The sequence below is a fragment of the Panthera tigris genome, chromosome X (assembly GCF_018350195.1).
Source record: "Panthera tigris isolate Pti1 chromosome X, P.tigris_Pti1_mat1.1, whole genome shotgun sequence".
Taxonomy (NCBI): Eukaryota; Metazoa; Chordata; class Mammalia; order Carnivora; family Felidae; genus Panthera; species Panthera tigris.
Genome location: NC_056677.1, coordinates 107,116,759 through 107,260,937, shown reverse-complemented (window position 1 = coordinate 107,260,937; position 144,179 = coordinate 107,116,759). Strand labels below are relative to the sequence as shown.

Here is a 144,179-nt window from a genome sequence, read left to right as displayed (position 1 = left end):
ATTCTTAAGAGCTCACCTGAAAACTGTGAATCTCAAGAATCCTTGGAGAGTTCCCAACATATCTTTCTGACTCCTTTACAGTGAAAATCTCAGTTCCTAATAACATTAACATACTTATTTGCTTTATCCTATGATATATATAAAAGGCCCCACTTCCTCATACCATCACATTGGAGGTCAGGATTTTAACATATGAATTTGGAAGTGGAGGGGGACACCAACATTCAGTCCATAACAGAGGCATACAATGTCAAATCATCCCATGATTAATTACTTGACTTCTGTGTTCAGGTGGTAACCTCCAGATATCTATCACTAAGGTAGAGTTTTCGTTCTGCAATTACTAAGTAAACTGTGGAGTGATTCTTCAGCACTATGTGAATATGCTTTTTTCCTAACAACCTTTTATCTGATGGTTTTAAAATACTGGTGATCGCTGCCTGACCCATTCAGAAATTATTATATCAAGTGTTATAAAATAATGGTATCTCTAATTCTATCATTCTTTGACATTCTACTATGAAGAAGAGCTTTTTCTTTTCTCTGCTATTCTTTTATATAGATACAGATGTTAATAGGTGATGATAGATAGCTAGATAGATGAGAGATATACAGATGATAGAGATATTGCAATGGATTCATGGATTTTTTTTTAAAAAATCGATGTGTTATAAATAATTATAATCATTCTTATTTTGATACTCAGATTGTTCCAAATTTGACCAGAGGGTTCACCTTCAAGCTGTCTCCCATGGTCTTTTAATATGAGCCCTTTACTCTTTGAGTACTTTGTTGCTTTCTGGCACAACAGGATGTCCCAAACTCACTTTGTATTTTCCCTGCCCCAGACCTGGAATCAGCTATTTCTGTAAAGAGACTTTGTTTTCTTTTAGTAGTGAATAATATTTATAAACCAAGATCTGAGTGCTGGTTAAGCTTGTTGATACAAGAAGTATTACTTCTAGGTCATTTTAGTGGATGGATATAGGAAATATGTTCTTGAGCCATGAGTTTATATTCATACAAGTAAAATTACTGTGACAAACATCTACAAGTAAAATTACTATGACAAACATCTTTAAGAAATGCACATTTTTTGAAGCATATGGCTGGCGCATTCAGTAGAGCATGCGACTCCTCATCTTGGGGTTGTGAGTTCGAGCCCCACATTGACTGTAGAGATTACTTAAAAATAAAACTTTTTTTTAAAGAAGAAAAGCCCATTTTTCTTCAATAATTTTTATATTCTTGATACCTATATTTTTCTTACTCTTATTAGGGTTATACTTAATTATTTCTGGTTAGCAGATGAATATACTCTCATTCTATTAAATGTATATAGAAACATGTAAAAAGAGCAAAAGAAGAAATCACCCAAAATCCCAGAAGCAACCACTTCTGATATGCTAGAATATTTCTTTTGTCTCTTGTCTATATATTTTCCTTGGCACTCCTAAGAGCATATTGTGTATAAAATTTTATATCTTTATTTTTAATGTTGTCTTTTCAAAAATCATTGAATAAATTTTCATGAACACTTTTTCAAATGTCTATTGTATTAGTTTTCTATTGCTGAACAACAAATCACCACAAAATTATTGGTTTAAAACACAAATTTATTTTCTCATACTGTCTATGGGCCAGGATTCCAGGCATGAGTTAGCTAGGTCATCTACTCAGGGTCTCACCAAGATGAAATCAAGGTGTCAGCCAGGATTGTGCTCTTCTAATGCTCAGGGTCCACTTGTCAGTTGATTCAGATTTGTGGCAAAATTCAGTTCCTTGTGGTTGTTCTTGTTAGCTGTCTGTCAAGAGTTGCTCTTGGCTCTTAGAGGCCACACCCAGGTGCTAGCACATGGCCCTCTCACAAGCCAGCTTACTTCTTTAAAACATACAAGGGACGTTGAGAATCTTTTCGTGGGCCTGTTGGCCATCTGGATGTCTTCTTTAGAGAAGTGTCTATTCACGTTTTCTGCCCATTTCTTCACTGCATTATTTGTTTTTCAGGTGTGGAGTTTGGTGAGTTCTTTATAGATTTTGGATACTAGCCCCTTGTCTGATATGTCATTTGCAAATATCTTTTCCCATTCTGTTGGTTGCCTTTTAGTTTTGTTGATTGTTTCCTTTGCAGTGCAGAAGATTTTTATCTTCATGAGGTCCCAATAGTTCATTTTTGCTTTTAATTCCCTTGCCTTTGGAGATGAGTCAAGTAAGAAATTGCTGCGGCTGAGGTCAGAGAGGTTTTTTTCCTGCTTTCTCCTCTAGGGTTTTGATGGTTTCCTGTCTCACATTCAAGTCCTTTATCCATTTTGAGCTAATGGTGTAAGAAAGTGGTCTAGTTTCATTTTTCTGCATGTTGCTGTCCAGTTCTCCCAGCACCATTTGTTAAAGAGACTGTCTTTTTTTCCATTGGATATTCTTTCCTGCTTTGTCAATGATTAGTTGGCCATACTTTTGTGGGTCCAATTCTGGAGTCTCAACGTCACTCCTCATCAGGGAAATACAAATCAAAACCACACTGAGATACCACCTCACACCAGTCAGAGTGGCTAAAATGAACAAATCAGGAGACTATAGATGCTGGCGAGGATGTGAAGAAACGGGAACCCTCTTGCACTGTTGGTGGGAATGCAAACTGGTGCAGCCGCTCTGGAAAACAGTGTGGAGGTTCCTCAAAAAATTAAAAATAGACCTACCCTATGACCCAGCAATAGCACTGCTAGGAATTTACCCAAGGGATACAGGAGGGCTGATGCATAGGGGCACTTGTACCCCAATGTTTATAGCAGCACTCTCAACAATAGCCAAATTATGGAAAGAGCCTAAATGTCCATCAGCTGAGGAATGGATAAAGAAATTGTGGTTTATATACACAATGGAATACTACGTGGCAATGAGAAAGAATGAAATATGGCCTTTTGTAGCAACATGGATGGAACTGGAGAGTGTTACGCTAAGTGAAATAAGTCATACAGAGAAAGACAGATACCATATGTTTTCACTCTTATGTGGATCCTGAGAAACTTAACAGAAGACCATGGGGTAGGGGAAGGAAAAAAAAAAGTTAGAGAGGGAGAAAGCCAAACCATAAGAGACTCTTAAAAACTGGGAATAAACTGAGGGTTGGTGGGGAGTGGGAGGGAGAGGAGGGTGGGTGATGGGCATTGAGGAGGGCACCTGTTGGGAGGAGCACTGGGTGTTGTATGGAAACCAATTTGACAATAAATTTTATATTAAAAAAAAACATACAAGGGAGTCTCTACCCAGCCTACCACAATATAATCACCAGAGTGACTATCTTGTCACCTTCAACACATAACCTAGTCAAGGGAGCGATTACTCCATCATAACCATATGTCTTGCCCACACATTAAGGAAGGAGGTTATACAAGGTGAGTAAACCATGGGCTGGAAACTTGGAAGCCATCTTAGAATTCTGCCAACCACAGCTATAAAATATTTCATCCTATCTTTATACCATGAGTTAAGTCTCCTATTGTATGCCAATTAGCTTGATTTCAAATTTTCAAAATTATACAGAAAATTGCACTGACCCATCACTGAAAACAGCATATTTTTATCAAAAGTTTATATATATATATATATATATATATAATCTCCAATTATAATTCTGAAGACAAGAATTTTTTTCAAATTTTGATTTAACTTCTCTAGTGTGATATTGGTTTCAGAAGTAGAATTTAGTGATTCATCACATATATAACACCCAGTGCTCAACACAAGTGCCTTCCTTAATACTCATCACCCATTTAGCCCATTCCCCTGCCCACCTCCACTCCATCAACCCTCAGATTGTTCTCTACAGTTAAGGGTCTCTAACAGTTTTTTTCCCCTCTCTTTTTTCCCCTTCCCCTGTGTTCATCTTCTGAAGACGAAAATTGACATTAACATTTCATCTTCACAATGAGGCTTTTAATAGGGGGTTACCCCCTTTTCTATCATGTGACCCTTGAGTTTTTAGACAATGATTTATGAACAGAATGTACCAGGAACAGGCATTGCAAAATTTTTATTCAACTCTTCAGTTAGGTTTCCAAAGCAGCCACTGAATACTGCAATGCTTTTGTGATATGAGTAAATGGCAAATCCTTTGTCATTTTTCACTAAGATTTGGACACTTGACCCAATGTGTATGTAAATTGATTCCTGTAAATTACTATTCTGCCTGAAATATCTAGAACATTTTTCTAGTCCTTAAGTATAATAAAAGAACTCTGAATAAACTCTGTAAAATACAGAAGGGTGAAACACACATCTTGTATAAGGTTTAAAGAGAAACACTAGTAACACTAGAGGAACTGAACTGAAATTTAATTTGGACATTTGGGTATGGTTTCTCCCAGCATTCATCCATGTGGTATTTGATTTTTATTTATTTTTATTTATTTTTTATTTACTTATTTTGAGAGCGAGAGGGAGAGAGAGAATTCCAAGCAGGCTGCATGACATCAGTGCGGAGCCCGATGTGGGACCTGATCCCACAAACTGCAAGATCATGCCCTGAGCCAAAATCAAGAGTCTGATGCTTAACTGTCTGAGCCACCCAGGTGCCCCCCACATGCGTTATTTGAGAATTAGTTTCCTAGAATCTGAGATCTGAGATGACAGCATGGTATTTGAGGTGGCTTTCCAAGCTTCATCCTGTCACACACATAAAACATGAGAAAGTTAAGTATAAGAGTTTTGGGGAGGACCTGAGGACAAAGTCCTACCTATAAGAGTGGTTCTACTGATATTCAGTACACCTTGCCCTGAGTCACATGCAAAAGCCTCTTCTAGCTCTAGAGTTCAATGTTTCTCTGATACTCTGATTCAGGATTCATACCTACTTCCCAAATAATTTGAAATGAGTTTTTTAATTTTTTTAATGTTTTTATTTATTTTTGAGACAGAGACAGACAGAGCATGAGCACGGAGGGGCAGAGAGAGAGGGAGACACAGAATCTGAAGCAAGCTCCAGGCTCCGAGCTGTCAGCCCAGAGCCTGATGCAGGGCTTGAACTCACAGCCTGCGAGATCATGACCTGAGTCTAAGTCGGACGTTCAACCAACTGAGCCACCCACGCACCCTTGAAATGAGTTTTAAGATTAAACATGGGGCACCTAGGTAGTTGAGTCAGTTAAGCGTCCAACTCTTGATTTTAGCCCAGGTCATGACCTCACAGTTCATGGGCTCAAGCCTCAGGTGGGGTTCCGTGCTGACAACATGGAGCCTGCTTGAGATTCTCTCTCCCTCCCTCTCTCTCTCTTTCTCTCTTTCTGCCCCTCCTCAACTCATGCTCTCTCTTTCTCTCTCAAAATAAGTAAATAAACTTAAAAAGAGATTAAACATAATTCAAAAATAGGACAAAAACATGAAAGCAGGACAGAGCCCATTAAGGAAGTAGAGAGACTTGTACTTAATCAGAAACCCAAGGAGACAAATAGCAAGGTAATGTTTTTCAGAATAGTGACATACCTTGAGGTATTTGGAAGCCACCATTAATATTCTGCTAGACAAGTAGTGGTGGCACTGTCTTTTTTTCTTTTGCAGAAGAGGATTTTGAACCAGTAGCCCCAGAACCACCCTTCCTATGATACAATCCTTGTTAGCACAATGGATGGCCTTCCATGATCTGCCCATACCTTTTTGCAAGCCTCATGTCTTCTGACATCCCCTTCTCACACTAGGCTCTGGACATACAGAAACACCTGCACTTACACAAGTGTGCCATGATACTTCAAACTTCCACGCCTTTGCTCCTGTTATTCCTCTGACTGGAATAGCCATTACTTGCACCCCCAATCTATCTGTCTAGTGAATACCTGATCGTCTCTCATCTATGAAACCCTCCATGAATCTCTCTGGTAGAACTGACCATTTCCTCATCTACGACTCTGCTATGCGTCACAACGTTTACATATTTTAGAACACTTTATATATTTCCTGCTACAACACTATGAACTCCTGAAGGGGAAAGAACATGTCTTTTCATCTCTGTATTCCCAGTGCCTGGCACATAGTAAATGACCAAATTAATCAATTTTGAGTCTAGGTTGTAAAAGTAATTTCATAACTGTTTTTAACATCGTTTAAATCATTATATAATCCCATAGTGACTACTTTGAAGGCAAGAACATTAATTTGGGGGATTATAAATTCTGGCAAGTTGTTAAAAATCAGTCGCATTAACTTTATCCTCACTTTTCATACAGTGTCTTCAAAGACACTACAAGGTATTAAATTAAGGGATGCTTTGCTTTTGCTTTTCCTGTCATATAAATCAAGATAGGCCAGGTTATATTGCAGTAGTAGACAATTTCAAAATCTCTGTGGGTTAAAAGTGTATGAGTCTTTTTTCTTTCCCACTGCAGGTCTAGGTGACTGTCTCAAGCAGCTGTCCTCCATTAGCTGGCTCAGCGTTGCATTTCCATTATCAGAGTGCTTCCCCATTTGACAAGGCAGAGGAAGAGAGTACCAGAGGATTGAGAACCAACAATTAAGTGATCCACATAGAAGTGATGCTGTCACTTCCACTCATATTCCATTGACCAAAGTAGGTCATATGATCACATCTAACTTCAGAACAGGAGAAAAGTATAGTCCTACTTTATGCCCAGAAGAAAGAGCAACAGCAATATAAGTGAGCAGCACTAACATTTACCACAGTGGGGCACTGGTGGACTCCATCTAGGCAAGGAACAATGTTCCTCAGGCTATCATTTGAATATAAGCCCAGTTCATATGTGCTAACTCAATTTCACTTCTCCCAATATCCCTGCTGTTTCCTTCAGCATCCCTTTATTGAGCACTCCCTAGGTGCCAGACTTTATGATACATGCTTTCCCAGCTATTACCTTATTGGATTCTGACAACCATCCCAAGAAATAGGTCCTATCATTGCCTCCATTTGACAGTTATGGAAATTGAGGCCAGGAGAGACTAAATGACTTCAACAAGGTCATAAGTTATGAAGTAGTCAAACCAAGAAGCAAGAACAAAGTCTGCAATACTATAAAACTTGCATTTTATGTCCATTGCACCACACATACGTTCCTGTCCAAAGCTGAGCTCTCCAACTCTACTCTCCCTTCTTCCCCTTCCAGAAACTCCAGGAACTCCCTCCATTGGTGATTTACCACCCTCACTGATTTACATGAACCTCAGCCTCTCCTCTTCTATCCCCTTCCTGAAAGTTGTTCAAAATCATTTAGTATCCCCCATTGAAATTGGTTTACTTCAACTAGATATATCCCTTTCTTCTCTCTGCCCTGTTTCTACCCAACCTTTGCATCCACTTGTGCCCTATTCTCTTCTTCTTTCATTCGCTGCAGTCTGTCCTCCACCCCCATCAGCCTGCTGGCTGCAACTTCTCTGAAGCATCCCTAGTGACCAAATCCAACAGTTAGACACTTCCATGTGGCTTTGTCCACCACAGTGACACAGAAGCATTCAAAATTCTTGGCCCTGCCCTCTTAGAAACCTCTTCCCTGCCTCAACCTCCAGAACACAGCACTACTCTGACCATTATCTCTGTTTCCACTGGCTCCTTTGCCTCCTTCTCTCTCTTCATGTGGTAATTCTCTCATGTTCTGTTCACACTTTCATTCTCTCTTTCTCTTCTCTTCCTTCCTGCTAAGGACTGAGGTGTGTTCCCTGAAAACTGATATGTTGAAGCCCAACCCCCAGTGCAATGGTATTTGGAGATGGGGCCTTTGGGAGGTAATAAAAGTTAGATAAAGTTATGAGGGTAAAGCCCTCATGATGGGATTAATGCCCTTATAAGCTCGCTTGCGTTCTCTCTCTCTGTCTCTGTCTCTGTCTCTCTCTCTTTCTCTCTGTCTCTGTCTCTCTCTCTCTCTCTCTCTCTCTCTCTCACACACACACACACACACACAAGGACACATTGAGGCAGCCTTCTCCAAGCTAGGAAGAGAGCCTTCACCAGAGAATCAAATCTTCCAGCACCTTGATCTTGGACTTCTACCCTCCAGAACTTTAAGAAATAAATTCTTAAGCTCCCCAGTCTATGGTACTTTGTTATGGCAGCCCAAAATGACTAAGAGACCTTCACTTCGCTTTTGCTTGCCTCTCCTCTCTTCTCCTTCTCCTTCTCTTCCTCCTCCCCCCTCTCTTCCCTCCTCCTCTTCCCCCTCCTCCTCCTCCACCTTCTTCTCTTCCTCTCTTTCTCCCCCCCACTATCCTCCTTAGTAAACATATCTACTCCTAGGGCTTCAATTATCACCATTACATACACAGCTATGTGATATAATCACACTACAATGTCAGGCAAGTTACTCTGCCTCTCTGAGACTGTTTCTTCATTTATAAAAATGAAAGTAAATATGATGCTGCCCTTTGCAACACTGTTGGAAGTACTACATAATCTGCTGAATGAGAAACAGTTTATACAGTTTGTAGCATGTAATAAGTGCTCAAAATATATGGAGTCTTGTTTTTTGGGTTTTTTGGGGGGATGGCTGAGTAGATACAGCCAATGTAGAGGAGCCAATTGAAAGTACAGTAGGGAAGCAGTTTTGAAGAAATGGTACAAACCCCAGACTCTGGCACCAGTTAAACCTCAGTAAAATTCAAGTTCCACCACTTACTAACCTTGAAACCATGGACAAATTTCTTAGCTTTTTGAGCCTCATTTTCCTCATCTATAAAGTCAAAATAATTAAGCATACATTCATCAGCCAGGCATTTAAGTACCTCTCCTTATAATCTTACCTCAGTGTACTTACCTAGTTTTTTGACCCACTATTTTCCTATATATACCATATTCTGTAGGCAACCCACATTACTCAGTGTTCCCTATGAAGAATTTAATCATTAAATTGAATTCTTATAAGCTATCCTGGTGTAGTAGAGTCAAAAAGACCTATATTTCAGTCCCAGCTCTGCTACTTAGCAGCTCTGAAACCAAGAGCAAATTATTTACTCTGAGACTCAGTTTCCTTATGTGTAGAAAGAAGATGATAATGATAATAAAATTCATCTGAGTACCTCAACGTTAGTAGCAGAATCCACAAAGCCCTTTAATATCTGGCCCAGTTTAATTCTCCAACTTTATCATTCACTGTTCCATGTTCACATCTAAGTTTCAACCAACTGAACTGGTTTTGTCTCCCCAAAAGTCATGCCTTTCCTTGCCTCTAGATATTCATACAAACTACTGCTTGTTCCTGGAATGTTCCCATCTCTTCCTCCCTGCCTTTTTTTTCTTTGCCTAACTCTGACTTACATTATAGATCTCAACCTGAATGTGACTTTTTCCAGAACACCTTCTCTGCCCACCTCAGCCCATGATAGGTACTGCTTCTTTGTACTCCCACATAACGTTCATGCCCCAAATTATATCTTCTGTTTAGTTCCCTGTGTCCCCAATTAGTTATGAGACCTATGAAGGCAAGAGCCCTAGCTGCCCCAATGTCACCCCCACAGTGAGGACCTCTCTGGCCACCAATCTGAAACCACTATGTACATATTACCCTATTTCAGTTTCTTCAGAGTCTTAATTATCTAAAATTATCATATTTGCTTATTTATTTATTTATTTATTTATTCTTTTTCTTTCTTCCCAGAGTATAAGCTCCATGAGAAAAGGACCATATTTGTCTTATTCCCACAAATTTTTAACAATTACAAGAAATGTGAGACATGGTAGGATTTGTCTGCAGGGAGTAGAGAGAATATCATCCAAATTTAAGAAAAATTACATGCAGAGGTGTTTGATACAAATTAGATATAGGAGTATAAGGACATAGTGACCAGGAAAACTGTGGACAGCTTGGAACACTGGACCAATGCATTTTTTACTTAACCTGGTAAACAGAAGAAGCCATGGAGAATTTTTAAAAGTTAATTTATTTATTTTGAGAGAGAACGATTATACATGTGCACAAGCAGGGGAGGAGCAAAGAGAGAGGGAGAGAGACCAACTTTCAGCGCAGAGACCAACACAGGGCTGGATCTCGAGAACTGTGAGATCATGAACTGTGAGATCATGACTTGATCCGGTATCAGGAGTTGGATGTTTGACTGAGCCACCCAGGCGCTCCCCATGGAGAATTTTTGCACTGAGGAATGACATAAAGTGTAAGGTATGTACAGCTGTGCATATATATTGAAAACACAAGAACCAACAGGATGATTAGAAAGCACCCACCATTTTACCCTTTGGAAAGTGAAAGAGGGGCTGCCAAACCTACTGCACTAGTCAGGATTCTCAAGAGAAACAGAACCAAAAGTGTATGTGTGTGTTTGTACAGAGAGAGAGAGAGAGAGAGAGAGAGATTATAAGGAATTGGCTTCTGTTGATGACGGAGGCTTGATAAGTGCAGAATCTGCAAGGCAAATTGACAGGCTGGAGATCCAGGGAACAGTGGATGTTGCACCTCTAGCCCAAAGGCAGTCTGGAGGCATCATTTCTTCTTGCTCAGAGAGATTAATCTTTGTTCTCTTAAGGCCTTCAACTAACTGTATGAAGCCCACCAACATTATGGAGGGTCATCAGCTTTATTCAAAGTCCACCACCAATTTAAATGTTAGTCTCATCCAAGAAAAACACGTTCATAGAGGCATCCAGAATAATGTTTGACAAAATATCTGGGCACTGTGGCACAGCCAAGTGGACACAGAAACTTAACCATCATACCTACACAGGGTTAATGTGTACTGAGAACTCATTACAGGGACTAACTAATCTAGTCTTGTTCAGAAAACCACGCAGCCTACTAGAAATCTAATATCTTCCTGGCATAGTCTAATTTATATTTAAAAAGTAGAAATGCCATATGTGACTTCCCTAAACAAGCCCTTTTGCTAATCTTTTCCTAGATATATTAATTAATCCTGAACTAAGAGAATCTCTACCGACCCTTGCCATCTCAGAAGCAATTTTACTTTCTATATGCCAGAGTCTTTTTGAGTTTTCAGTATGAATTACTTTCAGTGTGTGTGGTGGGACTAGGGAAAGTGGCAGTGGCAGTGTCAGGGAATAGGGAGGCATATATGCTTGGGGGAAGAACATATATGAGGCTACAACTGTATTTGCAATATATAATTATTTTAAAACTTGGTGGTGAGTGTATTTATGTTTGCCATATTATTCTTTCTTAATGTTTATTTGTTTTATTTTGAGAGAGAGAAAGCATGAGCAGGATAGGGGCAGACATAAAGGGAGAGAGAGAGAATCCCAAGCAGGTTCCACACTGTCAGCACAGAGCCCGATGTGGGGCTCGAACTCACGAACTGTGAAATCATTACCCAAGCCGAAATCAAGAGTCGGACACTTAACCAACTTACCCACCCAGGTGCCCCAACTATATTATTCTTTTTTTTTTACCTTTGAAGTGTTTAGAATTTTTCATATCTATATCATATATGATCTATATAATTATATTTTAATATATTTATATTAATATTTGCTAATATTAATATATATGGCTCAGTATATTCGGGTCATATTTCTAAAATCACACAGAGTTCAAATCCAAGATTTTGGGTGATGACAAAGCCCTTACTGTTTCATTCTCCCTCACAGTACCCATTAATAATGCCCTCTGTAAAGTTGTCCAATTTTTATCATCAATTGTTTTAATCATGGCTACATAACCCCTGTTTCTTCTCCTTGACTTCAATACAATCTTCACAGCCCACTGTTAGCCAGCTAAGTTTCAGCAGCACTACAAACACAGCCCTGGGAAAACACCATCAAGAGGATTAAAAGCAAAGATCCCTGTTTATGAAACTTCCCAAGCATCTGTCATGATGTCTGGTTTAGGTATTTCCCAGCATAAATTAGTACTACATTTGTACTGACAATTCTTAGTAACTGGTGCCAAGATGTGGAAGAAGGTAGTTATTGGTATGAATTTGTTGGCTTTTACACTTGGCAATAAAACATTATCCTTGGATCCTGTCACCATCCTATCAGATTGCAGTGGCAGCTGTATTACCAAGGCAATAATATAAAAGGCCTTATGTTAGCAAGGCCCAGATGTATTGGCTTGAAAGAAACATGAGAAAACAAAGGTATATCTGGAGAATGCCATACAAGCAGGGGACCTACAACAATCCTCAAAACTAGAACTATGCCTAGAAAAATGGTGTTGGCCATCACATCTACCCTATGCAATCACCAACCAAAACATATTCCTCAAAAATCCTCCAAATCTCAGAATAAGCACAAACAACAAAATAACAATAAAATGAGTTTACAGATTCAATGTAAGGCTTGGGCAAACAGTCATAACACTGACACCATGAACATTTGTTTAGCTCCCAAGTACAAATACAATGTAATCTAAAGCAGACAAGTTCTATGTGCTGGATACCTAGTCTTTTGACAAATTTCTGTCTCTGGTTTAATATTTATTTACCCTTTGGGGATTACAAAAGTATCCAAATTGGATGTGCTAGTTTCCTTGGGCTGCCATAACTAATACCACAAATTGGGTGGCTTAGAAGAACAGAAGTTACTTTTTTTACAATTCTGGAGGCCAAAAGTTCAAAATTAATGTGTCAGCAGGCCAGGCTTCCTCTGATGGCCCTTGAAAAGAATCCTTCCTTGCCTTTTCTGTTTCTGGTATTTGCTGACAATTCTTAGCATTCCTTGGCTTATAGACATATCATTCCAGTCACATGGATGTCTTCTCCTCGTGTATTTTTGCACCATCTTTCCTGTGTGTGCCTGTCTCCATGCCTAATTTCCCCTTCTTATACAGACACCATCAGAATGGATGAAGGTGCACTCTAAAGACCTTATTTTAACGTGATTACTTCTGAAAAGACCTTATTTCCAAATAAGGTTGCATTCTGAAGTATTGAGGGTTAGGATTTCAACAAATCATTTTTGAGGGACATGGTTCAACCCATAACAGTGGGGGAGCCAGAAACAATTTAAAAAATGGAGCACATTGGGATAAATAGAAAGAGAAGAATTGTCTGTAACTTATAGCTTAATAAATAAAATTTAAAAAACAGTGTGATGTAGAATAGGCACTTGACTAGTATCGGGGACTTGACCTCTAGCCTCAGATATGTCATGAATCCCCTGCCTAGTCTTGAACAAATAAGTTGACATCCCTGAGTGTTGATTCCCTTTAAGATAAGTGGTTTGGAGTTATAGTCTCTAAACATTCTCTGAACTCTGATATGCCATGATTTTGTTCGAGAAAAGCAAACTAAAAAATCAAATTAAATCCAATTCTTGGTGGTTGGGATATAGCACTTGATTTAGCATACTCTCCAGTCTTGAATGCCACCATCAGGGTTATGCTGGGTAAAGAGAGGAAATGAAAAGAAAGGAACGAAAATGAAAAGAGAAAAGGAAAGGAAAGGAAAGGAAAGGAAAGGAAAGGAAAAAAGGAAAGGGAAGGGAAGGAAGGCAAAGGAAAGGAAAAGAAGGAAAACAAAAGGAAGGGAAAGGAAAGGGTAAAAGAAAGAGGTGGAAGATGGACAATGATTTTTTCAAAGGTAACCTTTATATCAACCATCACAAAGCCCTGGAGCAGCCCACACAAAGAGCCATACAGAGCATAATGTAAGGGTTGCTGGAAGGAGACTTGTGCCACACAGTGAGGAAGACACAGAGCCTTCTAAGGAGTAATGGGAAATGTGGTCTTGTTGCACTAATTAGGTCAGGTACACTGGAAACATTTGACTATTTGGCCACATTGATGCAAAATGGCTTAATTATGAGGAATCCTTAAACCCTTTGGGATCCAATGCTATTTCTCCTTCTTCCCCATTCTGTATTCTATTTTCTAAGCAACTGGAAAGGGAGCAGTTAATTGTTGAGCAAAATTCAGGCTCTGTTCTAAACTATTTACACACATTATCTCATTTTTTAAAACCCTATGTAATAGGTATTAAAATAATGATCAGTATTTATTGACTGCTCACTTGATATTGAGCTTGGCACTTTATATGTATAATTTATTCCTTCAAACAATACTGCAAAGTAAAAAATACTGTGAAGCACAATGTTTCCCATCATATAAACAAGGAATCTTTGGCTCAGAGAAGTGAGATAATTTGCCCAAGTTCACACAGCTAGTAAATGGCAGAACTGGACTATCTGATTTTCAAGCCTCGGCTCCTTATATTTTACCATGCTAATACCCCATTTACAGATGAGGAGATACTGAGGGAGAAGGATGAGGAAGGCAGGGAGGGAGGGAGAGAGAACATGATCCATAGACCATTAAAATTAGTCTTCTGTTATTAGAAGAGACAATGATAAGGACAAAAAGAAGGAAAAGTGATGCTACACACTGATGGAGGAAAATAAAACAGTCTTCTACAGAAGTGATTCACAGATCATTCTTATCAATTCCATTCTAAGTGACCATGAGGATTAGAGGGATTGTTGGAGAATGAGAAGAGCTGAAGAAGGAAGACTAGCCATGAGAGACAGCTAATTAACAACAGATGCAGCAAATGAGATTGTGTGATGTGTGTGTGTGTGTGTGTGTGTGTGTGTGTGTGTGTGTGTGTGTGTGTGTTTGATTAGAAAATCAAGGCAAAATCAGCAGCAGATGCTGAAGTGATACTCTCCCTTCGGAGGAAGGGAAGTTGAGATAGGACATGCAGCTATAAGACAAAAGCAAAAACATCCCAAGGAGACTGTTATTTGATACTTATTATCCCATGGAAATGACCTTCAATCAGGATGCATAATCACCGTATTGCATCCAATTACAAGTTGAAGATGAGACATGATTGCTGGTGTCATCTAATCAGAAGTTGGGAGACAATTATGGTAATAAGCCAGGCGGGAGCCTATATCAGGAGGAGATATACCTGGCTTACAGACTCACCTCTTCTCTGCAAGAGAAGATTAGAGGTGAACTGGGGATCTACAGCCATGACAGCTAAAGGATACTAGGGAGTCTCAGACTATGCAAGGATTTGCACTGTGGAATGCTCAGGAGTACCACTGGGGTAGGGACAGGATGGATGTCACTAACCCATGGTTTTCAAAGTCTGGCTTTTGGATCCTTGCATCTCAATCACTTGTGGTGCTTCTGATTCCTGGGCCCCATTCCAACCCTCCTGAACTGGAACCTCTGAGAACAGAGGTCCAAGAGACTAAAGTTTACAGAATATCCAGGTGCCAATTCTTGTGATGCATTTAAAAACTGATGGAGCAAAGAGAAATAAAATACTGCATGCCTCAGCTAATACCAAATATAGGCCCCATGGGTCTCATCACTTGATACATTAAAAAATGTATCGTTACCAATAGTAATAGTGATGTTATAAATTATGGGTGACAAACACAGAAGTTCATTGTAGTCTTGAGTTTTGAGGATTTTAGGAAGGGCAGATTATTGCACCCTTCTTGTAACTTAGTTTAAAATCTTAATTTTGAAACCCTTGGGTGCAAAGAAAATTGACATGTGGGTATATATTTCTTACCCCTCTACCCTCACATTTATGCTTTCCTTTTCAAAACGCCTTTAATCAGGTCAAATAAAACGAATCAACCCTCAAAGTACACACACGTCCAGTTAATTACATATTTGCTTTAAATGGGTATTATTGTCAACATTAAACAACTATAATGTAATGGGCACCTACTGTGTATTAGGCACTGGGCTAACCACTCCAAATGCATTACTTCACTGAACACACTCAACAGTCCTCATAGGTAAGTCCCATTATTATCTCCATCTTACATATGAGGAACTGAAGTTCAGAGGAGTTAAGTAATCTAGCCAAGGTCACACAGCTGGTCACTGGGGAAGCCAGCATAGTAATAAACTCTTGAGTGCTTTGCCCTGCAGGAAAGAAGGCAAGCAGCAAAACAGATGATATGAAACAATAGAAAATTCGCAAGCCCTTCAGATTTGGCTTCGGAATGCAGTAGGTGATTTTTGGCAGAACAGTGTCCCTAATTAAGTTTGTTTAGGCCACTATTAAAATTAGTCTGAGTCTGCTGATGGTAAATTCTTGTCAGCTGGGGCCACTAAGGAAAAAGGTCTGACCTCATTTTAAAAGAACAAATGAATACTTCAAAGTTAACAGTATTTAAAAGAGTAAAAAGTGATAGATTAAGACGAAAGCAAGGAGTCTGAGCAGTGTGCTTGGTGTTCATATCTTAAATAGAAGCACTTGCTTTCACATTGAAATCTCCTACTTCTTCTAGCCAATTTATAGCTTTCATATTTGTGCTCCCCACAGATTTACTCTTTATAGTAATATCCATGTCATCTAATGACAAGATGCGATAACTAATGTGAGGTTGTGCCTGACCCCTAATATTCCCACACTGAAACTCTATTAGATTCCACATTGACAGCTCCTTGTGACTCCAATCTATGAGCTTCTCACTGAGCCAAAGAGTACAAGGTCCCTCAAGAGCAAAGCAATTTATTTAAATAACACAGTTAAGTAGATGGGAAAATGTGTTGCATTCAGAAAGCCAACATTCTCCTGCAGAAAGCAAAAAGCCCAGTGTGGCCACTCCTGATGTAGTGGTATAACTGGCAGACGTTCCTCTGCCCCCCACTTCAGTCCTTCTGTTGGGTCATTTCCTAGTTCATTTCAGTCAAACCAGCTAAATTACTTTCTGAAAGATGTATTTGCAAGAGGGCTGTAAGCTTTCTATGGGGAAAACCCAGACTTTGGCTTACTGTGCTCAATACCCAGGGACTTCAGCAACCCCCAGGAAGGACAGATACTGAGAAACTGACATGTCTTATCCAGATGACTGCAACAGAGCAAAAAACTTGAGCTTCCCACTGTTTAAAGAGTTGCCTGGATCCTTCCTATTCAGAAAGATTCAAGGGATCTTGCCTACTATCTCATGAGTAAGAACTTCTGGGACTCCCCCCTTAGAAAAGGTGAAAACACCTACTGTTTCTGAGGTCATGTTTATATCTTCCCCTGGCAGTGGTTGGGAACTCCTTGACAGTAAGACTGTAATATGTGTGAATGTGGAAATGCAAAGTCTACCCAAGCAGAACTTGAACTGCCATCGATTCCTTTCAACTGATAGAGATTTAATTGGTTGTGTAATGAGGCTGCTTAGGTGCTAAGAACAGCCTGCACTCAGGGGAGAGCCATTTATACTGTCTTTGAAGCCCACCAGAAATTGTGTCAACTCACTACAAGAAGGGCTGAGCCAACTGCAGCTGTCAGGTTGTCTCTGACTAAAGCTGAAGAGAATCAATCAGGCCATAAATCTTTTGGAAGAAGCCTGGGTGATGGGCAGGCATTGAGAGGTGTGTTCTTAGCATTCTGCCAAGAGAGCAAGGCTCTATATGTAGGCATGAACAAATTTTTTGTTGCTCTTTCCTTTTCTTGTGACTCATTTTCTTCCTTGAAAATATTTCCTCTCATTTCTCTTTAGTCCTATGTTTGAAAAAGAATACAATGCTCCTTTCCAAGGAAAATCTTTCCACTAATTCCTATCTCAGCCCTCCCACTTCATGATCTCCTTGTACAAATTAACCAGTCTGTTGCTCTCCATAGGCCCCCTTCCTCTCTGCCTACAAAGATGCTCAACTCCATAAGCCTTCTATTCAGGCAGGTGATCCCTCATTTTCTAAGGCTCACTCAGCTTTCTTCCACTACCACACTCATCCCTTTATGCCTTTGAAATCTGGCTTCTACTCCCACCATTCTACCGCAAGTATTCTCTCTAGAGAGATCTTGAATGCATCGTGATAACCAAATATAGTGGCCTTTGCTTCATGCTCATTCTCTTGACCTCTCTCAAACTGTTGTTTTGTGAAAAAGCACTGGCCACCAATTATGCCATCAGAGCTGTCACAGGAAAGAAATCTATGTCATTATTCTGGTGCTCAAAAATCTTCAATGGGTACCTAATTCCTGTTAAAGAAAGGGCAAACTCTGTACCCTGGCATTCCAGGCCATAATCCTCCCTCCCAGCCTCACTCCCAACTCCTCCCTGACATACTCCTTTTACTGTGGCCTAAACCACTTCCTGTTTCCAGTATATATTGTGACTATTTTAATTTATTGTGGTAAGAACACTTGATGTGATATCTACCCTCTTAAAATTCTTTAAGTGCACAATACAGTGTTAACTATAGGCATGGCATTATACAGCAGATCTCCAGAACTTATTCTTCTTGCTTCACTAAGACTTTTTGCTGATTGATTAGTGACTCTCCATTTCCCTCTCCCTGGCCACTTCCCAGGCCCTGCCACCACCATTCCACTCTTTGGTCCTATGAATTTGATTATTTAGCTACCTCGTATAAATGGAATCATGCAGTATTTGTCTTTCTGTGACTGGCTTATTTTGGTTAGCATCATGTTCTCAAGGTTCACCCATGTTATCACATATTGCAGAATTCCTTTCTTTTAAAATGCTGAACAGTATTCCATTTATGTATCAACCATATTTTCCTTATCCATTCATCCATCAATGGACATTTAGGTTGTTTCCACTTCTTGGCTATTGTGAATGGTGCTGCAATGAACATGGTGCAGATACCTCTTCGAGATCCTGACTTCAATTATTTTAGATAAATATACAGAAGTGGGATTGCTGGGTCATATAATAGTTCTATTATTTATTTCTCGAGCACCCTCCATACTGTCTCAATAGTGACTATACCATTTTGCATTCCCACATCCTCGCCAACACTGGTTGCCTTTTGTTTTTGTTTTTGTTTTTGCTTTTTTGACAATATCCACCCTGACATTGTGACTATTCTTGCCTCCACAATATTGCTCACACAATTCCTTCCATTTACGATGCTCTTTGTCATATTTTATCTAACTCCACTTTAATAAATATTTCTTGAGCACCTATTTTGTGCCAGGGCCAGATCAAATATCACTTCCTTTGTGAAACACTGGATCCCCACAGATTTTTTTTTAATTTTCCTTGTGGAAATTCAAACTCTACAAAGACTTTAAGGGTTGTTTTATCCCTCTATTAACTCATACGGACAGAGATCATGTCTTTGTATTTCTGCTGTATTCAGCACAACGTTTTCTTCATAACACACATTCAACAATTTTCTGTCAAATAAATTCAGACTGTGCAGTTAATAATTCCCACTCCCAATTCCAATAAATTCTGAGACATTTATCTAACTAAGTCCTCACTGTCCCCAAGTTCAGCAAGACAAATATGCCCCCTTCCCACCCCTCTGCTGGGCAAGAATAGTGAGGCTCTAGGAACACCATATGCCAGCAGTACTAAACAGGGCATATGTGAACAATACCTAAAAGGGCATGCTATTTCGAAAAAAAAAAAAAAAAAAGCAACACCAAAGCTGCGGAGATTGTCAGATGCCAGAACCAGCAATGCCATATGCCAAAAAACTGAAGCCAAAGGTGTGAGTGCAGCATCACATAGGAGATGAGGAAAGCATATAGGTCTTCTGAAAATGTAATGTTTTGAATTTCCTATACACACCAAGCCCAGCACTAGCATCATTGTCACAAAGATATTGAGACTCCAGAAAATCCTTAGACCTGAGGCCATTGTGTATGGGGTGGCAGTAATCTACCTGAAAATAAAAAGCTGCCAGAAAGTGGATGCTTAGCAGGAGATGGAAAGGCTGAAACATCAGAAACACCTTTGTTTCATGGAAATAACACTAATTTAGTGAAAAGGGGAAGCGGGCTTTGGAGAAGAAAAAATATAGTTCTATCAAACTGTAGGTAACAAATAGCTCCTTTTCTCGTGCGTTGAAAGCGAGTGAAATGAGCAGCCAGGGTAGCTCAAGGGCTAAGTAACATGTATGGGGCTTGTTATTGCTATTATTTTGAGGTGTGCTTCTCATTTCTGGGAAACATCGTGAAGTGGCAGAAAGATCACAGGCTTTGGGGCAGATCAATCTTAGTTCAAATTCTAGCCTTGTGCTTATTAATTGTACCTTGGGCAAGCTATTTAAGCCCTCTAAGTCTCAACTCTCTTGACTATAAAATGGAAGTAATTCTACCTATTTTGCAGGTGACAGAAAAGCTAATGATAATAGCAACAACATTCACCAGGTAGCAGGCACTCCAAGGTTACTTCATGCATATTATTATCCCACATGTGTCATCACATGAGCATCTAAGCTAAGTTCTTTTAGCTCCCTGATCTTATCTATGAGGAAACTGAGACTCAGAAGAGTTAAGTGATTTATTCCAGGTCATAGAGCTAGGGAACGACACAGCCAGGACTAAAACCTAAATCTGGGTGTGCTCTTATTCACTACAGTAGTCAGCCTTGCTAAAGTCCACCTTCAAAAGTAGTCACACTTTCTCCCAAGGGCTAAGACTGGGGACAGTTGTTAGCCTATTCCTTACTCCTTCTGTTGCTTCCAGACATTGTTCCTCTGCCATATCCCAAGAACCTTGTACTATCCTATACCCAGCCATCTTGCTATATCTAGCAAGAATTTTGGTTACTAGATGCTGAACTTTACTTTTTCAGGGCTATTGGATGTGTCTTATTCTAGTAACTCATAGTAGTAGTGGCAGAGATAGTGGTAGTGACAGTAGTAGTAACAATAACAGGAATAATAGCCTACTGTTATTGACAGCTTGCTATGTATCAGGCACTGCACCAAACACTTCATATACATGAGCTTGTTCAACCTTCACAACAGTCCTGTGGGGGTGGGCACTATTTAAGTAACATAATGTATGTTAAATCCCTGGAACAGAGTAAACTCAATGATTTCTCATTCTTATTATTCAATAGGTCTGCAAAATACAAAGCACCCACAGAAGGGATGGACCATCATTTTTCCATTAAGAGCAACTGTCCCAAAGGAGGCAAAAAACAACTTGAAAGAAATTAACTATGTTAGGTTTCTTTAAGAATGTTTTTTTTGAGAGAGAGGCAGAAAGAGAGGGAGACAGAGGATCTGAAGTGGGCTCTATGCTGAGAGTGGAGAGCCCAATGTGGGACTCAGACAACGTGGGGCTCACGAGCTGTGAGATCATGACCTGAGCCGACGTCAGATGCTTAATGGACTGAGCCACCCAAGCGCCCCAACTAGGTTAGGTTTTATGGGCAAGAAATAGAAGAAATCCCATTCATTTGTTTTTACAATAAAAAGTAAAACTCTGTTCAATAAATAAAAGTGAATAAAGAAAATTTTGCTTCCATTTTATGTGTAAATAAGGGAGAGAGGAACTAAGGAAAAGAAAAGACTCAAAGGGGAGATTTCAAAGAAAAGGGGTCTAAAGGTGCATATCAAGAGATCTTGTATTACATGGGAGGCAGAACAGAGAGAAGTCCCTCTTGGTCTTTTGGGGGTTCTGGATCTGGGCAACTCAGAGAAGCTTACACAAACTACAAACACTTCCCTTCACTGAAATTTCAAGGAGCTCATAGCCTCTCTGAAGCCCATCCTTCACACTCTCTGTCCCAGGAGGAACAGGGAGAGAGAATGAAATCAAGTCAGCAAGAACAGGAGAAGAGAAACAAATTTCTTTTAAACAGCCAGCATGCTCTACTTGCTGTTTCAGAAGCCTTTACCCCTATAATCCTTCCAGCTTTGCCACCTTAATGTCACCTCTGGTTATCACTCAGCAAACTTGACATACCCAAGATCATCAACCCCTCACCTTCACTTTCTCTCAAACTTAATCATGCTCAGCTCAAAGGTGGTGCAGACTCCATCACTTTTGTTGCTATCATCCACCCAACTCTTCCCCTGGAAAACTAGCACCTCTCCTTCTCAAAGGCCATTTCAGGGTATTGGGGACTGCATTTTAACACTCAGAGGCCTCTTTTGAATTCTTGCAACATTCACGTTGGACTTGACTTGAAGAAATTGTCTGTATATGTGTGTGGGTTCACGTGTTAAGAACTCAGAAAACTGCTTCAAGTTGTTCTAAGTCAAGCCGAAGGTCACACCCAAATGATAGGTCAAAGGTTTGTATATCTTTACACTATGGCATAAAAATAGTTTCTCCTTGCTCTTGACTCTTCCCTATGGCAGTGTAAGTAGAATTATTTTCCCCAGACAATTTCTATTTTTAGTCCAAGGCTTTTTTGCACTAACTTACTATACTTCTCTGAGAAAGCCTGATATTATGATGCATTATAAGACTGCCAGGGACTCTAGGGGTGCCTGGGTGGCTCAGTCGGTTGAGCATCTGACTTCAGCTCAGGTCATGATCTAACAGTTCGTGGGTTCCAGCCCCACATTGGGCTCTGTGCTGACAGCTCAGAGCCTGGAGCCTGCTTCAGATTCTATGTATCCTTTTCTCTCTACCCCTCCCCTGCTCATGCTCTGTCTCTCTCAAAAATAAGTAAACATTTTTAAAAAAGACTTCCAGGGACCCTAAGCACTAGAACTCAAGTGTTCTTATAGTTCACTGTTGGAGAATGGAAACAGGTGGATATTTATCATCTGTATGTGAACAATGAATATTAGTGATAGAAGATAGAGGTAATAAACTACTGTATGGAAAGCCATTAATTTATTTTTTTTAAAGATTTTATTTTTTTAAGTAACCTCTACATCCAACCTGGGGTTTGAAATCATGACTCATAGATCAAGCATTGCACGCGCCACAGACTGAGCCAGCCAGGTGCCTCAAGGAAAGCCATTACTTCAAAATGTTGTGCCAGTGCAGTATTCATGATAAAAGGTGAAACTTTTTTTAAAATAAAATTTCTATTTCAGTCAGAAGGAGCATCTGCTGGGTGAGTAATTTTCTGGAAGGAATGGAATTTTACACCTGTCACAGAGACCATTCCCTATTAGGCCTTTTAAATTAGAAAAGGTTAATGATTTCAGGTCTGGTTATAACGACTTCATCAAGGTTTCTTGTGAAATCTGATTAGAAGGCAAATATCTGATTGTTGGCCTGATAGAGATTACCACTATGTCTTCTGCAGATGGTCAGTATGCCTAAGCTGAGAGAGCACATGTGGTGTTTGGTAATGAAGAGTAGGAGTTAACATTATAGAGTTTAGAGACTTGGCATTAATCAGACATACATTACTGTGGCCTATTCTTTGAGTCTAAGGAATTTACAAAGTAAAAAGCTTGGCATTTTCCAATGTTATGCATGATATAAATCAATCTTATTTTGACCATATCAGGACTTTTTCTTTGTTTTGCAACACAGTAATTTAACATTTGAAGTTAAAAGGATACAAGGCTCTAAGTATTGCTTCAGTTTCCAAAATTATATGAATTTTGGTACACTGTTGCAGATTATGTGGCTCCCATTGCCCATCAATGTTGGCATGTTCTTCATTTTCCTGCCCCCTTGCCAGCTGCTCAGTTGGCCACTACATTCAACTTTGGCCTTGTGTCTACAACGTACATGAATGGGCCTCCCTTCAAGGGCTTTGTTAATAGCTTTCAGCATCTGCTTACATTCCAAGCATCAAGTACTAAATCCAGAGAGAGACTGGCATATGGCTGCATTGTTCTAGTTGTAGAAAATGAAAAACATAGAAATGTACCCTCAACTACCAAACTTTAAACTCCCAACCACTGCTAGCTTAAAACAAACAACTTAAAGAGCCCCTTTTGTGTATGTATGTATGTATTTGTGCATGTGCGTACATGCACATGTGTGCACACATTTGTAGAAAAGGATCTGAAATGTATTCACAACAAATATACATCAATATGTTAATGGTTTCCCACAAGGACTGGGATTGGGGGTGAGGCTGTAAGGAACTTTCTCTCTTTATAATACATAGATGTTTCTGTATTATTTGAATTTTTGCATAACAGTTACACAATCCTTTTATTAAAAACAAAAACTAAAATACATGTAAGCATAGAAAAAAAGTTGCTTAGAGCCCACATCAAAGTGCTTAGAATTGTTACCTCTGGAGGGTAGGATTAGAGAGTAGGACTTTTACCTCTTTATAGATTGTATATACTTATAAATTGTAAATGGTTGAATTATGGGCATGTTTTCTTTTTTATATGTAACACTATGGTATTTTTAAATTAAAGTTTTAAATTACATTAAAAAGAATCATGGTTACAGAAAAGTGTTCTAGACCCCATGAATTGTTAATATCCATTACTTGCAATTGCTCGTTTGGCATTTCCATGTGCTAGTGGTATGATTTTAAGTCTAACAATTTCCATTTTGTTTTCCTATCATCATAGAAGGATTTGTAGCTATAAACAATCATAGTTATAGGAGTCTTGGCCTGACTGGATAAAGTTGAGGAGTGAAGCATAAACTTTCTGTGCATTCTGTAGAATGTAAGTTTCATAAACTCAGGAATATTGCCTGCTTTGTTCACAACTACATCCCCAATGGCTAGCATTTTTGCCTGACATATAGCACATATTCAATAAATATTTGTTGAATGACTAGATGAATAAATGTTCAAATCAAACAACAAAGTGAGCCAGTCAGATGTCTTTATGGTGAAAGAGCAGGGAATATGCCATGTAGATGGTAAGAGAAGAGAGGAGCATTGTTTAATGAAAAAAAAAAAAAAAACACTGAAATGGGGAGTCAAGAGATCTGGATCTAACTGCTAGATGAGTGACCTTGGACAGGTCTTTTCCTGCCTCTGGAACTCAATGTCTTCATTTGTTAACTTAGAGAATTAAAATAAATTTATAGTATTCAAATTGTTTATAACAATGGGCCTATATTATTTAAAAGAAACCCAATAGCATGTAAAATAGTTACAAAAGTAAAAATTCATACAGTCATCTGAGATAATGTTCACCTAGTGTTAATGACTGTTATTTGTAGAGGTTTATTTTCATTTTGGTTTACTCAATTACTTCAATATTTTAGAATGATCATGTGTCATTTTTACCAAAACAAACATCATTGCATATTTTAAAGTGATGGTCAGCCTATGAAAATAAACAAAGAAACAAACAAAAAACTATTGCAATTACCCAACACGATTAAAAGGAAGGACTGAGGGCTACAATCCCTATGGGTAAGATCAAGACTCTTCCAGACTTGACACCTCTCTGGAGAAGGTCAAGGGGGTCCCCAATGTTCTACAGGCTCCTGTTGAGACCACCGCTCCACCTCCCCCTATAATCTCCATTATCAACTGCTATGCACTGAATAAGGCATCAGTCCCAAGAAGAGGCTACATTTAAAACTGATGATCTGCTCCCCAGCCAAGAGATCATTGGGACTCTTCATGCTTTAAATGCCTATTTACCTCAGTCATTACAAAAAGTTCAAACCACCTAGATCATCCATTATCACTCACCTTCTTTTCCACATGAAAATGAATTCCTACACCCACTAATCAGACTCAGTCTACCACCCCTCCCCAAACCTCCTCAACCCTTCTGTGCGGTTCTCTGCAGAATCCCTGACATCCTCAATTTCTCTAAAATTTCCCTTGAACTTCATGCTTTATCAAAAAGTGGCTCCCTTGGGGCGCCTGGGTGGCTCAGTCGGTTAAGCATCCAACTTCAGCTCAGGTCAGGATCTCGCGGTCCGTGAGTTCGAGCCCCACGTCGGGCTCTGGGCTGATGGCTCAGAGCCTGGAGCCTGCTTCCGATTCTGTGTCTCCCTCTCTCTGCCCCTCCCCCGTTCATGCTCTGTCTCTCTCTGTCTCAAAAATAAATAAACTTTAAAAAAAAAAGTGGCTCCCTTCTGAAGACACTGCTTCCTATACAGCCTTCTCAAATGATGGCTATTTTTTCTCATACCTAATGTACCAGTGGGCAAGAAGCAGGGTATACTCTTCCTGGGTACTTTCTGTTCATGGGTCCTCCCTAAACCCTCTGGCCCAACTCCTTTTAATCACTTTTCTATCAGACTATATCACCTAGTATACTTCCTTACTGCGGCCATCTATTCTTCTGTTCAATCTCCCTTATTCAATGATGATTTTAGCTCATGGTTCACTCTTTCTCACAATTGCTCATGTCATCATTCTTGGAGATTTCAATATCCATGTGGAGTCTACATACATACATACATACATACATTGTCTACATTGTAAATAATCCATGCAATACACTGGCCTCTCAGTTGCTTGACTTCCAATCCAAAGATCTTGTCCTCTTACCAACCTCAGCCACCCATTCTGACACTCATTTCTTAGACCTTGTCATTTGCAAATTACAACACCTCAAAAATCTCAATTTTAGTCATCACTCTCATCTCTTTCTAATTTCTTCCAATACATCCACTCCACCAATCTTCCTACTCCTAAACTCTTATTTTTTGCTCTCCATTACCTCCCTCATATCATCATTTCCATGTTTATCCAACTTAGATCCTATGGTCTATTATTATAATCACTCTGTGGCATCCATTCAAAACTCTCCAAATCCCTTCCCCACCATCACACTTACCTGGAAAAACCTGAACCAAGGTTTAATTGGGCTCTCCATCTTCTTTATATCTGCATTCCAGCAACTGATCCTATATGGAGTAACTTTCAATGTAAGCTTCATGACCTCAGATCATAAGTGAGCACTCATGCCCCTGAGAAATCACTCCCAAATTTTTGTCTCTAGCTCTGAATCCTTTCCTGAATTCCAGGCTCATATAGCTAACTGCTTGCAGTACTGGACATCTGCACTTGAATGTCTACTTGGCATCTCAAATTTAATTTGTCCAAAATCAAACTGTAATTTTCCCCCTAAATCAACTCTTCTTCTTTCTACATTTACTATCTCAGTTCTTGCTGATTTCATCCTTCCAGTTCCTCAACCCAGATGCCTTGGAGTCATCTTGCATTCATCCCTTTATCTTAGGCCTCACTCTCTATCAGCAAAGCTTTTTCTCTCTACCTTCATCATATATTCATAAACATATCGCCTCTCTCTATTGCTGCCACTGTGGCCTAAGCTCCCCTTATCTCTTGCCAGGATTACTGCAACATCCTCTTGTTTGGGGTTAAATGTGTTCCCCAAAAAGGTATGTTGAAGTCCTAACCCCCAATATCTCAGAATGCTACCTTAGTTGGAAAGAGTCATTGCAGATGTAATTAGATAAGTTAAAGTCATACCAGAGTAGTATGGGCCCTTAATCCAATATGACTGCTGTCCTTATAAGAAGAGGAGAGGAACACAGAGAGGAGATGCCCATGTGAAGATAGATGCATAGGGAGAAAGCTACATGACAACACAGGCACAGATTGAAGCACTGCAGATGTAAGTCAGGGAATTCTAAGGATCAACAACCAACGGGAAGAGGCATAGATGGGTTCTACCCTGATTATCAGAGGGAGGATGGCCCCTCTGATGATACCTTGATTTCAGACTTCTAGCTTCCAGATCTATGAGAAAATAAATTTCTATTGTTTTAAAGCCACCCAGTTTGTGGTACTTTGTTATGGTCCTAAAACACTGATATACCACCTTACTGGTTTCCTGGTTTCTACCCTTGACTACTATCTAGTTTTAACACGGCAGCCAGAATGATCCTGCTAAACCTCTGAGCAAGATCCTCTCTTGCTTCTGTTCAAATCCTGCAATGGCTCCACTTTTCATTCTGAATACAAGCCTTACAAAGGTCTCTAAATTCCCATAAAATCTCTTCCCCTTTTATGAATCTGGTCACTTCTATTACTCTCTGCCTCATTCACTCTATTCTAGTCACACTGACCTACTTTGCTGTTGCTCAAACTTCCACACAGACTTCTGTCATTTCTTCTCATTTGATGTTCTCTGTCATGACAATAACAGAGAATTTGACCACACTTGCTTAGCTTTAACCTGAGTGTGGCCTATATGTGCCTTGTGGCTTATACTTTACATATAAACAAATGCATATAGGCTGTAATTGGGGTGGAGGGAAGAATAGTGTTACAAACTACCTATTGGGAAAGGCCATATAGTTTAATGGCTAAGTAAATAAGACTTAGGGAGTCTGAAAGACTTAAGTGATCAAATTACTTAATAGTGAAAAAAGGAAAATGACCTATCCAATTTTTACTCTAAAAATCACCCTGGGGCTTCTGTTCCCTCATCTGTAAAATTAGAAAATGAAAGTTAATGCACTATTAAATCAGATGATGCACGCAAGGTGCTTGCCACATGGCAAGCATTCAGTAACTATCAGCTATTCTTATTACTAATCAATGAAATTCAAAAGGAGTTTAAATATGAGTCCTGAGATACCAAGGATAATTATTTTGAGGTCTACCAAAAAATAAGCTAAGCAAGCATTTGAGTGGACACATTTTCCTTTAGGACAAGTTTGGGCTTAAAAACTTCCTAACAAAATTCATATCAGACATTTGTGGAACCCTAGGATTTCACCAAGTATAGACAGAAAATGATGTTGTTTGTTTAGATCTCTCTCAGCGTTGACACTTTCTGTGTCCAAATGATGTATTCATCACAGCACCTGTGAACAGGCACAACCCTGGGTCTTGCAATGGGCTTGCTTCATGGTCATAGTTCCCCCAGACAATATTGCCACCCCTAAACACCTCCTCAGTTAAACCCAGCTTCCACCACCATCCCTTGTCTTTTGAAGGAAGAAAATATCCTTTACCTTTTTCTCAAAAACTATCAAACTCACAAAAGAAAACTTTTAATCTATAAAAACCAGTCTCATAGCTCCAAAGGGAGAGTGACCTATTAGGACAGGACCACTGACAGGATATATGTGACAATTCCACCCTTGTGGAAATGTGAGAAAATTTTAGTGAGAATCTACAGAACCTCAAGAGGGTTCCTGCTACTTACTACCTTGGGCAGAGAGGTAGAATTAGACTTAAATAGAAAACCCAGTATTTGGACAACCACAATGACGACAGACTACATCTACTCATTCTAAAAGTAAAGTAAGTGGAGTAAGATAAATGGAAAGGATACCAGGATACCATGCTGGTGTTTCAAAATATGGATGAAGGTTAATTTGAATGTTTTGTTAGATTTCAAAAAATGAGACAGTATTTTATATTCGGAACTTTGCATGGTCTTTGATGAGAGTGCGCCCTCTGGTGGCTCCAGCAATGACTTGTAAGCGAACGGGCACCTTAACTCTAACACACTTTACCTTGAGCAACTTCAACTTCTCTAAAGGTGGAAAAAGGAAAATGACCTCTCTAATTTTAACTTAAAAAAATCACCTGCCCTTCAAAAGCTTATACCATTGAGTTCAATTTACTTTAATCTTTTTTCAACATAAAGGAAAGGTACCCAGTGTTCACTTTGTCTTTGGGTGATGAGTTCATGTTTGCTTTCTTTTTTTCCATAATAAGCATGACTTACCCTTCATTTTCAAATATTTTTATTTTGAAATGTTAAAATCAGATAGAAAACTGTGAGCATCTGTGAATATACCACCCATGTCTCTAGAATTATAATATTTTTCCAGATTTGTTTCAGAGTTTCCAATTGTTTTCTATTTTGAAACCTATAGAAAAGTTACAAGTACAATTCAGAGCTTTTTTCCAGTTGCTGATTTGATGCCCAAATACTTTAGTATTTAATATAAGCAAAGACATTTTCCTACATAACCACAATGTAACCATGAAAATTTTCAGACCACAAGTGCTGCCAATTATCTAAATTATGTCCCATTGTGGCTCTGATAACCCATACCAGGCTGTCCACACAGAATCAGTCACCCTCCTCACCTTGCTGGAACTCCAACACTCCAAGCTAGGTTTCCCCTCGTACATGGATGCCTTTCTCAGGCTCTGGCAACCTCTACCAGACTCCAGACTCATCCCCTTCTGCCCACATATAAAGCACAGCCTTGCTCACCCTGTTCAGGTTCAGAAACCTGACACACCTCTCATAGATGCTATCCTCATCCAGCTTCAGCTCATACCCTCTCACCAGGCTTTTTTCCCTCATATATGCCCTGCTCACACTGTTCAGGGTCTGACACCCCACACCACGCCACTCACATGTGTGGATGCCTTCCTTACTTTGCCCCAGCTCTGATTCCCCATGCCAGACAGCCCACACAAAAAAAGAATCTCAACCTTCTTTAAGCTCTGTTATGGGTTGAGTTGTGTACCCCCTAAAAAGATATATTGAAGTCCTAACCCATGTACCTCAGTATGCTGCAGATGTCATTAGTGAAGATGAAGTCATACTTAAGTAGGATGGGCCTCTAATGCAATATAACTGGTGTCCTTATAAGAAGATGTCCCATCTGAAGACAGAGACATACAGAGAGAATGTCACATGACAATGAAAGCAAAGATTGGAATTATGCAGTTGAAAGCCAAGGAATACTAAAGATTGATGGCAAATCACTAGATGCTAGGAAGAGGCAAACCTGAAACAGGTTTCAGAGCCTGGCCTTGCTGACACCATGATTTCATACTTCCAGCCTCCAGAACTGAAAATAAATTTCTGTAGTTTTAAGCCATCCAGTTTGTGGTACTTTCTTGCTCTAGAAAATGAATATAGGTTTTGGTATTGAGAAGTGGGGTGCTATAAGGCTATAACAAACCTAACAATATGGTTTTGGAATTAGTAAGAGGTAGGGGATGGAAGAATTTTAAGGTTCATGATAGAAGAAACCTAGATTGCCTTGAAGAGAATATTGCTTGAAATATGAACATTAAAGGTGTTTTTGGTGAGGTCCCAGACAGAAATAGCAAGCAAGTTGTTGGACACTGGAAAATAGCTAATCCTCATTATAAAGTGGCAGAAAACTTGGCCAAATTATTTTCTACTATTGGGAGGAAAGTGAAACTTGTAAGTGATGAACTTACATAGTGGGCTAAGGAAATTTCCAAGCAAAGTATGGAAAGCATGGTCTGGTTCCTCCTTACTGCTTATAGTAAGGTGATAGAGAAAAGAGATAGAGAACAAATTGTTAAGCAAAAAGGAACCAGAATTTAAAGATTTGGAATATTCTTGGTCTAACCACATTACGAAAAAATGGGAAAGCATACTCTGGAGAGAACAAAAAGGTGTGGCTGAACAATCTTTGATAAAGAGATTATGAGGGTGACTCAAGGATCCAATCAACCATCTCAGCAGAAGCTAGGAATAGAAATGCAGTTATCCAGTAAAGATCTGTGGACAACTCTCTTTTCTGATGGCTTGTCTTGGATTCCTGTGAATTGTTTGGGAGGCTGGCAAAGTTTTTGAGAGTTTTATTCCTCAGAAACACTACCAGTATGGACTAGAAGGAACAGAGAGGAAGAAAATGAAGAACAAATGACTGGAAGAGTCATCGTTGCAGGCACCTGGGTAAACTAGGATTCCTGGGTTCCAGAGGGCAGAGCCACCACTTCCTTCTAGAGGACAGAGCCACGCCTAGGAATGAGATGGTGGGGCCACCATCTAGGATGAATGGGTGGAACTACTACTTAGGACAAGGGTGAGGAGGTGGGTTCAGCAGGGGGGAGGGTGCAATAATGGGACTGGTCATGTCCTGGATTCCAGAGATCTGGACTCCTTTCTGGGTTCAGGGACTGGGGCCTCTGCCCAGGGCGAAGAAGGTCAGGTAACCTCCTTGTTTCCACAGGGAGGAGCCACCTCCTCAGCTATAGAGGGCAGGGTAGCTGCCCAGGACTAAGGGGGTGGGACCTCCACCCAGGGCCCAGGGGCAGTGCTATTGTCCAGGGGTGAGGGTCAGGGAGGCCACCTAGAGACAGCATCCAAGTAATCTCTTCTTTCCAGATGGTGGGTTACCACCCAGAGCTGAGGAGGTAGACTCAGTGAACAGAGCCACAGAGAATTATTTTAAAGCTATAAATCCTAATGGAAATGCCCTGTTGTGTTGCAAACTGCTTTAAACCAGTGATACCTTTTTTTCTTCCAATTTCTCCCTTTTGGATGGAAATGTTTGTCCTATGCCTGTCCTACCACTGTATCTTGGAAGCAGATAACTTGTTTCTACAGTTCACAGATCCACAGCTAGAGAGGAATTTTGCCCCAGGATGAACCGTACCCTGAGTCTTACCTACTTTAAATGATATTTAGGTAAGATTTTGCACTTAGACTTGATGCTGAAATAGGTGAAGTCTTTTGAGGCTGGAGGAATGGGGAAAATTATATGTGGGAAGGCCATGAATTTGGGGAGAGGGGGCAAAGGGCAGACTATTATTGGTTGAATGGTGTCTCCAGAAAAGGACACATTGAAGTACTCACCCCAGTGTCTCAGAATGTGACGTTATTTGGTAATAGGGTCATTGTAGATACAATTAGCTAAGTTAAAATGAGATCACACTGGATATTTAGGGAAGATGGAGGCGTAGGAGGACAATGGGCTCACCGCGTCCTGCTGATCACTTAGATTCCACTCATATTGGCCTAAATAACCCAGAAAAATGCCAGAAGCCTAGCAAAATGGACTCTCCAGAGCCAAGCGTAGACGAAAGGCCCACAGAAGAGGGTAGGAAGGGCGGAGAGGTGATGCGTGCTAAACGGGCTGGCGGCAGGGAGCCGGGGTGGTGTAGGGGCAGCCCACCCGGCAAGGTGGAATCACCGAGTCTGGCTTGCAAAAGCAGAGGGGCCAGATGGAGTGTGTTCTGACAGCCAGCGGGCCTTAACATCTGGAATGTTAAAAGTCAACAGCTCTGCTCGGAGAGCAGGAGGGCACGAGGACACCGGGAGGGAGAGATGTTGAGCCCCAGAAGACAGAGCTCAGCTTGGTGGGGAACAAAGGCGCTGGGAAGCGCCATTTCCCTCGCCCATCCCCCAGCCAAAATCCCAAAGGGAACCAGTTCCCGTCAGGGAACTTGCTTGCACCCCGCAAATACCCAATGCCGTGCTTCTGTGGATCCATCCTTCTGACGGGTCTGCCTCCCTCCTGGTGCGGCAGGGCCCCTCCGGAAGTGGACCACCAAAGGCAAAGCGAGCTGAGCCTACCCCTCCTGCCCCTGCGCACCTTGCAGATCCACCCCGGCTAATATGCCAGATCCCATCCAAGCAGCACGACAAGCCTGGCAGTGTGCAAGTAACCCAGACAGAGGGCACACCACTCCACAGTGAGTCCTGCCTCTGGGAGAGGGGAAGATAAGGTACACACCAGTCTGACTGTGGCCTCAGCGGTGGGCTGGGGGCAGACATCAGGTGTGACTGCGGCCCCGCCCACCAACGCAAGTTACTCCAGACAGCACAGGGGAAGAGCCCTGCAATTCCGCACCACTCCAGGGACTATCCAAAAGGACGAAACGGAAGAATTCTCCTCAAAAGAAACTCCAGGAAGTAGCGACAGCTAACAAACTGATCAAAAACGATTTAAGCAATGTAACAGAAAATGAATTTAAAATAATGGTCATAAAATTAATCGCTGGGCTTGAAAAAAGTATACAGGACAGCAGAGAATCTATTACTACAGAGAACAAGGGACTAAGAAACAGTCAGGAGGAGCTAAAAAATGCTATAAATGAGCTACAAAATAAAATGGAGGCAACCATAGCTTGGATTGAAGAGGCAGAGGAGAGAATAGGTGAATTAGAAGATAAAATTATGGAAAAAGAGGAAGCTGAGAAAAAAGAGAGATAAAAAAAAATCCAGGAGTATGAGGGGAGAATTAGAGAACTAAGTGACACAATTAAATGTAATAACATACGCATAATTGGGATTCCAGAGGAGGAAGAGAGAGGGAAAGGTGCTGAAGGTGTACTTGAAGAAATCATAGCTGAGAACTTCCCTGATCTGGGGAAGGAAAAGTCATTGAAATCCAAGAGACACAGAGAACTCCCTTCAGACGTAACCTGAATCGATCTTCTGCACGACATAGCATAGTCAAACTGGCAAAATACAAGGATAAAGAGAAAATTCTGAAAGCAGCTAGGGATAAACATGCTCTAACATATAAAGGGAGACCGATAAGACTAGTGACAGATCTCTCTACTGAAACTTGGCAGGCCAGAAAGGAATAGCAGGAAATCTTCAATGTGATGAACAGAAAAAAATATGCAGCCCAGAATCCTTTATCCAGCAAATCTATCATTTAGAATAGAAGGAGAGATAAAGGTCTTCCCAAACAAAAACTGAAGGAATTCATCACCACTAAAGCAGCCCTACAAGAGATCCTAAGGGGGATCCTGTGAGACAAAGTACCAGAGACATCATTACAAGCATGAAACCTACAGACATCACAATGACTCTAAACCCATATCTTTCTATAATAACAATGAATTTAAATGGCTAAATGCTCCAACCAAAAGACATAGGGTATCATAATGAATAAAAAAAAAAAGACCCATCTATTTTCTGTCTATAAGAGACTCATTGTAGACCTGAGGACACCTTCAGATTGAAAGTGAGGGGATGGAGAACTATCTATCATGCTACTGGAAGTCAAAAGAAAGCTGGAGTAGCCATACTTATATCAGACAAACTAGACTTTAAATTAAAGGCTGTAACAAGAGATGAAGAAGGGCATATATAATAATTACAGGGTCTATCCATCAGGAAGAGCTAACAATTATAAATGTCTATGCGCCGAATACGGGAGCCCCCAAATATATAAAACAATTACTCACAAACATAAGCAACCTTATTGATAAGAATGTGGTAATTGCAGGGGACTTTAATACTCCACTTACAACAATGGATAGATCATCTAGACACAGGATCAATAAAGAAACAGGGGCCCTGGATGATACATTGGATCAGATGGACTTGACAGATACATTTAGAACTCTGCATCCCAAAGCAACAGAATATACTTTCTTTTCGAGTGCACATGGAACATTCTCCAAGATAGATCACATACTGGGTCACAAAACAGCCTTTCATAAGTATATAAGAATTGAGATCATACCATGCACACTTTCAGACCACAATGCTATGAAGCTTGAAATCAACCACAGGAAAAAGTCTGGAACACATCCAAAAGCATGGAGGTTAAAGAACACCCTACTAAAGAATGAAAGGGTCAACCAGGCAATTAGAGAAGAAATTTAAAAATATATGCAAACAAATGAAAATGAAAAGACAACAATCCAAACGCTTTGGGATGCAGCGAAGGCAGTCCTGAGAGGAAAATACATTGCAATCCAGGCCTATCTCAAGAAACAAGAAAAATCCCAAATACAAAATCTAACAGCACACCTAAAGGAAAGAGAAGCAGAACAGCAAAGACACCCCAAACCCAGCAGAAGAAGAGAAAGAATAAAGATCAGAGCAGAAATAAACAATATAGAATCTAAAAAAACTGTAGAGCAGATCAACAAAACCAAGAGTTGGTTTTTTGAAAAAATAAACAAAACTTATAAACCTCTAGCCAGGCTTCTCAAAAAGAAAAGAGAGGGGACCCAAATAGATAAAATCATGAATGAAAATGGAATTATTACAACCAATCCCTCAGAGATACAAGCAATTATCAGGGAATACTATGAAAAATTATATGCCAACAAACTGGACAACCTGGAAGAAATGGACAAATTCCTAAGCACCCACACACTTCCAAAACTCAAACAGGAAGAAATAGAAAGCTTGAACAGACTCATAACCAGTGAAGAAATTGAATCAATTATCAAAAATCTCCCAACAAATAAGAGTCCAGCACCAGATGGCTTCCCAGGGGAATTCTACCAGACATTTAAAGCAGAGATAATACCTATCCTTTCAAGCTATTCCAAAAAGTACAAAGGGAAGGAAAACTTCCAGATTCATTCTATGAGGCCAGCATTACTTTGATTCCTAAACCAGAGACCCAGTAAAAAAAGAGAACTACAGGCCAATATCCCTGATGAATATGGATGCAAAAATTCTCAATAAGATACTAGCAAATCGAATTCAACAGCACATAAAAAGAATTATTCACCATGACCAAGTGGGATTCATTCCTGGGATGCAGGGCTGGTTCAACATTCACAAATCAATCAATGTGATACATCACATTAATAAAAGAAAAGATAAGAACCATATGATCCTGTCAATCGATGCAGAAAAAGCATTTGACAAAATTCGGCATCGTTTCTTAATAAAAACCCTCGAGAAAGTCAGGATAGAAGGAACATACTTAAACATCATAAAAGCCATTTATGAAAAGCCCACAGCTAATATCATCCTCAACTGGGAAAAACTGAGAGCTTTCTCCCTGAGATCAGGAACACGACAGGGATGTCCACTCTCACCGCTGTTGTTTAACATAGTGTTGGAAGTTCTAGCATCAGCAATAAGACAACAAAAGGAAATCAAAGGCATCAAAATTGGCAAAGATGAAGTCAAGCTTTCACTTTTTGCAGATGACATGATATTATACATGGAAAATCCGATAGACTCCACCAAAAGTCTGCTAGAACTGATACATGAATTCAGCAAAGTCGCAGGATACAAAAATCAATGTACAGAAATCAGTTGCATTCTTATACACTAATAATGAAGCAACAGAAAGACAAATAAAGAAACTGATCCCATTCATGAGTGCACCAAGAAGCATAAAATACCTAGGAATAAACCTAACCAAAGATGTAAAAGATATGTATGCTGAAAACTATAGAAAGCTTATGAAGGAAATTGAAGAAGATATAAAGAAATGGAAAAACATTCCGTGCTCATGGATTGGAAGAATAAATATCGTTAAAATGTCAATACGACGCAAAGCTATCTACACATTCAATGCAATCCCAATCAAAATTGCACCAGCATTCTTCTCGAAGCTAGAACAAGCAATCCTAAAATTCATATGGAACCACAAAAGGCCCCGAATAGCCAAAGTAATTTTGAAGAAGAAGACCAAAGTAGGAGGCATCACAATCCCAGACTTTAGCCTCTACTACAAAGCTGTCATCATCAAGACAGCATGGTATTGGCACAAAAACAGACACATAGACCAATGGAATAGAATAGAAACCCCAGAACTAGACCTACAAAAGTATGGCCAACTAATCATTGACAAAGCAGGAAAGAATATCCAACGGAAAAAAGACAGTCTCTTTAACAAATGGTGTTGGGAGAACTGGACAGCAACATGCAGAAGGGTGAAACTAGACCACTTTCTGACACCATTCACAAAAACAAACTCAAAATGGATAAAGGACCTGAATGTGAGACAGGAAACCATCAAAACACTAGAGGAGAAAGCAGGGAAAAAACCTCTCTGACCTCAGCCGCAGCAATTTCTTACTTGACACATCCCCAAAGGCAAGGGAATTAAAAGCAAAAATGAACTACTGGGACCTCATGAAGATAAAAAGCTTCTGCACAGCAAAGGAAACAATCAACAAAACTAAAAGGCAACCAATGGAATGGGAAAAGATATTTGCAAATGACATATAGGACAAAGGGCTAGTCCAAAATCTATAAAGAACTCACCAAACTCCACACCTGAAAAACAAATAATCCAGTGAAGAAATGGGCAGAAAGCATGAATAGACACTTCTCCAAAGAAGACATCCAGATGGCCAACAGGCCCATGAAAAGATGCTCAACGTCGCTCTTCATCAGGGAAGTACAAATCAAAACCACACTGAGATATCACCTCACGCCAGTCAGAGTGGCTAAAATGAACAAATCAGGAGACTATAGATGCTGGCGAGGATGTGGAGAAACGGGAAACCTCTTGCACTGTTGGTGGGAATGCAAACTGGTGCAGCCGCTCTGGAAAACAGTGTGGAGGTTCCTCAAAAAATTAAAAATAGAATTATCATACAACCCAGTAATTCCACTTCTGGGTAGATAGCCAAATAATTTTGAAGTAGGGTTTCAAAGACACATTTTCACACCCATGTTCATAGTAGCACTATTCACAATAACCAACAGGTGGAAGCAACCTAAATGTTCATTGATGGTTGCACAGATAGAGAAAACGTGGTGTATTCATACAATGTGATATTATTCAGCCTTAAAAAGAAAAAAAAATCCTACTACATGCTAGTAGCATGAAAAAACCTTGAGGACATTATGCTAGGTGAAATAAGCCAATCACAAAAAGACATGTGATTCCACTTATACCACTTATATAAAGTATCTAAAGTAGTTAAATTTATAGAAACAGAAAGTAAAATGGTGGTTACCAGCGGCTGAGGTGAAGGGAAGAAAGGGGACTTGTTTAATGGGTATAGAGTTTCAATTTTGGAAAATGAAAAACTTCTGGAGATCTGTCGTACAACAACGTGAATGTACTTAGCAGTACTGAACTGTACATTTCAAAATGATTAAGATCGTAAATGTTATGTTATGCCAGTTTTTTTATCACAGTAAAAAGATGCATAAAAACCATGGACACAAAGTACAAACTCCTGACACATCAAGAGCAGTCTCAGCCCTTAATGTATTTGCCGTCTAGTGAGCTCCTAGGCAGCATGGACTATGTTTTACTTACTGGTGTGTCCTCAGCACCCTGTAGTGTCTGGCATAGAGCAGGCACTCAAGAATTGTTGGCTAGGATGGGGCGCCTGTGTGATTCAGTCGGTTAAACAACTAACTTAGGCTCAGGTCATGATCTCACAGTTGGTGAGTCAAGCCCTGCTTTGGGTGAGGTCGAGCCCCACTTCGGGCTCCACGCTGACAGTTGGGACCCTGCGTGGGATTCTCTCTCTCCCTGACTCTCTGCCCTTTGCTCATTCATGCCCTCTCTCTCAAAAATAAGTAAATAAAACAACTATATATAAAGAAATGTTGGCTAAACGAATGAGAAGGTAGATAGAAAGAAATAGGAAAAAGGGAGAGAAAGAGAGAGAGGAGGCCAGAGAAATGAAGAGCCCTAAGGCAAAAAAAAAAAATTATTGTGCTCTATGTGGGACCTGGAGAGGTGGTATGCCTAGGGCAAGGGGGGTGGCGTGGTCATGGTGTCATATAAAGGTGGCAAATGTGGAAAGCCAAACCTCTGGCCCTAGTGTATACTACCCAATTACTTGTGGCATGTGTTGAACAGAATCACAGCTTGTTGGAGGGCCAGGAAGAATTGTAAAAATTACAGCCAGCTACCCACTGACAAAGCTTGATACATTCTGATTTAGTTTAAATGAGGGGTGTTGCTTTCAGAGAGAAACGTAATCTCCACCCCGCCCTGTTACACCAGACTTCCGAACCACTCCCAAACGCTGAGGCTCTTAAACCTGCGCATGCGCCAAAAGTTGGGGCAGCAGAGCGAGTGGTGAGTGGTCCCGCTCCTCTTCCCCCCCCCCACCACCCGCCGAGAGCTATGCCAGTTGGGGAGGACAATGCGGCAGCGTGGGACGCAACACAGTGAGGGGCGTGGCCTGGAGGACGCATTACCCTAGCGACCACCACCGTGGCGGCGCAGACTTGATCTAATCGTAGAGCGGGAAAGGTGTGAGTGAAGAGGTGAAACGAAGAGGGCTTGCTGCCCCAGCCCCCCGGCACTCTGGGGGCTGACGGGCGGCCATGGATCTGTATCTCAGCAACTGCTATAAGGCTGCCGAAGCCTCCACCACTAAGGCGGCCGCCAGCAGCCTAACTGCCGCCAGAGAGCAGTGCGGCACCGTGAGTGGTGGCTAGTGCGGTGTAGTCGTCGTCCTCCTAGCTCCTGGGCAGAGTCTAGGGTCGGCGGGCGGACGGAAGGGGCGGAGACCTCAGCGGAGCGAGCGGGGGAAAGGGGCGGGTGCCTGAAGACAGCTTCAGGCTCCCAGGCGGGGCAGCCGGTAGCGGGGAGTGCTGCCTGTGGCCGCGACCAGCGTTGGGTGGGGTCCAGAGAGATGGCTGGCAACTCGTGGAAGCTGGGAGGTTTTCCCGGGCGTCAGCAGAGCGGGCTCTTTCAACCCTGAGTGGATGGTTCTTTGGTTTATGTGGAAGTATTAGCCCATTGAAATGTGTGTGAGTAGATTGATCTAAACTAAAAGAATAGGTCTTAAAAAAAAAAAAAAAAAAGAGACTTTCTCATTGTATCTGACAGGGCTCACAAAAAGAACCCATTCCAGAGGTCGGAGCAGCTAATCTATTGGATCTTCCTCTTGGGGTCAAGCTGCCTGTTATCCCAGGAAGCAACAATGTATTCTACACTACAAATATAAGTGAAAAGGTAAACTGAGTTTTAATAGTGCTTAAGTGATTTTCTTTACTCTTTTTAACTTGCTATTAAACTTGAAATACTTGCTATGATTTTGCTTTGAGTCAACTTCAATTTCACACACAAAGTGAAGGTAAAAGAGTTCAAATGTGTAGTGTCTGAACTTCACTTTAATGATGGAAGGACCCATGATATACCTCAGCCACCAGTTCATCCTTAGTTCCAAACCAAAGCCTGCGCTCCCAAAGGTCGGGGTCTTTTCTGCCTACCTAAACATATCATGCTAATTCTTACTTCCGTGCCTTTGTCCATCTGGCTCCTGCAACCTGGCATGCACTTTTCTCCCCTCCTTCTTGACCTTCAATTTGAGCTGTCTTTTAAGAGCTACCGTAAGAAGCCTTTTCACAAGTGTCACAACACAGAGCTAAGCTTTCCTTAGAATTTACATACCATTGGTCTGCACTATCTTAGTTATCACTGAATCAGCACTTTTAGTGATTCAGTGTGCTGCACTTACATTGTTACACATTTTAAGTCCTCTGCTTCTGTCCTTAATTTAGGCCAAGCCTGAAGGAGGTTCAGAACTTTCTAGCTGAGGGTGTGCTTTCATCACAATAGCAAAAGGTTTTACAGGAATAATCCTGACATCCTTATTCTTGCACGGTCTAGTATGTCATCAAGGATGAGTAGGGGCTTCTTGGTATTTCGGATACTTTTCTAATATATAGGATTTTTTTAGGTTTTACTGGTAGAAAACAACAGAGTTTCTCTTTTGAAAACGCATAATGTTCTACTAAATATATGTCAATCTCACAGAAATTGACTGAGTCACACTCCCACAAATTAGCTTTCCTAAAACATATTCAAACCCTATTTCAATACTAGTAGTAACATTCCATTTTAGTTTATAACTGTAGCCCTATCTGTTGGTTTTTTTCCTCAGTTATCTTCTATTTGTTATATTTCTATACTGTTCCTGCTGTTCACTTGTTAGCTACTTCTTATTTCCAGGGTTTTTTCCTATACTCAATTACACTGATTATCTCTGTATTATATTGATTACCCCCAAAATATATGCATTTAATCATGATCAAGCACTGCATTCAACTCCCCCAAAGACTAACTTTGTGGGATCTTTGTCTTTTAACAGGATCTCCTCAAGAAAGTAAGACTTTATATTTACACCATTAGGTGTTTTTTTTTAACTCATTTTACCCTCATCACCACCTTATAAGGTGAAGCTATGATTTATCTAAGGTCCCAGGTAGATAGTAGCAGAGTTCAGACCAGAACCACCATCTCCTGACTCAGGGCACAGTTCTTCACCTGACCTTTCAGCTTCCTCAACTGCAGACCACTTAAGCACATCACTACAGAAACAGGGAATTTAAAGGTCTTTCATGTTTTTTTGAAAGCAAATGGAAGGCAAAATTATAGTATCCAACTGTCTTGTTTTCAATCAGATTAAAATGTAACAATGTAACCTACATATCTTTAGCTATGCACTAATCCAAACCTGACAAGTGATCCTATACTTCCAACATTTTGATACCAAACTTATTCTCAAGTAATTTGTTTATAAATTAATTTGCTTATTAGTATACTAAGATAGCAACTGTTCACAAACTCCTTAAGTTGCCTTTGTTGTAAAGTTAATAGTAAAAACTTTGCCAATTAACTTAGACATTCTGCTTTCAAGAAAAGATAACCTGTTAAAAGAACAATTTCCATACTTTTAAAATTTTTCCCTGTGACCTCCCACTGGCAGGTAGTGATGTTATAATAGATTCTTCAGTTCAGGGAAACCAATCATTTTAATTGACAATAGAAAACTTAACCCTGGCTTCAACAAATGGATTTGATTCTTTCTTGATAGGTCAGTAGCCCAGGGTTGGTCAACATATGTCTGTTACCAACAAAAGTCAACATCTAAAAGAAGAAGCTATAACCAATCTGCTAATTGCAGCATTGTTTCAACTGCCATCAACTGCTGATCATTTCTTTTCTAGGAAAGATGTGGGCTTCTTATCTAGTCCCACTGTAAATTAAATCATTGCCCAGAAGGATGTCTTTCTTTGCCTTTGTAAGGAAACATTGGTAGTCAGTGAATCCAGTTTCCTGATATAGGTCCCTTAAGAAAGACAAGAGGCTAGCACAATCAAGCAGTCAGAAACTTACAAAGGAAGCTTTTAAATCTAAAAAGAAAGCTAGAACTCTATCATTCCCCTCTTGTCTTACCCCCTGCCCACATATGAAGCATCCTACCTGCCTTGCAGGAACTCTTAGGGCGACACATCACTGTTCATTAATTGGACAGAGGTTGAGGCTATCACCTACCTCCAGCCTAAAGACAGCTTTGGTAGAGAAGAGAGAAAGAGAAAGGCAGTGAAATTAACCTAAATCAACCCCCTGTCCACATTCCCTCACTTCAGGTTCTGCTTGCATGCTTTATTTTCACTGAACAACCTAGTCAGTTCAACAAATTGAGGTTTAAAAGTGCAATTTCATCCATTTTACATATGTAATACTTTTGAATCTGTGTGTTTGCAGCTTTACCAGCCTTCTTACGACTTTAACCTGACTGATCCTTATTGCCGACTTTTGGAAACCAGCTATAAAAGTCTGCATGATCCACATTTAAAAGCATACTATAAGCGAAAAGATATCCTAAAGAGATTAAAGAAGGGCGGCTACATCACCAACAATAATAAAGTAGGTTGAAGCCTACTTCCTTTTAACTAGCAGAAGTCTAGGGACTTGATAGACACTTGGTTCTGTTCTTCACTAGGAGCTTGTATCAACTTTGGATAGACAGTAAAGAATATTTATTAGAGAATTCAATTACTCAGTATTTGGATTTCCAAATAAGACTACTTGTTCCTACTTGACCTTTTTTCTTTGATAACAGCAAAAGACAAGCACCAAATGATTCAAATATGTAAAGACATCCATACACACATATTTATTTGTGTATTTTCTCCCAGCTGTATTGTAGTGCCTTTCCTCTTGTTCTAAAAGTAATAATGGCACAGTATACCTATCAAGGAATATTTCATATACCTTTTGAGAAGACTAGAGACAAAAACCTAGCAGAAAACAGCATAATGAAATAAATTGGGGGGAGGATATTAAATGTCATTATTATACTGGTGTTTTAATAACAAATTCATTGGGAATAATAAATTTCTGATTATGATGTGAACCATATTATTGAAATAATATTATTTAGATAGATATTTCCTGGTGATACAGCAGTTTTAGATACCACTTTCCAAATTACTACCAAAATGTGCTGTTATTACCCTTGATCCCAAAATTGTTACTAAAATGAATGTTCTTATGACACTTTTCTCTGTAAAGCTTTATGACTGTCACAATTTTCTGTTTATACATTTGGTTTTCGGTTTTGTTTTTATAGGTCATATGTACTTTGAAAGAATTGAATAAGTACAGGCAGTATCTTACTACTTTAAAATTAGACTTTGAAAGAAACTGTATAAAAGAACAAGTAAGTTAATACTTAAATTTGTTTTATTTGGGGCCTGTAAAGATAGTTTTTATGTAGGATTTGGGAGAAAGGTTTGGTCCTCTGCAGAATATCTACTTACAATAGCCTGACCTAAAATTATTAAGGTAACAAATCAAATAAGATCTCTAGAGATCTATAAGAAATAAAGATGAGACTTTTGCCTTTAATTTACAGAGAGAAATTTTCACTTATCTTGAATGGAGCCACATTAGACTGAAATGCAGGTTAACAGAATTAACCATTTGTAAAGTACAGGAGGTTTACTAAGCCCTAAACTCAAGAAGGCATACCAAAGGACAGGTTTATTTCCAGCCAGTATAAAGACCTTAATTTTTTTTCTCTCTCAGAAAATCATTGAAAAACAAGTAAATAAATTGAATGAAACCAAGAAAGCCTATGACAGTTATGGAAACGCACAATTCCAAGAATGGCTGTTACAGGAAGGTACACACACAACTCCAGACCAAGAGCTGGTAATAAAACACAGGTACGACTGAAGTTAATGCATATTTCATGGACATACTATAGACCCCAGGAAGTTGTAAAACTACCAGAAATCATTGAAAGCAGGATAAAAAAAAAAGTATTAGACACTATTTAACCCCCTATAGTTTTCAACATGGAGAAAAAGGAAAAGGAGATTAAGAGGTAACAGGTTTTGGGAACCCTGGTGCCAAGGCTTGGGAGGAGAGTTTCTTCCTGAGAAACTGGAGCCACCAGAAACCCAAGAGGTGGGCAAAACTGATATTTGAAGAAATCTAAAGTACAAATCCCTAAGCCTGGGAAACCCACGTCCATAGTAGCAGAGAGAGAGACGTGTTCAGCATGTTTCTAAATTACATTTAAGGAAAGTACTTCAGGGTCAAAAAGGGAAAGTTCCTATAACTTCAGCTGATGCTAATACAAACAGGTGTTGTTCCCCCACCAACCGTGTGTGTTCATTCAGCTATTACCCACACATGTGCACTATTACCATTCAGCGGCCAAACCCATGCCCTAGGAGGCAGAGATGAGTTCTAGTTCTTTCTCTTTGTCCTTTGCCAGGGGTGAGGGCCAGTCACCCTTCCCTTGCCTCTTAAATTCCATGGATTCGTGTCATGATATGCTAGAATACGTGCTGATCTACCAAAGTCCCAGACTGGTAATCTGCAGATCTCTCTATACATGGAAGGTCATTCAAGGACTTGGAAATTACAGAGAGACCAGTAACCACTTATTTTTTTTGTAATTTTTTAAAGTTTGTTTGTTTGTTTGTTTATTTACTTAGAGCATACAAGTGGAGGGGCAGAGAGAGAGAGGGAGAGAGAATCCCAAGCAGGCTCCATGCTCAGCATGGAGCCCAACACAGGGCTCGATCTCACAACCTCGAGATCATGACCTGAGCCGAAATCAAGATTTGGACACTTAACCAACTGAGCCACCCAGGCACCCTTTACCCACTTATTTTTAAAGGAAATTCAAATTGACTTATGTTTTGAAGTTAGTCTTTAAGCTGATTTCAGCTGCCTTTGGAAATTCATGTTCCTCAAACTGCTAAGCTATAAATAATCTCTGTGTAAAATGTTTTTAATCACTCTGTTCCATATTTTGCCATTGTCCCAGCCACAATAAGAGACTTGTATAACAGAGTCTGGTAAAATTAGTATAGCATGGTGAGTTAGTGGCTCAGGTGAGCTTAAAGGTCCCTGAAAAACTCTACATTTCCTGTATTTAAGAAACAAAAACAACCCAGAAGGTGGTTTGGGAATATCAAAATAGATAATATCATCATAAGGAAAACACCCAATTTACTTTAACTTATATTTGCACTTTTACTTAGATATTTAGATATGATTAGTAAGGAATTAGACAAGGTTGAGCACACGGCAGAAAAGCAGAGCACATTCCGGATGAAGGAAGAAGAACTACAACATCAGGACCACATTAGAAGAAAACTTAGTCTCCGTAGACAAATTGAAGAGGTGAGGAAAACCAAATTTTAAACATTGAAGGGGAAATTTCATATGTTTGTTTCATTGGTAAACATTTTTTAGCAATCCCACCATATTACCTGAAGCTATTTCAGGTCTAAAAAATAAACCACTATTAAAAATAACAATAATTTAAGGAATAAACCACTGTTTTTTATCAGTTATAATGGACAAGATTTCACTTAACATAGTGAGATTGACACCACAAATTATATATCCATTGCATTTCTAGTCACTTTCTGCTCTGAAAGTTTTAGATATTAACTCTAGTGAAAAATTATCATGCCTGTATTCTCTCGAAGTTCAGACAAGCCTATTTATTTCTCTGTCAAAATATATTTAAGAGCAACCGATTACATATGATATACCCCTTAGTCAATAAGAGAAAACCCTCTTGTCAACATCTTTTTAGACCCATCTTTGGAGCCAGGCTTATACTTGAATTAAGTTTCCAATAGCAAAATAATTATCTTCCTTTTGCCATCCAATTGCATTCGCCAACATATTCCCAATGAAAAGTGGTAAAAGAAGCCCATTCTAAAGCCAATGTAAGATTTTTATTATGGTTGACTCGATTTCTGTAAGGCCCTTGACTTGATCTAATTTGCTTATTGACAAAATACAAAAAAAGAAAAAGATAATGAAAGAAAACCCTCTGCTAACTACCATAATATTGTGTTCCTTAGGGATGGAAGACAAAAGAAATGCTTCTTCTAACCAAGATTGGAGAAGAAGTAAAAAGAGAAGCCCGAATTGAGGAACAACGTCATAAACTCTGGGAGGAAGCCCACCGGAAGGTAGAGTGAGCTTTTACCAGTAACTTGGGCTATTTGAGAAAAAGCTTTTGCCAATTTTGATAATTAAAGTGTGAATTATCAAAAGTGGCCTAAACTCATGAGGATAGCTATTGATGGAGAGACCCAGTCTGGTCTGAACCTGGACTTCAAGGGTTGGTCTGAAATGGGACCAGTGTCCAGAAAGTGGGCAATGAGTTAAATTGGATCTAGTTGTTACAACATATTCTTCATGTTGGACAACAAAAGGAAACTCACCCTTACTGCCTTCCTAGCTTTGTACTCATTGTGACTTCAGAAATCTCAAAATAGGAATGAGGGCACCCTTCAAGTAGACCATCATATTTGAAATATCTGTTTTGCATTTCCAGTGGCAAGTTGCTGTTCAATTTTTAAATGTTAAATGTATTTTTTAATATTTAGAAACAAGCACTTCTAGAGAAAAAAATCGCTTATCATTTACAAAAAATGCAAAAGGTTGACCTTAAGAGAGAAGAACCAGGGGGAAGTATAAATGAAAACAAAGGACAAGACAAAAGAGAAGGTGAGAGAGAAACAATAAATGATAAAGTTGCTAAGTGGAAGATGCATATCTATATATTAAATATGGTGGCTTTATAAAAAAAAATCTCTATGTGCTTATACAGAGAGGTCACAGGCCCCTTGCAAAGGGAAATCCTAGAAGCCCACACTACCTGTGCCAAGCACTATGCAAGGCACCTCCTAGTTACAGCTCAAGTTGTAAAGAATCTACATACACACACAATATTATTATATATATATATAAAAAAATTCAACGCTTCTATAAAGTGATTCAGTAGACAACACTGCCTGCACTACAGGTTTAAAAAGGAGCCAGTAAAAGGAGACAGTATAAAAAAATACAACACAGAAGGAGAAAGATACATATATATATAGACAGAGAGAGAGAGACAGAGAAAAGGAGCAGTAAACGAAAACATTACCAAAAAAGAGAGAGAAACAGAGAGGGAGACAAAAATATTTTTATTTATTTTTTAAATGTTTATTATTTTTTAGAGAGAGATGCAGAGCATGAGCAGGGGGAGGGGCAGAGAGAGGGGGAGACCCAGAATCTCAAGCAGGCTCCAGACTCTGAGCCGTCAGCACAGAGCCTGACGTGGGGCTCAAACCTGCAAATTGCGAGATCATGACCTGAGCCAAAGTCAAGCATTTAACCGACTGAGCCATCCAGGCGCCCCAAGAAAAATATTTATAAAAATGGAAGAAAACATTTCAACTCAGGACCAGTAAGATTATACAAAACAGTAAGAGAGCAAACTAGTAAGAGAAAGAGAGGGGGAAAAAGGATTTTTCATTTCCAATTTTTATTTTTTTAGGTTTTTTTAAAGGAGACAAAAGAAGAGACATTTAAAATATACCAAGCACAAAACAGAAATAGATAAAAAGTAAGAACCAAAGGTTAAAAAGGAAGAGGCAGTAAGAAAAAAATGGTACAAAAAGAAAAAAATGAAGAAGAGAAGGAAAGAATGAATAGGAGAGAGAAAGAAAGAAAACTGAACAAAATAAACCAGTAAGAAAACACACACACACACACACACACACACACACACACACACACACACACTAGATGAGGTGGGTGGGAGGAAAACAAAAGCAAAGAAACAAAACAAAAAGACTAGAAGGAGAAAGACAAACAGGCAAAGAAAAAAGAGTGAAAGAAAGAAGAAACAGATATACAGGGGGAAAATACAGGAACAAAGAGGGAGAAAGAAAGGAAGATGGAGAGGAAAGAAGTTTAAAAAGGATAATTCAGTGGGACAAAGCAGAATAAAAATAGAGTGAGAGACACAGAGTCTCTCACAGAGACAAAGGAGTTTGACACAGAGAGTCTAGTGAGAGACAAAGGAGTTTGAGTCATCTAAAAAAGTCAGTTCAGAGGCGCCTGCCTGGCTCAGTCGGTAGAGCACATGATTTGATCTTGGGGTCATAAGTTCAAGCCCCACGCTGGGCATAGAGCTTACTTAAAAAAATTTTTTTAAAGAAGTTGGGGTGCCTGATTGGCTCAATTGGTTAAGCCTCCAACTCTTGATTTCAGGTCAGGTCATGATCTCATGGTTTCATGAGTTCGAGCCCCACGTCAGGCTTTGTGCTGGTGGTGTGGAACCACCATTTAAATATTTTAAAATAAATAATAAGTCAATTTAAAAATACATTAAAATTAGGGGCACCTGGGTGGCTCAGTCGGTTTAGTGTCTGACTCTTGATCACAGCTCAGGTGATGATCTCACGGTTCGTGAGATAAAATAAACTTTAAAAAAATTTTTTTAAATACTTTAAAATTAGATGGATGGATCAATCAATTCATATATACTTAAATACATACATTCATATACAATTAATTCATATATCCTTACATAAATTCATATACAGATACATAGAACTGATTTTTTAAAATATTTTTAATGCTTATTTTTGAGAGAGAAAGAACAAATGGGGAAGGGGCAAGAGAGAGAAGGAGACACAGAATATGAAGCAGGCTCCAGGCTCTGAGCTGTCAGCACAGGGCCTGATGTGGGGCTCAAACTCACAAACCTTGAGATCATGACCTGAGCCGAAGTCAGACACTTAACTGACTGAGCCACCTAGGTTTCCCAATAGAACTGATTTTTTAAAAAGAGAGGCCAGTAATAAAGGCAGGACACAAAATAGAGGGAAAAGGGAAGAATAATTTACAGTAGTGAATATAATGAGAGTAAAACAAATAGGGGACTGAAGCGGGGTGGGATTAAGAGAAGGAAGGGACAGGAAGTAAATATATCTATTAAAAGGGAAGAGTCTGGGAAAAGGAGTAACAAAGAGTGTGAACATGAAAGACAGCATGAGGATGCTGAAAAGGAGAAGCTAGTGAGAAAATTAAGTACAATCATGGACAGGAGGAGGAAATCAAGGTCTAAAAAGAAGAAATTAGTTAACAAATACAGTCAAATAAAATAGATACAGAGATACATAGATATAGAAAAGACTGGACTTTAAAAGTACAGTCCACTAAAAAAAGGAGTGTAAGAAAAGATAAATAGGAAGACATTATAGGAAGCAGTTATGACAGCTTAAGATGGGAAGAAAAGATGGAAGGGAGGGAAGGAAAAGGAAAGCAAAGAATTTTGAAAGGGATGAGGCTAGGAAACTTGGTAAAAAAAATAACAAGATATAAGAGTAAGAGACACAGGAGTTTAAAAGCAGAAGCTACAGTGAAAATAAGTACAATTGAGGAAGGCAGGGAGAGGGAAAAATGTAAAAAGACGTCACTTAAAATAGAGTAAAATAAAGATAGGTAAACTGATGAGACAGTTCAGCAGTAGTGGGGGGGGGATGGATGGATGGACAGACAGACAGGATTTCAAATAGAAAAAACCAGTAGTAAGACTGGACAAAAAGAAAACAAGGAGAGAGAAGGAAAGAAATTGTTATAAGGAGCCACTAAAAAGAGAAAGGAAGGGAGGGAGCAAGAAAAAGGAAAGAAGGAAGTAAAGTTTGTATAGGATGAGTCAGTAGGGAAAAGTTATTTGCAAGAGACAGATGTGAGAGTATCAAGGAAGACCAGTAAAATAATCAAGTACAGAGGTGCCTGGGTGGCTCAGTGGGTTAAGCATCTGACTCTTGATTTCGGCTAAGGTCATTATCTCAAGGTTTGTGAGTTCGAGCCCTGCATTGGGCTCTGCACTGACAGTGTAGAGCCTGCTTGGGATTCTCTCTCTCTCTCTCTCTCTCTCTCTCTCTCTCTCTCTCTCTGTCTCTCTCTGCCCTTCCCCCACTTGCACTGTCTCTGTCTCTCAGAGATTAATTAATTAATTATTAAATTAATAAATTAATTTAAAAAAATTAAGTACAATTGTGTAGTGTGCAAGAGATTTAAAAAGTAGAAGACAGTAAAAGAAAGAATGTAAAATAAAGATACAGGGAATTGATAGCCAGATCGATGGCCAGCCAGCTAGGCAGGTGTATAGGTAGAAAGACCTGATTTTAAATAGGAGGAAGCAGCAGTGAAGACAGGACAAAGATGTATAAAGAAAGAGGGGAAAGGGGAAAAAAGTTTAAAAAGAGGAGTAGTAGAAAGAGAGTAGAAGAATGGCAGGAAGAAAAGAAAAAGAGGAAAGAGGGGGAAGGAGAAAGAAAAGAGGAATGAACACAGGAAGGTGGGAAAACCAAATGAAGGAACACAGACGGGAAATAGAGAGTGAGTGCGTGAGTGGTTGGGTGGAGATAACAAAGGAAATAGGAGGAAGGAAGAAAGAAATGAGGGAAGGAAGGATGAAAAGGCAGGAGGGGAAAGGAAGGAAAGAAAAGAAAGAAAAAGGCAGTGAAAGAAATGGAGTAAAGATCTGAAGAAAGGAGGGAAGGCGGAGGAAGTGAAGAATGGAGGGTAGAGAGATCTAAAGAGAAGTCAGGTAAAAATAAATGTGGTTAGATAGATGGAAACCAGGTATATAGGCAGACAGGATTTTATGAGGAGGACCTCATACAAAAGACAATATTAAAAGATAACAGGAGAACGGGCACCTGGGTGGCTCAGTCGGTTAAGCGTCCGACTTCAACTCAGGTCATGATCTCCTAGTTCTTGAGTTCAAGCCCCATGCCAGGCCCTGTGCTGACAGCTCAGAGCCTGGAGCCTGCTTTGGATTTTGTGTCTCCCTCTCTCTCTGCCCCTCCCCCACTTGTGCTCTGTCTCTCTGTATTTAAAAAATAAATAAATATTAAAAAAATTTTTTAAGATAACAGGAGAGAGTATGAAGGGAAACAAAGTTTATTCATTTTTTAATGTTTTTATTTATTTTTGAAGGAGAGAGACACAGAGCATGAGTGGGGGAGGGGCAGATAGAGAGAGAGACACACAGAATCTGAAGCAGGCTCCAGGCTCTGAGCTGTCAGCACAAAGCCCGGAACCCATAAACCATGAGATCATGACCTGAGCCAAAGTCAGACGCTCAACCAACTGAGCTACCTAGGCTCCCTGAAGGGGAAAAAAAAAAAAAAAGTTTACAAGGAGAACCAGTAAAAAAGGAGTATATGAAGAATGGAGGGAAGGAGGAAGTAAAGCAGCAGGAAAAAAGAGAAGAAAGGAAGTGAGGTGGGGATATGAGGAGAGAGGGAAGGCAGGGAAGTAGGGGTGGGGACGGAGGGAGGGAAGGAGGAGAGAAGGCAGGGGTGCAGGTTCACCAAAAGAAGGCAAAGCAATCCAGAGGAGGACAGCAAAAGGAGTAAGAAAGAGACCTAGAGACAGTTGATGAAGATCTAAAGGTAGAAGGGAGGGAGGGGGTGTGGAGAGGGAGAGAAGGAAGGCAAGAAAGAGAGGAATATTCTAAAATGGGGTGAGACTAGGAAAATAGTAAAACAAAAAGAAGAAAGAATATTAGAGAGACAGAGAAGTTGAAAAGGAGGAGCTAGTAAAACATGATGTACAGAGTAGAGGACAGAGAGAAAGAGATCTAACAAAAGTCAGATAAAAATAAAAATAAAGATGGAAGGAAGACAGCTAGATGATAGGTAGGTAAATGGTAGATAGATAATAAAAGGTAGAAGACACCAGAGGAGAATATGTGAAAAAGGTAGGATGAGAGAGAAAGAGAGGAGAGAAGAAAAGGAAAAAGGTCTGGAAGTGGAACCAGTGCAAAGTGAATAAAGGAAAAATGGGAAGAAGGAAGGAATGAAGGAAGGGGTAAAAAGGTAAGAGGGAGGTAGTGCAGGGAAAATGGGGGCAGTGGGAAGGAGGGAGGGAGAAATGAAGACAGGAAGGACAGAGGGTGGGGATGAGGATAGAGATACAAAAGGAATGTAGCAAAGAGAAGGGAGGGAGGGTGAAAGGAAGGAAGACAGAGCAGAAGTAGGAAATAAGGGAAAAAAGACAAGTTTATGAGCAATGAGTCAGTAGGGGAAAGTGTTAAAGGAGAGAGGGAGACAATGGGAGGGGGAGGAGCCAATAAGTAAAGCAAGTGCATTGTGAATGATGGGGGATTTACAAAGTAGTAGTCAAGTGTATGTCAACTATACTTCAATAAAACACATAAAAGTCAATAAAATACAATGTAATAAATATGGATAGATATCTAGGTAGGTAAAGGGATGGGTGGGTAGGTGGGTGGATGGATAGATGGGATATACATTGATAGAAAGATAGATACCTAGATAGATAAAACTGATTAGAAAAAGGAGAAACCAATAAAAAGAGTACATAAAAGAGTTAGAAAGGGAAAGAAAAGAAATGAAAAACTTTTTGGACATGGGCCAGTAAATAGAGAGTAAAAGAAAGAAGATGGATGGACAGGATAAGATAGAATAGGGCAGGGGAAGATAGGATAGAGCAGGATAGAATAGGATGAGGCAAAATAGGATATAGGATAAGTTAGGGCAGGATAGGATAGGATGGGATGGGATGGGATGGGATGGGATGGGATGGGATGGGATGGGATGGGATGGGATAGGATAGGATGGGACAGGATAGGATGGGATAGGGCAGGATGGGATAGGGCAGGATAGGATAGGGCAGGATAGGATAGGGCAGGATAGGATAGGATAGGATAGGATAGGATAGGATAGGATAGGATAGGATAGGATAGGGCAGGGCAGGATAAGATAGGGCAAGAGAGGAGGATGGGCAGGATAGGATAGGGCAGGGAAGAGGAGGGAAAGGAAGCAGAAGGGAGAAGGAAAAGGAATAGAGAGAAAAGAAGTTTTAAAAGGAGAACAAAATAAAGGGATTTTTTTTAAAAAAATGATAGAGGAAATATGTGCAAGAGGAAGTTTTTAAAGGATGAGCCAGTAAGAATAGACAATGTGAGAGGAAAGAAAGAATGAAAGTTTATGAAAGGAGAGTCAGTAAGAAAAGCTCATAATTTAGCCCAGTGAAGCAATGAGGTGGTAACACCTGCCTCTGGGATAAAAAAAAAAAAAAAAAATCACTTCAGCAGCTATATTGCTTCCTCCATCTTTAACGGTTAGCTTCTAATTACAGTAGGAAGTTTCAGGTAGGCATCTTTTTTAAATGTTTATTTATTTTTGAGAGAAAGACCAAGCAGGGGAGGGTCTAAGAGAGAGAGGGAGTGAGAGAATCCCGAATAGGTGGTGCACTCTCAGCATGGAGCCTGACGTAGGGCTCGAACTCATGAACCTTATGATCATGACTTGAGGCGGAATCAAGAGTCGAATGCTAGGGATGCTTGGGTGGCTCAGTCAGTTGGGCGTCCAACTCTTAATTTCAGCTCAGGTCATGATCTTACAGTTCCGTGAATTCGAGCCCCACATGAGGCTCTGTGCTGACAGGGCAGAGCCTGCTTGGGATTCTGTCTCCCTCTCTGTTCCTCCCCTGCTTGCTCACTCTCTCAAAAATAAACTTTAAAAAAATCTCATAAAGAACGAGTCTAATGCTTAACCAACTGAGCCACTGAGGCACCCCTAAGGTAGGCATCTTAAACAGTGGCCACCTCAAATGGTTTTTAAAAAGGAAAATATTTTTAAAAATATGCTCACAATATCACATAGGTGACAGAAGAATGAAGAGATCTATTTCACATATGAAATAGACTTATACCACTATAATGAGGCCATCATCTTCTATCACATAGACACAAAGGGATGCATATCTTAAAGCTCTAGTGAAAATGCAATCAGCACACATAGTTTGGAATCCTTTTGTCTATCTGAATGATTAGAAACAGTAACTGTAGTCATCTCTTTCACAGCTGAGGTATATGTATACTGTCACTTGCCCCTGCCAAGCTCTGAGGCACAGCCAAGGAAGATCATGAGCATTCTCACAGCATCTCCAGCATAGTTGTTTGTGCTGTCGTGCATCCCCACACAGAGAAAAGGCCATGTTCTCACTGGGCAGGATGGAGGGATGGAGTTTTTTTCCCTTCTCCCAGAAGACAACTCTGCCCAAGTATAGCTTTAACTACACAAGATAATACTGTAAAAGGGATTGCCTTGCCTCCCCATCACATCTGTCTTCTGGTTTCTCAACCTTGCCACTATTGACATTTTGGGCTGGATAATTCTTTGTTGTGGGGGCTGTCCTTTGCATTGTAGAATGTTTAGCAGCATCCCAGGCCTCCACCCCCTAGATGCCAGGAGTGACCCTCCTCTGCCACATTTGTAACAATCACAATGTCTCCAGACATTTCCAAATGTCCACTAAGGGAAAAAATTGCCTCCCATTGAGAACCACTACTTATCCTCTGCAGTTCCTCCTTACAGCCCCATATGTATATTAGCATATAGCTCTCCTTTTATTGGGCATGAAAGAATAAATAGAATCTATCTTGGATAACTGTCATGTGCACTATTAAAAACAAATATTTTCTTGTGTTTCTTTAAGCTCCTTCCCCAGAGATAAAGAAAACAAGTGATAGTACCAGTGGCCAGAAATTACACCAAGGACAAAAACGTAATTGAAATTATTTGATTAGAAGTACTAAACTAGTAATTTGTAGAAAGACGGGATTTGGTACTGACCGCATCTGCTTACAATGCAGATAAATCCTCTATCCTATGTTATAAATGATGGATTTTGAGTAATATTTGCCAACAGTGCTACAGCCTCTCTTGCTTTCTGGATTAGACTCCCTAATTACTCACTCAGTTCATGTCACTGCCACCACATGCCCGTGAGCAGGACCGCGCATATTTTGCAGCTGACAAGTCTGCAAGCCCAGTTGAGAGCCCTGCTTCTCCATGGACCCTGCTCCTGATCTCATTTCTGTATTTTTCCATTACCAACAAGATCCCAAGGCATTGTTTTTTAACCTGTTCCCCACTGGCTCCTACCGCTACTACTGCCAGTCTTCACTCAGCAAGCAGTTCTGCCTCCTAGGGAAGCTTTTCCCTGCATCTCATTTGTTTCATTCACCTGGAGAGTCATCCTTGCAGATTGCTGACTGGAGGTGCTACTGATGTTTCTGAAGCCAGCATTCCTAGGGACCTAGTGAGGACCGAGACTCCAACCAACACTCTTTCTCAAAACCCTGCCCTTCCTTAGACTTTGGAATTTTCAGGCCTGAAGTAACTTCTGTCACTTCACTGGCAGTAGAAATATTTTATTCCGCCACTTATTTTTCCTCAGCAGTGGAGCATGCCCTCAGTGTTGCCCACTCTTATTCCCCTGTTCCTTTTAGAACAGCCTGACGGAGTAGCAGTTGTCATTCTCAAATTTCAACCTATTTCTTGAATAGGCTTCTCTAATACATATATGGCTAGCACATTTTGCCAGTGCCTTCCTTCCTTTTGCTTTTGGGCTCAGTCATTGATTTTTCTAACATATTGCCTTTGTGGGGCCCCCATAATGGCCCTGAATTTCATGTAGCCTCCCCCATCTTTCTGCTTCTTTGCAAAAGATGATGTCCAAATGTCTGGGGTAAGAGGTGTGGCTAATGTTCTTATTTCTCTGTGTGGCAGCAATATGGGCATCACCTAAACAACTTATTAGAAATGCAGATTCTCAGGCTTTACCCTGGACCTACCGAATTGGAATCTACATTTTCACAAGATCCCCGTGCTTTATGTGCACATTGAAGCCTGGGGAACAGTGGCATCTGTGACTTCATGGAGGTGAAATAAAGCCATGGTGCTTAGATGAAATGTCTTCTGCCTCTGGTCTCCAGAGAGAGAGATGTTCTTATCTCTTCTGACATAGTGCTTGACCTGTTGACATTCACAGTGGAAGTCAGCCACCAGGGCAGTGACTCATGGTTCAGTCTCACTGAACGTAGAGCCCTCTGGCTTTCCCATTCCACCTCAATTCTGGCTGGCTGATCCATAACACTCAGGGTGGGGCCCTCTCACCTCCACCACAGTGACTGCCCTTGGAAAGCTTCCCAGCCAAGAGTGGCTTAAGAAAGCAAAATCTCAAGGGGAAATAGGAAGAGATTGGTAAACAGATACAAACTTTTAGCTATAAGATGAATAAAGTCTAAAGGTCTAATGGAAAACATGATGACTATAGTTGATTGCACTGTATATAATTGAAATTTGCTAAGAGAGCAGAACTTAAGATGTTTTCAACAACAACAAAATATAAATATGTGAGGTGATGGATGTGTTAATTAAATGGGGGGATCCTTTCACAATATATACATATATCACATCACCATGATGTGTACTTTAGCTATCTTACAATTTTGTATGCCAATTATATATGTCATCAAAGCTGAAGTTAAAAACAAAGAAAGAGAGGGAAAGAAGGAAGGGAAGGGAAAGGATACCAACGTCAGAGAAAGGCTTGCTCTGCTTGACCACACTATATTATAGTTTGTGGCCCATGTCCCAGGTGAGGAGAAGGTGGCAGCAGTGGGGGATAGTCTAAGAGATTCCTTCCTAGAACCGTAAGTGGGGAGCAGAGCAATAGTTCTTTTCTCTCTATGCTAACTTCACTTGTCTGAAGCAACAAAGACCCAAAGTAAGAAAAACGTAAGAGCCTCTTCTGATTTCTTTGCTCTCCAGCTTCTCCCACCAACCTTTCACTTTCCCACCGTCTCTAAGCTGCTAAAGGAATAGACTTCCCCCACGCAACTTTCCTCAAGTCATATCTTCCTTCTTTCTGAGCCCAGATAGCTCTTCCTGGAGGGCTAGGGTATCTCCCTCCAGTACACTAAAGGAGAGTTATCTGAGCTAAGTATTCCAGTCTGTTGCTATACAAAAATGAAGGTTAAATTCAGGCAAATTCTCGAGACAGTTGCATGGCTTGCAAAGCATACTGTCTTGGCTATGTCATCCTATTTTTGAATGACAGGTGCTGAATATTACTTGGGTCTATATTGTGGCATTCCTCCTGTTAAAAATTCTAACCTCCTCTCCCCTAGTTCCACCCCCAAGCAGGTGGAGTACAAAACTAGGGCAGAGGTCTTGTACTTAGGGAGTCAAAAATGAGAAAATAATATAAAATTTTGAAACAGTAGCCCTGTTGTATAATGGCTGTTTCATACCTGTCAAGCCCCAAAAGGAAACACAACAAGAGATGGGTCTTCAGACCTACATCTGGAAAGTATGCTTACTGTAAAAAAAATGTAAAATATAGAAAAATATGTAATATATAGAATGTAACACCACAGTAAATATGGGAAAAAGGCACATTTTACTGAAGACATACAGATGGCGAATAAGCACATGAAAGAGTTGCTTAATATTATTAGTCATTAGGGAAATACAAAGTAAAGCACAATGAGATACCACTATATACCCAGTAAAATAGTTAGAATTTAAATAATTGAATTTACGTAAGTGTTTGCAAGGACTTGAATCAGCCAGGACTCTGACACTACAGGTTGGAATGGAAAATGGTAGCTAATGTAAGTTAAACTACCATATGATCCCAGCCATCCCTGTCTTAGATATGTGCCCAAAAGAAGTGAAAATATATGTCCACATAGAGACTCATAGCAGCATTATTCATAATAGCCAAAAAAACTGGAAACAACCTAAATGCCCATCAGTGGGGAAATGGATGAAGTGTAGTATGGAATACTATGTAGTAATAAAAAGGAATAAACCATTGTTACAGGCAACAATATTGATGAATCTCAAAATAAATATGCTAAATGAAGGAAGCCAGTCTGAGAAAAAAAAAAAGAAAAGGAGAGAATACATCCTATATGATTCCATTCGTAGCAAACTCTAGAAAATGCAAACAATTACAGTGTCAGCAGATCAGTAGGTTGTCTGGAAGACGGGTAGAGAGAGGGATGAACTATACGGGGAAACAAAGAAACTTTTGGGGGTGGTGGAAATGTTTGTGGTGATGGTTTCAATAGCTTGTATATGTGTCAAAACTGGACAAATGGTGTGTTTTAAATATATGTGGTTTATTATACTTCAATTGCATTTGGATAAAATTATTTAAAATTATATGATTTCTCTTTCATTTACTTTTAGGACCAGGTCACCATTCTCTGAGTTTTGTAAAGGTTCCTGCCAAAAACTCATCAGTCTTCATATCTTCTCAGCATGATGTACAGAAAAACAAAGCAGAACAAAAGGTAGAAAGTTGTATGTCTCCGACGCTTTGTATTGATCATTAATTTATCCTGTTAACTATTATTTTTATGGGATATTGTCTTCACTGCCATGGTACTGACTGGTCAGAGATAATGGAGTCCTACACAGAACAGAAGGTTCTGAGTCAGCATCATGTTAAATGTACCATATGGTTTTGCAGAAACTGACTTAAAAATTTGCTGATACTGATAATAGCTAATGTTTACTGAGAATTTGCTGTGGGCCTGGGCCTGTGTTAAACTAGAAGGAGGGGAAAAGGGGGAAAACAATTGACATGATACACAGATATGGAAAAGACATCATCACTACTCATGAGGACTCACTATCCAAGGATTAGACACATATAAACAAAAGTCCTTACCATAAAATAAGACGAGAGTTTTGATTTGTACAAAATGTTTTGATTTGTACAAAATGTAGTGGGAATACAGAAGATTTAGAGACTGGTCCTGCCTAGAGAAGCCTTCAAAGGCTTTATTAAAGGAGGGCTTCATTGTATTAGGTCTTGCGATATGAGTGGGATGCTTCCAGATGAATGAGGATATAGTGAGGCAGTATTACGCACTGATGTTAAAGTGTTAAGTGAGAGCATGATAGTGCAAGCCTGCAAACCTGGGGCAGCGCCAGAGAGGAGACTGAAAGGTAGGTTGCGGCCATTGTTTTGTACACCTCGTGGAGAATGGATTTATTGTCTCAGTAGTAGAGAACAATTGCAGGTTTTTGAGAAGAGATGTGAAATAAGAATGAGATGGGGTTTAAAAAGATATTCTGGGGGCACCTGGCCGGCTCAGTTGGAAAGGCATGCAACTCTTGATCTCCCAGGTCATGAGTTCAAGCCCCACATTGAGTGTAGAGATTACTTAAGTACCTACATTTTTTTTTCCAATATATGAAATTTATTGTCAAATTGGTTCCCATACAACACCCAGTGCTCATTCCAAAAGGTGCCCTCCTCAATACCCATCACCCACCCTTCCCTCCCTCCCACCCCCCATCAACCCTCAGTTTGTTCTCAGTTTTTAACAGTCTCTTATGCTTTGGCTCTTTCCCACTCTAACCTCTTTTTTTTTTTTCCTTCCCCTCCCCCATGGGTTCCTGTTAAGTTTCTCAGGATCCACATAAGAGTGAAACCATATGGTATCTGTCTTTCTCTGTATGGCTTATTTCACTTAGCATCACACTCTCCAGTTCCATCCACGTTGCTACAAAAGGCCATATTTCGTTCTTTCTCATTGCCACGTAGTATTCCATTGTGTATATAAACCACAATTTCTTTATCCATTCATCAGTTGATGGACATTTAGGCTCTTTCCATAATTTGGCTATTGTTGAGAGTGCTGCTATAAACATTGGGGTACAAGTGCCCCTATGCATCAGTACTCCTGTATCCCCTTGGATGGCCAGTAAGTACATACATTTAAAAAGAGAGAGAGAAGTCTTTTTTTAAAACTAAAAAACAAATAAAAATATAATCTAGTTGAAGTGTGTGAGATAGATGCGGTGTTTGAGAGAGAGGAGATTAGAGGGAATATCGTTTTGAGTCTACTGTGATGGTCCAGATAAAAATGATAAGGCCCAAACTAAGGCAGTGGCAGTGAGGGTAAACCAGAGGCTACAGATTTAACACGTTTCAGAGTCAGACTGTGTCAGGATTTGGTGACTCAATAGATGTGTAGATCCAGAGAGAGGGAGAGGATGATGATGATGGTGATGATGATGATGATGATAATGAGGATTTAATTTTTGTATATAGGTTCTCTTGAAGTAGGATGTCTTTTCTCTGTGCTCCCATAGTGCTCAGGCTTACCTCTATGTCAGAAATCACTATACTGTGTCATCTTTTTCTGTCTGTTCGACTGTAAGATGACAAACTTAAGGTTAGGAATTGCATACCTTATTTTAATTCCAAGCAATGTGTTCAATCCATTGGATTGGTCCTATCTGAAATAAATGGAGTAACTCTAAGCTTTCTAGTATGGGTCACTGGATGGATAGTTATACCTTTTTTTAAAAGTTTATTTATTTATTTTGAGAGAGAGAGCACATGGGTGGGGCAGAGAGACAGGGAGAGAGAGAAAATCCCAAGCAGGCCCCGCACTGTCAGTGTAGATCCTGACGCGGGGCTTGAACTCACAAACCATGAGATCATGACCTGAGCCCAAATCAAGAGTTGGATGCTTAACCAACTGAGCCAACCATGTGCCCCTGGGTTGTTACATGTTTAACCAAAATATGGAAGACAAAGGAGGAAAAAGTTTGGAAAGATGGGAATACATGGGCACATGATAAGGTTCATTTGAAGTAGTTAGTTTGGGTACCTATGAGAGATATTCATTAAAGAGGTTGATACTGTGTAGTAGCATTGAGACCAGAGCTTAGGAGACACGTAGGGGATGGGAAAAAAAGGGGACATACTATATTAATGTGATTGCTCTAGAGCAAGCAAGTCTCTTTTAGAAGCTTAATTACTAATGAATGCTTTTTTCTTGAATATTAAACCATACAGAAACATAAAGAAATGACTAAAACATCACATATTTTAAATGAAGGTAAGAAAATGAACAATATTTATAATTGCTCTGTTGTCTTTCAGTTAAATAGTTTTGTTGTATAGTTTTCTAAATTATGCGTTTTTACCCCTTATTATAAAATCTGTGATTATTTTGATTAAGGAAGATATAAAAATTATTCATGGTTGTAAATGTTAGTATCGAACATTTTTGAGTGATTGCTGGGTAAATAGGCACTTTGGAATCTGCAAACCATGGGGAAGTTAGAATCTCTGCTGTGGCTGCCTATACTGATAGGTAGAGTAAGTTTCTGAAGTACTGTGATTTGTGCAGATAATTCTCCCTAGGAGAAGGTCTCTATCCTCTAATGCCATCCTTTCTCCCCAGACATAAAAATACATCCAATTTCCCATCTTCTGGCTGAACTAGAGGTTCACTAAGTCTCTGATAGTCTCAGCAAAAGATTCCCATGAATATTCTACACACACACACACACACACACACACACACACACACACACACACACACCAAGAACACTACAACATCATCATCTGGGTGGCCAATTAGCACCTTGAATCCAGCATGCACAAAACCAAATTCATGATCTTCTAGTCACCCCCAAACCTGTTTCTGTTCCTCCTTTTTTTCAGACACAAAGCTGGAGTCACCTTTGACCCTTTCCTATTGCTCATATTCTACATCCAAAAGTTGTCATTTTGTCCAATTTACAGCCTTTAACTATCTCATAATCTTTCCCTCCTTTCCATTCACAATACCCCTGCCCTTAACAACTGTAATAATTTGCCTCAGTCTCTTTTTCCTCTTGTTAATCTCTCCTACAGTTTGTTGTGAGTGTAATATTCTCAAAATACAGTTTCGAACATATAATTACTCAAAAGTCCTCGGTGGTTCCCCCTTGCCTACTGAATAAAGTGCAAAGCAGTTCATTCTGAGGCAGGGGGAGTAATGGGAGATTAAGCTTGGCAAAGTAATTTAGGAACAGAAGTTAGGGAATTCAGGCTTGTCCCTGATGGTGGTGGTGAGACACTGGAAGGCATCTTGTATGTGGAGATACTGTCTTTATTTGCATAAATAAATACATCCCTGACTGTGGTAATTCTAGACATTATGGCAGTTCAGCAAGAACTGTATCATTTTTTTTTTCATATTTAAAGGTACCTTTTCTTTCCCCCAGGAATCAAAAGTAGCTCACTTCAAGTTCCAGGTGTTTCTGCTAAAACAAATGGCCCCAGACATTCTGTGCAGGCTATTTTGAAACAAGAGGCAAGTAACATTCCATTTGTCCCAGATACAGACAGAAAAAATGAAGTGGAATTATTATCAAGATTGGTGTAATATAATTTCATTCATTAAAAGACAATTAACCACCCTATAGTAAGATTTTATAAAAATTGAAATGCAAACCCACAGTAATAATGCTCTGCTACTTCAGACTTCCAAAGCTCATAGCTGTCAATTACACTAGTGTTGTCATACTGTAAGTATAGGGAATATCAGTAACAAGTTGTAAGCTACCAAAAGTGATAAGACCAAGACTTTAAATGTGTTAAAAAGATCCAAAATTTGAATGTTATATTTACCTCAATTTTTATAGAGATTTACCAGGAGCAACTTGAATGTTCCCACTTAGCCCTTAGCTTATAGGCTTCCTAAATGATGAGCTTCAAGAACTTCAAAGTACATACCTGTGCCCTACAGAGAAAGCAACGAATTGGGCTTTGAGAGTCATTTTCTCCCAGTGCTGATGGGTTGTGCAGAGATAGCCATGCTGCCTCACCCTGTCCCCTTTGTGATCAGGGGTCACGTATCTGATGGTGGGAAGTTGGCGGCAGACATTCAGGGTGCAGCCTCTGGTCACAGCATAGATTGCCTTTGCAGACTTCCATATTGTCATTTTAAAAATAAAATCCACATTGGCTCTGTTAGCCCTGTATTAACTGGCTCAGCTGTTCTAAACAGTTAACATGGTTTAAAAGAGATGTCATCAAGCAGGAAATTCACTAAAGTCTTCCCAAAAGTCTGCCTTCACAACTAAAATAGCAAGTGCCATCATTTGCAGTGTCCTATGTTAAATGCATAGTAAGCAACAGACTTAAATATATAGCTGCTCAAATGTAGCATGTTAGCCACAATATGCTTCTCTCTATAAACAAATATTTATTAAACACCTGCTGTGTACAGGGCACTGTATCACTGTATCAACATCCATAATTAGTATGCTTACTTTCTGAAAAAAAGAAACTTAACTACTCTAAGATAGTTTAGTAGTTGTACATTAGGAATTACTTTTCATTAGTCTCACTATGGAGCCATAAAAAAAGTATCCCCCGAGTGTAACATGGACAGTAAACTTTATACTACATACTTTGCCAAAAAAAGTCGATAAACACATTTAGACTATCAGTTTTTAAAGTAGGCTTTAAAAAAAATATATATATATATATGAACATTATGAATACATCAAATGGTCACAAAAACCTAATTTACTTTGAGAAATAGCATGACCACTTTTATTACAATAGAATATAATACTATTTTCCAACTTTTTTGCCCATTCCATCAGTGTCAGGAAATATACTTCTGGTGGCCTGTGTTTAGCTCTCAGACCTGGGAAAAAATAAAGTCTACTCGGTTGGATTTATCTTTCTGTATAAATATCTAAACAGGTGGAGCTCTTGGCCAAATTAAAGAGTCATATCCTATACATGCAGAAAACCTTTCTGCCTCCCAGCTTTCTAAAATCATGTCCCCTATAGTTTGTTTAAAAACCACACATAATATTTTTATCTGTTCAATTGATTGCCTTCCATGCTGATCAGTGCACTCCTCAGTTAATTTCAGAATACCAATGAATTCTACAAACCTGTAAATTCTGTAATATATAAACCAAATAAAACTTGCATTTTTATTATAAATGGACTTTTAACATTGTTTTCCTAAATTTCTGTATTTTAAATGTGAGAAATAGCTGACGTTCAAATTCTTTTAAAACCCCCTTGATGAATTTCATTGTTTTTTTTTCTTGTGGCATATATAGGTGAAATATGCTGATTTTAATGAAGAAAGGGCCAAGAAATCAAGCATTAGCTCTAAGTCAGGTAAACATTAGCAACAGTTATTAAGTAAGTCCTAAAATCTATTAACCTATTCATTCAACTAACATTTATTGAGCTTCTGCTATATGATAAGCATTGTGCTAATTATTACATACATACAAAGTAGAAACTATACAAAGTAGAAAAGCCATGGTCCCTCTCCTGGATTTTACAGTTTAGTGGGGAACACTTATGCCAATAATCACAACCCATTACGATAAGTGTAATAATGGAGGTATGTACATAGTTCAGTGGAAGCATAGGGAAGCCAGGGAAACTTTTATAGAAGCCACAGTTGGGCTGAGACATGAAGGATAAGAAAAATTTTCTAAGCAGACAAATAGAAGGAGAACCTTCCAGGAAAAGGGAATACATTTACTAACATATAGACATTAGAGCCTAGTACATTTTTGGAAATAGAAATTTTCTCAGAATTGCTTTATCTAAAAGTTCAAGTTAGAGAATTTCAGGAAATGAAGCTTGACTGGTAGATAAGGGTTAGATCATTGTCTCTGGTAGGCCAGGCAAAGAAATCTACCTTTTATCCTGTTATTCAAGTGCAACTATTGAAGAATATTGGCAGGGTCATAATATAATCAGAATTTGCCTTTTCTAAAAAGGGGGAAAAGAGGGGCGCCTGGGTGGTGGCTCAGTTGGTTGAGCGTCCGACTCTTGATTTCAGCTCAGGTCATGATCCCAGAGTTGTGGGATTGAGCCCTGCATGTGGAGCCTGCTCAAGATTCTCTCTCTCTCTCCCTTTCCCTCCCTCTTTCTGACCCTCTCTTCCACTCACATACTCTCTTAGATAGATAGATAGATAGATAGATAGATAGATAGATAAAGGGATAAAAGAATTAGAGGTGAAGAGACTAGAGGAAATGAGACAATAAAAATAATAGCATTTACTATATGCCAGTTACTATGCTAAATTTGTTATATCCTCTCATTTAGTCCTCCCACCAATTTAATGAGGACAGAAACATTTTTATCTACCATTTTACATATAAGTAAACTAAGTCTCAGAGTGGTAAACTATATTGCCCAAGGTTTCACAGTGTATGTGAAAGGTCTGTCTTACTCAACCAATTCTAGCTACAATGCCATACTGTCTCTTACTACAATTCAAGAGACTATTACAATAGTCCAGGCTAGAAATGAGTCCTGAACAAGGTCAGTGGCAGTGAGGATGAAGAGCTGGGTACATATTTGACTCAAACTAAGGAGGTTGAATGGATGAGATTTGGTTACTGATTGAATACGGGAGATGAAGGAGTTGAAGACAACTCCCAGATTTCTAGACTGGGCAACTAAATGAGTAGTGAATAGTGGTGCCATTCAGTAGACAGGCAGTACAGAAGGATGAACAAGTTTGGAGGAGAAAAAAATTAGTTCAACTTTTTTAGGTAGATTATACTTTCTCCTTTTAATTCCCTCTTTGATTTGAGAGTTATCCATGTTTCTTAATTATCAAGAAATTAATATTTTGGGCCACAGTTCTTTTAATTAAATTCAGAGAATATAGCCTGTAAATCTTGTAACAGGTTGAAGTTGTTACGGTTTTCTTTGTGGCCAAATATGTGATTGCTATTTGAAAGTGCTCCATGGACATACCAAAAAAATGTGTATTCTGTATTTGCAGGATGTAAGGCTCTAAATGAATATTAAATTACATTTATTGATTGTATGTCTTTACTAATTTTTTTGTCTACTAGACTTTTTTTTTCTTATTGTCTACTAGATGTGTCCAGCCATTAAAGAGGTGTTTTGAAGCTCTACACTATAATTGTATTTTTATCAAATTCCCGTTGCATTTCTAATATGTTTCACATAGGCTCTTCAGGACATTTAATCCACCATATTCATAGAAACCATAGAAGACTTGCTTATTTTTTGTAACAGTCACATTAGTTATCTATTGCTAAGTTTAAAAATCACCCCAAAGCTCAGTGGCTTAAAAAAACAATCAATATTATCCTACAGTTTCTGTGGTTAAGAATACAGGAACAACTTAGCTGTGTGGTTCTGACTCAGGGTCTCTCATAAGGTTATGATCAAGATGTCATCCAGGGCTGTTGCAGTCATTTAAAGGCTTGACTGGAACTGGAGGATTCACTTCCAAGATGGCTCACTCACATAGCTGTTGTCAGGAGGTCTCAGTGCCTCACCTTGTGGGCCTCTCCATAGGGCTTCTAGAATATCATGATATGGCATCTGGCTTCCCCCAGAGTGGGTGATCCAAGATAGAGGGGCTGAAACCACAGTATATTTTATAACCTCGTTTCAGTAAGTTATACACCATCATTTCTACCCTGTAGTGTTCATTAGAACCAAGTCACTAAGTCCAATGTACACTCAAGGGGAAGAGAGTTAACCTCCACTTTTTGGAGGGAGTATTAACAAGGAACTTATAGACATACTTTAAAACTACCACAACAGGGGCGCCTGGGTAGCTTATTTGGTTAAGCATCTGACTCTTGGTTTTGGCTCAGGTCATGATCTCACAGTGAGATGGAGCCCCATATTGGGCTCTGCACTAACAGCATGGAGCCTTCTTGGGATTCTTTCTCACTCTCCCTCTCTCTCTCTCTCTGCCGCTCCCCTGCTCACACTCTCTTACTCTCTAAATAAATAAATAAATAAATATTTTAAAAAATAAAAGGACTACAACAGTATTATCTTCACACTTAATTTTTCAGGTTTATGCACTATTAATTCTAGCTCCTTCCTTTCCAAAACTGTACACATGCAAAAACATACTCATATACAAAGAAACTCAAGAAGGCACATAGAATTTTAAGTAAACCTTTTAAAACAGATCATTGGAATTTACTGGTTATTCACAATACACTTTATATTTATTGGGAGAAAGATAAATAGTAATTCACCTTGACTTTGAACTGGCTCTAATTGGTAATACTACTTTCTATTAATCAGAGCCTTGCTTGTCTAAGACTATTTAGTCATGTATGCATATAAGTGACATACACCATTCCAGTATTCCTATGAATATATTCTACATGAAGACTTGCTTTAGGTATAATTATTCAGAAATATTTTCTAAATTCCACTTCTGCAATTTTGCTAGATGTCATGCAAAGACAGTATTTGAGTGGAAAGAGATTATGACTGTTAGACTAATAAACAAACATTGATCCAACATCTATGTTAAAGAATTGATTCAATAAATAAGTATTATTGAGTGTTTACTATATGCCAGGCACTGTAAACCATAGCATAGTAAGTCCTATAAGAGAAGGAAGTATAGGGTGCTTCAGGAGCATTGAAGGAGGATGCCTGTCTATCTAGGCAGATTTCAAGGAAGGCTCTCTGAAAGAGGTGACACAAGCTGAGTGAATCCTAAAAGATGAAGAATTTAAGAGAGGGATACTAGAGTTATAAAGGAAATAGGGCACAGGCAAAGGGAATTGCATGTTGTTCAGTGTCTCTGGAGCAAAGAGTACATGTGCAATGGTGACCAGAGATGAGGCTGGTGAGGTAGGCAATCGCCCCAGATCTTAAAGTATATTTTATGCCTTCCTGGGAGTCGATGGAGGGTTTAAACACAGCAGTGACAGCAGGGAATAAAGACATATTAGTACATGTTTATTACCATTTTACAATCTACACCATTACTTGTGAAAGATACCAACAAGTAATAATTTTCTTTCTCTCTCTCTCTGAAAATTCACCTGTAGCTCAAGGAGTCTTTGCTTCTCATGATTCACCAATTAAGTAAGTATCTAATAAAACTTAATAAAGTAATGTGTTATTTTAAATTAACACTTTAATAATTACACAGGAGTGCTGCTTGAGGGCGGATGTTCCCATGGACACCTCAGTTATTGCAGTTCTGCCTGCATTCATTTTTTGCGACCTCTTGGAACTAAGCTAAAATTGTAAAGTTGGCAAAGTTATGTATGTTCTTTTACCTTCTCTCTAGTCATACTTTTGTTCTATGTTCCCCTAACACACAGGGTCTTCATTCCCCTTTCAGGTAATACTACCTCTTCTTTCCAGGTAGCTTTCCAGGATCTAGATCTATTCTTTTCCCCTCTCCACATTCAAACATACATTACTCGTGTCTTTTGAGGTTATTGGTTTTCTAATGACGATGAATTAGTTTGTCATATAGTATTAATGACTTAATCTGTCACCCCATCTTTAGGATATTTGTACTGTAACCTAAAGTAATGAATCTCTAATGAGGCAAAATCAAGGACAGTGGAGAAAGGTGTTTCTTTGGGGGCCTAGGTGCCTTTCAGCCCTCCAACCTTGTGGCCACCTATTCTGCTAAAGTGCTGTTCCCCTCAAACTTGAATATTTTGTGCATATAAAATAACTCCTGATGGAACACAAATATCCAACACCATCATGTTTTAAACACTCAAACCAAATGAGGTCCAGGATAGGTTTTATAAATTCCAAATTCTGATGAAAATGGTTGGGTAAGGTGAAGCAGCGTGTGGTGGTAAATGGTGTTGACATTCAGAGCAAGCTTCCTATAAAAAGGATTTTGAGCTTAGGAGTGATGAAGTCAGTTTGTCTGACTTACTGAGTACTCATAAGATGTAAAGATGCTGAAGGAAGGAAACTGACTAGCCCACTGTTAGGACAGTTTAAAGAAATAAAGGTGAGGAATAGTGATTATGTAGTTTTAGAAAGTATTCATCCCTGTTCTCATCTTCCTCCTGCCATCCACTATACTAGACTACAGAACTACAGAATCACATGAGTCTTTTCAAAAGCAAATGCTCTGGGTACCCTTTTGCTAAAAATCTTAGCTCGGCTAAAGGGAAGAAGTTTGCTCATGACCTGGAGCTTCTTCCCCATTCTTCTCAAATAGACGGTGTTAAAATACTTTTAGCTATCCCTAGGACAATTCCAGGCCAGAGCACACCAAAACATAGCTAATGACACCATCTGGTCTGGCTCTGCCCATTGCACCCATGTCACATTCCCTTACCTTACAGAGAGGAACACAGGTTCAGGGGCTTGAGCTTAGTCCTCTTTGATGCATCTCATTGCTTCACAAAGCTCAATGCATCAACAGATGCATCACATCTGTTCCACCACTTACCTCTCTCCCTTCTCTTCCTCTCAAATCCTCATTTCTCTGTTTTTCCTAATGCTTAACCAAGGGCCATACACAGGAGCCTTAGAATAGAATTAGAAACCAAAGAAATCAGGACAAGAGGAGGGCAATGTGATAAGATCGTGGTGAGGTAGACAGTTGTAATAATTAAGCTTTGCATTTAGATATTGAGCATGTTCTTATGATTGGGATGGAAGGTGACAGGGAAACACAGTAAAGAAGGCAGTGAGTCTTTCACCCTGAAGATTATGCTCAGAAGTCTGTATTTCATTCACTGAATGACAGTCTAATGGCTTTCAGGAGGACTGTGATATTATCAAGTCAGTAACTCTGCTGAACAACTGTGACAGCAGCATGTAGGACAAATAGAAGACACTTAAATCGGTGCCCATTACTGAAGTCCATTAATGATTTGTGGCCTGCACAATGGCCTTCCTTTTGGAGTAGAGACAAGTATGCATCCAAAACATGTTAAATGGGAATTTATGTGCCAAACTTTCTTGGGAGCCTACTATGTTCAGAGTATAGTTCTGGGTATTGGGATACAACGATAAATAAAGCACTACCTCTGACCTCAGTTGTTCTTTACAAAACATCAGGACAAAAGACAGGGAGACTTGAGGAATGCCAGAGAGTGAACTGAGGGAAGGGCAGTGGATAAAATGTCAGGAAAAGGGAAGGCCACCCATGGAACCACCCAGTTTTGGCTTTCAGATTAAACCACTGATGTTAGGATACAGAAGTGATGCTTTTAATTCCCACTTAGCCACTGGAATGAGTAAATGGATTTGGCAATAGAATGGACTGTGCATGTGGATGATCAAGAGGTGTAAGCCATCACCTCAAAGCTATGAGTCTGAGATATAAACAGAAGACCACCAATTAGATTAAAAATTAGGTATTCAGAGGACTAGGCAGACTAAATTTTAGGTTTGTCACATTAATCCTCAAGGGGTGGCTGGCCAACCACGTGAAGATATCTTTAAGTTATCTTCTGGACTAAAGCGAGGTTGTACAGAGGAGAAGATCAGAAGCAGAGAGGTATATTTATAGCTTTGTGAAATGGCAAGTTAAACGGTGAAAAAGTGTGCCTTCTCTTTGGGGCTTCTGAAATAATGGTCATTAAATATCGCTGCCCTCTTTATTTAAGAAGTAGAAAGTGAGCAGTACAAATGACCTAAACTTTAGACACTTTAATGGCATCAATCTATCAGGGAAAACCACCGAAGACTAGGGAAAAGTAGATGAAATATCATGTCACTCCTGAAATTGTGATGGAACTTTCCAATATGACAGCAGGTTCATTTGCATGCTTCTGTTCATTTGACGCCAGTGAGAATCTGATAATTCATTGCAGATTGTAGATTGCATCTGATATTACAACTATTTTTTAGTGACCTTCTACGAGGCTTCCTCATTTATCTGGTTAGTTTTGTTCTCAGATATTTGCCATTTCCTCTTATCTAAACGCATGCCTTTGGGACAGAAAGCCTGTGGGGACAGAGAGCAACAAATACGCAGGACTCACCGGGTTCCACTTGCTGTATATGGTGTGAGGCAGAGAAAGCAGAAAAGAGTCTGGATGCATTAGGTTGCAGAGGACCTACAAGAAGGAAATTGTGCTGGAGTTGGCCTAAGAAACTGAGTATCGGAAAAATAAATGAAGCCAAAGGATAGGAACTGTGTCACTGACATCCACATTCATGTTCTAGTTCCATATTGCAAAATGCTCCAAGTCTGAGGATGGGCTATTGCTACCTAACCCTAGCTGAGACCTATAAGTTTTTCTTTTCCCCCTAGGAGTCAGGTTGTAATTTCAGAGACTGGCTGTATTTCTCAAAATTGAATTGTAGGCCTTGGAGAAAAAAGTAATTTTGATAACATAAGGGCAAGCCAAGTAAAAATGTAGAGTGCCATTTTTCCTTTAAGGAGGTCAGGAAGAAGAGAGGCAAATGATCCATGTAGGCAGGAAAATATAATATAAATCAAAATTACAGTCTTAGGCCTTGTTTTTTTAATTTTTTTTTAATGTTTATTTTTGAGACAGAGAGAGACAGAGCATGAACGGGGGAGGGTCACAGAGAGAAGGAGACACAGAATCTGAAACAGGCTCCAGGCTCTGAGCTGTCAGCACAGAGCCCGACGCGGGGCTCGAACCCACGAACCGTGAGATCATGACCTGAGCCGAAGTCGGACGCTTAACCGACTGAGCCACCCAGGCGCCCCAAGGCCTTGTTTTTTTAAACTTTTTTAGTATTCTATAGTTTATATGATTGTGTGGTTCTCTTGCTACAATTTAGTAAAATATATTTTTGGTTCCATGTAGTAGGTGATAATAACGAATTCTGCTGAAAACATAGAATAGATTGCAACAACATGGATGGACCTAGAAAGTATAATTCCAAGTGAAAGAAGGCAGTAAGAGATAGATAAAAACCATATGATTTAACTCATGTAGAATTTAAGAATCAAAACAAATGAGCAAAGGGAAAAAAGGCAAACCAAGAAACAGACTCTTAACTAGAGAGAACTGATGTTACCAGAAGAGAGATGAAACAGGTGATGGGGATTAAGGAGTGTGCTTGTTGTGGTGAGCACAGGGTGATTAAAATAAAAACTTTAAAAAAAGAGAAAAAAGCACAGGATAGAATATTATGATACTTAGAAAAGGGCTACATCTAATTTGGTATTGCATGTGATCAGAAACCCATTATTTTAATCCATCATTATCAATAATCATCCATGGGTCTTTTTCTACTGTAGTGTGAAGGGGAGGAGACTAGGAGTTTTGAGGAGGTGGGCAGAAAGTGAATTATCTGGAAGCTCTGATCAAGCAGAGCAGGCAGAAAGGACTAGCCCACCCCCTCTCTCTCCAACCCCATACTCTTCCCAACTCACTACGAAACAAACTTGGCTAAGGTGGTTCATGAGTAGTAACTTCAGACAGATGTTAGTTTATGCAGCAGCTGTTTATTATTCTACTGTTTATGCAGCAATTATTCTGCTCCAGAGTAATGGAGCATGTCCTATACCCACAGGCCAATATCTAAGTAGGAGGCTAAATAGGGGGATTAGACAAAAAATAAAACTCTTTTTTGTGAGTTGCTATGGAGAAAAAAAAATCTCCAAGTACAAAGGAGAAAATCTGATTCACTGATTAGGAATTGGGGGGAAAGTTACATAAATTATAAATCAGAAGTAATAAAATCAATCTCTCTTTACTTTTCAGACAACAAAACTATCATAACTGCCGTCAAGGAAAAGTATGTACAATGAAATTCACTGATAAAGCAACATGTTAAGGATATTTTGTAATATGAGATTAGAGAAAAATCTGTGAATCAGACAATGAGCAAAATCATCTGTTGACGTTAGTCAGTTTCCCTCTTTGTCTTCTTCTCTTCCTTGACTTTCAATCTCAGTTAATCTTGAGTTTTGCAGGGGTCCAAAGTTACTGTTATTGGCCCTTTGGGCAGAGGGGCTCAGGAGGATATATTGAAGGAGCATTAGGAGCTTTAGTCACCAGGTGAAAAGCATCAAATACCACAAACCCACTCCATAATGGGAAGCCATTAAGGGAAATGTCTTTGCATACTATTAAGATCTGGCTTAGGGCTGAGCATCCTGTCCCTTGGGCATGTGAACCAGGATGCCTAGATCTGTCTCTTAATTTTCCTAGGAGTAAGGAAAATCTTAGGGTCGTACTCCATCAAAAGAAATACCTGGTCACTTGAGAACTGCAACTTGGACCAGGCCAAGATCAGAGGGTGAATTTGATGAGCCCCAACTCTAGGGCTAGACAGAGGAATCGTGAACATGAGAGAGGTTCAGGGGAGTAGCACACACACACTTTTCACACATACACCTGCTCAATTCAGAAAACAAGCAACAAACACAAAGACATAGACATACTGGCACCAAAAGGATATTTCTTGGTTTAATAGTATAGTGAGAATAAGGTGAAAATCAGATTCTATTTATCACAGTTCACTTCATTATAAGAATGCCCCTATTTTATATACCAAGATTGGAAATGCCTCTTCTCTGCTACCTTATGAGTAATAATGTAGGACGTCTGTACATTTTCTCTGGTATTAAGAAAATAATATATATTGAAATTCTTGGCTCATATGTATTAGAACAGATTTGGACCAATTTAGATCAAGAAGGTAAGTAACTTACCTGTTAATGGTTAGATGTTAGAAGTGTTTGATTTCAGCCATGATTATGTAAAACAAGTGTTTTTCAACCATATGTTATCATCCCAGACTATGTTTTTCAAACTCAATAGCCATTTTCTAGTGCAAGCAGTAGGTGACAAAGAACGCATTAAGAGAACTAGATAGCGGTGATGTTTGCACGGCATTATGAGTGTGCTTAATGCCACTGAACTGTACACTTTAAAATGGTAAAATGGTACATTTTATGTTATGTGTACTTTATCACAATAAAAAAGCATTAAAATATTTGGGAATTGGGGTGGAAAAACTGGCTTTTCCCTGTAGTGGCTTTCAAACCTCTAACGGATCATGAGAGATATGCTACCTACAACAAGGTGCTAACTTTTCATTGAATGTTGGCCTAAACCTGAACAATCTGGAAGGTAACTTTGGAGGTAATTGGGAGGCAACAACCACATTATAGGGAATCTGGTGCCCAAATGCCAGGATATCAAACAATGCATAGCCAGAATACCAGGCATCCAGCCTTTGCTGCCGCTGACTTTTATGCACAGCTTTGAAAAATAAGAGTTTCTGTGGAATGTATGCATTCTTGGTCTAGATGTCTTGAGGGTAACAATAACTTCAAAACAAATACTATTTTATTATAGGCAGGAGGATTTTTATGTTCCCAAAATATATCTTCAGTAAGTAGAAGTACCTAAACAAATAGAGTTTTTCAGGTGCAATTTGCATCTGGCCCCAGTCCAGTCTTAGGTGTGACAGTGAGTACAATTAACCATTGAGGAAAATGTCATTCAGTTCTGGTCCTTGGGTTCTACTTCAGCTCATACTGAAGGACCCCCAACTTCCTCCTACTGCTCAGCCTTCTGGCCCTTTGAGTCTCAGGTGTATCTCAGCCTTTTGGACCTAAATGAATGTGTTTCCTTACTTCTGAGCCATCCTCTGTCTCCCTATCCAAGACAGTTTGCACTGAGAATTCTTTTGTTGCACCCAAACCCTGTTCACTTCCCCTAAATCATCAGTACTAATACTTGACCATTAATTAAGCCTTAACAAGTAGCTGTAGTCATCAGCATATATAAAAGCACAGTGAACTTTCAGAGGAAGGCAACAACAGGCAGGCCACAGAGCCCACAGGCTGACCACTCCACTGTGGTGCTTTTTCACTATTGCCTCATAGCTGAATAAAAAGAGGCTACCTCTGCAAAGGCATATAAATGTTTTGGAGGCAAATTTGTTTTCTGAAATAGTTTGTTAGAGGTAATCTGGTTTGTATTTTTAAGAATTATTTCATGGATCATAAACACAGTCTGTCTTTTTGCCAGAGCATTGGTTTTCTATGAGTTTAGACACCCACCTGGCTATTTTTAAATTTATGTATTTAAATTCAAGTTACTTAACATACAGTGTTGTACTATTTTCAGAAGTAGGAACCAGTGACTCATCACTTCCGTATAACACCCAGTGCTCATACCAGCAAGTGCCCTCCTTAATGCCCATTACCCACTTAGCCCATACCCCCACCCGCCTCCCCTCTAGCCACCCTTTTTTTTCTCTGAATTTAAGACTCTCTTATGGTTTGCCTCCCTCTCTATTTTATTTTTCCTTCCCTTCCCTTATGTTTAGCTGTTTTGATTCTTAAATTCCACATGAGTGAAATCATAATGATATTTGTCTTTTTCTGACTGACTTATTTCACTTAGCATAATACACTCTAGTTCCAACTCATAAATATGGAGAACAAACTGAGGGTTACGGGAGGGATTGTGGGAGGGGGATTGGGCTAAATGGGTAAGGGGCACTAAGGAATCTATTCCTGAAATCATTGTTGCACTATATGCTAACTAATTTGGATGTAAATTTTTAAAAATAAAAAATAAAATTAAAAAAATAGTAGTAAAAATAAAATAAAATAAAATAAAATAAAATAAAATAAAATAAAATAAAATAATACACTCTAGTTCCATCCATGTTGTTGCAAATCGCAAGATTTCATTCTTTTTGATCACCAAGTAGAATTCCATTGTATATATATACCACATCTCCTTTATCCATTCATCAGTCGATAGACATTTGGGTTCTTTCCATAATTTGGTTATTGTTAATAGCACTGCTATAACATTGGGGTGCTTGTGCCCCTTCGAATCAGCATTTTTATATACTTTAGATAAATACCTAGTGCAACTGCTGTGTTGTACCTGTATTTTTAATTCTTTGAGGAATATCCCTACTGTTTTCCAGAGTGGCTGCACCAGTTTGCATTCCCACCAGCAGTGCAAAAGGGTTCCCCTTTCTCCACATCCTTGCCAACAGCTGTTGTTGCCTGAGTTGTTAATGTTAGCCATTCTGACAGGTGTGAGGTGGTATCTCATTGTCATTTTGATTTGTATTTCTCTGATGATGAGTTATGTTGAGCATATTTTCATGTATCTGTTAGCCATCTGGATGTCTTCTTTGGAAGAGTGTCTATTCATAGCTTCTGCCCATTTCTTCACTGGATTATTTGTGTTTTTGGGTGTTGAGTTTGATAAGTTCTTTATAGATTTTGGATACTAACCCTTTCTCTGATATGTCATTTGCAAATGTCTTTTCCCATTCTATAAGTTGCCTTTTAGTTTTGTTGATTGTTTCCTTCACTGTGCAGAAGCTTGTAATCTTGATGAGGCCAATAGTTCATTTTTTCTTTTATTTCCCTTGCCTCCAGAGACATGTCTAGTAAGATGTTGCTGTGGCCAAAATCAAAGAGGTTGCTGTCTGTTTTCTCCTCTAGGATTTTGATGGCTTCCTGTCTTACATTTAGGCCTTTTATCCATTTTGAGTTTATTTTTGTGTATGGTGTAAGAAAGTGGTCCAGGTTCATTTTTCTGCGTGTCGCTGTCCAGCTTTCCCAGCACCATTTTCTGAAGAGACTTTTTTCCCATTGGATACTCTTTTCTGTTTTGTTGAAGATTAGTTCGCCATACAATTGTGGGTCTGTTTCTGGGTTCTTTATTCTGTTCCATTGATCTGTGTGTCTGTTTTTGTGCCAGTACCATACTGTCTTGATGACTACATACAGCTTGAAGTCTGGAATTGTGATGCCTCTAGCTTTGGTTTTCTTTGTCAACATTACTTTGGCTATTCCGGGTCTTTTCTGGTTCCATACAAATTTTAGGATTGTTTGTTCTAGCTTTGTGAAGAATGCTGGTGTTATTTTGATAGGGATTGCATTAAATCTGTAGATTGCTTTGGGTAGTATAGACATTTTAACAACATTTGTTCTAATCCATGAGCATGGTATATTTTTCCATTTCTTTGTGTCTTCTTCAATTTCTTTCATAAGCTTTCTGTAGTTTTCAACATACAAATCTTTTACATCTTTGCTTAGGTTTATTCCTAGGTATCTTATGGGTTTTCATGCAATTGTAAATGGAATAGATTCCTTGATTTCTCTTTCAGCTGCTTCATTATTGGTGTATAGAAATGCAACCAATTTCTGTACATTGATTTTATATCCTGCGACTGAATTCACATATCACTTCTAGAAGTATTTTGGTGGAGTCTTTCAGGTTTTCCATGTAGAGCATCATGTCATCTGTGAAAAGTGAAAGTTTGAAAGTTTGAAAGTTTGACTTCTTCTTTGCCAATTTGTATGCCTTTTATTTCTTTTTATTGTCTGATTGCTGAGGCTAGGACGTCCAGTACTATGTGGAACAACAGTGGTGATAGTGAACATTCATGTCGTGTTCCTGACCTTAGGGGAAAAGCTCTCAGTTTTTCCCCATTGAGGATGATATTAGCTATGGGTCTTTCATATATGGCTTTTATAATGTTAAGGTATGTTACTTCTATCCCTATGTTCTTGAGGGTATTTATCAAGAAAGGATGCTGTATTTTTTTCAAATGCTTTTTCTTCATTTATGAAAAGTATCATATGGTTCTTATCCTTTCTTCTATTAATGTGGTTTATCACATTGATTGATTTGCAAATATTGGACCAGCCCTGCAGCCCAGGAATAAAGCCCACTTGATCATGATGAATAATCCTTTTAATGTACTATTGAATTTGCTAGTATCTTGTTAAGAATTTTTGCATCCAGGTTCATTAGGGATATTGGCCTGTAATTCTCCTTTTAGGTGGGGTCTTTGTCTGGTTTTAGAATCAAGGTAATGTGGCCTCATAGGATGAGTTTGGAAGCTTTCCTTACATTTCTGTTTTTTGGAACAGTTTTGAGAAGAACAGGTATTAACTCTTCTTTGTCTGGTAGAATTCCCCTTGTTTGTTGGGAGGAAATACAAGGCCTCTTATTTGTTGGGAGATTTTTGATAACTGATTCGATTTCTATGCCAGTTATGGGCCTGTTCAAATTTCCTATTTCTTCCTGTTTCAGTTTTGGTAGTGTGTGAGTTTCTAGGAATTTGTCCATTTCTTCAAGATAGCCCAATATGTTGGCATATAATTTGTCATAGTATTCTCTTATTATTGTTTTTATTTCTGTGTATTTGCTTGTGATCTCTCCTCTTTAATTCATGATTTATCTATTTGGGTTCTCTCTCTTTCCTTTTTGATAAGTCTGGCTAGGGGTTTATCAATTTTGTTTATTCTTTCAAAAAACCAGCTTTTAGTTTCATTGATCTGTTCTACTGGGGGTTTTTTCCTATGTCTTTTTTTTTTCAAAAATTTTTTCAATGTTTTTTTATTTTTGAGAGAGAGAGTGAGAGACAGAGCATGAGTGGGGGAGGGGCAGAGAGAGAGGGAGACACAGAATATAAAGTAGGCTCCAGGCTCTGAGCTGTCAGCACAAAGCCCAATGCAGGGCTTGGGCTCATGAACCAAGATCATGACCTGAGCCAAAGTCAGACACTCAACTGACTGAGCCATGCATGTACCCCGCCTATGTCGTTTATTTCTACTCTAATCTTTATTATCTCCCTTCTTCTGCTGGCTTTAGGCTTTATTTTCTGCTCCATTTGTAGCTCCTTTAGATGTAAGGTTAGGTTGTGTATTTGGGACCTTTTTTGCTTCTTGAGATAGGCCTGAATTGCAATGTACTTTCCTCTTAGGACGACTGCCTTTGCTCTATCCCAAAGGGTTCGGACTGTTGTGTTTTCATTTTCATTTCATTACATGTATTTTTTATTTCTTCTTTAATTTACTGGTTAACCCATTCATTCTTAATTTTTTTATGTTTATTTATTTTTGAGAGAGAGAGAAACAGAGTGTGAATGGGTTAGGTGCAGAGAGAGGGGGACACAGAATCTGAAGCAGGATTCAGGTTCTGACTGTCAGCACAGAGCCCAATGCAGGGCTAGAACTCACGAACTGCAAGATTATAACCTGAGCTGAAGTCAGACGCCCACCTGACTGAGCCACCCAGATGCCCCACCCATTCATTCTTTAGTAGGATGTTTTTTAGCCTCCATGTATTTTGAGGGCTTTCCAAATTTTTTCTTGTGGTTGATTTGAAGTTTCATAGCATTATGATCTCAAAATATGCATGGTATGAACTTCCTCTTTTTGTATCTGTTGAGGGCTGATTTGTGACCCAGTATGTGATCTATTCTGGAGAATGTCCCATGTGCACTTGAGAAGAATGTGTATTCTGCTGCTTTAGGATGAAATGTTCTGAATATATCTGTTAAGGCCATCTGTCCCAGCCACTTGGCTATTTTTTTAACCAGGAAGCCATTTATGCTCAGCAATAAATGCTGAAAATCAAAGTTCCAAGTGATTTTGAATCAAAGGGAATCTTATTCAAAGAATAGATCGCAGCCACAGAGAATAAACCAACTTGAAATTAGATATTCTAAATAGATGTTTTGCCGTGTTCATTCTATACACCATTGCTGGATTCTAGCTATGCATTCTTTGATACAAGGAATTAAAGGTAGCACCTGTCCCTAAAAGAAATTCATATATGATTTCCCTTGTGTTCTGCTTACCTCCTTTCCAGGTAACTTCAGAAGAACTGAACAATATAATTCATAATATAATGACCTGGGTTGTGGCTGCAGTGACCAGTATATTATACCCAGCCATCACAAAATATGAAGAAAGGTTGCAAAATACTACATACCCATCGTCTGATGACTCTACCCTCTCTTCAAATAGTGCGAGTTGCTGTAGCACATGCAGTGAAATGCTTCTATATGAACTAAGTAAGGCATTTCAGGCAGAGGTCTGTACAGACACAGCTGACAGGTCACTACAGCAACCAGCAGCACCTGTAAGACCATCTTCTGCCCACAAAGAAAGAACAGTTATGGGAAAAACTCATCACAGGAAAAGACAACATAAAACCTCTGGACCACTGAGACCACTGAGACCTCTGGATAATGAGACCACTGAATCCCCCAAGATTAAGACCTGCAAATATGATAGTCACCTTTCTGCACTGATTGAAACAGGCACAAAGGAATCTAAAGATGGCTCAGAACACCCACTGTCTACTGATGAAAAAGCAAAAGTTGTAAAGGAGATGCAGGAGTTAAAGAATGTTTTTGATAACTTTAAATATCATCTAAAAGAGGAAACTGAGCTGATTTTAGAAAATACATTTCATGAAACGGTGTCTGAATTAACCCAAACCATCCCCATTCTTTCTTCTGTTACAGCCAAAGCTCTGGTTGACCAAACTGACACTGACAAAGGAGACTTACTCTCCAATGCCAATATCTCCTCAGCAGCTGCTGAAATTATGGAAAGCGTGCTTGAGAAGTTACAGTCTGCAGTTGAGAAAAAATGTATTGAAGTATTTGCACAAGAAAATTTGTCAGTTCACTTTAAATCAGACTTACCATCCAGTGGAGAACATTGCATTTCTCCAGAAGAAAAAACTCCAAAAGCTTCACTGCCTTATACTGTGGAGAACATGAGTGATATTGCAGAGGATATGGTTCATGTGATTTTAGAAAAGCTGAGGGCTCTTGCATCTTCTAAGCAAAATGAACTTGCTCATCTTGAAATCACAACTGAATTGGCTTATCAACAACACAGGGAAGATCCAATATATGTGTCCCTTCAAAGAGCCAGTAAAAGGAAATCCAGTGCTGAACCTGATGCAGCCAATTTGATTGGCCAAGAAGAAATACAAAATATAGTGTCAAATATTTTTTCCCAGTCCTCTCTGGTTGGTTATATACAGGAAGCAATCAGTACTATATTAAATTATATACGAATTGGACTTAATAATGAAAGGCTCATTGCAACTAAAGAAACAATGGTCATCCTTCAGCTACTTGATGATATCTTGGCTCAGCTACATCAGAAACCACCAAAAACAGTTTTCCAAAAGAGAAGACACCCCAACCTAAGTAGTCCTTCTGGTACTGAAGAAGAGCACAGACTCACCAGCACTAGAGTAACTAATGATCCTAGATATGGATGCCTGTTTCCACCTATTAATGTTCTTGGCATGGTTCTTTATTCTGAAGATGAAGATAAAGAAATAGATAAGATTGTGGAAAATGTGATTTCATCTATCAAAGGTGAAAAAGCAAAATTACAAGAACAGCTTCCTGATCACTGGTTAACAAGAGAAAGTCCTGATTTAAAGTACAAAAGAAATATGAACTTACCTACAAAGTCTGCTTCTCAAGGCAAAGTAGCATTTCCCGACTGGGGATTAAAGACTGACCTTCCAGTTTTTGATAATAGGGACGTTTTTAATGATAATCCATGTTTGAATAATGACCTTTTGCTTCTCGGCCAACATGTAAAGCATCAAACACAAAAAGCCTCAGAAAATATAATTACAAGTATTTTAGCAGAGATGCTCAAAGACATATCTTCTGGGCCCTCTGGTCACCTAGATTATAAAAATGATAAGGAAGCTTCAGTTCTTACCTCAGGAAGCCCACAAGATCGGTCCTTTCAAGACTGGATGAACCAGATATTCTCTGTGTCAGAAATCCAAAGAGTATCTCAAGAAATTGTAGATGCTGTATTAAAAATACTTTACATAGCTTGTAGTCACATTATCAGTCATTACTCATCAGTACATGAAAATTCTCTAGATAATGCTGACATACCAAATAAAGAGCCATTAGAAATATGGTTTGAGAGTAAAAGGAAGATGAAATTTTTATCTTTACTTGGCATAGACCCTACAAGAGATCCCTGGTTAGAACCTGAAGAAAGTGAATCAACACCTGAACCTATAGTTCACATTAGTGATAAGATCATCTATACAATTTTTAAGAAGCTAAAATCATTTATGTGTCCAAAATTGCAAAACTGCTTTAAACTAGAAAGCCATGCTGATCTTTCAAAGCCTGCACCTGACAGGAAACCATTTCAATCTCACCTTGGTACTTACACAACTAAAGTGGTAAAAATTGTTTTGGATGTAATACAGAAAGAACTGAAATATAATAAGAAAAATCTAAATCTTGGGAAGAGTGGCTCTCCCAAGGACTTTATAGATACAGGAGTTTTTGCTGACTATGAAAAGAAATTAGACTCTGTTGTCACAAGGCTAAATACTGACATTATGATAAATTCATTAGCAACTTGTATTTGTGAGTTGTTAAGTGGAAATACAGGTAAAAGCAATGTTATGCTCCCTTCAGATAAGCTAAGGTCTAAAATCTCACATGAAACTGCTGACATTGATCAACAATGTCATTGTCCTTGTATGCAAGAAGAAGTTGACAAATGTACCAGATTGCAAGTGTTAGATAGAATCGGGGATACCTTATATGACATGTTACATGAGCTCATAGGAGACCATCCATGTTCTCCCCCATCTGATGAACAAAATAGAGACTGGATCAATGAGAATTTGAGGACAACCACTGCACTGCAGTCTAATATTCAGCTCATTTCTCATACAATTCTAGAAGATATCATTAGAAAATTATGTAGTGGTGAAATGGATCACAGTTTCACAAATTCAGAATTTAAAGCTATCTCAGAGCATATTGATACTGACAGCCTATCATTTTCTTTGCTTATTGAGGAAATGAGCAGATGCTTTGACATAATCTCCAGCATGGTGTCCAGTATGATCCAGCCAGGTAGCAAAGAGGTGACTAACAACAAGGAAAATACAACTGCCCACAAAACACAGACCACAAAAGTAAAGCATCAAGATAAACTGGAAGTCATGGCTTCAGAGATCTTTGAAATGGTTTTTGCTAAATTGAAAGGGTTTGCCAATAGAAATTTAGAAATTCTGGGCACTACAATCAGTGGAAATAAAAAGAGCAACAAGAGGTACCGGGAAAGTGAAAGTATCAACATTTGTACAAACACACATGAAAGACAATTGCAGTCTGCTTTATATGTGCATGCAAAGAAAGTATCAAGTACTATTTTGAAGGCTATGCAAACGGAATTAAATGTGAGCTTGCCAAATTTTGAAACAGGTATGACCAAGCCACTACAGGAGAAAGAAATGCTTAAGAATCTAGTCAATTTAATTTTAGATGCAGGGCATCCACATAAGTTTAATGAAACTGAACCAGAAGAGCAAGGCATTGAAAATTACAGATACAGGCCAACCTATGGAAATTTTCTTCCTGGAGGAGCTGACCCAGAATCTTATCTAGAAGATCTTGCAGATATAGAGAAAGAAAGTGCTGGAGAGGAAAGACCATCAGAAGAAACTAAATCAGAATCTCTTAAGCAATGGTACCTAGAAAGAACATTTAAAAAAATTGAAGTAGAACTCAAAGAGCCAGGAAAGTCCCCAGTTGTGCCCATTATAAGAAATATTTTGAATGAAATTTTTCAGAATCACTTAATTGATCAATTAAATGTGCTTACTCTCTCCCAGTCTCATTTATGGGACATTCCTCATGCTGGCAGTAAGCCATTTGCTCAAAAATCAATTCAGTCTGTGGATAAAAGAATGGATCTTTTAGTGTCTGAAGCAGATGTAACTGTTGTTGTAGCTAATATTGTTAGAACCATACTTAAAAAACTTTATTCTGCAGCCATGACAGATAGAAATGCAAATGAAAATAGACATAACACTATCACCTGCTTGGCAAATATCTCTTTTCCTGAACATTACAGTGGGGAAAAGGCCTCTGCTCATTCTACCACACTGGACAGAAATCCAGGTACATTTCAGTCCACACTCAGTAGTGGTAAAATAACCAAAATGAATGTAGTTGAAGATATTATACAGTCAGTATTAACAAATCTAGAAATGTTTGCTACTTCCAAAGTAAAAGCTCTCTTTTGTCCTCATATCAATCTCACAGTTCCAATAGCTTTGCCTCTACAGCACGATGAGACTGCTTTAAACCAACCATGGCTATCCACCAAAGATTCATATTCTGATGATCAATGTTCCTGTTGCTCAGTGGATCATAACAAGTCTGGAGAGACCACCTCAATATGTCACCCGACTGCCTGTAAATTAAATAGATATGCAACAGAAGTGGCTAGACTAATTTTACAAGGAATCAAACAGAAGTTAGATAAAGAAATGGAAAATCCATTCTTAGCTCATAATATTGCGGTTTCTGACAGGAACCCAGGTCAGACTGTCAACACAGTGTTAAGTATTATGTCTACTAAAGGTAAATATGAAAAAAAACACATTTGACAGAGCGATTGATCTAAGTTGGCCAGAAGATATTGTTGAAAGGCTGTTCAATAAAAGCGATTATCGAAAAAAACTTCAAATACTAGATACCATTGAGGGTATCTTAAGTGACATTTGCGAGAAAACACTAGATGAGAATAATGTCCTACTTGCTGAATCCACTCTTAATAAATGTAATACAAGTGGGAAACATTTAGAAGCAAACTCTGAAGCAAACGCCAAGTGTGCAAATAAGGCTGTTCCAATGCTTTTAGTTCCTAAGTCTTGTGTCGCTATGATTTCCAGTGATATGGTGAATATTGTTCTTCAAAGTCTCACTTCTGCTATCATGCTTGGTGTAAATGCAAAGGATTCTATTTCTCCAAAATTGCCCCTGATGTTTTCTGGTGTATGTCCCAAATCAGAGCATCAACAATCTCCTGTTATGGACCCAGTGAATGAAGGGAAAAGGGAGATACATCCATTTGCAAGAAAGGGAAGATATGTACAGCTGAAATCAGTCTACTCTGATGATAATCAGACAACTGTACTTAAGAAACAAGATGCCAAGAAATATGCTTCTGACCCATGTGAAGAAAATGCTCACTTCATTACTAAAACCATTTTGAATAGATTAAAATCTTTTGCCACAGAAAGAATAGATTTTCTACTTACTCTTGATAGTCAGACTAGAGAAAAACCATATGTTTTCCCAGAACTTACAAATTATAAACAAAACGACAGTCTATTTCTTGAAGCAAACCAAATGCCATCAGATGTGAGTATCCCAAAAATCTCAACAGCCAGAACCATTCTTGGTCAAGATGTCACAGATTACACATTTGCTAAATATAGGGAAAAACATAGACCTTCAATTCATATATCACAAGGTAGTCTTAGGGAATATGCTGACATAATTGCAAGTACCATTTTGATGCTTATAAAAAATGACATAGATTTAGAAATCCAAAAGATGTATTCATATCCAAACAATACCTCATTCCAAGAAAACATAATTGTGAGTGAAACTGTCAACAACATCTTCAATAGTTTACATGATAAAATATCTTTAAAGGCAAATAGGCTTTACTCACAGCAGAACCCTAATCTATTTACACAACTAGCTGTACCAAATGAAATATTGCCTGGTCAAAGAAAGATGGAAGACAACACTGAACTATCTCTTTTTTCAAAATACCCACATCAAAACCAAACTCTATCAGAAGCAGAAAACCTGAGAAGGGTTTTGGAAGAGATATTTAAAAATGGAGAATCTATACAGGAAAAAACTGCTTTGTTAAATGCAATTAATGAAATTTTAAAGAAGGTATATCAGAGGGTAATGGAAGACATAGGCCATTGCCCTCCATGTAATGAACTCCCCCACTTTACATCTGATTCTAAAATTAAAACATCAATAGCAGCACACAAAAAACCCTTGCAGTCATATATAAGCAGTGTTGCAAATGACATAGTAGAAAGTGTTTTTGGAAAAATGTTCTCAATAGTTATGACATCCTTATATGAAAACAATAAGGTCAGGGGAGAACTGGAAGCATCTGGCAGTGATGAATTACTGGTGAATCCATCATACTTTCAAGACTTGAAACAAGCAGAAAGAAGTGTTCCCCCCGAACATGTGATACTGCAAGTTTGCCCTTCTACAGGCATTAGAAGCATGACTTCTTTGGAAAACACCTTACTGCAAACTTCTCCATTGCAAGTGGGTGAAGAATTGGCCCAAAAGGTTCTCAAAAAGATCACAAATTTTGTTTTACAAAACCTAGAAGAGAATTTGTCCCCTAAAGATCAATCTGATGAAATGCAATCTCTGAGGCCATGCAGTTCTAAAGCTAGTTCCAAAGGCAGCCCTAATGCGAGTTTTAAAACACACTTTAAAGCAAAATCAAAAGTTCTCTCTTTGCCTAAATTTGGAACAAAACCACACCTAGAACCTAGTGGTGCTAAAGCCAAAAACAAGACCAAGTTAAGTCCTAGAGAGAAGACTTTAAGAGGCAGTCAGTCCAATACTGGCATTGGTCTGCCATACCTGCTATCAACAGGGGATGCTAAAAACTCCTTAGTGAGAAAAAACTCCCCACTGCGGAACTAAAAATGTATGCCAAGGATATAGTAAGCAATATTCTGGAAACAATTGTAAGTGAATTTCAAAAGATGAGGCAAAATAGGCTAATGGTAAATATAAACACTTTAACTTCTGATCAAATCTTGACAGCAAGCAAAATAGTTAATGCAGTTTTGCAAGGATTATATGCTACAAAGAACAACAAGTTGGCCAGCCAAACAAAAGGCTCATACTCGCATGATCTCAAACTTTCACAGACAAATTTTAGGGCAATCTCTCTTGCAAATCCAGAAGCCCATTTGTCTTTGGAGAATGTTTCTTCGCAGCTAGAGAAAGTCTTTTCTAAAGAAGATATTTTTAAACAAATGCTTGATAAATGGCAAACAGAATCAAATGACATAGAAAATGAAAAATATAAGCTATTGATGATAGCTGAGACTGTTTTGAATGAAATTTCAATGAAAACAAAAGAATTAGAACAATCTGTTTCACTTTTAAATTTGTCACTTCTTGATGCTTGTGAAAGCAGGTACAACTTTAAAAAAGCTGCCTTTAGAACTGCGGGTTCCCAAGTACAAATTAACATATTTGGTCAGGAAATTGTTAAAAAGCTATTTGAAAAATTAGAGGTGTACTTCATGACTCAGATGTTCATAACAGATGGTGAAGAGATGCTAGAAAGCAAGAAAGAAACTACTACTAGAAATCAAGGTGGCTCCTTAACAACAAACATCCTCAACAGTGTACCAACATATAACACAAAGTTGAAAGACAAAATATTTGGGGGTTCTAGCCACCAAATTGCTCAAGAGATCATGGAAGGGGTTCTGAACACCTTAGAATCATTTGCAGACCTACAGTTTAAACATATCTCTACATATGCTTTTTCTGAAATTGTGAAAATACCTATTGAAAACTTTGTTGCTGTCCAACAGAAGCCATTAATGAAAACGATATTGCCCAAGTTACAACAACTGAATATGTTTCCTGATGAATCTAAATCAAGTAGTATGATCTCCCAGGAGAACATGAAGACGACCCTTCGACAGCTTCACTCATTCCATTCAGAACTGCTTACTTATACTGCTAATACTGTCAATAACATGCTTGGTGTAATTAAGAACAAGCTAGACAAAGAAAAATGCCAAATGGAACCATCTTCAAGTCAGATCATCAGCACACTGATGGACCAGTGTACTCATTTCTATGAATCTATGATAAAAAGCCATCCAAAGGAAAATCTGCTCCAATTAGCTGAAAATGCCAACACTGCCAATTGGCACAAGTTTGTAACTGGGATGGGAATGTTCACTTCAAAGTCAAAGGGAGTTAGCTGTGGGGATGATCTTCCACAAATCCCTGGCTTGTATTTTTATTCAGAGGAAGATAGAAAAGTAAAGGATAAGATTTCCTCAAATCTATCTTCATATGTCAGATACTCTGCAGGTGATACACCTAAATCCAGAAAGCCATTGGAAGGGCTTGAATCAGAACTTAAACCATTATATTCTAGAAGTGAAGGCCAAGGCCTCAGCCATTTTGATCAAGCCACGAAAGGAAACAGCTCTCTCCCAGAAGGCAGCATCTTACAAAAACCATCTCAGAAATCTGGTGACTCTGTGCAAGCAGCACCAGAGCACTCCACATCCTTCATAGAAATGGAAGAAGGTGAAAATCAAAGAGTTCATCACTGTGAGTTCCCAAAACCAGTTGTTAAGCTAAACCAAAAACAGACAACCATTTCTCCACCCAAAATATGTGTAGCTGAAGAAAATATTGTCAATACGATGCTGTTGAGTTATGGCCTCTCAAGTCAAACCCCACAAACTAATGAAAGTATAGAAACAATGAAGCCATTTTTTGTATCAAAGGAAAAGCCTTTGTCTCTAATGTCTGAAGAACAAAAGGATAATAAAAGCTTGCTTAAAATATGGGAAAAAAGAATCAGCTCTAAAACCAAAGAAGAAAACAGAAGCCTTATAGCAAGTGTAGACAATTTTACTTTACTGGAAAAATGGAAAGATAAGTACCAAATATTAGAAAAAATAGCACCTCTTGAAGAGGCTGAAGTCATTGCTTTTGCAGATCAAGAACTGGGACCACAGGAAATCCATTTAGTAGCAAGATATGTTACTACAGCTGTGGTCACACATTTCAAGAACTTTGAAGCCAGAGGTGAGTGAGGAATGACTTATAAAGAATTGGCATCATTTTAGAAAAAAAAAATCCATGAGTTTTGTTTCACCTCTCACATCCAAGAAGCTGCATCCATTGCTTCTCTGAAAGTAATCTTGGATTTGGGGTGGCTGATTGTGTGTTTTTCAACTGGTCAGTATGCTAAAAGGAAAAAAAATGTTGATACATTTACATAAGTTTTATTTGGAGGAGTGTTGTGCAGTTTTCACTATCAACAGATGAAACTAAATGGGCATAATTTAAAGTGATATATTTTGTTCGGCATGAGGTATCACTAGGACACGATGAAACCAGTTGTCTTTCTTGGGATATACAGTTGCTCTAAAGGCAAATTCCCAAACATAAGTTCAAAGAGGATTTTTCTTTTTATGTGTTTTTTTAAAAGAATGATTTCTTAAATTATAGTCAGACTTTCCATACATAGACTGTAATGATCCAACTTATTTTTGATATATACAGTTAGTCTTTGCAATTATTGATGATAGAGTTTACAAGAACAGTGGCATCAAGCTTGTTCTGTTCATGTGCCACTATTCTGACTTAAGCTCTTTTTTAAGTACAATACTCTAAACCCATGCTTACAAATAGGATATATGCACTCCCTTTTTATGAATGCTTACATGCATATTTTTGGGTTGAACCGTATAAAATAGCCATTTTTGTGTGTCAAAAACTGTCAAATATCAGCAGTTTCATTCAGTTCAATTTACTGTATACTATAGAGTCACAAACTGGATAATTAGCTAAACAGCTGAAAATGTTTTCAAGAATAATATGAGGTCTCTAGTTATCACTGGAATCACTCTAGGGCATTGCACCTAAAGTTGAAAATCATTTCTCTGCCCCAAGATTTCCAAAAGCTAGAAATATGTTTATACAAGAAAGAAACAAACACTTACAGATCTGAATTCTGTTTGGCCATTTTCTTAACGTCCTGGTGGAAGTAAAGTCCCACATGTGGGAAATAGAGATTTGAATAAAACTCAGTTCCTTCCTTGACTAGGTTTTTCTATTTCTTGACTGAGGTACCCCCAAGGTAAAATTCGTGTGTAAAATATTGTTAGTATTTTGAATGCTCAACATTTTCCCTTAATGCATGTTAAAAATAGTAACGTTTTGTATTTTAAGGTCCTCTTGATGAAAAAGTATCTATTGTTTCCACACCGTTAAGGAAAAAATATGAATCAAAGCAGCCTCTAAAAGACATTAACTATGATTCTTCACTTTATCAATTTTGTGAACATCTCACTGAACTGGTTATTTCCTATATAATTTCAAGCATTTATGACTGTACTGAAGATGGTGAAACAAAGCAGAAATTACTGGAAAACCAAGATGCAGCATTTAGCAAGGTTATTCTAGTTCATTCACAAGTGTTTGCAAGTTGGTCAATTTCTGTCAGAGGACTTGCTTTAAACATTTCTGAAATCATTATTCAAATCCTTATTAATAGTGACATTTTAAAGGAAGACATTACACAACAAGTGGTTTCTGTGAAAACAAAATATATTTACTGCCCAAGAGTAGCTGCGGCTGACTTCGGTGATCTCTTTCAGGATCTCTTAATAGGAGTGATCCATGTTCTGTCCAAAGAAATAGGAATAAAGCATCAGCATGGCAGCAGAGGAAGAAACAAGCCACTCTCCATGCTTAAAAGCCATAGTTTGCCCATTTGCAACAAAACCAAAACAATGAAAAGACAGACAGGCCCCAGAGGTTGGGAGTCAACTCCTACTCAACAAATTAATCAGCTAGTACAGAAAAATAAACTAAACTCACTGGCATGTAAGTTAGGCACTCTGGCTGGTAGCCTAAAAACTCATGGATCCAAGGAGGTAGTCAATAAAATTTTCAATATTGTTTTCAGTTTGTTTTTGCCAGATGAATGCCCAAATTGGGACATGAATTCCAATAAAATACCAAGAAAAATGTTCCTATCTTCAAATAATCAGCAAACCCTTAGAATACCTAGAAATAACCCAGGACTCTCCCCCAAATCAGCTTTTCTTCTGAATGTTGTATGTGAGAAACTTATTAGAATACTTTTGGAAGAATGTACAGCCAACAACTTCCTTACAGATAGCCCCCCTTCTGATGAAATTTCAGTAGAAGGTCAACTGTTCAACATACTACAACATGTAGAGGATTATTGCAGGGAAACTATGGACTCTGGTTCACCATTTGAAGAATATGACATGTCAGACCTTTTGGAAGATCTGGCAGAAATAAATCAAGAATCTATGCTTAGTATTACTTCCCATACCTTGGTAAAATCCTTAATAGAAAAACTGTCATGTGGTATACATCAACCTCCCAGAAGTCCACTTTTTACAAGCAAGAATTTAACGTATAGTACTAGAGAAAGACTCCCTAGCTTCCCCAAAGGAAAAAGGCCAGAATTAAAAGAATCAAGACTGGGTAAACACTCTGTAAGATTCATGAGTTATGACAGCAAGCCTTTGACAGAACCACTGAATAATCCCAGGGTGGTACATTCCAAAACACAAGTCCAATTTTGTAAGCAATTTTCAGGAAAATTCCCTCCTCTACCTCCTCTTCAAAGACCAGGTAAAAAAGAATGCAACAGCCATTCTTAACATGAAACATCCAGAATGCATGTACACAGGGGTTTACTCTGCCACATTTCTGGAGGAAATAATTGCAGACATTTTCCTTAATCTCTCTACCTCATTGCAGGGCAAAAATGTAAACATCACTGAAGCTCAGCTCAATGAGATAAATATATTAGATGTCAACTCTGTAGTGAATGAATTTAACAATGCTCGAATCACTGTTTTACAGGATGTTGAAGAAAGGATATGTTTTCCATCAATCAATAAAGAAACTGTTAGAAAGATTGTTGACTCAGTTAATAATGATGTTTCATGGGAATATGCATTACAAGTTACCAGTGGCCATCATCTGACACATGCTACCACCTCAATAGCAGAACAGATAACTAATGGCATATTGAAAAAGAGTGTAGACTACCAGCTCCCATTGTGCTTTGTAGGAAAGATCATGCTTAATTCATATTACCCTCTTAAAGCTGAAAATATATTGCAGAAACTTCAAAACAACCTGAGAGAACTTAATTACCAAGGTCAACATTCAGCGGGCTATACTACCATATTATCACACTCATTTTTAGAAAATGTCATCAGAAAGTTATTATTTCAGCTCATTTCTCCACCCTGCAAGGCTTCTTGCTTTGGAAAGAAGTATTTAATGACTTCAGATTTTAATGAGATGCCCACCTGTATAATAAATAAGGTTTTGTTAGCCATTTCAAAGCATAAGATTTGGCTCACTAAATATAATTGTCAACATCTATATACAGAAAAAAAACCTTCAAAATATGGTGGAGTCTGTTTATAATAATGTTTTACAAATATCTGACTCTCTTGTGTCAATACAGAAAAGTATAGTAAGCCAAAGCCCAGTTATGCTTGACCGAATGGCCAGTCTCATTATTCAAGAGATTATTGACAATCATCTTCAACCCTTCTTGTGTGGAGAGAGCTTACCTTGTTCAATGACTCCATTGGATGAAATATCAAATATGGTTAAAGGGGTTCTCAGTGAGGTCACAGAGTCACATAGACCTCTGAAGCCATCATCACTAGGTATGGACTTTTATCCTAATGCATTTGTAGAAGATATTGTTGCCAGACTATTATCAAAGGTCTTTAATCCAAAATATAACACTGAATATGAACTGGATAAAATGACCCAAAAAGTAGTAAACTCAATAAATAACCATTTTAACCAAGCTAAAATCTGCATTCTTCGTGATGACCAAAAACAGTCTTTCCCCACTGTAGATACAGACACTGTGGATAAACTCATCAATTCAGTTTATGAGGACGTTCTGAAACATCATGGGCTAGCCCCTGAGGTTGACAATGAAGAACTCAAAAGCAGTGATATTTTTGCAGAAAATGTTGCCAATTTAATTGTGGATGCTATTTCTGATTATCTTTTTCACCCACTGTTTTCTGGGGATTTGTCAGCTTCCTCCTATGCTACTTTAACAGCAGAGAACATTATTCAGAACATCTTTAGTGACAGCAGTGAAACTACCAAGTCAAGCCAGCATCTATCTCCATCTAACACCTTGCTGCCATACACATTTTTAGAAGCCATAATTAGAGTACTGTTATCTAGAATCTTTCCTTCTACATCTAACATGGTTCCATGCAGTGAAACCCCAAAAGGTAGATTAGGAATTAATTGCAGTGAAATCTCTTCAAAGCTAATCAGTGATATTAGGATGAAAATTTCCCAACATGAAATTCGATTTTCAAAAGATGAAGAAACCAAATCTACTTATTCAGAGGATGATGCTCAGCATCTTGCTGATTCTGTATTAAGAAATATCTTGCAAAATTCTGGGTCTAAAGAAGCAGTTGAGCATGATATCACAAACAGTAACAATGTTCTTATTGACAGATTAGCAGGTTATATCATTAAAAATATCTGTCAGCAGCATCTCCATCCATTTGTGTATGAAAAGTCATTACTTCCTCCATCATATACACATTTTGATGATATGAGAAAGCAGCATGTTTTTGTTGGTGTTTACTCCTCAGCCTTTTTGGAAGATGTAATCACTGGGGTTTTAAGCAAAATATTCCACAGGGTGTTAGGTATTGTGCAAACAAACTCAATAAGAGATTCAGGAAAAGAACTGTTGGCAACAGCTGAAAAACTCATATATTTGATAACGGAAGAATTCTCAAAAGCTCAAGTTAGCATCCTAGAAAATGCAAAGGAACAATTGTGTTTGCCACCAGTACACAGAGACATAGTGATCAAAGTCATTGACACAGCATATAGCAAAGTTTTACAAGAATATGAACTGGGACCTGATAAAGGCTTTCTTGAGGATACAAAAACATTGGCTGAAAGGGTAACTAAAATTATACTGGCTGAAGTTTTTGATTTCCAAATTCATCCAGATTTTATAGCAAAGCTGCCTTTTAAATCATATTCAAGACTCAATGCTGATGTTTTGATAAAGAGAGTTCATTATGCTATTAGTAAATCAAGACCCCGAAGACAGACCTATACAACATATACCACTGTATTATCACATACACATTTGGAAAAAATAGTCACTCAGGTTTTATCTCAGATAAGTCCATTGAACTGCAGTGCAGAAGACCCGGATTTTTTGCAGTCAGACTTCAGCAATGCATTTGTGAGGCTGATTGGTGAAACTATGTCAATAATTTCTAAACATGCAATATGCATTATTAAACATGGAAATGAAAAACAAAATGTGGCTTCAAAGAAAGACATCCAGGCTATGGTTGAGGCCATTTACACTGATATTTCTCATTCAAGTCTATACCAATCTCTTACAAAAGATAAAGAAGGCATGAATAATATACCTATTACAAAAACAGCAAGTTATATAATAAAAGAAATATTTAACCATCATTTTGAGTCATTTTTATCTGGAGATGAAACTTTTCCTTCAGGTACAGTGGGTCAAACTTATCAACAGAGAGCAACAGATCCTGAACAAAGAGAATTATTGTTTATTGTGAATTCAGCTGTCTTTTTAGAGGATGTAATTTCTGAGCTTTTATGCAGAATCCTCTATGTATTCTCACATAATGTCTTGGCTGCTGAGAACCCATGTAAAGCAAAAGCCAACATAACGAACGTTGTTACAACATTAGTAAAATCAATTGTGCTGGAATTCACCATGTCAGAAATTTTAGTTGCAGATCACTTGGATGAAAAACTGTATTTTTCAGAAGGATATAAAGAAATGGTTAAAAAAACTGTCAGCCTAATTTACAAAAAAATATTAGATGATTATAAATCTCTGATTCATATTTATAGAGCTATACAAAGTGATGCTGTTAGTTTTGGGGAAAAAATAGGTTATTTGCTATTAGAAGAAATTTATGATTATCAAGTTGAGTCATTAGTTTTGGGAGAATTAGCAGCTTATTCCTATTCCTCCCTCCAAGATGAGAACATCATCAGAAATGTGCTTGACACCATCAACAATGATAGCCATGTTGTGCCATCATGTATGACTGTATTTCCATGTTCCCTTTTAGAAGATATTATTTACAAGCTTCTAGCACATATATTCCCTTCATTTGAGACTGAAACTGAACTAAATGAGAAAGAGGTGCCACCAGATTATGAGTTTGTGAATGCAGCTTCAAAACTGACTGATGAAATTATAACAGAAATTTCTGAACATGAAATTAGACTTGCCACAGCAGAGGAGCATGTGGAAAGTATGAAGTTAGGGGCAACTGAGAACTTTATTGACTCCATATGTAATAATATTATGAAAAAAATTAAATTAGAAGATGAAACACAGAGCAATACATGCAAAAAGGGAGACTCATTCCTCAAGAGAATAGCTGGTTTTATTATGAAAGAAATTGTGGACCACCATCTGCAGCCATTTTTACATGATGAAGAATCACCTCCCTATGACTTACCCAAAAATGACCACATCATTGAACTCTTAGAACTTGATAAAGAAAACAAACAGCCCTTCCCACAGGCTTCTGTGTATTCTGCTACATTTTTGGAAGATGTCATAATTGACCTTGTTCACAAATTTTATACTCTCCCAAGTATTGCTGAAAACCCTAAGGACAAAGAGATATCAGAAGAAGACCTCATGGGCATGGCTATAAAATTTGCAAATGCCCTGATTGGGGAATTTCGGAAAAGTAAGATTAAAGTCCTAGCAAATGTTGGAGAAATGTTTTCTTTTCCACCAATAGATAAAGAGACAGTCAATAAAGTATCTGATTCTGTATACAGTGAGGTCATGGAAATGTATGGATCTAACGATGTTCAGAAAGATGATGGAAGTAACATTGTTATAGAGATGATAGCTGCTTTAGCCAAAAAGGCAATCTCTGCTTTCAAGATTCAACCCCTTTTTTCAGGAGACTGGTCTTCCACCTTCTTTTCATTTCTAAATGTGGATAACATCATCCAAAGAGTTCAACACCTACCATATAATAACTTTACAAAAATAAACAGAAGCTTGAAGAACCACCCAGTTTCTTCACTAGAACAGTTATCTACACTTACTTCTCTGACTTCAGGCCTGAAAGATGTAATGGACACTTTGGAAATAGGTAGAGGAGCACTTCATGGAAAGGGGAATTTCAAAAAGGAGGACACATCTATGAAAATAGGCAGCATCCATGAGCCAACCTGTATCACTATACCTAGCATTATGAAGGGTGAATTAACTACCCTAGCATCAGGGTTAGTTGGAGGTGTGGCAAATAAAAAGAAAGGGGTTCTAAGAAAATCCCCAAACCCCCTACATGATAAAGCAGCATATGTCTCTCAAGAGGATGGCAAAAATTTTGCCCAGCCTGCCTTAACAAATTCAGCTAAAGAGAATGTTCCTGCAAAAGAGGAAGAGAATGAGAAAACTAAAGATAAAGAGATTGAAAGTAAACCAGACAGTCCATCAGAAAATAACCCCAGGTTTTTTCCTGCTAACTTTTTAGAAAATGTTATCTCTGAAATAGTTAACAGATTGATTTTTAATTCCTCACTGGGTACAGATGCTGCATGTCAAAACGTAACCAATAATGTAAATCAAGCTGAGGTCTATGACACAGCTATGAAACTCATTGATTCTCTGTTAAAAGAGTTTTCAGATGCTCAAATTAAAGTGTTAAGCCCAGGTCAGGTTGGTCAGTTCCTCCCACCTGCAGATAAAGTTTCATCTGTTCACAATGTACCTCTCAGGCAAAAAGAGCCATCTGTGGATAAAGCACCTCCCCAGAAAAAAATGGCACCTGCAACTAAAACACCTTTTTCAGATGAGGCACCTTCAATGGCTAACATACCATCAAGTGATAAAATGTTGGTCAATAAGATTGTTCACTCCTCTATATGCAATATTTTGCAGGAATATAGATCTCAAGACTCCATTTATAAGGACATAAATAGTAATGGTGAAAATTTAGTAAGAAAGCTAGCTAATGCAGTAATAGAAGAAATTTTGCAGCATCAGCTCAGCTTGCTACTTTATGATGAGGTTCCAGCTGCAGCATGTTTGCCTCTAGAATCTAAGCAGGTTATGATAAAGGTCCATAACGTAGTCCAAACAGCCTGCAAAGAATGTCAAACATCATCACCATATACCATAATGCTACCTTGCGAATTTTTAGAAAGTATAATTTCTTCTCTCCTATCAAAAATTTTCTCAACAGTATCCAATGCTAAAACAGGAATATCTGAAGATAATTTGTACGCAGAACTGGATTTCCTTCAAATGAAGTTAGTAGGTACAATTATGGCAGAGATCTCCAAAGATGAAGATATGATTGTACATTATGTAGAATCCTTACATCCTAATGATGATGAAATTATTCAATTGGTTGTTCAGACAATTTATAATAATCTATTGCCACAGTTTGGATCTCAAGAGAGCATACAAAATTGTGTCAGCAGTGGTTGTAAAATCCTTTCAGAAACCATAGTTAATTTAGTTATACAGGAAGTGGCTGGCAACCAGTTGCAGAACTATTTTTCTGGAGAGCTAACACCACATCAATATATAGAAGTTGACAATGTTGTTGAAAATATCCTTAAAGATGTTATCCAAACCACTGAAGTTCCCCAGCCTCAGCCATCCTGGGCTTACAAACTGCCTTTTAACATAATAGAAGAGGTTGCTGTAATTTTTTTGTCAAAGCTTTTATCTATGTTTCCAAAAGTGGATAAGAAACAAAACAATTCTCTAAATGCTGAAATGCAAACAATAATCTCAAAAATCTTAAACTCATTCCAAGAACATCTCTCTAAAAGTCAAATTATTATAGTGCCACAGGCCAAAGAATCACCCACTGTATCTTTAGCAGATAGTACAACTATTGAAAAAGTGGTTACTTCTGTCTATAACAGTGTTTTAAGGCTCTCTGGCTCTCATATTTCAGTGTATAAAGATTTAATAGGTAAGAGCAATGTTCTCTCTGATATAATAGGATTTTTAATGGTGAAGGAAATTTCCAATTCAGAATTTCATCCTCAAGTAGAAGGAGAAACATCAAGTCCAGAGTTGGTTCTGGAAGCTGTCAAAATTATGGAAAAGGTGGTTAAGATTATTGATGGCCTCAAGTCAAGGAAAAAGCCTTCAACCAAAAAAGAGACTGTGTTAGATGCCAGGTTTTTAGAGGAAACCCTGGCCTTGTTCTTGGCTAAACTAATAAAGTTGCCAAGTGCCTCAAGCAAAAATGCTAAAGAATTATCAAAGTCTGAGGTAAATAAAATTGCATCTCAATTGACAAAATCTGTGACAGCTGAAATTTCCATAAATAATATTAGTGTTGTAGCTACTAATCCTGAAGAAAACTTTTTAAATCCAGAAAGTATAGAAATTATTTCTCAGATGGTCGATTCTATTTATAATCATGTACTACAACAATCTGGAACACATGAAGAACTTTATTATGACATGAAAGGTACAAACAATGTCTTCTCTAAACAGGTAGCTTCTTTAATCATCAGTAAAGTTTCCAGTTGTCCATTAGAAACAATTAGCCCACAAGATTCACAGGCTGATCTCTTTGGCGATTTGGATGTTGGTCGAATTGTTGAAAAGGTGCATGACCATGGTGTTAAAAGAGGGCCTGAGCTAGAGCAAAAAGAATTAGGTCAAGATTTAAGCAAAGAGGAACTTCCAATTAAAATATTTCCTCACCGTGGGAAACAACCAATCAATATTGATCCAGACATTGTTGCAGAACACTTAGGAGTCATTTCTATAAAAACACAACCTCTTGAGAGACTGCAGATGGAGTGTTTAACTAGAACTGGACATAGCATTGAAGCACTGAGAAGAATGGCAATAAGTGGGAGGAGTCACTCAGTGGACACACCTGATGCAGGAAAGGGAAAGAAAGAAAGACGCGTCTCATTGGATGAAGGGGGACGACTGAATATAAAGCCATTAGAGGTAAGTGCTAAACACAATGGTGAAAAGAAATGAGTAGTTACTGAGACCTACTTGTCTTGTGATTTCCTTCCTCAGGTAGGTCTATGGGAATGCATTTGTAAAATACGGTCAATTTTCTCTTGTCCAGCCCAGTAGAATTGGACATTGATTCATCCAATTCCGTGCTTCCCTGGGACTCACCCCATCAGCAGTGTGGCTCAGTGTAAAGGTGGCAGGCTATTTTCCATTAGCCAGTCAGACTAAACTGCCATTTCTTGAAGAATGGGAATACGGGGAAATACCCTTAACAGTAAACAGGACTGACTGGAATTGTAGTCCTCATTTGGCAACTCGGAAGAAACGTGATTTTTATAATCCCCACAATTCTTTTTTTATGGATGTGCATTATCATAGTACTGTATGGGTCCAAAAGGGCCAGTTAGAATAACAGGTAAACCTGTTAAAGATTGAAATCTTCAAACTTAAGGCTTCACAGTAGTATTGATTTTACTTAGAAACTTTCATCAACAAACATCAGGCTGCAAGCTCTTTAAAGTTTATTTGTTTCTTCTCATTTTGTGTTCATTACATAACATTTTCCCAGTTTCCTATATTCATACACACTTAGGAGGTGCCCAGTTTCTTTCCTATTGTACCCTTGTTCTAGACACAGTTGTCTTCATGCTTCTGGTTTTATGAACTAGTTTTTCTGAAGTCCTATATTTGGGCTCTGAATATACTTAAAAGGGGCTTGAAATGTGAAAACACTGTCCTTGGTACAATATGACTATTGAAAAACAGAGAGGGAGGGAGGCAAACCATAAGAGACTCTTAAATACAGAGAAAAAACTGAGGGTTTATGGGAGTGGGGGAGAGGGGAAAGTGGGTGATGGGCATTGAGGAGGGCACTCGTTGGGATGAGCACTGGGTGTTGTATGGAAGCCAATCTGACAATAAATTATATTTAAAAAAACAATATAACTATTGAAAAAATAGTTCTGTTTACAGATCTTAGGGCACTAGGGCATAGGAATTGTCTTTCCAGATGGAGTTACACTGATCCAGCTCCCACGTTCCCATGTAATGAATACCAAAGCCCCTCTGTATAAATGAGCCTCTTGCAAGGATGATGGTGTGCACTCACACTCAGGATGTGGCCTGTGATTTACAAACCGCACAAAGTTCTATAGAACCAGCCTGCCTGGAGCATAAGCCTAGGAGCAGATTTTCCTTAGCATTATTTTACAACCCACTGAACTAAGTCTCAGAGCTGGTGAATACATTATGGGTACGTTTTTTGTTTCAAGTACTGAGATTGTCATAGACACCGATGGAGTCTCCTTGGTCCTTAGTTTCTTGGACCAGATGAAGGTCCTTTCCAGTATTAAAATGTCCTTTTCTCTCTGGGTTCTCAAAATTACATTTACTTAGTAGCCTTAATGTATATATAAGTAATTCCTTGGGTACAAGATCTATGTGTCTAAACAAAGAACATTACTCCCAGGTCATTATCTCTTAATCATCTGCAGAAATATCTGTCAGTCTTGGTTACCTGCTTTCTTCTTTTACATCTTTTATCAGTACTTTAACTGTCTCTTTAATCCCACAGAAAGTTGGAAGAGATTAGCTAATCAAATCAACTACTGCTGCTACTCTTTTTTTTTTTAATTTTTAATGTTTATTTCTTTTTGAGACAGAGAGAGACAGAGCATGAGCAGGGGAGGGGCAGAGAGAGCGAGACACAGAATCTGAAGTAGGCTCCAGGCTCTGAGCTGTCAGCACAGAGCCTGATGGGGGCTCGAATTCATGAACCGCGAGATCGTGACGTGAGCCGAAGTCAGACGCTTGACCGACTAAGCCAGCCAGGCGGCCCTCAACTACTGCTGCTACTCTTAAGGGAAGCAAAAGCTGTCTCAAGAAAAGCAAACAGATATAGATAGCTCAGTTAAGACAGATACTTTGCAGCTATCTGGATAGCAGTGCTGTCCATCCCCAACGTGGAGATGGAGGTTTCAGAAAGAACAGTACATCAGTTTGAGGAACCCAGACAACTCCCAGGCTAGTCTTCAGTCAGGAATCCTCAAGCAGTGTGCTTCATGTGCTATTTTGAGGTACCAAAAGTTTCCAACACACCAGCCACATGTCTATCAAAGACTCACACAGTGATATATTCCAGAGCCACATAGATGACTTGCGTTTTTGAACCATTATTTCCTTCCGCCAGCACAGATCATCAAAATTGATGGTGTTTCAGTTTCTTAGCAGCAGTTCTTCTTTCATTTTGTTTTGCACAAAAGGTATTACTGTAAGGGACCATTTCTCTGGAAATCTGGTTTGCAGTGTTACAGAGATGTAAGATTGATAATTCAAATTGATTTAAATGTTCTGTGGCATCATCAAAGGCTACAGAAATAGGAAAAATCATTTATTTAATTATAACTGTCTTTTCCTTGATCTGTCTTTACCATTGCACAATGGAAAATGACAATTGACTAGGGAGGTGAGGAGAGATGAAGATTTACTCTTTGAAGCTCCTTTAGGAAAACATCTTCAAGGATTAGAATGTAGAGGGGTGACAAGTGAACATTCAAAGCCCTTCACAATCATTTTTTAGAATCCAGGTCAGCCAATATCTTGCCTCTTTTTTTCATGAAAATGTCTATATTTAGATTGCTCTATGATTAGTTCCCTCACTAAGTTTAGAAAAACATGTTGTCATGTCTAAATCTCTTAACAGAACTTTCCAGGTAAATAATGAAAACAGAATGTAATTAAAGTATTTGTGCATTTTGCATTTCTTGGCAAGAAAAAAGTAAAGTGTGAAGCAAAAGAAAAAACTTATGTAGGTTCCCTTCTTTGGACCAAATGACACTATTCTTGAATGCAAAACAAAAAGATTGTTGAATGAACAAATATTGCTTATGATTTTTTTATTTATTTCTTCTTTAAATATGCCACTACTATACCAGTAAATGGCATTTGAGGATAATTTTACTAAATTGAAACTGACGACCATATGAAAATTGCTTTATTACTATATAACCACAAGAAAAAATGAGGCTGTTGTTTTTAATATTAATTGTCTCTTCAATTCCAGACTGCGAGTAGGAATTCATTTCAAAATTTAATAAAGCCTGACATCACCAAAGTGGAGCTTTTAAAAGACGTCCACAGCAAAAAAGATCTTATCATTCGTTTGATAACTCATGATACTGATCCAAGAGTTTCAGAAAATAAAATAGAAGAGAGCTTAACTTCTGATGAAGATGAAGTTGTTTTACAAGAGGTTATGAAAGAACTTCCAGAAGTCCCATTTGAAGATCAAGTAAAAGAAGACATGAAGCCCATTACAAGCACAATGGCTTTTGCCAAGCCACTGATGAGCAAGAGAAATCTGAAAAAATTTTTGTCACTAGGAAAATATTGTCATCCCAAATCCACTGCAACTACAACAAATACTGAAGCATCACCAACTCAACGGACAGAATCTGAGGAGACACAACAAAGAACTGTTTCTAAGCCTGATGTGACCAAGTCCAAATCCTCAACTGTCACAGATTCTTCCTTTTCGGAAAGAAAGACACAACTAAGTGTAAGTGACAAATGTGACTATCAATGACCAGGTTTCTATAGAAAAGGCACAGAGTTTCACAAACTTAGTCCAAGTAATTTACATTGGATAGGAAGAAAAGGTCATAAACTGGATCCAGGCAGTGTCTCCCAACTTTGATGATATTTACAACGAAAGGGAAGTGATTAACAGATGAAGCCAGAAGCGTCAATTGAAGAAAAATAGATCCTAGAAAGAGTCCTAAGTTAGTTAGAAGGACAAGAAAAAAATAAAATGGAAACCAGTTAGGAGAAATGCATTCTAACTATTTAAAATCATTGATTTAATTCTTTTTTGTACTCAAACCTATAAATACTCGCTGGAAGTTCTGTGTGCAGAAACTTCATGCCAATGGGCAAGACCAGAAGACGGGCTGGAGGGGAGTAAAAAGATTCATGCAAATTCAGCCTATCTGGGTTTGAATTCTGGCTATGCCACTTAGTAGCCATGTGGCCTTGGGGCAAGTTACTTAACTTTTTTTTCTCAAAAATTACTTATCCAACTTGTTGCAACATAGCAAGTTAGTCAAAGTATGTTGAATATTCCTCAGCCCATAAGTCCCACTATCACTTTGATGCACATCTCCTGTCCCTGGTTCTGTATCCTAATGATGGTCTGGGCCTCATTGTCCTCTTGGGTTAGCTGTACCAAAAAATTGTACCATAAATGTGTTTGAAGAATACACATCATTTAGGATTTCCTGGTGAGACAATATCCTGGATTATCCATTTGTAATAATTTCCAGGTTAACCCCAAAACTGCAGTGAACCAGAGAAAAGAAAACACAGAAAGACAACTCTGGCCAATTCAGAGAGCGCACCATGGACAATAGCCTCAACATAAACTCAGATCTATTTATTAGGATCTATTTATTAAATGGAAGCCATGTGAGATTTCAGGAGCAAACATAGTGTGCCTGGTTAGAAATGCTGGCTACATAGATAACTAAGGAAACATTATAGTATATTTTACTTGATTTATTACAAAATTTCCTTTTTGTAATTACCTGACTTGTACTTTTCCAGACAGAAGAAATGAAATCTAGTACTGAACCGGTACATTACTTCTTACATAGAATTATGAGTTCATCCTCGTACAATGAAGAGGATCTGCCTTCATTTTCTAGGTACAGTTAATTAAAGCAATACGAGTTGGCTAAGAAAATAGAAATGAAATGAAATTATGTTGGTGGGAAGCATGGGCCCCTCAAGTAAACCTGTGAGGAAGCCAGTGTCTTGCCCCTCAAACTCCCCTCAACTCCTTCCCCTCGTTCCCCTCTGTGGTTACTTCCTAGGCCTCCCCTTTCCATCTTCTCTCTCATTCCTATTTATCTGGTCTCTACTTGCTTCTTTCTATTACAGTGGTCTACTTAGTATAGTTAGATTAAGTCTTAAATGTGTCAGACTGGAACCTAAGAGACAGGCCCTGGATCAACAATAGTTCCTGCACTAATGGCCCACAGAAAGGGCTTCCTACTTAGTTTCCTTATGTACCTAAACACTCAACAGTGAGGCACTATTACAGGGATCCCCAAAATGGAGGGGTTATGTAGGTTGGAGCATTCAGGGAAGAATTCTCAAAACCAGTAGAGTTTGAGTCGGGCCTTAAAGGATGGATGAGATTTAGATAAGTCCATCCAAGTTGGGGGAGACTGTGAGAGAAAGGCTGGACTATGCAATATTTATAGGAGACACTGTAGACTTGAAGTCTGGTTAACACTTTTTCTAGAGTAGTCCAAACATGCCTAAAATTGTTTTTATGTTTATAAAAATATTCACAAACTGGGAAGAGGAGCACTTTGCATCATGGGAGAAATAGGGTATAAGGAGAAAAATCTACCTGATGGCAACTATATTCTTTTCCACCTCGCACTATGAAATTAAGTTTCTTTTTGACCTGATGCCATCTTAGGACAACTACCCCTGGCCCACCATTGATCCTCTCTCCCTTTATGATGGTTGTAACATACAGGTAATACAGTATGTTACATGCAGTATTGCCGGCAACTCTCAATTATTTGTGTCACTGAAGAAGAAAAGAGGGCACATACAAAACCAAACAAAAGTCGATGTAGCAATCATTTGCACTTGATTTGAAAACTCAGAGACATACCATTCCAGATTTACTATTATATGAATAATGATTTTGACAGATTTTTCTTTAATTTAGTCAGTATTCCTTCATATATTAAATACATAGAAAATGAAATTTCTTTATCTTTTTTTTTAGTGGTGGTGATCGTCCCTCAGATCCAAGTGCCATAGTATCAGAAGGTTGGATTCATTTTTTTTCTCAATTTAGATACTATTTAAAAAGACTTTGTTCAGCATTGATAAATTTCCTATTGTGAAACATGAAGTTAATGCTGGAATTTCTAGTAGGTTGACCTACTTTGGGGGTGTAGTTAACATAAGCTGACTAGTTTGCTTTTCTTCTCTTCTCTTCTTCTCTTCTCTTCTCTTCTCTTCTCTTCTCTTCTCTTCTCTTTAGAGAGTAAGAGCAGGGGAGAGGGACAGAGGGAGAGACAGAATCTTAAGTAGGCTACACACTCAGCACAGAGCCTGATGCAGGGCTCGATCCCACTACCCTGGAATCATGACCTGAGCCAAAACCAAGAGTCACACGCTCAACCCACTTAGCCACCCAGGCACCCCTAGTTTGCTTTTACTGAATCACTAAGATTTCATTAATAATTCTGGTATAAAGTACATGGTGTGATATTAAGAGTTTAAAATTGCCATGCTCCTGTAGGAAATATGAGTTTATCATATCTGTACGTGGACTAGAGCTCATGCTACTAGGATTTAATCATCTCCTTAAGAATGTATGCTTGCATTGCATAACTAGCTTAGCCCCAGTAAAATGTATAAAAAAGCTTTTAAAGCTACAAATTAAACCTAAATTTATCTGTTCATGTTAAAATCTTGCTAGGGTAGATTCCATTTTATCTTTTGTCTCTGTTAGAACTGACTCACTAAAATATTTACAATTCGAGTTTTTGGTCACCTATTCTTTTTTTTTAACATTTATTTTGAGAGAGACAGCGTGTGTGGGAGTCAGGGAGGGGCACAGAGAAAGGGAGAGAGAGAATCCCGAGCATGCTCTCTGTGGGTTTCGATCCCACAAACCATGAGATCATGATATGAGCGGAAATCAAGAGTTGGATGCTTAACCAAATGACCAGGCATCCCTGGTCCCCTGTTCTTTCAAACTGTAAAGGATCAATGTGGTTCTCACAGTGACAGCACTGGCCTAGAGGGGGGCGTGTAATGTTTACTATAAAAGTGGTCTTGAAAGTCAAACTACAGGGCTGGAGTTGACCTTAATTATTTCAAGCCTGCAGCCCACTCAAAAAGTTACTCAAGAAAGCTATCCTCTCCACTTTTAAGTGGAAATAAAACTTATTAAATGATGAACCATAGAGTATTGTTAAGTTGACCAGAATTCCACGAGCAGGTCATAGTCAGAAGATGATGTAATGTACCACTGGTGTGTACCCTGCAGTATGGAATCATCATAGGATATCAGAGCCAGAAAGAAGCCATCTAATGTAACTTTACTTTAAAGATGAAGAATCTGGGGCACCCAGGTGGTTCAGTTGGTCAAGTGACTGACTCTTGATTTCAGCTTAGGTCATGATTTCACACTCGTGAGTTCGAGCTCCGTGTTGGGCTCTGCACTGGGCATGGAGCCTACTTGGGATTCTCTCTCTCCCTCCCTCTCTGCACCTCCCCTACTCATTCTCTGTCTCTCTCAAAATAAATAAATAAACTTTAAAAAATTATTTAAAAAAATAAAGATGAAGAGCCTGAGGTTCATGGTGGGGAAGTGACTTGTCCAAGGTCATACACTGAGTCAGAGTATAGATCCCAAGTCTCCTAAACCTGAATCCCATTGTATTGTTTTCCTCAATTTCATTGCACTGTATTATGCTTAGTTCCTACATCCTTCGGTAATACTGCACCACTCGAGTTTATTCGTTCAATCACATTCAACAGAGATTCTCTGAGCACTTTCCCTGTGCTAGACACTGTTCTAAGTTCTAGAGATAAAGCCCTGAGTAAGAGAAACAAAGTCCTTACCCTCATTCTAACTTGGGATTCAGGGGGCAACATAAACACAATCAATCTAGATAAGAATAAGTACCCCCCATCTCACGTAGGGTAAAAGCCAGAGTCTTTACAGCGGCTTACAAGGCCCCACATGGTCTGGACAGCTCTCCCTGCTCCCCACAACCTCTCTGACCACCTCTTCTTAGGATCCCTCTTAAGCACTCTACTCCAGCCACACACGCCCTTATACATGCCAGGCATTCTCCTTTCTCAGAACATTTGCACTTGCTGAGCTGCCTGAAACATTCTTCTCTCAGAGATCTGCATAGCTCACTCCTCACTTTCTTTAGATCTTTGCTTAGGTATCATCTTCTAAGTAAAGCCTCCTCTGAGCACCTTCTTTGAAATTGCAACCCCAGGGGTGCCTGGGTAGCTCAGTCGGTTGAGCGTCTGACTTTGGCTCAGGTCATGATCTTGCGGTCCATGGGTTCGAGCCCCGCATCGGGCTCTGTGCTGACAGCTTGGAGCCTGGAGCCTGCTTCAGATTCTGTGTCTCCCTCTCTCTGCCCCTCCCCCACTCATGCTCTCTCTCTCTCTCTCTCTCTCTCTCTCTCTCTCTGTCAAAATAAATAAACATCAAAAAAGATTTTTAAATTGCAACCCCAGCACTTACTACCATCCCACACTCGCTATCCTCCTTCCCTGCTTTAACTTTTTTCCTAGCATTTATACCACCTGATAGATTGTATGTTTTTACTTGTTTGTTGGCTATCTCCCTCCCCTAGAATTTAGCTCCATGAGGACAGGGATTTTTGTCTCTTTGCTATATCCCCACATGCCTAGAAAGAAGGCACATAGTAGGCACTAGGTAAATATTTGTGGAATTCATGAATGAATATGACAAAAAGAAAGAAGAGCCAACATGATAGAGAGTGGCTGGCTAGATTAGTTTGGTCCAAGAAGTCCAGAAACATCAGACCTCAATGACAAAAGGAAGCAGCTACAGGAAGATCTGGAAGCAGAGGATCCCAGGTACAGGGTCCAGTAAGTGCAAAGACCTTAGGATGGTATGAGCTTGGCATGTTAGAGGAAAAGAATAAAGGCCAGTAACAGGAGCCCAATGAGAAGAAAAGTGGTATGAGATGGGGTTAAAGAGATAGCTAGGGGTCAGATCACATTAGGGCTTGTTATAGACAATGGAAAGGAGTGTGGATTACTTTTTGGGTTGCAGCAAGAATCCTGCAGATTACTTTTTGGTTGCAGGGAAGTGATACAATCTAATTTATGAATTAAAAAAAAATCCCTATGGCTACTATTTGGAGAGTGAGCTGAGTAAGGATAGGGTTAAAGCAGGAAGACTGGTTAGGCGGCTTTAACAATAATCCAGCCAAGAAATGACGGTGACTTGGACTAGGGGTATAGCAGTGGAGATGGTAAAAAGTGAACAGATTCAGAGTGTATTTTGAAAGTAGAATCAGCAGGACCTGCTAATGGAGTGGATGTTGGAAGTGAGGAAAATAGAAAAAATCAAGGATGGGTCCTACAATTTTGGCTTGAACAACTAAGTGCCTTGTGGTACCAGATGGTGAGATGGTTGGGCAGTGGGTAGCAAGAGTGGAGAGGGGACAGGGAACAAGAATTCTGTTTGAAGTGTGTGAGAATGGGACCATTAGATACTCAAGTGGAGAGATCACATGAGCAGTTGGATAGTTTAGAATTCAGTGGGGAGGTGAGGGCTGCAATACAGATTCTTAGTTTCACAGACAATAAAATCTAAACTTGACTCTATCTGGAACTCTCAAGTACCTGCAATTTGTCCGTCCCCTTTTTATCAAAACAACTTCTTAGATATATCCAGAAGGGTTGCTATGCACTTAGACTAGACGTTTAAAAAATTATATTGGAATGATGGCCCGGACAAACCCAAATGGCCCCAATCATTAAAAAAAAAAATCAGTTCAAATATGTATAGTACACAAGACTTCCTAAGGCAGGAAAGTACATTTAGATACCTTAGAATAACTAGCAATTGATAATAAAATTTATTGGATATTCTGGTTAACCAGTTTCATTAGATAATTCAACTATGGGATCTCCTCATATTCAAAGTATCTGAAGTTTTAGTATGTTTTTTCTAGAGCCCTTGGCCCAAAGGGTAATCCAGAGAGAATCTTTTCATCTTGGTCCTTTATGATTACATGTGTATAAAATATATATTCAAATACATACACATTATTTCATCTGGTCCTCTTGTGAGAAAGTAGTCACATCCCCATTGTACATATGAGGAAACAGAGTCAGAGAAGTTACAGAACTCACCACTGTTCGCTGAGCTCCATAATGAAGCTAAGATTCAAACACAGTTTTTCTGACTCCAAACACGTCCATTGTTCTACTGTTCTCTCCCTCCCTAACTGTGGGTCCTTTTGAAACTTCCCTCTTGGTATCATCTCTACCTCCTAAGGCCAAATGTCAGTGGTGTCTGTCAATCACTGATGTCTCCTGGAATTCAAGATAATGCCCCAGTGCTCCCCTGATCTTCATGGGAAGCAACCATTTCCTAAGAGCAGCACCGTCCTTTCCAGCCTTCCTCTAGCTGGCAGCCCCATCCAGTTCTTTTCAACTCCCTGCAACCAGAGAGCTATAGGGGTCCTTAGAAATCATCCACAGCCTAATTTCCCATTTTACAGATGAACGAAGAAGCCCACAGAGTTTGAGTGGCTGTGCAAGATGCACAGCTAGCTGCAAAGCCTGCCTTTCCTGATGTGCTGCCTGGTGTTCCTACCACATTACCCACTGTCTTCCCCAGTTGGGGAGTGAAGGACCAAGACTTGTGCCCATAATTCTAGGGGTCTTACCTCTTTTCAGCTTTTTCTGTTTGCCTAATTTCTGTGATCCTTTGTTAAATTGTTGAGATTATTTTTGTGCCAAAATTTGTACATGTCTCTGAAATAATTGTTTTTCCAATATTGTATTTTGATCACAGAAAGTCTTGAACGTCCAGATCTGGAAAGGGCAAGCACAATTAAGGTAAATATTTTTCACTGGCCCCTCATTGTGAGCTAGTGAAGCCCTGATAGAAATAAGGGACTGCCTTCAAGTGAGGGACTGTATTGTGTGTTCTGAAGTCCATCAGGAAGCACTCCCTTGTCCACACCCCCGATAGTGCCTTAAAATAGTCCCGCACAGTTTGGTTCCTGTAGCCTCTAGAGAAAAGCTGAACAGGAGTGAGTCCCAGTGCACTCCCAGGTAGACAAGACAAGGGACCTGGTGGGGGCAGAGAGGGAACGGGTGCTTCAAAGAGGAAGGGGCACTGCTTAAGGGAAATGAGTGCTCATTCCAGCTACTTCCCATTATCCCTGAGCACTGACCCTTCATAGACAGCTTTCCAAATGTCTGAGCAACTCCTCAGTGTGATCCCAAGAAATTTCCCTTCCCTAAGGCCCTCTTGGGAAGTTTCCAATAATGGCTGACGCCACAGATCCTCCTGGACCCTCTTCTCTGTTTTGTATCACTTTTGCTTCTCTCCATGATTGCTTTAACCTCTCTCCCCAGCATGTACACACATGCACACGCATGAGTGTGCATACACACACACACACACACACCCCACATCAGTTTTCCAGGCACTTCTCATTTAGCAATGCTAACATCTATTTGACAACATCAAGCATCACTTAGAAGCCATGGTTTCCAAGAAAACATTAAGAGGAGAGGTAGAATCTCCAGTGTGGAGGTCTACTGATAGACTTTTCCATTGCCAAGCTGATTCCCTGACTCATCCTGACTCTTTTTGCTGATTGTCCATCTCACTTGCTGAGTTTTTTGCCATTGTAAAATTAAAGACATGATCCATTAAGATATTCAGCATTCCTTATTGAGTAGCAAAGAAATTCCTGCTTGCATTCAGCTCCAGAAAAACATCAGTCACTATATACATGAATGCATACACTCTCCATTGTCAGACACAAAAAAGAAGCCATTATATTTCCCTTAATGCCTAAGTCCTTACTATAGTCTAAACACCCCTGTATGAGCTGCCCACCATCTCTCTGCGCAACCCCCATTACCTCTGTGTGACACTCTGTTACCCTTCTGTCCACTCATTGTCACTCCTCTGGATACACTGGCCTCCTTACTGCTCCCCTAAAATGCCAAGCATGCTCTTACCTCAGGGCCTTTGCACTTGCTCTTCCTTTGCCAGGAACACTCTATCCCCAGATAGCTGTGTCTTGCTCCCCCATCTCCTTTCAGTCTTTGCTCAAAAGTCACCTTCTCTGTGAGGCCTTCCCTGACTACCACTATGTAAAATGGAAACACACACACACAGTATCCTCCCCTATCCTGCTTTATTTTTTGTCATAACACTTAAGTCATTATTCAATCATTCATTTATTTAACAATTTTTTATCAAGCGCCTACTATGTGCCACGCACTGGAGATTCAACAATAAACAAAGCAGACAAACATTCCTGCCTTAATCCTCTGGTAGACTCTCTATTCACTTGAATATAAGCTTCATGATGGCAAGGGCTTTGTTTTGTTCATAACTGTATGCCCAGCACCTAACACAGGGCTGAAATATAGTAGATGCCCAATTAACATTTGTTGAAAGAACAGCCTCAGCCATCAGAGCCAAATTTAATCTCTGTGTTAGGAGTTCCCCAGCTTTCTCCCCGTTAGTCTGATGTAAAGCCATAATTGGAAACTACTACACAGAGCAGAAGTTCTCAACCGTGGCTACACCTGGAATCATCTGGCAAACTTTAAAAACTGATTCCCAGGCCTCACCTCCAGAGATTCTGATTAGTCTGGGTTGCAGCTGGGGCCTTGAGAGTTCTAAAGCCTACCCTTGAGAGTTCTAAAGGCTGGCTACTTTAATGTGTAGCCAGCACTACAAACCATTGACTTCACCTACTCATGTCAGGCCATTTGGGGGCATCTGCCCCACCCGACCCCACCTTCCTTTAGATCAGAAGTGCTCAGCCTGGCTGCACGTAGAGTGAACTGGGCAACTTAGAAAACAAAGAAATGCTTGCCCCACCCTCAGGGGTTCCTGTTCAATTTGGGGTGGGGCTCAAGCATGCCTATTTTTAATATTTCTCCAGATGGTTCTACTGTGCTGCTACTGCTGAGAACCATTTCTTTAGATTGTCCCTGTCCCAGATTATCCCTTTAAATATCCTCTTTTGCAATGTCTTATGTCCATAAGCTGCCTCAAATCCTCTTGGAAGAATTAGAATCAAGCTTCTATGATAATACTCTGCCCTCCTCACCATCAACACCAAACACACTTCTCTCATCTTGCATGTGTTTATGCCTTAGTTTATTGATTTGCCACTTCCTTTTTAACTGCCACCATCACAGAATGGCTACCCTGCAGCCTGGCCATCTCCCCCAGCCTATTTTGTGCCCTTATAGGATCATGCTGCTTCTGCATTCCAGGAGGGGATAAAAGTCCACAGAGCAAAGCCAGCATCTGAGCCACTATCCCTGCCCTACCACCTCCATGCTCCCACAACCCCACACTGCCACTTACTCGCTCCAGACCTCACAACTGTTACGAATTATTTAAAGGGAGATTGGAGTAGTAAAATGGACATCCCTTTTCCCCCTTCTCCCCTTGAGACCCCCCCATGATTATCTTCTCTCAGAGAAGGATCTAAAAATGTTATTTATTCTAAGCTCCAGGAGGGAGGGGGCAGGCATGGCTGACATTTTTTTGCAACACTTGAGCCCTTGAAATTATCCTATAGGGGCAGCCCATGTCCAAGCCTGAGGCCAATCCTGGGTGTCACAACAGGCAAGAATTACGAGAAGTCATGCCTAGGAATGGCCAAAATCCCGGAGAATAATTGAGACTGCAGAGCACCAAGATTACAGTGTATAATGCCACACAGTTGTGCTTTGTCCCTTGAGGGTTTCTACGTACTTCTGGTATTCACTGTCCAACAAAGGACAGGGGGCTTAAGCTAGTATTTCACCTCTGTCTTGGCAGTTTATCACCCTCTATCAACGTGAAAGTGGTCTGGGAAGCCTTTATTCTTCAAGTGATGGCATTTCAGGTACAACATATTTATCATTTTATAATGAAGCTCTCAAATATGTCATTCTATAGAAGTTTTGATTATTCATTCCCCCCTTGCAGTGAGTGGTTCCTGTCTTGCAGCAGCCTTACCCACCACCAATATGGGGCTGAAATAATATTACGAACAGTGTATCTAGATTGTTATTTGCAAGTTATAATGCAGTTCTCTGAGTTGAACCTCACAGCAAAGGGGTGACATTTACTGGAAGTAACATTTATTAGGTATCAGCTATGCACCAGGCATTCTGCTAAGTATTTTTCTCACATCCACCCTGGGAAGCATCATACCCATTGTACTGCTGTGGAAACAGAGTCACTGAAGTGAAATAACTTACCATGCCATGTTGCCTCTGCAAGTCTTAAAGTCCTGTTATACAGAAGAGAAAATGGAAGCAAATGACCTGCCTGATGTTGCAAAGCCAGAAAGTGGTAGAGCCAGGGCTCTAACCTCACAGTTCCTGTGACTTTTATCCCACATTCTTTCTTCCTACCAGCCAGGGGCTACATCCAGTTGCCACTGCATCTCAGAATGGGTAGTGACCAAGGAAAGCCTGCAGCATTGAGTGGCAAGTAGGAAAGGAAAGATCCCACCTAGGTTTTTGACTGCATGTCCAATCAAATAGGAAAATCATATTCTTCTGGACCTTTAGTTTGACCAGGACACCTCCCCCCCAACCCCTGCATTCTGCACATTAGAGGAACTCACTGGCAGCACCTCTGAATTCAAATAACACATTTTTTCTCTGATAACGGCTTTTGAAGGGAGAAATGCATAAATGGCCAACGTTGTGCTCAAAATAGTAAAAAGGCCCACCAAGGAGAATTTATTAGAAATTACAGTGATGTCTGTTTATGAAAACCCATAAGAAAAAGGGGACTTCTCTAGGCCAACACATGCCCATTATGGCTTATAATGTGTTTTTGTTTTTGTTTTTGTTTTTTTACAAAATACGGTTTTATCGGGAGTCTAAATCAGTTCATAGTGTGAAGTGACATACTATAGTACTTGGCATGCATTGTGGCAAATTCAATTTGGCCATAAACACATCTCTTTTCTCATAGCAACCAGTGTCAACCAAGTGAACCCCACTACACTGCTCACAAGCTGATCAAAGCAGCATCAGGGTATCTTGAAAGAGAGTTGGTCTCACCATGCTGGCTTCATTTTGACATAATACCTAACTCCTACTTCCAGCATGCTGTGAATGTCACACCCAGTGATTGATTTCTCTTTCCAGAAGTTTGGCTTTGAAAGGAGTAGGAATTGTTAGCCAGAGGTTTCACTGTGCCCCTAGGGATGAGCTTTGTGTATGCTCTTATTCTAGCCAGTGCCAGTCTTTAAATAATATGCAGCATCCACTAGAGCAGTGGCCCAAAGTGTTGTCCAGTGACAGCTTGCATCAGGATCACCCAGGATGCTTATTAACAATTCAGAATCCTGGCCCCTCCCCAGAGCGTCCCAGTTAGTGTCTCTGGGAAATGGGGTCCAGGCATCTGCTTTCTTAACAAGATCCTCAAATTGCAAAAATAAAGTTTCATTTTTCCCCTCCAGTGAGATTTTCAGAATATGGCCTTGCAGCATATGCCTCCATCCTGTAACTGAAAGTCTTTTGTCTTGCTTTTTTAGACTGTAGGTCTCTCCATTCAAGCCTTTGTCTTTGCCTCTGCAAATTTTGACTTTTTCCTTATTTTTAGGTTGTTCTTATTTTATCAACTACTAGCACATTCCAGGACTGCATTATTAATTGGAAAAGCTAAACTTCTCCCCCTTATTTGGGAGTAAATTTTCTATCTGCTACTTTACTTTTAAGCATAGATTCTTGAGATTCCCAAGGTTATATTGCTGGCGAAGATCAAAAGCTAGGTAACTGCAAAAGTTATAGAAGAACATTGTCGTTTACTGGAAACAAGAAAGTATGTGGTTTATTGCCCTGTTGTCTTTTCATGACATCCTGTCATGATGCATCAGCAGCACAGATAAATGCTCATTTCTGTCCTTACAGATACAATAATCATTCTGTTAACATAAATTATGATAGACTTTAAGAGCCCTTTGCACAAAACAACTGGTGCAGAAAAAATGGATCCAAATGGAGACTTATTGGCCACACAAGTCCTTTATAGCTCACACAACAAACAGATCACTTGGGGTCAGTCAACTGAAAATTTACCCAAAGCAAGTGAGAAACGATAACCTTTTTTAATGCACTGCTGCTTTTACCTGGACATTCTGAAATGGACGGAAGTAACATTTTCATGTGGAATTAGCTCCTCAGGCTGTTTTGGATAGTTACCTGATGGCATGAGGGAGACACGTACTGCTGAGCTGGCTCAAGAAGCATCAGGGTGCAGGCAGTACAGAGCTGGCCTGCACGTCAAAGCCTGGGCTCTAATGCCAACTTGGCCACCTTCCTACCTCATCCAAAGTCATTAAGGTCATCTCAGATTACTGAATGTTTCTGGTTTCCTTCCCAAGAGTGTCAGAAGGAGCAACTAAAGATTCCTTGTGTTATCATAATGAGCACTGAGAAATGTATAGAATTTTTGAATCACTATATTGTACACCTAAACTAATATACCACTGTCTGTTACCCATACTGGAATGAAAATTTAAAACTTTAAAATAAGACTCTTTGTGAAAGCACTTTAAAACTCAAAAGTTTGAGGCGCCCTGGGTGGCTCAGTCAGTTAAGCGTCCGACTTCAGCTCAGGTCATGATCTTGCGATTTGTGAGTACAAGTCCCCAGTTGGGCTCTGTGCTGACAGCTCAGAGCCTGGAGCCTGCTTCAGATTCTGTGTCTCCCTCTGTCTCTGCCCCTCCCAAACTCTCACTCTGTCTCTCTCTCTCAAAAAATAAACATTAAAAAATTTTTTTAAAAACCTCAGAAGTTATTATATAAATGATTCTTTCTGAATCCTAAATTATCAGTCCCCTAGCCTGACAGGCTCAGTTAGAAAGCCCAATAAATGACCAGATTTATCTTTTGGTTTGTTTACAGATGCTGATAAGCCCAGTACTTCCAAACAGCGGTCTGAAATGTTGAAGAAGGCATCATCAGTTCTGTCCAAAGTGTTTTCAAGATCCAAGGCCAATGTTTCCAGATCTTCCTCAACCTCACCCCCTCACCAGGACAGAAGCTGAGGCTGCTGCTACACCTAACATCAATAATGGTGCTAGCCTTCCTCAAAAAATAAATGGTTTTGAAACATGACATTGTGTACCACACGCTGATTCTTATAAATACTTTTAAATTCTTATAAACAGTAAGAGCAAAGAATGTACAAAAAGGCAGCTAGAGAAAAGAAGGGGTTAACAAATGCTTCTGATTTTGGCATGAAAAGAGGGACTGTCCCTCCCAGAGGGATGTATCTGCCAGGCAGCGTGGGATTCAATCTCTGCTCTTGAGGGCCCTGAAGCCTTTGCTGGCAAAATAAGACTAACTTAAAAGTGAAAGTGTGACACCAACAAGAGTGAGTCATCATGTATTTTGTGTGCTCTAGGAGTTCAAAGAAGGGAGTCATGGTTGTGAGCTGCAGTGGTCAGGATAAGTTTCCTGGAGGAACTGGAATTGAGGTAATCCTCAAAGGACAGGTAGGACCAGGTAGGCCTGGAAAGTACCAGGAAGGCTTTCACCTCTGGTCACAGAGCTGCATACAATGCCGCCATGTCTGAATGATCTAATTCAGTGCTGTCCAATTATATATATATATATTTTTTTTTTCATTCCAGTACAGTAGCCACTAGCCCCACAAAGCTATTTAGTCACTAGTATTATTGAACAACTGAATTTTTCACTTTATTTCCATTTAAATAGCTATGTAGAGCTAGTGGCTCCCTTACTGGATAGGACCAGTCTAGTTAGTACATGGCCTCATGTACAGTAGCCCAATTCAGATTAGGTTGAAGAATTCCCTGAAAGCTCATTTCCAAAGTCTATCCCCAAACACCAGTGCAACTATCTGACTCCTCAGAGGGGCTCTGGAAGCCTCCAGGCATCCTCTTGGCCCCTTCAAGACACATGAACCACCAATGTGGCCAGAGGGAGCTTTCCAGTCATATCTGTGCTCCTGCACTTGCCAAAACTCAATTGATGGACAAAAGATAGGCCCCTTCTAGAACACCAAATTCAAGGCATCACAAAGAGCAAATCAGAACCTGTTCCTGCCAGCTGGCCTCAAACATAGTGTTTGGCTAGAAACTGCTTCCACAGGACAGAAACACCACTCTGGTACTGAAACCACCACTCTGGCCTCCCTCTATCCACTCAGTATACAGGAAGATGATCAATCAACTAGTCATTCTCATACTTTATCCAAAAAGTTAGGTCAGAGGAAGGTTCCAACCTTATCCAAAACTCCCCAGGGAAATATTTCTAGGCAAGTAAATTTCCTTTATGCTGTACTGATAGTCCATAAATGTTAACTGAACTTTTGCAAATAAAACGGCAGGCAGTTCTGCCCAAAAATCACCTATCCCCCAAATTTGGCTGCCTTCATCTATTCACTCATTCCTGCCCTTACATACTGAAATTCACCACATGCAGCAGCCTAAGTTTTAAAGTCATTTTTTAAAGGTTCACAATGACAAATACTACTCTTACATATGGATTTAATTTGTTTTTATTAATAAGTAATATAAATCCAGTTTGGAATTCAAAAGTACAAACGGTGTGGTGAAAAGCCTCTTCACCTCTCCTCTCCCAGATGCTACCTGGTTCGTTCCAGAAGCAATCTCTTTTACCACTGAATCGAGTGTCCTTCCCGATATACTCTATGAGTAACAAGTGTGTTAATGTATGGCTTTAGAAGGAAGTCTAATTGAATATCTTCCCTCAAAAAGGCAGAAAACAGAGAGGAAAAGATGGAGGGAGAGGAGAATGGAAGGAGAGACAGAGAATGCAAGCATGCTATTTGACAGACACTATTTCCTGGAACCAGTGATTTGGTCAGTTTCTATGGTTGCATTTGTAGCTTCAAATAAACTCAGTCCTCATTTTAAACATGCTTTTTGTTGGGGCGCCTGGGTGGCTCAGTCGGTTAAGCGTCCGACTTCGGCTCAGGTCATGATCTCACGGTTTGTGGGTTTAAGCCCCACGTCAGGCTCTGTGCTGACAGCCCAGAGCCTGGAGCCCACTTTGGATTCTGTCTCCCTTTCTCTCTGCTCCTCCCCTGCTCACACTGTTTCTCTCTCCCTCTTCTTCAAAAATAAACATTCAAAAAAAAAATTTAAACAATGCTTTTTGTCAAATTAATGTCAATGCTAAATGTCAAAAGGTGAGCACCACCATGGGAGGAAAGGTCCTTACCATAGTGGTTCAAAGCCTGCTGGCCAAAATACATAAGAATGCTTGAGCTAGTAGCTATAGCCCTTGGAGATGGAACCATCTAAATAGATTTAAGTACTAAAAGTAAAAATGCACTGCCTCACTTGCAATGAAAGAAAATGCAAATTAAAATAACCTGAAGGTATCACAATATACCTTCCAGAAAAGAAACAAGGAATAAAATGAAAAAAGCCAGTGTTGTCCAGAATGTAGAGGGAAAATTACATTTGCACTCTACAGTGCTGATCGTTCCACAAATTTGATCTTTCTGAAAAGCAATCTACCTACCAATAAGTAAGACAACCGATTGTTCTGTCTGTACTTTTGGATCTGATAACTCCACTTTGGGGAATGTGGTCCAAGGGAATAATACAAAAAGAAAAATTTAAAAGGGACTCTGTATAAAAATGTTCATAACGGTACTATTGATCATGATGAAAAATTATAACAATCCAAGTGGGGGAAATGGTGCGGTGTGTTAACAAGAAACAATGCCATACAGACACTGAAAATGACAAGTTCCATACAGACACTGAAAATGACAAGGATAGTGATAACATAAATACAAGTGTACATTTGAAAAAAACAAAATCAGCTTGCAAAATAAGATGTGTACTCTGATAACAATCACAGAGTATATTTTATGATTTGGCAATCATATGACATACTAATAAAAAATCCAAATAAGTTAGAGATTTAATTTAATAATCATGAGGGGTTTTTGCTGTTATTAGCTACTTGCTAATAAATGCCTTTCTCTTGAAGAAACATCATCATAATCACCATCACTTCTCAAGTCATTTCTAACCCTATCCCAAGCCAAATGGAATATCTAATACCTCAGTTTCTCGTGAGGCATGAGAAAAAAGAAAACATCAGTTCAGACTTTTTAAAATGGCTTCTTTAAAGAGGTTAGGTCATCTCTAATCATCCCCAAAGTACTCTTCTAAACCCTAAGCTGGCAAAACGTATTCAAATTTTTGACTGAAGTTCATTGTGGAGAGTATACTGGCCTTAAATATAAAATTACAACAGCCATGTATTTGTGTGATACACATACACTTCAGAGTAACTTAATTAACATAGGTCATACGGCTTTGCCCCTTTATAGGACCCAACATATTAAGTTCAGTATTTTTAATGATTTGTCTAGGGACCAATATATCTTTGATGACATACTATTGGTCATACTTAATTTATAGAATACCAAATGCTTATCGCAAATGTAATTATAGATTATTTCCTACTGAAAAATATGACCTGCTCTTATCTATTTTATGACACAGTTTCCAGTAACACTTGTAGAAATCAGGAGCCACTTATTTAGTAAAGGAAGAACTCTAAGTTTAATCCTAGTGCAAATAATTACACCCAAAATACGTCTTCTAAGTTGACAATTTCAGATAAAATAAAAGACATCATGAAACACTTAACTTTATTCTTTGGTCCTGACAGCACAGCACTGAGCACTTTATACTTCACTAGAATACCACTTAGACAATGACCAAGTTATTCCTTTCAAAGAGCTTCAAAACATGTTTACAGAAGGTATGTCCTGTACCAGATAAGGATTATTTCCATTTTAGGATTCAATGAGTTTATAAATTGCTGAGACAGATACTTATCCGGCCCAAAAGGTTAGAGGAAGCAAAAAGGGACTGACAGACTAGGATGTTAATTAGGCTACATGAAAGAAATATTGATATGGCAAAAAACATTCTTAATTGAGCACTTCATTCAATGTGGCTGTTTAGCCTTGAGATCACTGGGAATTTGTCCACCAATGAATTCCAACTGTCTTCTGTGAAGTGAATCCATGAAAGGAACATTCACTGTACCCAAAGATCAACTAACACCAATTGCTAGCTGGTTGCTTCAGGCTTGGCCTAGTGCAGGGTGCATACGCGCCTCTCAGATTTCTGACTACAGGGAGCATAAGTGACAAATGGCCACAGCTGCTGAGCTCTGAAATCCAGTGCTGTGTAGCTGAAATCCATTATCCCTGCATGTTCACCAAGGCCAAACTTCCCACAAGCTGTTCTCCGCCAATGACTGAATGTGGCAGAGATATTAAGACAAGCCATTCCTGTGAGACACAGGACTCCCTTAACAGGTGACTTGGAGTCAGGGATGCTGCCAGGGAAGAACTCCAGCCTGACAAAGGATAGCAAGGACTGGCTCTGACACTACTTCACAGATGTAGAAAGTAGACAGGGAGACTTAATGAGTTAGAACAAGACAGTTTATTACAGCACAGCAAATGGCATCAGCATGAGTATCAGTGAAGCTTTGCAAGCTCCCCTGTCCCAAATCCTACAGAACAATGTAATGGGCTCAGATGGGGCACTACCCATGCAGTGGGTTGCATCGCAGCTGAGGAACCCAAGGTCAAGGGCCCAGGACTTCTTGAGCAATGAGCAAACAAACCAGTGCCCCTCCCCTGGGAAGCAAGCAGTTCAATGATAGTCACATTGTGGTCACCTTGCCCTGCACAAGTGGCTCAGTATTAGGGAGACCAATGAGCCTTGCTTTAAAAAGCCTCACCAAGAATGTGCAAGGATGCTCACGACCCACAGTGGACTGCCTCTCCCAACAGACGCACTTGTTTTGCCAAAATGTTCTTAGAACTGCACCACATAGTCCAAGATCTTTCCTACCCAACACCCTTCCTTCCTTCCCTCTCTCTTCCACAGAATTTAGACCTGCATCTAGTCTGTCCATCAGCTCTCCTGGACTTCTCTAGCTCCCACTCATTTTCCCTCACAGGCGTTTTCCCTAGTAAATCTCTTACATGCCAATCTCACCTTGGCATCTGCTTCTCAGAGAATTCAAACTAGCACAAATGGTGCCAGTGGTGGTCCAAGAAAACAGGCTGTGATAAGATGGGGTTCCAGGACTGCCTCAGTCATTGGCTGGTGGACAAAATGGACACTGTCCTGATGGGGGTGTAGGGCACAGACAGTCCCAGGCACAAGATGGCAGCCCAAGTGCTAAACAGTTCTCTGGAGATGACCTGGGAAAACTGGGAGAATGGCCTTGCAGATGTGGTGATTCAGACTTTTGAAATATATGAGAGGAATATGGCCTACAGAGACAGTGGAGATGGCTGAATACTGTCAAGTTGTACTGACGCCCTGCAGCAGAGTAATGAGAAATGGATGACAGTTAATAAGTAGCTAAAGTGTGAGAGCCAGAGACTCTCTGTGGAGCTTACAAAGAAGTCCTTTTCTCCCGCAGTGGAGGAGCAGACCAAAGAAGAACATACGGGAGTGGCAGAACTCAAGAGAGACTAAATACTCAATATTTAATACATGGTGGGTCTGCTCTGCTGAAGTCAGGGCCACATGACTCCATGTAGTTGGAAAATCCTGAGATCCTGAGACCCTGAGACATGGAGTGGGAACATCTAGCCAGACACTCCTCAGGGTGTTGGCTCTGCAGACATCCCCTCCCAGACTTTACCTTGCAGAGGGGACCACTCTTCCCTAATGAGAGCTAGCATTTTCCCTTCACCGGAAGATGCTGCAGAGCCTGCTCCCTCAAGGCAACTCGTATCCCCCTCCAAGGAGCTGTGTCCAGCCCCTCTCCTGGTTCCTAAACTGAAAACTAGGATTAAATCCCACATTCAATCCAGCATAACCTGGCTAGGTCAGTCCTGAGCCTAGTAAAGAGAAGAAAGAATAACACCAAAGAGCTGCAAGAATTAGCTGACAGGCACTGACAGGAGCCAAGGAAGCATTGGGTTTGGATTTTGAGGGTGCTATATCAAGAGGAACAGAAAAGCAAAAATTCACTGATTTGAGAGGACATTCTCAAAATACAGATTTAATCCCCTGGCAAGGACCTGCAGGAGATACAAAGTCTCTACTAAGGTGGCTCTTAGAGGCTTGGAGAAAGTGATGGCTACCACTGAACAAAATTGAAATGCCTGAGCCGTCCTGACAAATGGCAAAAGAAGGAATGAAAAGGCAGAGGGAAGTGGACGTGCTACACTGGAAAAACCCCATGAGACGGTAGTGTTCCATGGGGCGGGGGCAGGGAGGTGCAGGAACACCTCATTTACCAAGGCCATCAGGAAGGCACTGATAAAAGGGGCACCAGCATCACTAAGTTCAGAGGTGACCTCCTCTACTGGCCAGGGATGGCAGTAAGAGACCATCACAGAGCTGAGGCCCTAGAGTAATAGTGACCAGGTAGAGGTGCTACCTTCCAAAAGCCAGAAGGTTGCAAACACCAAAATGAACCACAAGGCCTGAAGGACAGCCAAGAGAGCCTTACCCACAGGGAGTCGCAGAGATGGTGGATGGACTGTGGTGTCCCTAGGAATAATACAGATGGACAGCGAGCAAGGGTATCGGGATCTACAAGCTGAAAAAGACAACAGTAGAGGAGCAGGGGTTTCAGGGAGGTTTCCCCAATAAAAATTCTGAATTCCTTGCTCAGTTTCCAAACTTCAGCTGTTTGCAGACCTGGAAGAGGTAGCTTGGTCCGTAGAAGGAAGGACAAGGATGAATATCCCCTCAGTACTTCCCTTAAAGGGACTTATAGCCACTTGCTTCAATGTATGAACACTGAGGAAAGAATAGCCAGAGATTTGAGGAATACTGGATTCAAGATCAAAGTTGACATTTGTACCTAGAGACCTGAAGCATGATCACAGCCCTATTAGACTGGAGGTTTCAGGGCTGAATAATAACTGAAGGCCTGGCCTATAACAAGGCTCATAGGGGGCTTGCAGACCTGCCTAGTGGTCATTTCCCACTCCCCAAATGTGTGACTGGAACCGAGTTGCTGCTTGAGAGTAATCCCCACGTGGGTCCTTAGCCTAATGGGTAAGAGCTGTCACATGAGGAAAGTCAAGTGGAAACCTCTGAAACTGTTCCCCTCCTCCATGGACCAGAATAAACTGGGATGGTTACTTTTCTGTGTCAACTTGCCTCAGGCTGTAGGGGGGTTGTCAATCAATTAATCAAACATCAATCTAAATGCTGCTGTGAAAGCATTTTATAGATGTGATTAACATCTACAATCAGTTGATTTTAAGTAAAGGAGATTATCCTCATTCAGGGTGGGACTTATCTAATCAGTTGGAAGAACTTAATAGCAAAACTGAGATTTCCCTGAAGAAATTCTGCCTGTGGACTGCAGTGTCAGCTCCTGCCCAAGCATTTCCAGCCTCATACATTTCAGACTTAAATATTCTGCCCTATAAATTTCAGACTTGCCTAGCCAGCTCCAACAACTGCATAATTCAATTCCTTACCACACACACACACACACACACACACACACACACCCCTCAGAGCTATCAGGGGTTCAGTTCCAGACTACAATAAAGCGAGTATCACAATAACACGTTAATGTATCTTTTCATTTCCCACTGCATATAAAACTTATGTTTACACTATACTGTAGTCTAAAGTGTGCAATAAATAGCATTATGCATAAAAAAACCAACGTACATACCTTAATTGAAAAATACTTTATTGCTAAAAATGCTAACCATCATCTGAGCTTTCAGTGAGTCATAACCACTGGTCACAGATCACCATAACAAATGTAATAATAATGAAAAAGTTTGAAATATGGCAATTACCAAAATCTGACAGGGACACGAAGCAAATGGTGTGAGGAAAAATGACACCAAGACTTCGACACAGGGTTGCCACAGTCCCTTAATTTATAAAAAAAGTTATCTGTAAAGCACAATTAAGCAAAGTAGAAGACAAGGTATGCCTGTATGTTTTCTCATTAGGAACTGGCTTACAGCAGGATACATATATTCTACTGGTTGTTTCCCTGGCAGAACCCTAAACAATACATAAAATAATAATACAGCTCAGGGGAGACAGAGTACATCAGTGTTACTATTAAAAACCTAAAAGACGCAGAGAATGGTAGCCCTTGTATCTTTGCACCTATAGCAAAATGGGGGTTCCAGGATGACCAGCTGGGGCAGAAAACAATTTGAGCTTGGTGGGTCATCACAAAATGAAGATGAATGTTATCTGCATTACAGCCACATTCAGGGGAGGAGAAAGAAAATTTTTCCAATGGACAGAACCTCAAGCAGGGCACTTGACTTGGTGTAAAAGAAGTGGCCAAAATTGAGAATATTTATTGCATATATACCAACTCCTAGGCTGTGGCCAATGGCCTATCTAGTTGGGATACTGGAAGGAAAAGAGCTGAAGATTAGAGACAAGGTCTGGTGTAAATGCTGTGGACTGACATGTGGGAGTAGGCAAACTGTGAATATTTCTGTATCACATGTTAACATCCATCAGAGCATCCATCACAGAAGAGGCACTGAACTGCCAAGCACACAAAAGGACTCAGCCAGGTACACTGGCCTTTATCAATGGATACCACACAACTGGCACAATGGACACATAAGCAGAGTGGCCACAAGGGCCAACGGAGGTCCAACAGCAAGGACTCCTGCTTACCAAAGCTGATCTAATAGGAACTCCTCTGACAGATGACTTTGGCTCAAGAACTCACCACTGGTCTTGCTGAAACATTCTCAGAACACCACAGTAGTATAAGACTTTTCCTACTCAAACTTCCTTCTTCACCCCCCCCCCCCCCCCCGCTTCTCCAGAGATTAGACCTCTATCAGAGTCTGACTGCTTTTCCAGATTCCTCTTGCCTCCTTCCCCATTTTCTTTCATGGGCATTTTCCCCTAAAAAAACTCTCTTGTGCATCTAATCTTGGACCCAAAATAACATACCAGGTAAACTAAATGTGCCCACTATTAAAAATGTATTCCTCTACTACTTGGCAATGAGAAAGAATGAAATCTGGCCATTTGTAGCAACGTGGGTGGAACTGGAGGGTATTATGCTAAGTGAAATCAGTCAGAGAAAGACAGATATCATATATTTTCACTCATATGGGGAACTTGAAAAACTTACCAGAAGACCATGGGGGGAGGGGAAGGGGAAAAAAAAAGTTACAGAGAGGGAGGGAGGAAAACCATAAGAGACTCTTTAAATACCAAGGACAAGCTGAGGGTTGATGCGGTGGGGAGAGAGGGGAAAGTGGGTGATGCGCATTGAGGAGGGCATTTGTTGGGATGAGTACTAGGTGTCGTATGGAAACCAATTTGACAATAAATTATATTTAAAAATGTACTCCTCTGTTTTACAAGATCAGAAGTTCAATTTTAATAATTCAGCAGGGATATTAAGGTCCTGGGAACTAATTCCTACCAAAGTCATAAGGGACTGATTGATAAAATAAAAGGGCAAGATTCTCAAGATGAGAAAAAACTGCCAAGGAGACCAGATGGATATGCGATGGAGCTGACAGTATTCCCATCTCAGCAAGAACAGCTAATTAAAAAGGAAACTAGGCCCACAAGTGGCCTGGTATGTCTGAAACGTGGAAAAGGAGTGGCTAGCCAAGAGGTAGAAACCCAAATGTCCATCCACTGATGAATAGATAAACAAAATGTGGTATATCCATACAATGGGATATTATTCAGCCATTAAAAGGAACAAAGTACTGATTCATGCTACAACACAGATGAACCTCAAAAACATACTAAGTGAAAGACACTAGACACAAAAGGCCACATATTGTACAATTCCACTTACATGAAATGTCCAGAATAGGTATTCCACAGAAATGGAAAGCAGACTGGTAGCTGACAGGGACAAGGAGGAGGGAATGGAGAGTAACTGTTTAATGGGGACAGGGTTTCATTTGGGAGTGATGAAAATGTTTTAGGACTAGACAGTGGTGGTGGTTTTATAACACCGTGATTGTACCAAATGCCAGTGAATTATCCCTTTAAAATTGTTAATTTCATGTTATGTGAATTTCACCTCAATATAAATAAATACATACATACGTAAATAAATAGATAGCAAGGAAAAAAAGTGGAGACATATCAACCAAAAAAACAAAATGCGAAAAAAAAGATGTTTATAAAAAATTTTTTTAAAGGAGGGTGGGGTGCAGAGGGAGCGGGCTGGTGTTAGGAATCAATATCACATTCACATCAAGCTGTCCGAACCTAGTTAAACCACACTTCTCTATTCTATGGCTATACCTGCCAACTGGAAAGGGCACCTAAACATCCAGCACAAAGACCAGAATTCTAGAATTGCCTGATATTTCCCCTTTCCTGGCAATTTTGTCATAAATTGGGGTCATAAATTCAAGGGCCATGTTTATGAAACCAAATTTAGGATACCTCCTCCAGTAGGTACCGAGCATATTCCCAGGAACAATGGATTTCACTTAAAAATCCAGGATATTTGGCTGTTAAAACTACAGCTGTCTATGACTCTAATACTCAAGGGATTAAAAGAATTCAGCCTCAGAGATTTTACTTATAGTAATAGTAAAAGCATAACTGAATATGATTGCATTTTAAAGGCCTAGTTCATTTGCAACTCTACCAGGCAGTCACAGGCTGCAGTTTCAGTGATGCCTGCGGTCACTGGGGTTAGAGGACTCCCTGTCCCGGGAGTGTCGGGCCCTTTTATGTCTGTGGGATTTATCTCGGCTCCTACTTCTACTTCTCTGACTATGTCCCTCAGAACGTCCATTGTGCCGGCCGGAATGTGTGTCTGAGCTTCGACATCTATCTCTATCCCTGTTCTTTTCTTCTCTTTCTTCCCTCCTGGTTGAGGACCTATGTTCATGCTTAGCCTTCTCCTTCTTCGGCTCCCTCTCTCTGTCTTCTGCTCCACTGCGGCAGATGGTCCTGACCTCAGGAGAGCTGGGATAGTGCCTCCGCACCTCTCTGGACTCTGACTTCTGACCCCTCTCTGAGTTCTTGCTGCTGTGCTTTTTAGAGCCAGGGTCATCCTTTTCCTTTACCGCCTTGCTTCTGGGTGATGAAGAGGAGGCTGGCTGCTCTGCCTGTACCTCCCGGTCAGTCTTCTCTTTGTCTTTCTTTCTTCTCTTTTTTTCCTTTTTGTCTGGAGGAAAAAAGGGGCGCAACCAATAAGGAAAGGAAGATGGAGGAGAGGGAGGGTATAAGCAAAAGGAAAGCACCATGGGCAGCACTGTGTGTGAAGCAGTCATAATCTATACTTCCAGAAAGTGTCTCTGAGAAGCCAAGCTGGATGTCTGTCAGCCTTGATATGTCAAGATGCTGTATAAGGCAGTTCTCACCCTTAATTACCTTTCTAAAAACCCTAACTACAAATACACTCACATTCTGAGGTACTAGAGGATTAGGACTTTAATGTATGAATTTTAGGAGACAGAACTCAGCCCATAATATTTGTCTTCCACTGATACCTCTCTTTTCCCAATTAAAGCAAGGTTTCCCAAACACCTTTCCCCTTCACACTTAAGAACTGATTATCAACTCTCAGTGAACACTAAGAAGAATAAACACTTAGACTACCCAGAATCTTCTCTCGGGACTTAACGCTTTACCTTTTTTGTGTTTTTTTGTGGGTTTGTCATCTTCAGAACCCTCAGATGAACTCTCTGAGGGGGTAAAAGCCCCACAGCCCTTCTCCTGGAGTTCTTTGGTCATATCATCCATTTCTTCTGAGTCCTTAGGAGCCCGATAGTTAGACACATGATCCACTCGGATAGTTCTTCCTTTGATCTAAGACAGACAGGCAATGCTTCAGCAAAGACGGCCCTCCTATCAAACTATTTGAACCCAGCTGCAGAAAGCCATGGTTTGAACCACACCCCTTACCTTCCTGCTAATTCTATTTCTGGGGAAATCACTAAAGCAGACCTGCCCAACTGGTGTGTAACAGCACATACACCCAGATTATAACTTGCTCAGCACTTGGGGCATCCAGGTAGGGCCAGGGGCAGCTGGAGTTCCTGAGGCAGTCATACTAGACAGCCTTGTCACTTTACTCCAGTGTACCACACAATAACCTTCATGTTCTACACTTGCATTAAGTGAAAAAAGCCTGGCTGGTACTGTCCAAAGCACAAGCAGCAGAGGAAACTGTGAGAATTCACATGCACAATTACCCTCAATCTGTAACATTAATTTACAGTAAAACATACCATGGTCTGGCAGCTAGAAAGAATTCCTGAAATCAAGTGCAATGCTACAGCTGTTTTCTTGATACAGCAAGTAGGATGAGGCCAAGGCAGAACAACAGTTGGGAAGGGGGAAGGAATCTTTTTTCTTCAGCCCTCATACCTTGCTCTACCCTCACCACAGTGGAACAACTGGCTCACACTGATACTTTTGTTGTCAATCACAACTCTCTGGGTGAACAACAAAAAATTAACCCCTCACTTAAAAACATTCGGGCAGATACAGACTTATTCTATAGGCAAAACAATCCAAAATTTGAAAAGTCTGGCTTTTATTGTTCCCACATAAGAGCAGATTTTTATTCTTACCTTTAAGTCTGAGTAGCTTCTGTCATCTATCCTATTCCCCTTTTCAAAAACATTTTTGAAAACCTCCCTTTCATGGTGACTCCATTTGACTGCTGACCCTTAAAAATCAAGCCTAGAACCTTATTCCATCATGTCCTATAGTCTCCAGCTGCTCCATACTGGTGCAATCAGTGACAAACTCTCCAAGTCAAAAGTCACCCCCCCAACCTATGACAATGTTCATACAACTGCTAAATAAGCATAGGAATTGGGTGGAGCATAGATAAACCTGACTTGTCCCATCACTTTCTCTCAGCCCCAGGGTGAACTGAGAGGAAACAGAGGAGAAAAAACTTCAGAAGGTGATTTTTGTAGAATTTGTCATCAGACTTTAACTAGAGAATTTCCAGGGCCCAGTAATGCTAAGTGACTGGAGACATATGACAGACATACAAAGCCATGTCTCAGAGCATGAAGCCATGACACAGCCCCAAATCCCCTGACAGAGGATAGCATGAAAGAGCAATATTTGAGAGTCTCTTTGCTGCCCAATACGTCAGAGGTGAGAGTGGGGTGTGAGGATGGAAAGGTGAGAAACAAGAGGCTTGGTTTGGGGCGTGGTGCATGGTACCCATGCTCCTGGGAAGATGAACATGAGGAAAAGGAACAATTGTTAGTAGGGTCATAAGCCAAAGAAATCATTTCCTGGGATCATTTCCTGGTCAGTATGTCCCCACACCTCTGCAACCCTCTCACACACCCAGCTGACCAATACTGTCCTTGAACCTGTGGCGAAATTAAACCAAACCCCTACATACAGGAAAAGTCCAGCCAAATCCTGCTTAGTGAACACACTCACCTTGATCCCATTAAAATTGTCAACAGCAAGAACTGTGCTCCTCTGGTCTTCATAGCAGAGGAAACAGAATCCTTTGGATTTCCCAGTCTTCTTGTCCCGCACCAGATTAATGTTAACAATCTCCCCATATCTATTTATTTTATAAAAGAGTAAGACACTATTGATTTAAAATGCAAAAACTTTCAACTGAATGACAAAACAAAATTCAAATAATATAGTCTGTACAGGAGACATATCTAGAACAAGATGACACAAAAGTTAAAAATAAAAATTAGATGATATAGCATGAACACGCAATTAAAAAATGGGTGGTAATATTAAGACTGAAGATGAATTCAAGGCCAAAAAAATATTTAAATGGGACTAAAAGAGCTCTTTTACACTGAAAAAGATCCTAATATATTACAAAGATATATCATGAAACTTTATGTATAAATTAACAAATCAAAAATTTTAATTAAGAAAACTATGAGAAATACAAAGAAAAACTAATAACAAAAGTTATGAGAGATTTTAACATACCACTTTAAGTTTATAACATATAATGTTGACAAAATTAAGGTCAGAGAAATATCAATATATAATTATGTAATACAAATAAACATAATTAATAATATAACAATTATGTTAAATATTAATGTCAAACTAGTGGATATATAGATATATTTAAATCTCACAAAAAGAGGACAATTTCTTCTAAAGAGTCTAAAATCGACTATAACCTCCAAAAACCTCAATAACCTCCAAAAACAGAACAGACCATGTCCTCCAATCACAATGTTATACAGCCGAAAATAATATTTTAAATAAAAAAATACCCTAGGGGCGCCTGGGTGGCTCAGTCAGTTAAGCATCCGACTTTGGCTCGGGTCATGATCTCGCAGTACATGAGTTCAAGCCCCGTGTTGGGCTCTGTGCTGACAGCTCAGAGCCTGGAGCCTGCTTCCAATTCTGTGTCTCCCTCTCTCTCGGCCCCTCCCCCACTCTGCTCTGTCTCTCTCTGTCTCTCAAAAATGAATAAATGTTAACTAATGTTAACTAAATGTTAACCCTATTAACTAAAACTTGAAACCTACTCTCCTAGCTAACAACTGGATCAAAGAAAAAGTGAAATAAAATGAAGAAAAACATCAATGGCAGAGTACTTCAAAAAAAAAAAAAAAATGAGAAGCATATATACCAAAACTTACAGGATAGGGCAAAAACCATACTCAGGAAAATCTGTAACCTTAAAGAGTTTTACGTCAAAAAGACTGAATATAAAAGAAAACAAACTTAAGGAAAGCAGATGGGAATTAATACAGATAAAAGCAGAAATTAATTAAATAGAAACTAGAAAATTCTACATTATTCCTTGTACAAAGTTAAATTCCAGCTAAGTTAAAGATTCCTAAGTTAAAAAGTAAAGTCGTAAAAATAAAATAGGAATTGGGCGCCTGGGTGGCTCAGTCAGTTAAGGGTCCGACTTCAGCTCAGGTCATGATTTCACAGTTCATGAGTTTGAGCCCTGCATCAGGCTCTCTGCTGTCAGCACAGAGCCCACTTCGGATCCTCTGCCCCACCTCTCTGCCCCTCCCCAGCTTGTGTTCTCTCTCTCTCTCTCTCTCAAAATAAATAAATAAACTTATTTTTAAAATAGCTATTGATTGATACTTAGTAACATGATCATATACATACATCCCAGCCAGGTATGTAGCATCTTACCAAATAGAAAATACAGGCTACTCGTCCAATGTTTACTTTATGTCACTTTGCTTTTACAAAAGACCTATATTAGTACCTGTTTTCACTAAGAAATCTGAAGAGGATTTTTGCTTTTATGAAATGGTAATTGCTTTTCCACCTTATGCCATTTCAGCTTAGAAAAAGCTTTTACAGAACACTACCTTCGGCTAGCAGGGGAAACCTGTACCTGGGCCAATTCAACTGAGGCCAGGAACTATTTAACACTATTTAATATTGTAGGTATTGGACAATGCAATTACACAGGAGAAAACATGTAAAAAATGAAAAAGAAGTAGTAACACTATCTCTGAAGATTATATAGGATAGTCTGTATAGAAAACCCAAGAGAAACAATGAAAAAAACAGTGTAACAATTCAGTAATAGGATACAAAGTTAAAAAAATAAATCAGTCTCTTACATACAAACAATAATCAGTTAGAAGACATAATTAAAGATAAACCCCATTTTTAACAGTAACAAAAAGATAAAATACTTAAAAATAAACTTAACAAGCAATGCACAAAGTCTATATAAAGAAAACTTTTAAAAACTGAAACACACACACAGATTTGAACAAATATGAAGACATCCCTTGTTTTTGGATAGGATGACTCAACATCATAAAGACAGCAACATCTTCCCCTAACAAGTTAATACTTAAATTTAATGTAGTATAAGTTGTGTTTTATTTAGCTGAAGAAGTTGATTCTAATGTTCTCACGGGAAAATGAACATGTAAGAATAGATGGAAAAACTTCAAAAAAGAACAAGGAGAGGGAGCAACTCTCCTAGATTTTAAACACACTGAAAACTTCTATGATTAATTAGTGTGGTACTGGAACGTGAAGAGACAGACCAACAAAAGAGAACAGAAAGCCAATAAAGAGGGATGCCTCGGTCCCTCAGTCAGTTAAGCATCTGACTCTTGATTTCAGCTCAGGTCAGTCAGGAGATCAAGCCCTGCTCAGTGGGGAGCCTGCTTGGGGTTCTCACTCTCCTTCTCTGCCCCTCCCCTACTTATGCATGCATTCTCTCTCTCTCCCTCTCCCTCTCTCCTTCCCTCTCTCTCTCTCAAAATAAATAAACTTTATAAAAACATTTAGAAAAAAGAAAGCCAATAAAGAGACTCAAGTATATATGGTAAAGTAACATGGTAAAGGTAACATCTTAATTTGCTTGGGAAAATATGGACTTTTTTATAAATGTGGGAACTGAACATCCATTGAAAAAAACATGAAAGTGAATCTGTATCTCACACTATCAAAATAACCCTAAATGGATCAGACTTCAATGCATAAAACTGAAACTATACAAGTACTAGAAGAGAATACAGATGGGTGGAGTGGAGAGAAATACTGTCTAATTATGACTCAAAATCCAGGATCAATAAAAAAAAGACTGATAAATTTGATCATATAAAACACTAGAGCATGAGACTATAAAGGGACAGCACAAAGGAGTTTTTGGGGTGATGGAATTGTTCTTTATCCTAATTGTGGGGTAACTACACAAATCTATACACGCATTAAAGCTCACAGGACTGTACACCCCCTAAAAAGTCAATTTTACCACATGATAATTTAAATACACGGATGAATAAAAAAATTTTTTTAATTCTGCATAGCAAAAAAAAAAAAAAATCACAAAGTCAAAAGACAAATGACAAATTAGGAGAAAATATTTACAATTTATACCACAGATAAAGGACCAGAAAGTAATTGTTTTTCCTATTTCTGTAAAGAATCTTAGCAGGACAACTGGTAAAGCTGAATAAAGCCTATGATTAGGCTTAATACAATACTATTGTATCAGTGTTAACTTCTTGAATTGATCACCATACCGAGGTTAAACAAGAGAATGCCCTTGTTTGGGGGAAAATACACATTGAAGAATTTAGGGATAAATGGGCACCATGTCTGTAACTGACGCTCAAATTATTCAGAAAAAAAATAATAGGTATGCATAGGGAGAAATAATGACAAGGCAAATGTGGTAAAATGTTAACATTTAAGAAAAAGGGAAATAGGTATTCCTTATACTACTTTATAACTTTCATAATTTAAGTCTGAGATTATTTCAACATAAAAAGTAAAAGAAAAAATATAGGAACTCATTTAAACGGACTCCTATAGGCCAAACTGGTACAATTTGTGCATCAAGATATAATGATGATGGCAATGTAGTAGAACACATCAAATTAAGTACAATAAGCCCACAGTAACACAGTACATGACAAAATGTTATAACAAAGAGTTAACATCAATTAAGAGCTTTTGTAAAATCACTAAGAAAATGAGGAACACACCAACAGCAAAAAACAAGCAAGGGATATGAATAGACACTTAAAAAATAATAATGGCATGTAAATCTATGAAAAGAAGTTCAACCTCACTGATGATTAAATAAAGGCAAAATAAAATAATAATGAGAAGCCATACAACAAATATTTTTTAAAATTACCACGGTTGATTAGGATTCACAAAAATGGGCATTCTAGTGAGAGTAGAAATTGGTACAACCTTTCAAAGAGCAATTTGATCATATTTATAAAACATCTTAAAAACGCTAACATATTGATCCAGTAATTTCACTACGGAAGGTATGAATCCATACAGAGATGTATATACTACCATGTATGCTGCAATACAATTTATAATGGCAAAATATTAGAAATAATGCCCAACATTAAATAAAAAATAAATACACCAAAATGTTGTTTTTCCTTAAAGTACATTCTATTTCCTTCTTTATGCTTTTCCTTTTTGCCAAATGATTATGCATTACAATGATTATACATTACCTTGATAATCAGAAAACAAAACATTTTTTGAAAACCACTGTTATCAATGGCAACAGCAATCTTCATGGAGAGCAATGTGTGTAGCCAGAATTGAGAATTAGAATAAACAAACACTAGCTGATCATCACTCAATGCAAATAAGACAAGAACAGCCCCTAAATGGAGGGCTGGACCAGGCAGAGGTATCCTAAGGGGTGGAAGCTGCACCTGCTGCGAACTTCCAGCTGCCCAGAATTTGGAGGAAGCAGCCTCTGTTCCTCTCAGGGCACTCTGCCAGTGTGGGATGCCAAGGCCCTCTACCACGGCCTTCTTCTCATGTGTACTGCCCAATTTCCTTCCCATGGCCCTCTGTCCCAAATGCTGCCCAACCACTCATCCAGGGTCTCCTTCCTATGGGATGGTCCAATCATCTACTGCCATGGCAATGTCTCTGCCATGGTGTGCTGGCTGTGTTTGCTTGCCCAAACCCTTTTGCCACTGTCTTCTGCCTATTCATGCAGCTTCCCTCCAACAGTCCTCTGCCCTCAGGGCCCCTCTGGCCCTACAGACTGTCTAACCACTCTGTGTCACTCTGGGTTGTGCCCAGTCCCTCTCCTACCAGCTGTCACTACCAGTGCGAGCTGCCAAATCGCTCTCCCACCCCAGTACTGCTGCTTTCATCTCATAGCAGAATGAAAAGTATAAGGTTCACCTACTCATTCTTGTTCCTCACCAGCCTGTAATTCTCAGCTTCTGGATAAAGAGACTGGCTCTGCTCACTAACCTCATGCTCATCTAGAAACAAAGAAAACAAACTGCTACCTAAACCTTTTGCTTTTTTCCCCCACTCCTCTGTGCTTTGCCCTAATCCTACAACACCACACAGGTGTGTGCCAGAAGGGCCCTGGGACCATGGGTTACCCTTAGTTTGTAGGAGTCCAAGGAGCTCCACATAGTAGCTTCTTGTGAGTTCCACTCTGTTTGCGTGTAGGCCGAGGCTGGACAAGCCTCAGTGAAAGAGCAGTAAAAATAGACCATAATCCCTAAGATGGCTTCCTAAATTATCCAACTTCTTGGATTTTCCATATTGGGAGACTTCTATAACCATGTCCTGGGGCTGATCTAGACTAGAGCAGATGCTCTAGCCTTCCCCATGCAGGGAGACCAATCAGCCTAGAATTAAAATAAATGGATTTTATGATGTCACAAAATGCTTTATGGTAGCACACTCTGATGACCCAGAAGGCAGGAAATGAAAAAAGACTTACTGTGAGAACACACAAATGATGTCCCCTTCAGTCAGTTCATAAGGAAGTCCTCCTAGAAGAAAAAAAACACATTTCAATTCCACAAACATTTACCAAGTGTATATTACATACCATGCACTAGGCCTGGCACTGGGGGTGCAAAGAAAAGTAAGCCACAGGACCTGCCCTCAAAGAATTCAGTCTGGGGCCCCTCGGTGGCTCAGTCGGTTAGGCATCCGACTGTGGCTCAGGTCATTATCTCATGGTTAGTGAGTTCAAGCCCTGCATCAGGCTCTGCTGTCAGCACAGAGCCTGCTTCGGATCCTCTGTCTCCCTCTCTCTCTCTCTCTCAAAAATAAATAAACCTTCAAAAAAAGAAAAAAGAACTCACAGTCTGATGATATGATAGAAGCATATATAAGGTGCAGCAGTAGGGCAGGAAAAGGAGTGATTAACTTTGACTGAAAGGTTGTGTGTCAGCACTAACCAAATACTCCTCACACCCAAAAGCTTATGGACAAAGCAGATAGTTTCCAACATAAAACTCTACTTCCACAAACATATCTTGAACTCACCTGTTCTTTTACCCGCAAATTCACAACTAAGTTCCAAAATCAGTTTAAGTTAGAAAATTTTAACCCCACCTCACATAGACTAAGGATTATAAAGACAACTGTTGAGCATTCCATAGGAAAGAAATTCCTCTGCAAATCATTCTTTCCTCATCTGTAAAACGGGAATATTAGTACTTACCCCACAGAACTGTTGTGAGAATTAAATAAAACAATGGATATAAAATGCTTAGCACAGTATCTGGTGCAATAACCCCTTTGAACAAACTGTCACATTACTGGATGTGACACAAAGTGAACGCAGAGATGATCATATGGCCATGGAGAGAAGGCAGGAGCTAATTAGATGAGGAAAGTTAATTCTGAGGGAAGGGGAAAGAGGGGCTAGCAGTAATACAGGATTGTGGCTAAGACCATGAGTTCTAGAATCCCACAGTTCTGGTTGCTCCACATACTAGCTATGTGACCTTAAGTCCATTAACTTCTCTGCACCTCAGTTTCCTCAGCTGTGTAATGGGAGAGGGGACACGGTATGGTAACAACTGTCTCTGACAAACCCAGTGGCAAGACTCTTACCACAGTGAATGGCAAAGGGTAACTATCGTGGGCACTGATTTGGCAGGGGGAGCAACTAGAAATGGGGGAGAGAGAGATATGAAAAAAGGATTTAAGGGGCAGACAGCAGAAGGAAATAAGTGTGATGAATGCTGGGAAGAATGAAAGGCGGGAATGCTGAAATATTAAAAAGCAGGCCAGGACAGAATGACGAGTAGTGCGGGAGAAAGATGTGGACCTCACCCAGGAAGATCCAGGCGCTGTCCTTGTACTCGGAGTGCCAGGACACCTTATCTGCCACCCCAAGCTGGACCTCACGCTCATTCAGCTCGTTGATCAGCTTCACTTTAGTTAAAGGGCTGCAGAGACAGGCGGACGTTAAGTGCGGCCTGGCCAGATGTAAGGGAGAGCACAACTAGGGGGGTAATTTTTCAGTCTCCGCGCCTCTCCCGCCCCTCGGCCCGGCAGACGCTCTACCACCCCAGCCCTGGTGGGCCACCTCCCGCGGCCGGTCCCTACTTCCCCAAAGAGAAGCTGAGGCCTTACTTCATCTCCGCGGGTCCACGCTCAGCAGCTAGACATTGACTTCCGGGCGAGCCTGCAACGCGCATGCGCAGCCCTGACGCCTCGCGCCCATTGGCTTCTGCGGTGCTCGCCCCGCGCCGGAAGAGCTGGACAGCGCCAGGGCGTGGCGCTTGCGCACTAGCGCGGAAAAGGACTTACCTTGCTCCGTAGGTTTCGCAGTACCGGAGAATTTTTGTCTAGTCCGTCGCGTCCTCCCTATGTGAAATGGGGCGTGAATGTGAGCCGGGTTTATTGCCGGACTCTCAGCTCCTGGACGACGCTTCACACTGATTGGGCTACCTATAAATGCTGAATAAAGACTGGAAAAGGTGCCTGTTATGGCAACTTTAGTCTCAGCCTTTGCTCTCAGTGCAAATCCCTACTCGGGCTTCCACTCCCAGCTAATCTTAGCTCACATACACCCATCAAAGCATCTCTGTCCAGGAATTACAGCAGAAAAGTGAAGAAGATATGTGAAAGCATAAACCTTTTTTCTTCCTCAAATCCAAATGCATAGGCAACTGACCAGCGTGCCTCTATAAGCTGAATTGAATACCCAGATTTGTATGAAAGCTGCTATCCTCACCCTTTTCCATAGTCTCGCTACTACTTGAGCAGGAGGCAGAAATAGTTAAAAAGCTAATAAGTTAGCAGATGCTAGTTTGTGTGCTAAGCAATTTACATGTATTGGCCTTCCATTCTCACAACTACTCCATAAACCCTATAGATAAAATTACCCTCTTCATTTTATAGAGGGAGAAACTGAGATTCAAAGGAGTTAACTAGTTGTTTCAAAGGAGGTACTCTGCCTCTACTTATCAGGTCCGGTTGATTTAATCCATCCTTACTGAGCATCTATGTTTGTCCTGTACAGCAAATCTGTAGACAGGAATATTAAGTTTAGGTTCTCTTCCCTCAGGAGCTAATAATATCATTGAGGAGACAAGATATATTTGCCTGGTAGATTTCACTACAGAATAACTAGGAACCCATAGAAGAGATGGTGGCAGACAATGTGTGATTTAAGCCATATTGAAGTTCTGAATCCATCTTGCATGTGTCTACGTCAATGACTGTGAGAACATGCATGGTTTAGAAGTGAAGTTCCAGAGCTGTGTAGTTCTCTGCATAGGCCTAACTCAGAGCCCCAGAAGTTAGTCACTTCAGAAAAGTACTTTGATGATAATGATGATGATGACGATGATGACGACAACTATAACTTCAATGACTCACCATGTACCCAATGTCCTGACAAAAAGCAGAAGGGAGACTACCCACCAATGACAGTTTCTCTTCATTCATTCTGTTTGTGTCCCTCCCCCACTCCAACCCAGCTATTCATTAACTTTGTAGAATTATCTTGGCAGTGAAAACTAAACAGTGACAGATTGCATACAGGTTTTATCTGCTCCTGGGAATCTTAAGTTGCTTAGTTGTAGGGTTGAAGTAGCCACTGCAAAGTGATAAACCAGCATGTAGCATTATCTGGCTGGATTCTTCAAGCAACTGTGAAATGAAAGAAATGGGGCTACACCTGGGTCTTGGATATCAGGGTGCAAAAGGAAGCTGAAGCAAAAGAGAAGACCAACCAAAGGGAAGGACAATTCAGTTGGAGGAGGACATGAGAAGACTGCTACTATCAAGCTAGTGGGTTCAGCAGAGATATTCTGAACCTGGGAGAACTGAAAAACATCCCAGTTTTCCTGGGACATCCCCATCGATGTGCTTCCAATTGGTAGGAATTGGTAGGTGACACGATGCCTAGAGATTTCCACAAGTCTTGGTGGAAAGGGAATGAGGATCCAGAGGACCCTCTGATCTGAGGCTCTGAGAAGAGAACCAGGGTTTGCTATTCAAGGTGGCTATTAGTGATCTCCACCAGTAACATCCATTTAGCACCCACTGTATGGAAAGCTCATGTCTAGGTTCTATGGGCAATGCTGAGTAAGCCATAGGCAGTCCTTACATTCAAGCGAAGGCTGAACAATATGTCCAGCCAAATTCATCTCTTCACTTCCCACCACACCACATCCCAAAACAGCTTTCCCTCCTAACTTCCTAATTTCAAGAAATGTTATCAACATTTGCCTGGTTGCCCAGGTACAAAAACAGGGGTTTTATATTTCAGTCTTCCCTATTCTTCACCCAAAGATATCTATCCAATCACCAAGTCCTAATAACTGCGCTACTGCAGTGTCTATAAATTGCATCTCATCCAGTCACGGTTCTGTTTCATTATTGCATGACTCCTAGTTCTTTCAGTACTTGTATAAGTGCCTCAGCCCCTATTCTCCAGTCTTTTCTCCCACTGCTCCCCAACACAAAGCCTCAATTTCAGCCAGCTTTCACTTCTATCCGTTCCCTCAGGGGTTCCTTTCATTATCCAGCCTAGACACCCTGCTGGGAGACCCCTATACCCCTGGGCCACTCCTCTCTCTCTCTGAAACCCACCCGAGCTCTAAACTCCCATCAGGGCATCTCTCAAGTAGGAAACCTTTCCTGACCTCACTAGTCTACAGTGATGGTTCCCACTTCTGAACTCTGCAGCATATCACAACTCTTTTATGTTATCTCCCCAGGGAGGCTGTAAGATCCTGGAAAATACAGGCTCTTCCTTTCTAAGCCCTCAGCACCTCAAACCTCGAACACTTTTCTGCACATATAGCAAGCAACCAATACAACTGCTGGTTAATGAAGTTGCAAACACACAGAGATATGGTTACCTTTAGGGAAACAGATGAGGATAGGAGAGAGGATTTTATTTTCCCTATGTTTCTTTCTATACTGTTAGAATTTTCTTCCCTTTATCCAGAGATCACTTACATTTTTTTTATTGCCATGTTATCTTGGCAGAGAGATCGTGACCTTTATTTTCTCACTTTTGTCTTTTGTTCATTTATTCAACAAATATTTATTGAGCAACTACTATATGCTAGACACTGTTCTAGGTGCAAGGGTTATAACAGTAAACAAGGCAAGGAGAGTTCCTGTCTTCATGGAGTTTACATTCTTGTTGGGGAAGAAGGCAAATAAACATATAAACATACATCCAATGTTGAGAAGTGCTATGAAGGGTAAGGGGACAGAGAGTTACGAAGTGTTGCTATTTTAAAAGGGTGATGGGTCAAAGAAGGCCTCCCTGATAAAAATGACACGGAGGCAGAGACCTGCAAGAAGATGAGGAGCAAGTCATGCAACATCTGGGGGAAGAGTATTCAGGGAGAGTGAACATTAAGTGCCAAGGTCCTGAGACAGGAATGTGTTTGAGAAACAATAAGGAGGCCAGAGTAGCTGGAGAGGAGCAGGCAAGGAAGAGAATAACATATTTTTGTTTATTTAACAAAATCTGATTTAGTACCCACCACATACCAGGTACTGTTCTAGGTACCTTACATACATTAACTCATTTACTTTTCGCAACAATCCTATGTGGTAGATACTATTATCCCCATTTTGCAGATGATGAAACTGGGGCACAGAGAGGTTAAGTCACTTGCCCTATGTCACACAGCTGGCCAGTGGTAGAGCCAGGATTTAGATCCAGGTAGTATGGCTCCAACGTCTGCACCCTTAGCCAACATGCATAGGATAAGTGGGGATGAGGGGAACAGATCAGGCAGGGACATGTTGGGTAGCAACTTTAGATTTTACTCAGTGTGAGGTGAGAAGCCAACAAAGGATTTTAGTCTGGCTTACATTTTAGCAGGATCACCTTGGCTGCAAACTGTGGGGTTGAGGAGAGTGCCTAGGGTAGAGTCAAGGAGACTAGGAAGCTTTGCAATAACTCAGGCAGGAGATGATGGTGGTTTGCCTCAGGGAGATAGCAAGGGAGAGGGTGTCCCATGCTGATATTTTTTTTAACGAAAAAATCTTTTATTATTTTTTATTTTTTTAATGTTTACTTATTTTTGAGAGAGAGACACACAGAGTGCAAGACACACACAGAGTGCAAGTTGAGAAGGGGCAGAGAGACTCAGAATCCGAAGCAGGTTCCAGGGCCTGAGCTGTCTGCTCAGAGCCTGATGTGGGGCTCGAACTCACAAACCATGAGATCATGACCTGAGCTGAACTCAGACACTTAACCTACTGAGCCACCCAGGCGCCCCAGAGAAAATACTTTTAAAAAGTAAAGAACACACATGACACCAATGTAAAGGCATATTCTATGTTTCTGAGTGCTGGGATGCTGGGCTAGATGCTGGGGATACTACAGTAAACAAGACCATAAGACCCAGTCCCTGCTCCTGAATAGCTCAAAATTTTGCCAGATATTTACATATATGAATAAATATAATACAAAGGGATGAGGGTCAAAATGAAGGTATGAATGAAATGTCACTGGAACAAGTTGAGGAATCAATTAATTCTGACTACCAGGGGTCAAAGGGAGCTGGGATTGGGAAGGAGATTGTCAGGGAAAGCTATGGTGAGGCAGAGGACAGTTGAGCTGCACCTTGACGGCAGTCACCATGAAGATGGAAGACAGGATGGATGCCATGCAGAGAGAGCATTTCAAGCAGAAGAATCACAAGAGACAAATGCATCAAAGTGTGAAAAGTGTACGGTGTGACCAGGAGATGGGATGGGGCAGGGCATCCCATGAAGATGGAAGGTTTCAGGCCATTTTATGAAAGGCCTTGCAGATGCAGCCAAGAAGGTTAGATTCCAGCCTGCAGGCAATGAGAAGTGATCATATGGCTTAATCAGTCAGCCATTCAACTAGCAAACAAGCCAGCCACTAGTTGAGGACCTGCCATATGCAAACACTGTATTAGGTGCTGAGAATACAAAAGATAAGATGCTAAGTCTAGAGAGAAAATTACATGTCAGGAAAAAATACAATGCAAGTATTGTCCCTTGACCCTGGGGATAAAATGGTCAATTTTATTTCAGATCACCTTGGAACAAGTATGGAGGATGGATTAAAGGCATGCAAGTCTTGATTCTGGGGCACCAGTTGGCTGTGATGGGAAGAACCAAAGTCAACAGATTTCAGTGGCACATGTTGCCTAAAGTAGACATGGGCGGTGAGGAAACATCTCAGGATGGCACTTAGGTTTCTGGTTGAGAGACTAGATGAGTAATGACTAGTCTCTACAGTAAGAAAGGCAGGGAGGAAGGCTGGTTTGGGAGAAAACTGATGAATTCATACGGCAAACTGTTGAATCTAAAGTATCCAAGGAGCCAACAAAGGAGACCAAGGAGGAGAAGGATGGCTGAAGGTGAAGCAGCAGGATTCCAGAAGATAGTGAAAGGTGACCAATGTTGTCAAACACCACAGGAAAGTTCTCTTGGCAGAAGGACCTTTAAGCTTTCAGTGTTTTGCCCATTTATTTCAATTGGTCCAAAGCAATGTCACTATCAAGAAAGTTGACTTGAGAGGACCCAAAAATCCAACGGCATGCCATCCTGTACTTACCTGCTCCAACACTGGAGACTTAGGGGCAATGCTGCCTGATGGAAGCAAAACAGAAGCCTGAGAGCGTGGATACAGGCCACACTTCCATGAGGTAAAGAAAGCTGTTAAATATACTTGTTTAAGGGGTCTGTTCCTTAATTATAGGTTGCCTGGAGGAATAGAGAATAAGAAATGATGTGTTGTGTTAACAGGAGATCTTACCATCTCTTCCAAGGATATTAACCTGAATCCATACATGGGCTCCAGGGAGTCTATAAGGACCCTGCGTTTGCTTGTATGATGTGTATGTAACATGAACATGTGCATTTTTAAAGAAACGGTCCATAGCTTCCAACAGATTCCAAAATAGTTCCATGGTTCAGAAAACAACAGCTAAGGACTACTGCACTAGAGCGTCTAAGGATTATCTATGAATACTGTCATCCACAGATAATTCAGAGCAGTTTACAAAGCTTAGAAGCTGTTGCAGGAGAACTGGCATGAGTTATGTGCATCAGATATTGATACATTGGAAGCACAACCGCACCCTCCACTGGCTCCCCCCAGGCTCGGCACAACTGCTCGCTCTCAGCAGTCTGACTCTCAGGTATAATCTTGAGGAGCTAGATAGAGAATCCCAAACTCTGGAGGAAGAGGAGGACAAATCACTTCCAGGGGTGAGTATGCCTTCTAGAAGGTACATGACAGATGTCCTTTTATCACCTGCTCATTGTTGTTCAGCTTTTCTCCAGTGCCCAGGCCAAAGCAGATTTCCAAACCTCAAGCAGCACAAATTTTAGAAGTGGCTAAGATTTCTTTTTTTTTTTAATTTTTAATGTTTATTTATTTTTGAGAGAGAGAGAGAAACAGAGTGTGAGTGGGGGAGGGGCAGAGAGCGAGAGAGGGAGACACAGAATCCAAAGCAGGCTCCAGGCTCCGAGCTGTCAGCACAGAGCCCGACGCAGGGCTCGAACTCACAGACTGTGAAACCATGACCTGCACCAAAGTCAGACGTTCAACCAACTGAGCCACCAGGTGCCCCTAGAAGAGGCTAAGGTTTCTGATGAGCTGACTTTAAAAGCAGAATCCAGTTTCAGGGCATAAAGGGAGAGAATGAAGAAGAAATTGCTAGGGCATTAGATAGCTCTGATCCAAGCAGAGCCCACCTGTGATCATGAATCACATTTGCTCTAAATTCATGATGTTAAGTCCCCTTCGGTATATAGGTCTAAGGAGCATGCATGCAGAATTGAACTGAATCGGATCATCAGACCAGGTGGGATGAGTAGAGGTGGGCCAATTGAACTGGGGCTGAATGGAAAAGAATTTTTGAGGGATGTCAGGAACCTGCCTAGAGCAGGAGTTCCTAAAAGGTCATCACATTTGCACTTAAGCAGGTCAATCTCCAAGCCAATGACTAAGTGCCCTACCCTCTAGTCTCCAAAATACTCCTTGCATTATCAGCCTTTACCCTCCTGTCAGTCATTCTCATTATTTCTGGAGTGTTCTGTTGCCAATCCATACCATAAAATGACATATTGAGACAAAGGGGAAGAAGCCAGTTAGCAGGAGAGCCTGGTGAAACACTGATCCAGAGAGTAGGAGACAATCTGCATATTAGGGAAAGGAGTAGGTGGCCGTGGGGCAGAGAAGCCAGACAAGTGAGACACATTATTGTGAGGACTAGAACAGATGGGTGATCAGAAAGACAAACTGAGAAGCAAGCAAAGCCCTCAGAGATGAAACACAGGGCAGGTCTGCCTTGGCTCAAGGCCCAGGGATGCATTCTTGTGCGCGGTGGACGCTGACATCCATCATGAGGCTGGGCATGAGTTTTCAAAGCCATAGGATGATGCCACACAGCTTTCACTGCCTCTGGTCAGCAACTTTTTTCTGTAACAACATTATAGTTCTGGAGAGACCAGGTGGCATCGTTATATGAATGCAGATGCGGAGACTTGGCAGACCTGGGTTCAAATCCGAGTTCTACCATCTGCTGGCTGTGGAACTCTGGGCAACTTAATTAGCCTGAATTAACTTCTGATAATATCACCTCACAGGCATATTGTGAGGATTAAATGAGATCATGCATTGTCAAGTGTGTGTGATAAGAAAGACTTTCAATGAAAAAAGAAATGTGAATTGAATGTATATTTTCTCCCTTCACCCCACCCCCATTGCACAAGCCATGGCAATTAAGCAAAAGTATTTGTGCCTTATTACCCAATTCCTAATCTTCAGGGCAAGGAAGGATTTCCACGCACTAGTCCCAACAATATGAATACATAAAAGGAGCAAGAAATTTCTGAGCCCTGGGTGGCAAACGAAAACGTCTTTGTACTCACCGCGCTCCTCTGGCCTGCATGAAGGCATAACTAAGATGCAACACAATCAGAGCAACCTGCATGTGCCTAGAAGGATCTTTCTTCCTTTTAAAGACCCTTCCTATTTATATGGAAAACAGGAGCAAAGCCTTTCCAAGGATTGCTTTCTCCCTGAAGAGTGTCTGCCCTCTGCTGGGCTTCATGGCCATTGGCATTTGGCATCGCAGAGCAAGCTGCTCTTTCCTGGGTAAGTAGAAACCTTTGTAGTATTACAACCAAATGTCTCTTGGGCAGCAGGCACTGCCAAGCAGCAATATAAACAGGACCCAGTGTTTTAATTGCCTCCTCATATTAACCCTTTAGTTCAATGTATTAGTTTCCTGCTGTTGCTGCAACAAATTCCCACAAACCTAGCGCTTAAAACACCACCAATGTAGTATCTTACAGTTCTCGACATCGGAAATCTGAGATCAGTTTCACATCAAAGCGTCAGCACGCCTGGTTCCTTCTGGAGGCTCTAGGGGAGAATCTGTCTTCTTGCCTTTTCTAGCTTCTAGAGGCCTCTTGCAATTTTTGGCTCATGACCCCTTCCTTGCATCACTCCCACCTTGTGCTTCCATCATCACACCCCTTAATACTGCTTGCTGATCTCCTGCCTCCCTCTAACAAGGACCCTTGGGATTATATCATTGGGCCCACCCATAATATCCAGGATAATCACCCCATCTCAAGATTTTTACTTAATCCCATCAGCAAAGTCCCTTTTGCCGCATAAGGCAAGACATTGACAGGTTCCAGGGATTCAAAAGTGGACATCTTTGGGAGCTATTACTCAGCCTACCACACCCAGGCTTCTGCAACATGGAGTAGAAAAAAGCTATTGGACAAGGAGTGATAAGACTTGGATGCCAATCCCTGCTCTGCCACTGCTTCCTAGCTGGGTAACCTTGGACAGGCCCTTTTGCCTCTCCAAGCCTCAGCATCTTCACTTTTAAGGTGGGGAGAAAAATAACACCTAT

The 144,179-nt window shown here is 39.7% G+C and overlaps 2 protein-coding genes across 2 annotated transcripts; one reads left to right on the top strand and one right to left on the bottom strand.

Moving 5' to 3' along the window:
• Window positions 1–38,961: 38,961 nt before the first annotated feature.
• LOC102967133 (fibrous sheath-interacting protein 2-like) lies at window positions 38,962–114,697 on the top strand. The gene is given in 27 exon segments (XM_042974106.1): window positions 38,962–39,248; window positions 39,658–39,783; window positions 42,322–42,483; window positions 43,190–43,279; window positions 43,648–43,787; window positions 45,120–45,261; window positions 45,957–46,067; window positions 46,488–46,608; window positions 54,415–54,483; window positions 57,963–58,066; window positions 60,592–60,634; window positions 61,791–61,879; window positions 63,654–63,714; window positions 67,407–67,443; window positions 72,033–72,066; window positions 78,921–83,510; window positions 83,512–85,581; window positions 85,584–87,765; window positions 88,915–90,370; window positions 90,372–91,125; window positions 91,127–97,756; window positions 100,833–101,327; window positions 102,371–102,471; window positions 103,575–103,618; window positions 108,384–108,427; window positions 111,396–111,462; window positions 114,485–114,697. Coding segments are annotated over 27 exon segments (20,004 nt in total). The 5' UTR covers window positions 38,962–39,149; the 3' UTR covers window positions 114,628–114,697.
• Window positions 114,698–124,725: 10,028 nt separating this feature from the next.
• RBMX2 (RNA binding motif protein X-linked 2) lies at window positions 124,726–135,657 on the bottom strand. Its single transcript, XM_007085448.3, has 6 exons — window positions 135,421–135,657; window positions 135,118–135,233; window positions 133,769–133,820; window positions 127,996–128,125; window positions 126,213–126,390; window positions 124,726–125,746 (listed from the first exon to the last, which is right to left on the bottom strand). Exons 1-6 carry the CDS (start codon window positions 135,483–135,485, stop codon window positions 125,244–125,246), a joined length of 1,044 nt encoding a protein of 347 aa, XP_007085510.2. The 5' UTR covers window positions 135,486–135,657; the 3' UTR covers window positions 124,726–125,243.
• Between the last annotated feature and the right edge of the window lie 8,522 nt (window positions 135,658–144,179).

Coding starts and splice junctions, on each gene's coding strand:
- RBMX2 (XM_007085448.3), bottom strand. CDS start 135,485: ATGCGCGTTGCAGGCTCGCCCGGAAGTCAATGTCTAGCTGCTGAGCGT. Junction 126,391..127,995: donor ACAATTTTAATGGGATCAAG/GTGAGTGTGTTC, acceptor TGTCTGTCTTAG/ATCAAAGGAAGAACTATCCG. Junction 125,747..126,212: donor CACAAAAAAACACAAAAAAG/GTAAAGCGTTAA, acceptor TTTTTCCTCCAG/ACAAAAAGGAAAAAAAGAGA.